The sequence below is a fragment of the Brachypodium distachyon genome, chromosome 1 (assembly GCF_000005505.3).
Source record: "Brachypodium distachyon strain Bd21 chromosome 1, Brachypodium_distachyon_v3.0, whole genome shotgun sequence".
Classification (NCBI taxonomy): domain Eukaryota; kingdom Viridiplantae; phylum Streptophyta; class Magnoliopsida; order Poales; family Poaceae; genus Brachypodium; species Brachypodium distachyon.
In genome coordinates, this window is record NC_016131.3 from 63953769 (window position 1) to 64093223 (window position 139455).

At 46.0% G+C, this 139455-nt stretch overlaps 14 protein-coding genes and 1 non-coding gene across 25 annotated transcripts; 9 read left to right on the top strand and 6 right to left on the bottom strand.

Moving 5' to 3' along the window:
* Nucleotides 1–8573: 8573 nt before the first annotated feature.
* LOC100835145 (probable glycosyltransferase 5) lies at nt 8574–10225 on the bottom strand. The gene has a single exon (XM_003558037.4). It carries the CDS (start codon nt 10123–10125, stop codon nt 8782–8784), a length of 1344 nt encoding a protein of 447 aa, XP_003558085.1. The 5' UTR covers nt 10126–10225; the 3' UTR covers nt 8574–8781.
* An 8111-nt stretch (nt 10226–18336) lies between these two features.
* LOC100828260 (probable glycosyltransferase 4) lies at nt 18337–20311 on the top strand. Its single transcript, XM_014898208.2, has one exon. The coding sequence runs from the start codon at nt 18675–18677 to the stop codon at nt 20055–20057; it is 1383 nt and encodes a 460-aa protein (XP_014753694.1). The 5' UTR covers nt 18337–18674; the 3' UTR covers nt 20058–20311.
* Nucleotides 20288–24184, bottom strand: LOC100835454 (peptide chain release factor PrfB2, chloroplastic). Of its 2 annotated transcripts, XR_729953.3 has the most exons (8): nt 23758–24184; nt 23241–23453; nt 23038–23139; nt 22763–22900; nt 22240–22544; nt 21871–22024; nt 20818–21072; nt 20288–20467 (listed from the first exon to the last, which is right to left on the bottom strand). XR_729953.3 is itself a non-coding variant. In XM_003558038.4 (7 exons), exons 1-7 carry the CDS (start codon nt 24106–24108, stop codon nt 20938–20940), a joined length of 1398 nt encoding a protein of 465 aa, XP_003558086.1. In that variant the 5' UTR covers nt 24109–24184; the 3' UTR covers nt 20512–20937. The 2 variants fall into 2 exon arrangements, 1 of the variants encoding a protein (XP_003558086.1); XM_003558038.4 differs by lacking the exon at nt 20288–20467 and having other exon boundaries at nt 20512–21072.
* Nucleotides 24185–27321: 3137 nt separating this feature from the next.
* On the bottom strand, nt 27322–30841 carry LOC100836379 (outer envelope pore protein 16-2, chloroplastic). Of its 2 annotated transcripts, none has more exons than XM_010230413.2 (6): nt 30421–30841; nt 30236–30287; nt 28092–28163; nt 27961–27995; nt 27821–27854; nt 27322–27705 (listed from the first exon to the last, which is right to left on the bottom strand). In XM_010230413.2, exons 1-6 carry the CDS (start codon nt 30541–30543, stop codon nt 27494–27496), a joined length of 528 nt encoding a protein of 175 aa, XP_010228715.1. In that variant the 5' UTR covers nt 30544–30841; the 3' UTR covers nt 27322–27493. The 2 variants fall into 2 exon arrangements, with proteins under 2 accessions (XP_010228715.1, XP_003558089.1); XM_003558041.3 differs by having other exon boundaries at nt 27961–27992; nt 30421–30809.
* A 203-nt stretch (nt 30842–31044) lies between these two features.
* On the bottom strand, nt 31045–38578 carry LOC100828562 (argininosuccinate lyase, chloroplastic). Of its 2 annotated transcripts, none has more exons than XM_014897784.1 (7): nt 37595–38578; nt 36242–36505; nt 34352–34468; nt 33165–33313; nt 32022–32313; nt 31783–31947; nt 31045–31598 (listed from the first exon to the last, which is right to left on the bottom strand). In XM_014897784.1, the coding sequence occupies exons 1-7, from the start codon at nt 38561–38563 to the stop codon at nt 31347–31349; spliced, it is 2208 nt and encodes a 735-aa protein (XP_014753270.1). In that variant the 5' UTR covers nt 38564–38578; the 3' UTR covers nt 31045–31346. The 2 variants fall into 2 exon arrangements, with proteins under 2 accessions (XP_014753270.1, XP_010228716.1); XM_010230414.3 differs by lacking the exon at nt 37595–38578 and adding an exon at nt 36826–37229 and having other exon boundaries at nt 31095–31598.
* A 1613-nt stretch (nt 38579–40191) lies between these two features.
* LOC100836684 (universal stress protein PHOS32) lies at nt 40192–41603 on the top strand. Of its 4 annotated transcripts, none has more exons than XM_010230415.3 (3): nt 40192–40624; nt 40721–40979; nt 41096–41603. In XM_010230415.3, exons 1-3 carry the CDS (start codon nt 40462–40464, stop codon nt 41217–41219), a joined length of 546 nt encoding a protein of 181 aa, XP_010228717.1. In that variant the 5' UTR covers nt 40192–40461; the 3' UTR covers nt 41220–41603. The 4 variants fall into 4 exon arrangements, with proteins under 4 accessions (XP_010228717.1, XP_010228718.1, XP_003558090.1 ...); XM_010230416.3 differs by having other exon boundaries at nt 40212–40624; nt 40730–40979; XM_003558042.4 differs by having other exon boundaries at nt 40229–40624; nt 41121–41603.
* Nucleotides 41604–47386: 5783 nt separating this feature from the next.
* On the top strand, nt 47387–48470 carry LOC100836996. Its single transcript, XM_003558043.4, has one exon. The coding sequence runs from the start codon at nt 47618–47620 to the stop codon at nt 48197–48199; it is 582 nt and encodes a 193-aa protein (XP_003558091.1). The 5' UTR covers nt 47387–47617; the 3' UTR covers nt 48200–48470.
* A 928-nt stretch (nt 48471–49398) lies between these two features.
* Nucleotides 49399–54587, top strand: LOC100836068 (acetate/butyrate--CoA ligase AAE7, peroxisomal). 2 transcript variants are annotated; one of them, XM_024455983.1, is made up of 4 exons: nt 49399–50175; nt 50266–50528; nt 51882–52472; nt 53401–54587. In XM_024455983.1, the coding sequence occupies exons 2-4, from the start codon at nt 50292–50294 to the stop codon at nt 54295–54297; spliced, it is 1725 nt and encodes a 574-aa protein (XP_024311751.1). In that variant the 5' UTR covers nt 49399–50175; nt 50266–50291; the 3' UTR covers nt 54298–54587. The 2 variants fall into 2 exon arrangements, with proteins under 2 accessions (XP_024311751.1, XP_024311746.1); XM_024455978.1 differs by lacking the exons at nt 49399–50175; nt 50266–50528 and adding an exon at nt 50604–51277.
* A 541-nt stretch (nt 54588–55128) lies between these two features.
* LOC100835764 (acetate/butyrate--CoA ligase AAE7, peroxisomal) lies at nt 55129–59903 on the top strand. Its single transcript, XM_003558039.4, has 3 exons — nt 55129–55344; nt 56689–57279; nt 58797–59903. The coding sequence occupies exons 1-3, from the start codon at nt 55129–55131 to the stop codon at nt 59691–59693; spliced, it is 1704 nt and encodes a 567-aa protein (XP_003558087.1). The 3' UTR covers nt 59694–59903.
* An 8224-nt stretch (nt 59904–68127) lies between these two features.
* LOC100837301 lies at nt 68128–71177 on the top strand. Of its 2 annotated transcripts, none has more exons than XM_003558044.4 (7): nt 68128–68267; nt 68437–68523; nt 70238–70294; nt 70484–70531; nt 70626–70685; nt 70770–70831; nt 70913–71177. In XM_003558044.4, the coding sequence occupies exons 2-6, from the start codon at nt 68476–68478 to the stop codon at nt 70821–70823; spliced, it is 267 nt and encodes an 88-aa protein (XP_003558092.1). In that variant the 5' UTR covers nt 68128–68267; nt 68437–68475; the 3' UTR covers nt 70824–70831; nt 70913–71177. The 2 variants fall into 2 exon arrangements, with proteins under 2 accessions (XP_003558092.1, XP_014756654.1); XM_014901168.2 differs by lacking the exon at nt 68128–68267 and adding an exon at nt 68274–68364.
* Nucleotides 71178–98404: 27227 nt separating this feature from the next.
* LOC112270781 lies at nt 98405–102021 on the bottom strand. Its single transcript, XM_024458966.1, has 4 exons — nt 101827–102021; nt 100283–101004; nt 99560–99698; nt 98405–99436 (listed from the first exon to the last, which is right to left on the bottom strand). The coding sequence occupies exons 1-4, from the start codon at nt 102019–102021 to the stop codon at nt 98405–98407; spliced, it is 2088 nt and encodes a 695-aa protein (XP_024314734.1).
* A 7806-nt stretch (nt 102022–109827) lies between these two features.
* LOC100838122 lies at nt 109828–112962 on the top strand. Its single transcript, XM_003558046.4, has 2 exons — nt 109828–110315; nt 110733–112962. The coding sequence occupies exons 1-2, from the start codon at nt 110247–110249 to the stop codon at nt 112500–112502; spliced, it is 1839 nt and encodes a 612-aa protein (XP_003558094.1). The 5' UTR covers nt 109828–110246; the 3' UTR covers nt 112503–112962.
* A 10606-nt stretch (nt 112963–123568) lies between these two features.
* On the top strand, nt 123569–123641 carry TRNAA-AGC. The gene has a single exon. It is a non-coding gene; the product is annotated as a tRNA-Ala (tRNA).
* Nucleotides 123642–123902: 261 nt separating this feature from the next.
* On the top strand, nt 123903–124901 carry LOC100828860. The gene is made up of 4 exons (XM_003561656.4): nt 123903–124056; nt 124157–124230; nt 124354–124579; nt 124668–124901. The coding sequence occupies exons 1-4, from the start codon at nt 123930–123932 to the stop codon at nt 124808–124810; spliced, it is 570 nt and encodes a 189-aa protein (XP_003561704.2). The 5' UTR covers nt 123903–123929; the 3' UTR covers nt 124811–124901.
* A 178-nt stretch (nt 124902–125079) lies between these two features.
* LOC100829458 lies at nt 125080–136663 on the bottom strand. Of its 3 annotated transcripts, none has more exons than XM_010230419.3 (21): nt 136528–136663; nt 136199–136366; nt 135955–136089; nt 134117–134413; nt 133874–133935; nt 132746–133462; nt 132599–132644; nt 131365–131457; nt 131226–131281; nt 131018–131126; nt 130341–130555; nt 130172–130235; nt 128737–128910; nt 127646–128635; nt 127466–127540; nt 127260–127334; nt 126627–126965; nt 125902–126162; nt 125772–125813; nt 125597–125659; nt 125080–125402 (listed from the first exon to the last, which is right to left on the bottom strand). In XM_010230419.3, the coding sequence occupies exons 2-21, from the start codon at nt 136271–136273 to the stop codon at nt 125313–125315; spliced, it is 3978 nt and encodes a 1325-aa protein (XP_010228721.1). In that variant the 5' UTR covers nt 136274–136366; nt 136528–136663; the 3' UTR covers nt 125080–125312. The 3 variants fall into 3 exon arrangements, with proteins under 3 accessions (XP_010228721.1, XP_014752820.1, XP_024312432.1); XM_014897334.2 differs by having other exon boundaries at nt 136199–136296; nt 136528–136585; XM_024456664.1 differs by lacking the exon at nt 136528–136663 and adding an exon at nt 136431–136449 and having other exon boundaries at nt 136199–136296.
* Nucleotides 136664–139455: the final 2792 nt, after the last annotated feature.

Genomic DNA, 139455 nt, shown 5'->3' on the forward strand with positions numbered 1-139455 from the left:
CCAGTACTCAGCACGCACTAGGCAGGGGCAGGCTGTGCCGTGGCATGGCTGGTAACTGAGGGTTGGTAAATCAAATCAGTAAATTAATTAACGCACCTAGAGACATACGCATCCTTTAGTCCAAGATTGTGTGGTTTGTCGCATTTGTTGTACTTGGGCAAAAGATCAATCAGCAGGCGCCAGGTACTTTTGCGTATGTAAGCATGTTGATGCCTCCATTGTTCGATGATCTTTGCTTAGACCGAGTCAAAAGGAATTAAGATAAGGGGTGGGGCCCACGAACCAATGTTCGTGGCCTTATCCCAACGATACGCACCCTGATCGGGGTTGCCAAACCAATCGATGGTTCTGATCCCCTGTCATGCAGTGCTATATAAGAAAGGGGATCGGCAGCAGACGTTGACAGACTCTCGTTCTCGTTTTGCCCACGAAACCCCGAAACCCTAAACCCAAACCGATCTGGGAAGCACTGTCTACGACGGGAAGACCCGAGCTTTCTGCTCCCGTTCCGGGGCAGTGCAGGTGGCGACCTGAGGGAAGGTGGAGCTTCACCAGAACCCCTCCATCGACTACTTCCCCTACTTCCTCTACGGCGGCGCCACTGCTTCATCTCTCCACCGACTCCACGACAATGGCATCGTCCTCCATCGCACGTATGAACCTCCCTATTATCTCTACTGTTAGTGCTCTAATTAATTGCCGGTGCATGTTTAAGCTTAGCCTAATGAATCTTAAGTTCTAACATTGGTATCAGACGCCTAATCTGGTAATATTAGAGCCTATTTTTGTTCACCCGTTAATCCGATTAGGGTTAAGATTAATATTGCTTAATTACTTTCTGTCACTGCTAATCGCACTTGATTAAGGCCTAATTACGGTTAGATTTCCTAATCGGATTTTTGGCCGTGGGTTTTCATGGGTTCACTCACGCATAATTGTCGGCAAGAAATTAGAAGGAGGGGAAATGATTTGCAAAACCCTAGAAAAATTCCCCATTTTCCCCAAACCCTAGAACTCCAAATAAAAAATTTCGGGATTAAAATTTTGAACTAACCTAATGGATGGCGGCGTGGGGGTCTTGCATCTCCTCTCGCTGTCATCGCCTCCAAATGTAACGCCGGCCGCCATGAATGGGCCGCAGCGGCGCTTATCCTCCCCTCAGGGAGGAGCCGCATGGCATCACACCATGCGAGGGTGGGAACGCTCCATGGCGGCCGGTCTCGCCGCTCTCACGTCGCCGCCCTTTCGCCGCCTCCCGCACCTAACGCCGGCGCCGGCGCCGCCGCCACCGCACTGGGTTTTTTGCCGCCGAACGCGCGCGTCGCCTTCGGGCCACCGCCGTCTCGGGTGGTTCCTAAAAACGCGGGGGAGGAAACGGTCTGGGGCGGCTAGGGTTTGGGGAAATCCCTTTTTGTTGAGATCGCGGGCTGGGCTGAACCGTCGGATTAAATCGGACGGCTGCTATCCATGCGGGAATAAAGCTGGGCCTTCGGGCGCTTAACGGGCTGCTTTCGTGAACGGGCTTCGGCCCAAGTAAAAAAGGCCGTGCATTTATTTATTATCCGTTGCGCACGCGCGGGGAATCAAGTGGGCCGGGCCAGTTTCGGCCAAAAATGATGTTTTACTGTTTTTTCTTTAATTCCAGTGCATTTACCCAATAAGATGTTCCATTAAACATGTTTTGCACTGATAATTAATGGAAAATGGCCGAATTTTATTCTTGCTGACTATAGTTGGACACATAATTATTCTGAATGAGGTTGATCCAACGAGATACTTTATTTAGAATATTTAATTTGTTCCATGATGTTTACCTTTTAGGCATCAATTAATGATTAATTTTTAATGTATATTCCTGATGTCTAATTTGGTAAAATTTTGGCTCTAAAATTAACTCTAACCAACGTTGTTTTAACTTATGAGCTACCCCATTATGTTTGCTACAATTCTTTGTCTTTTTTGCCCAACGGTAATATGACTTAGAATTGTATACTCTTGCATGTTTATTAATCTACCAAGGTAAATTTTTAATCATGCAAATTAACTCATGATTTTCTTATGTTATAATTGACAGCCGCTACATTGATGCGTTATGACAACATTGAGGTGCTAACGGGGAGCAACTTCCAGAATTGGAAGTCCCATGTCGAAATGAGTTTGGAGGTCAATGGACTCGATTATGCTCTCAGGGAAGAGAAACCTAAGCCTCCAACTTCTGGAGTTGCTGGGTATGATGAACTTATGAAAGCTTATGAAATAAAGCTGGAGAAGTGGGACAATTCAAATCATGTAGCCTTCCTTGTTATGAAAACTTCAATCTTCCCTGATATCATCGGGGCTCTCCCCGACAATGGCACTGCTAAAGAATTTCTCAAAGCAGTTGAAGAACAATTCAAAAGTTCGAAAAAAGTATATTCTCGAGAGCTTCTTGGCGAGCTTCTTCAGAAGTATGTGATTGAAGGAAATGTAACAGGTCATATCTTGAGGATGGTGAATGCAACTTCGAAGCTTAAGACTTTGGAGTTTGTCCTTAATGAAAATATCCTAATCCTCCTGATATTAGAGTCTCTCCCTCCAGAATTTGATCAGTTCAAAATCAATTACAATTCCTTGAAAGAAAAATGGTCACTCGCGGAGATGACTCCTTGAGTTGTTGAGGAAGAATAAAGGATCATGAAACAGGCAAAGAACCAGGCTTTCCATGGTGGCTCTTCCAAGAGAAAGCATGACGGCCAGGCATCTTCCTCAAAGGCCCCAAAGAAGCAATTCACCCACAATGATACTCAGGCTGCCAGCACCTCTACTGGAGATGTGAAGAATACTTGCCATTTTTGCAAGGAGGCAGGCCATTTCCGGAAGAATTGCCTTGGATTCCTCAAGTGGATGATGAAGAGAGGTAATGATGAAGTTACTTTCGTTGATGAATCATTGTATGTTGATTTTTCTCGAAATACATGGTGGATTAACTCAGGTGCAACCGTTCACGTTGCAAACTCTTTGCAGGGATTAAGTTTGATCAGCACCATAAAGGCAAGAACAAGAAGCATTAAAGTCGCCAATGGGAAGGAAGCCGATGTTGAAATCGTGGGGACTCTCACATTGGAGCTGCACACCGGCTTTCATCTACATTTGAATAATGTCCTTTACGTACCTACATTGAGTAGGAATTTAATTTCAGTTTCTTGCTTAGACGATATTTCTATTGCATGTTTGTTTGGAAATCAACGATGCGTTATCAAACATTGTAACAATGACGTTGGCCTCGGTGTCAGATGAGGCAAATGATATATGTTAATGCTTAATTCTTTGGTTGATGTTTTAAATGTGAGTGACGTTAATGTTTTGAATGATGCATGTAATGCTGAGAAGAAATGGAAAAACACAAGTACTTCTTCGAAATTGTGGCATCGTCGCTTAGGCCACATTTCGAGGGGGAGAATGGAACGTCTTATTAAAAATGAAATACTTCTCCCATTAGACTTTTCAGATGCAGACAAGTGTATTGACTGCATTAAAGGAAAATATGCAAAAACGATTAAGAAGGGAGCTACAAGAGCCTCACGGGTCCTCGAATTAATTCATACTGACATATGCGGACCCTTAAATATTAAGTCTGTAGACGGGTTTGATTCATTCATCACATTCACGAACGATTTTTCCCGTTACGGATATATTTACCCCATACGCGAACGATCCGAAGCTTTGGACAAATTTAAGATATTTAAAGCCGAAGTTGAAAATCAATTGAACGAAAAGATCAAAGTTGTACGTTCTGATCATGGGGGAGAATATTATGGAAGCCACGCTCCTTATGGGCAAATTCCAGGACCTTTTGCAAAATTTCTAGCTGAAAATGGGATTGTTGCCCAATATTCTATGCCTGGTGAACATCAGCAAAATGGTGGCTGAGCGCCGCGATCCCACACTCATGGATATGGTGCGAAGTATGATCAGTCATGCAAGTTTGTCAGTTAGCCTATGAATGGAGGCTCTAAAGACAGCTGCGCACATATTAAATCTCGCTCCAACAAAGTCAGCACCAAACACACCTTATGAGATGTGGACGGGAAAGAAGCCGAGTTTAAACTATTTGCGTGTGTGGGGCTGCCCTGCAGAAGCAAGAATTTTCAATCCACAACTTAAGAAATTAGATCCAAAAATGATAAGTTGCCATTTTATTGGATACCCTCATAGGAGAAAGGGATACTGTTTTTATTGTCTGGGTCACACCACTAAATTTGTGGAGACCCGACAAGCGGTATTTTTTGAGGATAATGAAGTCACGGAAATGAGGGAAATTAATCTTGAGGAGAAACGGGTATGTGTCCCGTCCCAGGCCATCCAAGAGATTAATCTCCCGTTACGAAATATTAACGTGACACGAAATATTGAACCTGAGGTTCGTCGCTCAGGCGCTCAACCAAATGGAGATCCTGAAACAGAAGAATGTCCCCAGCCAACTGGAGACCAAGAAAATGAGGATCCTCAACCAGAAAATGATCCTCCACCATCACCTCCTGTGAGGAGATCACCGCGTGAAAGAAATAAGGCCATCCCAGATGATTATGTCACTTTTATGAGTGAGGATATAAATGATGTTGGAAAGGTGGAGGACCCATCCTCATATAAGGAAGCGATCACAAGCGAAAACTCGTCTAAGTGGGTAACTGCCATGGAGGACGAGTTGAAATCTATGGACACAAATAATGCTTGGGACTTAGTAGAAATTCCCAATGGAGCTAAAAGGGTAGGCTGCAAGTGGGTCTACAAAACTAAATATGACTCCAAAGGGCATGTCGAAAGATTTAAAGCAAGGCTTGTCGCAAAAGGGTTTACACAGCGAGAGGGAATCGATTACAACGAGACTTTTTCTCCTGTGTTATCCAAGGATTCTTTTAGAATCGTTATGGCATTAGTGGCTCATTATGATTTAGAGCTACATCAAATGGATTTTAAAACGGCATTCCTAAATGGCGATTTAAATGAAGATGTATACATGACCCAACCGGAAGGTTTTGTGGTGGAAGGGAAAGAACATTTAGCATGTCGTCTAAAGAAGTCGATTTATGGCTTGAAGCAAGCTTCAAGACAATGGTACCTCAAATTCGATGAAGTGATCCAAACTTTTGGTTTTACGGAAAATGTTGTGGACAACTGCATATACGTCAAATTTAAAGGCAGTCGCTTCACAATTTAGTTCTATATGTGGATGACATATTGTTGGCATGTAGCGATAAGGATATGCTATATGAAACCAAGAATTTTCTGTCATCTAATTTCGATATGAAAGATCTCGGTGAAGCCTCGTATGTCCTTGGCATTGAGATTCATCGAGATAGGTCTAAATGCACATTGGGACTATCACAGAAAGCATACTTTGAGAGGGTACTGAAGAAATACAATATGCACAAGTGCTCCTCCTCACCTGCTCCTGTAGTCAAGGGCGATAAGTTTGGGACATTTCAATGCCCCAGAAACCAAATTGAAGCTGATCAAATGAAGCATGTTCCTTACGCTTCAGCTGTCGAAAGCATTATGTATGCACAAGTCTGTACACGCCCTGACTTATCTTATGTTACCGGGATGCTTGGCAGATACCAATCGAATCCAGAACCAGACCACTAGAAGGCCGCAAAGAAAGTCTTGTGTTATATGCAAGGTACTAAAAATTACATGCTAACGTATCGAAAATCTGATAACCTAGAAGTTGTTGGTTATTCAGATGCTGATTTTGCCGGGTGTGTGGATAGTAAGAAATCCACGCCAAGATATATATTCACACTCGCTGGGGGAGCCATATCGTGGAAAAGCTCCAAGCAAACTTTGATTGCTTCATTTGTAGCATGTTATGAGGCCACTGGGCAGGCTGTATGGCTAAAGAATTTTATTCCCGGACTTAAAGTGGTAGACAACATTTCTAAACCACTGGTGTGGTACTGCGATAATGAACCCGCAGTTTTCTATACGAGTAACAACAAGTCAAGTGTTGCTGCCAAGCACATTGACATAAAGTATCATGCTGTGAAAGATAGAATCCAGGATCAAATCATTGATGTCAGGCATATCAGCACTACTCATATGCTTGCGGATCCGCTAACCAAGGGCTTACCACCCAGTATTTTTCGTGATCATGTTGCCGGCATGAGACTACTGGAAGCCGAATGATCCTGGAAATTTAAGGGACCAATAAAAGTAACCACTTCCAATAAGAAAAATGTTATCTTTTGAAACAGGCTGCTGTACTATAAGTATTGAGTTTCAAAGACATTTTATCGGTCATTGTAACACCTTACTTTGGTATGATATTCCTGTAGAAAGGTACGAATGTAAATAAGCCTAACAATCAAGGGGAGAATGTTGGTTGATCTTTGCTTAGACCGAGTCAGAAGGAATTAGGATAAGGGTGGGGCCCACGAACCAACGTTCGTGGCCTTATCCCAACGATACGCACCCTGATCGGGGGTGCCAAACCAATCGATGGTTCTGGTCCCCTATCGTGCAGTGCTATATAAGAAAGGGGATCGGCAACAGACGTTGACGGACTCTCGTTCTCGTTTTGCCCACGAAACCCTGAAACCCAAAACCCAAACCGATCTGAGAAGCACTATCTACAACGGGAAGACCCGAGCTTTCTGCTCCCGTTCCGGGGCAGTGCAGGTGGCGACCTGAGGGAAGGAGGAGCTTCACCAAAACCCCTCCATCGACTACTTCCTCTACGGCGACGCCACTGCTTCATCTCTCCACCGACTCCACGACAATGGCATCGTCCTCCATCGCACATATGAACCTCCCTATTATCTCTACTGTTAGTGCTCTAATTAATTGCCAGTGCATGTTTAAGCTTAGCATAATGAATCTTTAAGTTCTAGCATCCATATGTCCTTTGCGGCACCAGGTAGCTTTCTGCCGGTGCTAGCGGCATTGAAGCTTTGGAAATTCAATACGTGCGAGCATGTTGGAGCAAACGATGTTCTTTGTGGGGAGGGGAGGGTGCAGTGCATCTTGCTTACGATCCACCGAACTTTCTCTCTTGTTTTTGTGCCTGCAGACAGTATAAAAGTGGGCGGAGTATCTTCTTTCAGCTTTCCTCTCTACTTCGTTTTGGATCCAATAAAAGCAGAGCTGATTTGCGTGATATGGATATTCTTTTTATTTTTTATTTTGCACGACAAGTCAGGAACATTTGTTTTGACACACGTAAACATTTGTTCTGATTTGCGTGATATGGATATTCTTTTTTGAAAGACATGAATGTTTAGAAAATCATGGATTTTTTTATACTCATCAACACATATCTTGATTCTCAACATACTCTAGTCCCTCCGATTCATAAAAAGTGTTGCCCATTTTGCACTAAGTTAGCACGGAGTACAAATTTTGTACTAAGTGGACGACACTTTTTATGGATCGGAGGGAGTACATGAACATTTTTAATAAAACATAAAATATATTATGAAATGAGAAATTCATGAAGGTTTATTTTGATACACAAAAACATTTTTATCGAACACATGACTTTTTAAGGCACGTGAATATTTCTTTGAAAATGCATCAATATTAAAATACCCACTTTGTTCCTCTAAACAAGGCGTATAAGCCTATTTGCTAAGACCAAGGAAAGCACAAGCTTCTACTAATTAATCTCCTCGTCGAGAGCGCACTGCGGTTGGCTGCATGCAAAGCAAAGCTCTTAATTAACCATTGCTCATTGGATGCATGCTTGTCCAGCATTCAATACAACAGTATACGCCTTGTTCATAGGAACAGAGGGAGTAACTTATTACAGAATTTTAATTTTACAAAAAAAATCTTCATGATTCATTATCCCGTTTATCGTTCATAGAAAAATGCTCATCCTTATGCTCTTCGTGACAAAAATGTATTTTAACAAAATGTTATGACAGTAAGAAAAAATAAATTGGACAGCTAAAAGAAAACAGAGAAAATAATATTCAAGACCAAATTAGATTTTTTTTTACCACAAAACTCCTTTCATTAACTGTTAAATTACATCGCGTACGAGAAAAAGGTACAATGTGAGGAGGAGAATCCAGCCAGCTCGCCGACACCGAGGACTTAGCCAACTTCGCCAATTCATGCACCACTTGGTTTGCTTCACGTGGCACATGGTCGAAGGAAATCTCCATGAAATCCATGACGAGATCGATAAGTATAGCAAACGAATTGCATAACAGGGAATTCAGACTCATGACCTCTTGACCCGTAAACGAAGCCATGCTTTTCGTCAAAATCAATGTTTTTTATTTATTTGAGGTGAGTCAAAATCAGTTTTTTTTTTAGCGGCCCTATTTATTTTAGAACCGTCAGGAGTTTACTAATGGGCCAGACCACGCGAGCGTGAGATGCCCCGTGGGGTTTGTGGCAGGCGCATCGCTAGTTCGCAACGTTCTTCTCTGCCCCCTGAGGCCCTGAATCGAAGGGAGCGGCGTGGGCTCGCATTGCACACAAGCATGTAGCATGGGCCAAGGTGGTTGAGCCCAGCCAGGTGCCAGACCCATCAGCCATGGCTGGTGATCCTTCCGTGCTTGCGGCATGCACCGCACACCAGAAAAGGTCTGTAATGGATTTCCGAGTATTATTACACGCTTCTAGCAGTGCTCCTTTTTCTATAGTGCATATGTTGCGGCACTTCGCATTTGACGGCTTCCAAGCAATTAAGCAGGCGCTCCGGTAACGATGAGAAAAATACGTGGAAAAAGAATTTGAAAAACAAGCCAAAGGACGACAAAACAGAATAACATCGCAGGCCAGTGTGGCCGTCTACGTTGGCACGGCGGCCCTGAACGTGGGGTGCAACAGCCGGGCGAGCTCGCCGTCGTCCGCGTCCAGCGGCCCGCCGGTGTCATTCCCGACGCGCTGCACGGCGGTGCCGTTGAGCGACTCGTGCGCGAACCCGTAGAGCTTGAGGATCTGGTCGTCGGCGAAGTTGAACGCGCGCTCCATCCCGAGGCGGCACTTCTCCGCCGGGTAGCTGTCCACGTACCGGCGACACGGCTTGCACCCGACGAAGTGCGTGACGAGGGGCCACTTGCCCTCGCCGCGGCCTTTGCTCCGCATCTCCTCGTACCTGTCCACGATCCCCTCCCAGAAGCCGTTGAGGTCGTACGAGTTCTCGAAGAAGACCTTGTCGCCCCACCGCTCCCGCTGCGTCACCAGCAGGTACACGAGCGCCGACTGGTCGTCCGCCTCGAACGGCGGCCGGCCCGTGAGCTCCTTGGCGAAGAGCTCCCCGTACATGTCCCGCACGGGGCCTCGGGGCCCCATGGGCGCCAGCGCGTCCAGGAGGTCCAGCGACCACTGGCAGTTGCGGATGAGGAAGCTGCCGGTGTTGATCCCGACCCAGTGCTTCTCCTCGTACACCTTGGCCTCCCAGCCGTGGAGCACGAGGTTGTGCCCCGCGTACCGGTCCCAGGGGAGCTCGAAGAGAATGTCCGTGAACACCGCGTCGGAGTCCACCCACCAGAGGAACTCCGCCTCAGGGTGGGCCAGCATCATGGACCGCAGCAGCGGCAGCTTGGCCCAGAAGCCGGACATCTCGGGGTCCAGGAACGCCGTGTTGTAGAAGACGTCGAGGCCGTGGACGCGGCAGTAGTCCGCCTTGTTCTTGAACGCGCGCAGCAGCAGGTGGTCGCCGTCCTGGTCGGGGCACCGGGACGGGGCCGACCCGGTCACGAGCAGCACCCTGGGCCGGCCTGCGGGCGGCACGCGGGCCGGGAACTCCGGGTGCGCGGCGAGCCACGCGGACCGGCGCGCGTCGTAACCCAGGATGGTGCGGCCCAGCGAGTAGGGCGGGTCCGTCAGCTGCCGGGCCGGCGGGAGGCCCGCATCCTCGTCGCCGTCGTCGACGGTTGTCGCGGTGTTGTTGCCGGCTTCGGGAGGCGGTTGGGGAGATTCGGCGGCGGCGATGTGGATGGGGTTGCTGAACTGGACGCGGAGTGCGGGGAGAGTGAGGGAGGAGTTGGTCGGGCCGAGGATGAGGAACAGCGCGCCGGTGACGAGGAGGACGAAGGCGAGGGGGGTGATGGTGTTTGCCGGCCGGCAGTGGTAGTAGTAATGCTGGCAGCGGCCGGATCGCCGGTCGCTGGCCGGCTTGCGTTCCCCCATATTGCGCTGCGCTGCTATGATAGTAATATGCTGTGGTGAGCTCGCGGCCGGCGCTGAGTTCAACTTTGAGAGCTCGCAAACAAATGCTTCTGTTATGCTGTTCTTTAATTTGCGTTCGGTCGGCGTGCAGCGCAAATACTTCCGATTTTTGGGATAATAATTTAAAAAATACTGCTAGTACGAAACTAGAAAATACAGGTGCGACATTAGCGTCTGGATGTGATTCTGTGAACGATGTTTCGGAGACCTAACCCGGGTTACTTCAGGCGGACTCCGTTCCCTCGGGCCTCACCTGGCGGGCTGTCCTCAGCAAGTGTCAACGGCATTGACTGCACCATGTAAATTGTGTTGTCCTTCGATTCATTTATGAGTAAATTTCACAAAACCATACTTCTTGGAGGTAGTGTTTCATTGTATCACAGTTATCACTAATAGTTCTCACAGAACAACAGTTTTTTGGGACAGTCTGTCTCAGAAAACCCAGATCGGGTAGATTAGGACTTTTAATGGTATTTTTGACAGAATGGATCCACCTGCCATATGCCACCTCAGACGGGCCAACCTGTTTCGTTCCCACGTCAAACTCCATGGCGTACATGTCATGGGCGCCGCTGCTGCCACGGAAGAAGTCGGTCGGGTCCGGCAGTTGACATGGCAATGAAACGGGTCGTCCCATCCGACGTGGCATATGACAGGTGAGTCCCACATGTCAGAAATACCATCAAATGTCCTAATCTACCCAGTTTGGGTTCTCTAAGACAACCTGCACAAAAAAATGCCGTCATGTGAGACTGTTAGTGATAATTGTGGTCCGATGAAACCCTAACCCCAAAAAATAAATCTGGTTTGCGAAATTTACTCTTCATTTATAAAGATACATGGTGAGTTTTTGGCCAAGCAGTCGACCAGCTAAAGTTGTTAAATTACTTGGAAGTGGTGTATATAATCCGCACACATGAATGACTCTTACTAATTTTCTCCATGTTCTCTGACTATATTGGCTACTCTAAGATGTTTTAATTTAGCTAGTGATCCTTCATAATCACAACTAGAAATATTTAAGAGCAGAGAGGAAATAGAATTGCAGCCTTGCAGGACTTATAATTCATAGCTGCCATACTGAAGAGACCTGCCATCTTTTTTTTGAGGTGCCCTTTCTCATATCAACGATGGAATCACCTCTGCCGCAATGAATGACGGATGTGTTAGAATGTCAGTACAAGAATCCTCAAGGACAAATGTTAGGTTCAATGACCATCGCAAGAATGGAAAAGATTATTTAGGAAAAGATTGAGAGTGGACTGAACATGCTCGGGTGGTTTGGTTCCGTCCAGTTTCAGGATAAAGATCTAAACTTGCCGTTGATGTCCACATTTATCTGAATTTATTCTAAAATTTAATCGGTGTTATTTTTTAATGTCAGGTGGTTTAGTGTCAACAACGAGACGTCTATAGTGACTTTGTCAATCTCAAAATCTGACTACTCAGTCTCTCGGAACTTGTGTGTTTCATATGCGTGACTGTACATGCGAGTTTGTGAATGTCTACATATGTCTTTTTTTTAATAAAAAAAGGATTTTGAGAACATCAATCCAGAATTTTTATTGTCGGAAGCAAGTTTTGAAACATCAAATAGACATAGTTATGCATACGGCTAAAAGGAGATATTTTAGCGAGTGATTGGATCATTTGATGCCTTTTGTGTGTGTCTCTCTTTACTATTATGAACAAACTACAGTGAAGAGAAGAGATTTCAAGTATACTCCGTATGGTACAACATAACAACATATGGATGCGATGTAATTATCACTCTCAATCTTCACGTCGAGTCTCTGAGCTTACCCTTACTTTGTGACATTTCACCAGTGAGAAAGGGCTAGCTCAACCATGGGCCCACATGACAGCAGAAAGTAGCAGCGAAGAAACAAGAATTAGAGTACTAGACTAGACAATTTGCGCCAACGACAAGAGCGTCCAGATTCCAGAACTCAGAACTGGCCCTGTGAATGTGATCCATAGCCTTCTCACTAGGACTCCGTCTAAAATGCCAAGTAGCGTATGTTTCTCGCTGCCACTTTCCTATTTGCAGAAATCATCGTTCAAAAAATCGGCAGATACTTCGAGTCTTCGATCAAGAAGACCATTTCTCTCTTCGGTTTGGGCGTTCAGCATCTGGCAAACGTCAAGTGCTGCATTACACGTTCTTCTTCTTCAAGCTGGTAAACGATCAAAGTATGTATGGGGATCTGCGGAATCCGGCCTGAGTAGTAAAATAAATTTTTCTATAACAGTGGAAGTGAAGAAGATCCAAATCTCGGTGCACATTGGGGCTGGGAGCCTTTAATTGCCCATGTGCATTGACTCAATTTTCGTGCAGGATTGTTCTTCCCAGAGAATACGGTGCAGCTCTAGACATGGTGGCAAAGAGCTACAGAAACGGTGCATATACTACTCGCCACGCGCCATGTGATTCTCTTCTGAAAAACATAATCGATCCTTTGACCGTGGACCTTACATGACACCACACTTTGAAATTGTAGTACTCCTTCATACTTTCAACCACACAGTGACATTGGTACCGCCCACTGAAACTCTATGTTACATACCAATAGTTCACAGAATTCTGCAAAAAGGTGTATATATGATCTGATTGTGCGATGGATTTTTGCAGGGCACCCAACCAGACAGATTTTTTATATTCTTAAAAGGTGTGCAACATAATTTCCAAAGTTGTGCCATGTACATCAAACGATGAAGAGTCATCGTTGAAACAGACGGTTTCGCTAGCGGTTGTTTTGAATTGACTTCGTGGCGTCCGGCATTTTTTTCTCCCGAGAAGCGTTTTTGCGCAGCCAGGGCCAGTTCTCTGCTGTATGTGCTGTACGCTTCCTAACTTCAAGCACTGCTGGGTTAACGCATCAACAGAATGCAATAAGAAAGAGTTAAACCCATCCCATAAACCCAGGAAACAAGCAGTACAAGTACTCCGTACTTCACTGTAACACGATCTAAACGCTGAAAATAAGCAAACTACGTGCTGCAGCCCAGATGGCACCGGAGTCAATGTGGACTTATTACTGCTTCGCTGTTCCTTTCATTTTTTTACTCCATGGACTTGTGGCCTGTGGGGCTCCGTCTTGGGCAGATGGACTCCTCTAAGTACAAGATCTTAACAATGTTGGAGGCGGGCAACCAATGTTCTGGCAGCTGATCGTCTTGAGCACCAAGGTCTGCACCTTAATGCGTGTCCCCTTGTTAACAACGCAACTCTAATTTCACTCAATAACAAGGAGGCAAGCTTGGATGATTGTTTTCACGGAACAGCAAGAGCCGGGGGATTGAGAAGAGAGCAGAGGAGCCGCCGCCAGGATCGTGAATTCGTGATCCTTCTGGATGCCGGCCTCTGATGTCTTTTGTATTTGTAACCTCTTTGCAAGCAGGTCCCGGCACAAATGAACTCGACATCCGGCCCATAAACAGCTCCTAACAGGCTAGCCCAAGTGTAGTAGATACCAGGCCCATAAACAGCTCCTAACAGGCCCTCTGTGATCAAGCGGGTGGAACAATCTCATCCTCACGGGTTCTGTCTTCGCGAAACAAGTATTGACAGGCCCTGCTCTAAAGAACAGAAAACTATGGACAGGCCCCCCCAAAAAAAAGACATCGGTTGTTGCTGTAAAAATAAAATGATTTCAAACAAATGGATGGCATTGGCATCGATCGTGTTGAAAAGTTTTCCTAGCAGCCGCTCGGTCCGCAGCCTCATGACAAACCAGGGCAGCGTGCTTTCTTATTTTCCACCGCTAAGACGAGCGAATGGAAAACAGTCACTACGGCCCTCGACATGTACTCGGTGAAGCCTGACTACCTGACGGAAAAAAAGAGAAGGGTTTATCCGATCAACCAAGACAAAATTCGCGGACGGCTAAAATGTCAAGTCGGTGAAGCCAGCATTTGCTTGATCTTTCGGGGGAAAAATGTCAACCCCTTCTATGTATTTTGGCTAACTATAAGATTCCCTGATGACTAAGATAAGTGTGTGTGCGCTAGACCGCGAGTCCGCATACGCTACTAATTAATTAACACCAATTTGAAGTCAATCGTTTTGGCTGTCCACCAGCGAGCTGGAGCTATCAGCGTAAGACTAGAAGCCATTTGGCAGACAATACCCGATAGAAGCACGATCGCCGTTTGTATTTATCTCTGCATCGGCACACAACACATACACGGGATGCTAGCCAGACGTATGGCGGCACGGCAGGTCGTCTCTGCTGTTGCCTTTCCAATCTCGCCACCGGTCAATCGATCGGCCCGCCTGCCGGTTGTTGCGATATTAGGAGTGCATAATAACGCGAGTAGTATCCGTTTGGAAACCATCGAAATCTAATTTTTGATGGGATTTTATTTGGTTAAATTTGAATTTCTTGTTCAAAAATCATGTTTGTCTACCACTTGAATTTGTAAAGTGAGAGACAATTCCAGATAAATGATGCCTTTGGAGATGAATTGGGGTTAGTTATGGTGCAATTTCATGGAATTTGAGATTGAATTCCTGTGGCCAATTCCATGCCAACCAAACAAGTTCATTTCTTGAATTCAAAATGAATTTCATAATTCTAATCCCAAATGATGGGTGCTAAAAGAGCTGGTATAGTTTTTCAATTTACACACATGGAAATGATGTTTTCCGTATTATGACTCAATGCCTTCCTGATCCATCAATTAATTACAAATCAATCATATTACTTTCATGTCGCAACTAATCCAGAGAGCTTTCAACCAAAAATTGTCAATTATTTAAAACCGAATCCTAGTAATTCAATCTTATTTCAGTTATGTTGACAATTCCTGTCATTTCTTATATACTCCATCTGTATTAAATTTATAGCAAACAAATCGACATATATGGTGTCGAATCAACTATGAAAATATACTTCACAATAAATCTAATGATTATGATGTGAAACCATAGATGCTGATCAAATTTTAGAGGGTCAATTTTTTTATGGGTGGTTGATCAAATTTTAGAAACTTTGACCATCAACAAAAATTATACACACTACATTTTGAAACGGATGGAGTATTAGTTAAGTGTGTGCATTGCATGTGCACATTTACTAGTTGAGTATTTAGAATGAAGGTGCTTAGACGAGTGATTACGAAAATAAATCAAACATTTTCTTAAACACCGGTGCTTATTTTTTCAAAACATCTTGTGTTGTACATGCTATAAAGAAAATGGGTAGATAATGTTGAGGACTGGTGTTGTATTTTTTTTCCGCTAATTACTACAACCGGTAACCGTTGTTGGGTAAATTTTGGAGGCCCTAAATCCCTAATAATCTTTTTGGTTCCTAGTTCCGTCGTATATCCCGACGCTCCGCGCGCCATCGCCAGCAATTTCTTTCGCTGAGCCTGAACTCTCCCCATGCATGTTCCTTGGCTTCCGCGTGCTGGACAACGTGCCTGTGTGCATATTGGACAACGTGCGAGGCAGTCAGCAGACATGGTTACACGCTCAGGAACTGAAGAAGACCACCTCCACGAGCTAGGCTCATGCTAGAGATGAACTTTGCTAGAAGTCGCCGCCGCAAAAATTGTTTTCATCACGTACTGATAAGTCGTCGACTTGGCATAAATTGCAGGTAATGTATCCGGTGAAAACTCGCAAATCTGAAAACTTGCATTTAGGGTAACTCTAGCCACGCGACCCAAACGGACCGCATTTTGTGTCCATTTTGGTCGCGGGCCGGACGCAAATCATTTCCCTGTCTGGCCTTCGTCCGTTTGGGTCGGACCCCTCCCTAGCGCTGCGACCCATTTCAGGCGACTCATATTTGGCGTCTGAATTCAAACGCCTCCACTCTTCATGGGCCGACCCCTGTTTTTGGCCGCAAGCACGAATTGAGGCCAGTCGATGGCAACCAAGTTAACAAATTAATGTTCAGACCTCGCTGGCGGACATATAATCATAGTTCATTACATCAAAACGCAATCAAATTAGGCTCTCGATGGCGTTGCCAACTCTCCATCTTGTGTTGCCGCATTTCCATCCTGCGAGGCCGAGGCGCGTCGCGTTCTTGTATCATCTTCCTCTTGGCCTTGAACCAAGCTCGCGTCGCGGGGTCCAGGAGGCTCAAGTCCGCCGTCATGATCCTTGTCTCCTCGGCGAGCATCACGGCCTCAGCTGCCTTGGCTGTTTTCCTCGCGTTGGCCTCGTCGACCGTGATCTTCCTCTTCTGCACCTCGATGAACTCCTTCATTTGCTCCTCCTTCCTTTGTTGCCGCCAAACCGACATGAGCTTGCGCCATATTGCCGAAGAGAAGGATGGTCCGCAACGCTTCGTCCTATCGCTCCTTGGTGCGGACCTCTTCCGTGAGATGCCGCGAGATTTCCTCCTTCCGCTCCCGCTCTTTGGCGGCTGCGATGGCGGCAACACGCACGATCTTGCGCTGCCGCCGTTGGTCCCTCTTCCCAGACTCGATGGCCCTTCCCTCCAGGTCATCTCCTTCTTCGGCTTCTTGAGCCGAGCGGCGGGGGCGGGAAGGGTTGGGCCTGCGGTGGCGGCCTCTGGGAATGCTTCGGCGGCGGCGGCAGGAGCTGGGGCTGCGGAGGTGGTGGGAATATGGGCGGGAACATTTTGGAAAGCCATGGCGATGGCGCGCGGGAGCGGCAGTGGGGAAGAAGACGGGGGAATGAAATGGTTGCAGGGACCCAGGGGTTTGTGGAGGCGGACGAGCGGAGCTCCATTTCTCGTCCGCGCGTGATGCAAACTAGGCCTAGATTTGGGTTGGGAATGGGTCGCGCCGGACCAAAAAGCGGACGGTGGCGGAAATGCGTCGCCCCGTTGGACCGCGCATTTGGTCCGTTTCCACCGAAACGGACAGGTCCGGCCCAAATGGGTCGCGCCGCTAGAGTTGGCCTTAAAACCTTTGGATCCTGAATAGAGGGCCAAGATCTTAGGTGGGATTGCACACCGTCCACTTAAAGCACATTTTGCGAAACCCATTCTGTCTTAGCTAACGTGCCATGTGTGGCTTAGAAGTCCAACAAAGCGGATACCATGGTGGCCTCACGCACACCCATCGGTTATGGAAACGAGGTTCATTTCCCGACAGGCGAGACGATGCCAGAAAAACCTCCAACAATGTTGGGGATGTAGCCTCTCTGCGCCCTAGTCCAAGATTGGATCTCGTCCGGCCAAACCAGGTGGCTTTCATATAGCGCGGTGGTCATCCCTTTCGCGTTAATGCCAAACACCCATCTTATTTACACCCACCGTTTTGGCCACACATTTGGTCTTGCGTCTCTTCCTCTCCTAATTAATCTATTGTGCTTTAAAGTTAAACTAAAGGTGGGGATTAGCAGTGGGACAAGCTGACAACTTTAGCGTTCTAAAGCTTTACCTTTCGCGTTCTAATCAGTCCGCACACAAAACAGGGGCGCGAGAAGAACGCCACGGCTGCACACAGAACGCCGGACTCCATTGGAACCCCGTCTTCCCTTCAGTTCGAGAGTAGCAGCCCCACAGATTGGATTTGGCCGGTGATCTAGCAGGAAGCTGCAACACCATGGAATCAGCCCCAACCCTCGTGACCATCACAAGAACGCGAGCGCCGGCTGGCCGCCGCCGGGCCAGCAGACCCTAATACCCTATCGCCTGTTAATTTCCCGCTCGTATGGTTTCTTTCCTCCGTGCCGCACCAAGTGCCCTGGATGCAAACTTTTTCTTTTTTCGACTGTGGATGCAAACATTTTATTCCGTCGCATGATCAGCTTTTAAATTGTGCTTGAAAAACAACTGAAACTGAAACCTCATGAAGTTGGATTGGAGGATGGCCTGACACCTGGCTTCTATACTGCAACATTTATTACTGAAACTCTGCCAAAAGGAGTCTGCGGCGAACATTTTATTTTGCGTTGGATAGTCTCCTTTTAGAAGTTCTGGCAAAACCTGTGGGCTCACGGTGCTGTGGTGTGATCACGTTTTCAGGGTGGAGTAACATTTGGGAGCCCGGGTGCCGTTCGATTGGGTACCCTATTGGTCAATTCATCCAGCAGAAGTTTACCCTCCTGTCCACAGCTAGCAATGGCTTCCATATAAAAACACTGAAAACCAGCTAAAAGATAGCAGCAACAGCATTCGCTGGCAACGCGCAAAAATAGAAATCATTTACCATATAGCTAAAGTATCGTGCATGCCTTGTGGATTTGGAAGTGGATTATTAACTTCCGTCAGTTGGCTATGCGATTCAGGACCTGCGTGCCTTCCGTTTCTACTACACGTGTACAGCTCACACGCATACTCGAGCATGACCGGTGCAGTATATTCTGTGGGCAGGCATTCGCAAAGACCCCCCAAGTCCAACCGGCGCCGGTCGCCGTCGCGCGCCCTAAACAACCAAAATTCCAAACCCGGCCGGCCCAGTCTCATCCATGGCCGCTCTAATTTAACTAGCTAAGAGCCTAAGGAGTGGTGCTCTGCAGCGTCATAGTCGCTCATATATACAAGCACGTACAGGCTGGGTGCAGCCGGCGTCGCGCGTGCATGTCTCTTCCGTCGTCGGCGATGGCGGAAGGACACGCCGGCGGGCAGCAAGCGGCGGCTGACCGGCGAACCAAGCAGAACCCGCTGTTCGCGGTCCCGATCATCCCGGTCGTCCTGTTCATCGTGGCGCCGTGCGCGCTCTTCTTGTTCACGTCCGACCTGGCGACGCTCCCACGCATCCGCATCGAGTACGCCGCCAGCCGGAACGATGCCGCTCCCGCCGCGCCCACGCCGCCACCGGCGGCTCCAGTCGCTGCCCCTGCGGTGGTCATTTCAAGAATCGAGGAGAAGCCGCGGGAGGAGGGGCAAGAGCAACGGTTGCCGCCGCTGCGGCAGCTGACCGACCGGCCGTACTCGCTGGGCCCGTCCGTGCCGGGCTACGACGCGCGCAGAGCGGAGTGGCTGGCCGCGCACCCGGGGTTCCCGGCTTCCGTCGCGCAGGGCCGGCCGCGGGTGCTGGTGGTCACCGGGTCGGCGCCACGCGCGTGCAAGGACCCCACGGGGGACCATTTACTCCTCCGCGCGTTCAAGAACAAGGTGGACTACTGCCGCGTCCACGGCTTCGACGTCTTCTACAGCAACGCGGTGCTGGACGGCGAGATGTCCGGGTTCTGGACAAAGCTGCCCTTGCTGCGGTCCCTCATGGTGGCGCACCCGGAGACGGAGCTCCTCTGGTGGGTGGACTCGGACGTCATCTTCACCGACATGCTGTTCGAGCCGCCCTGGGAGAAATACGCGGGCCACAACCTGGTGCTCCACGGCTGGGACGAGGCCGTGTACGGCTTCAAGGACTGGCTCGGCGTCAACGCCGGCAGCTTCGTGATCCGGAACTGCCAGTGGTCGCTCGACCTGCTGGACGCCTGGGCGCGCATGGGGCCCCGCGGGCCCGTGCGCGACAAGTACGGGAAGATCTTCGGCGACGCGCTCTCCAACCGGGGAGCCTACGAGGCCGACGACCAGTCGGCGATCGTGTACCTGCTGGTGACGGAGCGGGCGAAGTGGGGCGACAAGGTGTTCCTGGAGAGCTCCTACCTCCTGCACGGATTCTGGGTGAGCATCGTGGACAAGTACGAGGAGATGCGGAGCAAAGGGCGGCCGGGGCTCGGCGACGAACGGTGGCCGCTCGTCACGCACTTCGTCGGGTGCAAGCCGTGCAGCGGGGAAGGCGCCACCTACGAGGCCGCGAGGTGCCGGCGCGGGATGGAGCGCGCACTCAATTTCGCCGACGACCAGATACTCAAGCTCTACGGGTTCCAGCACGAGTCGCTCAACACCACGGCCGTGCGGCGTGTCAGGAATGAGGCCGGCCGGCCGTTGGACGCGGACGACGAGGAGATCGGCCGGCTCTTGCACCCACCGTTCAGGGCCGCCAAGCACTTGTGATCAAGCAGGATTTTTGAGGTAGCTTGGACCAAAACGTGCGAACATATCGGGCCCTGTTGCAGACAAAATTTTCTGCATGTATGTAAACACCAATCATGCGCTTCAGTTGTGAAATGTGAGGTCATGTTTTTCCTTTTTTGACAGCAAAATGTGAGGTCATGTTTTTCCTTTTTTGACACCAAAATGTGAGGCCATGTTAGTAACCCTCTCATTACCGAAAAATATGTTAATGACATCAAAATGATCTGAGCTTTATTCAGACGTGCCAGAACGTATACTGATTTACTGATACATACTACGAAGTACAAGCAAATGTTGCACACCGCTGTGACATATTTGCCTCCGCAACTCTGAACAAGATGTCAAGTGCAATAAGCAAAAACGTGCACCTTATCCTAGACTTGGTGAACCTGACAAATCAAAATTTATTTGATGTCAGATCACTAGCAAAACCTCCTTGCAATTGTAAGTACTAAATTTACAGGAAAAATGACTACAGTGTGATAGTTATTTCCTTATGAAGAACATTTATAGATTGCCTAGCTCAATCTAGCAGGTGTTTATTACAATGAGGTGCCAGATTGACATGAGGTGATGTATCTGTCACCATTGGCAACAACAACATACCTTCTCTAATTAAATATAGGCAAACAATCAAGCATATTTCCATTACATTACCTTCTCTCTAGCTACAAAGGTAGACTATAACATTCGTTCTGGGAAACTTGCTCTGATGTTTCATTTGAAAACTAGTCCGTACCTTTCACCAATTGAGATCTGTGTTGTATTTGTCAGTGTAGTAAAAAGAGAAGCATCTCTCTTGCAATCACTTGGACACTGTACGTTAATGCTAATGATAAATGGTAACCATGATTTGTGGTCAGACATTTCCATCATCTTTATCCAATGATGATGACAAAAAGTTGAAGATGAAATCATCTAGGTCGCCTTCCAGGACTGAATCAGGATCAGACACTTCATAGTTAGTCCTGAGATCTTTGACCATACGGTATGGCTACAAAAAGGAAGATATATCAGTCATGTCTGAAGGACTATACAAGTACAAACATCAATACGTTATGGACTTATGACTTCTACATTCAGGAACATCTATCCGCACCCTAGCTCATTTCAGTATTTGAATAGCCAAGCATTCTAGAAGGTTTGCCTCTTTTTTGTTTTGAAACTTCACTATAAATATTAATGCCAGAAACTAGAAATAAAAACATGTACTGAATGCTCCAGTGCATAGTTACTAATGTGCAGCTTCTTTCTTGATTCTCAAACAACAGCATATGAGGATGTGAACAACATAAATAGGCTGATGAATGCAATGGACTAGCTGAAAAGAAACATCAAGTCAGATCATAGATAATGCAATGAGAAGTCGTAACCTTTCCTTGACAACATGGCAAAATATCAGGTGAAAACCACAGTTTCGGTGCAAACTGTGCAAACTCCATAGAAACCATGTTTAGAAGTTTCAAAAAATTCCAACAAAAATACAGTGTGTTAGGTGTGATGTTCTACAATCCTGAAAATTTCAATTTCAATTTGTTTTGGGAGAAACAAAAACAGTGTCAAACAGTGAAGTATCACTGTTCATGCTGAACTTGTTTTTTTCCTGCCACTAAATGAAATTGAATTTAGATTTGAAATTTAACACATATATAAAACATCGCTTCTTTAACATATGCAATTTTTCAAGAATCTTTTTAACTTTTTAAGATGGTTTTCACGGAGTTTTCACCGGATACGCCGCCTCTAGCTTAACCTTATTCTGTTATTCAATCTCAAAAGAAGGAAGCCTCACATGGAGCACATAAGATCTTATTTGGTTGCCCCAGCTTATTTCAGAGAGAGATTGTGTGTGCTCTGCATTCATCTGTGCTTGACGGGTAATCTCAAGCTGATCGAGCCTAGATTGGAGCACTGCCATTGCTGATGCCTTATTCATATGTTGTGATCTGCATATTTAGTACGAATTAGTACACATATGTTATACTCATGAAAACAAAGAAAAGCCAAAAAAGGATGTTTCAGTTTGATCAAGAATCTGGATTCTGGATCATTACTTCGCTAGTAAAAATCCAATTGCGTACCAGTTGACAGGGAACGAAAAAACACAGCTAGGTTATGCTCGAGAGATTAACTACTTGAATTATAAACGCATCAAAATTACCTCTCATTTTGACAAGTTGCCGTTGTACCAGTTGGGATGTGCACAATTCTAACAGCACTTTCTGTTGTGTTGGCATGCTGGCCACCAGGTCCACCAGAACGAAAGCGTTCTATCCGAAGATCTGAATCGTTTATCTGGTATCTGCTAGAGGCATCACCAAGAATAGGTATTACAGCCACAGCAGCAAAGGAAGTGTGCCGCCGCTTTCCACTGTCGAATGGAGAAATCCGCACTAATCTATGAACTCCTATTTCCGATTTGGCATATCCAAATGCATAGTCACCATCAACTTTGATAGTAGCCCTCTGGAATAGCAGGGGAATCAGTATGAGAGTAACAATTTTGCTAAAAATCATCATCGCATCAAAAGCTAAAGAAAGTAAAAACGAATAGTAACTTCATGTCCACATGGGATCATTCATATTGTGATCTTCTCTACATAAGTGTATAATGGCGCTAATACTGTATAAAGTAGTGAATTGACTGGATTCAGCAATGGCTTGCTGGAGAAAAAAACAAGTACCTTGATTCCTGCTACTTCACCAGGCATTTCTTCTACTACAGTGACTGCGTATCCACGTCGTTGAGCCCATGATCTATACATGTTCATAACCATGGCAGCCCAATCCATGCTCTCAATGCCTCCGGCTCCTGCTTGAACCTGGTTGTGACATTGTTGACAGTGACAATAATAACATCACTATAAAGCATAAAAGAAACATTATAGTTCCAATATTGTAGGAAACTGTACAAGAATTAATGAGTGAGCACTTTGACTAGATAGTACAACAAATATACCTCAATGAAACAAGGGTAAGAGTCATTGTCTCCAGAAAGCAACGCATTGAGTTCTTTCTCCTTTGCATTTCTTCTCATATCGGCTAATGCTCTCATGGATTCCTGCACAGGACGGTTTGCACCATAAAGGGTTCCAGCAAAGATGTGAAACTATGTTTGGAGCTCTATATAATGCAATTATGTAAAAGAAGAGATGTATTCACCGTTTCGAGTTCATTATCACCCTCTTCGCGTGCAAGCCTCAACATGTCGATGTGCTCCATCAATTCCTGCTCGAATTGGTTCACTGACTTAATCTTGCCCATGAGCTCGCCTTGCTCACGGCTAACCTTCCCAGCGAAAACTGGATCCTCCCAGAGATCTGGCCTCTCCAATACCACAGCTAATTGCTTCGATCTCTCCAGTAACCATTTCCACTGCACAAATCAAAACCCAGTTGAAGAACCTTACAGAGATAAGTCACCCAACACGCACACCAACACCTGATCCTACGCCATTCCAGCGGCGGCTGTGCAAAAAAATTCGCTTGAACAGACATCCTTGCACGTGCGCACACACATACGCATGCACCTGCGAACGCACGTTAAGTGTTTGTTGATATGCCTGAGAGGAACAAGCACCTGAGATGCGCATCCCAACCCAACAAATGAACAGTCCTCGGCGCTTGACCTCATAAACATATGGAAAACATGGGAGCATTGAATCGTACAAACATTGGACCTTGAGGCGCTTCTTGATAAGCTTGATGGACTGTGCGACGGCGGCGGCGTGGCTGCGCCAGTCGCTCTCGGCCTCGGCGAGGATCGTCCACCCCTTGTCGGCGATCGCGTCTACCGTCATACCGTCAGCGGTCCTCGGCGCCTCCACCACCGGCGCCGGGGAAGAGAACCACCGAGCCGGCTCGCGAAGGGGGCATGATCTGGCGGTAGCAGGAAGGCCGTGAGTGGGCCCCAGAAGGGAGGACATGGCAGTGCCATGGGGGAGGATATGGTGGGTAGGGTTCGGGGCCCTGGAGCGGAGGTGGGAGAGGAGGACCGCGGCCGTTGATCTGGTTAGGAGGCGGGAAGCCATTCCCGTCTGCTCCGACGCTGGCTGCGGGGAGGACTGCACAAGAAGTAGTACGGTGTACGGAGTAGTTCGTGTCTCGTTGGATGAGCCGGCATAACAGAAGACGTTTTGCCGTGTGGAAGGCGCCTCCAGCGTATTTGCTATTGAACAGAACGCGTTTTTGTTGTGTGGAAGGCGCCTACATCGTGTTTGCACCGTCAGTCGCTTGTTTTATCAGTTTAGCAATAAGGGCATCCGCAAAGGTCAGCTCTTCGTGGACTCTTATTTAAAATTTGCTGATGTGGAGGAAAAAGAAATAAGAGAGGAAAGGTAACTGACTTTCGTGAAGAGTTAGATTCTTAAGGAAATAATCGACGAAGAGTCAGCGAAGAGTGAGCTAAGAGTCGACCTTTTAACCATTGTACAACATCGCATTTAATGCTAACAAATCATGTACTCCCTCCGCTTAACAAAAGATGTCTTAACTTTTACTAAATTTGAATGCATCTATACCTAAGTCATGTCTAGATACCAGGACCGGGCAGGTAAAATCGAAGGCCCCGTGCGAAACCGTAAACTGGGCCTCCTTCGCTTGAAAATTGTGTTCTCTTTATTTATTTATTTATTTATTTTCATTTTTGGGCACCAAATTTATGCTTTCTAACATGCATAACTGATTAATTGATTAGCGGAATCAAAACTTAAAACACTAGATACAAAAGATCAATAAAACAAAATTAGAGGAATCCAGATCAAGAATTTATTGATTAATTTTTGATTAGGCGAAAAATTAAGCGGATTGCCGCATTAACCTGTGTGGCTGTGTCCTGGTCGAATTGCTGTTGCTGCTGCGCTACAGCTCCAAGACTCTGGCGAGACGAGTTCACGAGAAAACGGGCGTCGGCGGTTGGGATTGGGCGAGGGCGATCGAGTCCTGCGCGATGGAAGAAGAAGCATCTGGCTCATCCTTTCGGGTCCTGTTTGGCTGATTTACTGATTCCCGAAATCTCTGAGACTCTAAACTTCCAGGACAAAACGACAAGTAGGTAAAGTGCTGGCTGCTAGTGCTGGAGTCACGCAAGGGCTTGGAGAAGACGAGTCGCTCGCTGCTCGACCAGTCGGCTTGCTGATAAGCAAGACGATTAAGACCTAATGTGCTGGCAAAGCACATACTCCCTCACGCTGCATACCATGAAATTTTGGGGGGGCTCCAAATTTGGGGCCCTGTTCCACGGCACAGGCCGCACTCCCGTCCGCCCGGGCCTGCTAGATACATTCAAATTTTGACAAACTTAAAACATTTTTTGTTGAACGGAGAGAGTAGAGTCATTTCACAAGTTCACAAGTCATTGCACGTGTTTTATCGTTGATTCTAGATGACGTGGCTGACTCGTAATCGACTCTTATTTGAAATTTGCTTATGCGGATGAAAGAGAAATATGAGTCAACCTATCTACCATTTTAAATCATCACATTTAATGTAATAAAATCATTTATAGTAAGTGTCAAGTCTAAACACACAACCTATTACACACGTTATTTTGTCACCGAGTCTAGATGACGTGGAGAGTCGACTATACAATTGTGGATGTCCTAACAGTCTTGGCAACAATATGCACAGATATGTGGTAAGCAAGGGAAGCTATGAGACAAGCATTCAGTAATATAGACAGCCCCTCTCTTTCATCCATCTAACTTTTTTTGCCATTTTATCCTCAAGAATGCGCCAATTAGCAACAACAAGCTTGTCAGTGCTTACAAGCATCCCTGGATACTTTAATAGGCCAGTGTGCCAATTGACAATTGAACATCACGACACAACATTGGGTTTTAGTTGCATCAGGTAAAATCATCAGGATTTCACAAAAGAAAATGAGGAAATTCATATATTAGAATCCCATTGGAATTTTGTAGCAATGTCAGGTAATTGAAATTCTATAGGACCTACGAGAGCCTTAGGATTGTAGCGATGAACATATAGATTCATGTACGTAACTTTTTTTTCCTCCATATGTTGGAGCATTCTAAGCATGAGCTTCAAAATAATGTCAAAATTCCTTTGAGAAGTCCAAGGCAATCTCCAATCAAGATGCAAGTTCCTGCTAAAAGTTGGTGTGGCATCCAAACAACAACTTTGTAAAATTCCTATAGAAATTCACAAAATATGACGCAATTTCAGCATTGTTTTCTTCTTTTATTTGTAAGCATTGTCAACAGGAAATCCATTTTTTTTTATCCAAACTACGGCGGACCGAGGCCAGCCTGCACAACTGTATTAAAAAAACGCTGAACTTTACAAGAAGTGGTAGTCGAATTTACATGGGGATGGGGATTACAGTCTAGAGGCAAGGTGGGACATCATGATTGCCGAGTCGTTTAGAAGAGCTTTACGGGAAGCCGAGTTGCATCCGGAGGATCAAAGAACCAGGTCGGAAGCACAGCGCGTGATGACTTCATGGGGTTCCTTAGTAGAGCCATTGAAAACCATGGCATTCCTTCGTTTCTAAATATTCCAAAGCACAGCTATTATAATTGTGGAGTTGACGTTGTCGGAGTGGAAGTGGGTCGCGAGGTCGGCCAAACAGGAAATCCATCGTGTTAGTTTCAAGCAGGAACCTCTCTACCTCTTTCGTTTTCGCTTGCTTTTCACTGCGTGTTTTATACATATGCTCCCTCCGTCTCACATCAAGTGACTCAAATTTATCTAAATATGAACGTATTTATATAAAAAATATGTCTACGTACACCTAGGAAGTCATATAAAAAATATGTCTACGTACACCTAATATAAAGTCTCATAATGAGACGGAAAGAGTATTTGTTTGTCTCCCTTCTACCAGTTTTTTTTTCACGGAGACGCAAGACAGAACAGAACAGGAGAAAGGCGAGAGAGAAGAAATACACTTTACTTGACCATAGCACTGGCATCGAATCTTCTGATAAACCTCTTTTCTCCTTCCAAAAAAAAAAGACAAACCTCTTTTCCAAAGACCCCTTCACATCAAATTCACCCCAGCGTCCCTCAAAAAGTTCAAACACAACATTAAGAAGGGCGCCTTTTCTGTATTAATGCAGTATACATGCACCCAAGGCCGGGGCATAAGGCATTCATCTTCCTTCTACTTTGTGATAAAATAGTGGTAGCCGGTAAATCCGGGATCAGAAGCTTGCGGCTGCTGGCCACATTCCGAACTTCCACAAATAAAGTTGCCACGTAAATGAATTCGTATAAAAAGATCGCTGAGCAAAATACGTGACATAGCATTTGGGCTATAGAGGCGAAGCGTACTTGTACGATTACAGTAATTATTATTGGAAGTGGCTACACGGAGAATGGAACACTGACATTGACACTGCATCAGCTAGACCTAAATCAGTTCCATCAGTCGCCGGGCCATCGCCAGGTGGCTCAAAGTATATCCGAGAGCACGTTGGCGGCCGCGGACAGCGCGGCGCCGGTGATGGCGCACTGGACGATCTGCTCGTGAGAGGCGTTCTCCGAGGTCAGCGCGACCGCCGCGCCGGTCACGGCGCCGGCCACCGCGCTGTTCTTCCAGTCGTGTGTCCCGCGCACCTCTTTGAGGCCGTAGGTCAGGCCAGAGTGCATCCCAGCGGCAAGCCCTGCACGCATCAAGTCAGACCAGAACGTCGACAATGATGTAACTGCAAATTTGGAGGCAATGTAGTAACAGCAGAACGTGCTACGTGACGGGATTTCTGGAAGTGAAGTATTTACCCCACTGGAACGACTCTTTGCTCACGCTTTTCACCTGAGGAGAAGCAAAGTAAAATGATCAGAAACGAACTAGGAATCGTACGCAGCCTGGCAGCACTGCCAGAACGGTTTTCTTTAGAAATTGGTTTGGCTTTGCATACCATGTCCTCGGCTGACTTGCTGTTGTTCGTCCCTGCTTTTCCATCAGAAAAAAGGACTCATGAACCAATTTCAAGTCTGAACCCAGTATGAATCAAAAGACATTGATTTCCATGGTACTAGTGTTGCTTACCTTTGATGTCCCCGAACGTTCGTTTCCTGGTGCCGGTGGCGTCCGACACCGCCCCGGTGCCCCCCGACTCACCTGCAGCAGCAGCACAGCAAAGCAAAGCAAAACAGAGTGAGCTAGCCGTACTAGTCTTTCAGTTTAGTTTAGCTTTTTTTTTTTTTTTGAAGGGAACTAGTCATTCAGTAAACCGAAGAACTTCTCTATATTATATGGGTCTCACTATGGCTCAGTCGATTGAGAATTCTAATTTCTCAGTCGACCGGCCTAACTAGCTTGATTTAATGATTCTGTTAATTACAGATGGGTGTTGTACACAAAGCAAGCAAACCTTCTTGTGATTGTTGATAAGTACGTAGTAGCAACGGACTTTCCTTGGTACACTGACCAAGCAGGTTAATCACAATAAAAATTGGCCTTGAGCTTTACTCCCTCCTTTTGGGTTTATAAGACCTACTCGAAATTTTATGCCAAACTTTGACCAAAAATTACATTTAATATGAGGTTATTGCGGCACAAAAGATATATTGTTGAATAACATTGGAAACTCTTTCTAATGTTATAACTTCAGATACATATACTAAATATAATTTGAATAATTGTTGGTCAAAGTATGGCAAAAAATTCAATAGAAGCCATATAAGCCCAAGCGGAGGGAGTAGTACTTTGCTTGTCAAACCAATGCTTCTGCTGGAAAAAAACTGACCGTTCCGGACCAAAACATAACACATGCAAGCCAAACCAAACGTTGCATCGCTCTGACAATTTCTTTGAAAAAGGAGAAAGGAAAAAAAGCCAATAAAAAGAACAACAATCACATTTTAAAAATCTGCACTGAAAGTTTTAAAAAATTGCATGAATTTTTAAACATTGCATGTGAATTTTTAAAAATTGCACTGAAATTTTATATGCAATTTTCTTAGGCTGAAACCATCCATTGCGCATTTTTAAAAAGAAGAAATGTAGGCATCCCTTAGCATCCTCCTAAAATGGGCCTCCCATGACCAAAAAAACCGTAGACCGAGCCCACACCATAAATCTAGGCAAAACCCAACTAAGGTTGAAAAAAACATAGTTGCAACCGCTTGCAACGGAGAATATTACGGTGTGGCTGCAAAAATTGCAGCTGCAATATGCATGCAACCGAGAAAATTGCAGTCGCAGCCATACTGCTATTTTGCGGTAGTGTTGTATAAATAAACTGAGTTGCAGTTGCAAAAGTCAGCAGACAAATTCCGATTGTAATTTATGAAAAGACACTAAGTTGCAACTGCAAAAAAAATTTACAAAAATTAAACTTCAAATTATTAAACTAGGTTCCAGTTGCAAGAAGTGCAATGAACAAAAGGCTTTGAAGGAGAAGGAAGAAAACTTAAATTCCATAAAAGAGTACTGCCATAAAAATATTAACAAGATAATACAAGTAAGAAAGCACCAAAGGATTTTAAAATATCAAGTGATTTTAAAAAGAGAAGAAGACGAGAGTAACAGAACAAGACAAGAAATATATATATTTCATGGAGCCCACTTTGCCGTGTCCACGCTCCACACGAACAAAAAGAGCAAATAAAAAAAGCCCATAAATACACGGTAGAAAATAGACCCACGGTCTAATCAGGAGCCAGCCCACAAAACGTCCCAGACCAGGCCCAACCTCCTCACGTGGCATGCTCGGACAGAAAGATCGTTAGCCTATTCTCACAGTGATACAACGCAAACAAGTTGCAAGAAAATCATGCACAGATCTCAACGTCCAAAATCGGTGGCTCATACAATCGAGCTATTTTTCAGACGACTGAACAGCAAAACTGATAATACTAAGTGTAAAATTAAATTGCATGTCAAACACTCGAAGCAAGGTCAAGAAAAAATTAGAAAATAATCCACCAATTTTCTAAAAGAACAAACAAAACACATGGGCCCACTGAAACAAAACACACACAGCCCCACACGGCCACACCCACACGGTGCCTGGTCCAAGAATAATGCTCAGCCCCTAGCTTGTCCGTGAAAGAAAAAAAAAAAGCCGCACACAAATCTTAGCACAGCATGGGACGGCTAGCAGGTCGACTGAGAAATCATTTTTCTCAGTCGCCTGAGGACTAGCAATTCCGATATTGTAAGGGCATTAGCATGAATTGCTTTAGTACCTTCGACGGCCATAAAGTAGGAGTCCCGTGTGACGGCCTGGATCGCGCCGATCTGTATACCATTGCAGGAGATCAACCAAATGACACATGGTTGACGTCTTCAACAAATCACGCATGATACGATACATAGTACTAGAGGCACATAGCGGAATGGAAGCCGAGAGAGGTGAGGCGTGCGAACGTACCCCGGCAGCCTTGGCGAAGCTGTCGGCAACGCGGTTGAGGAGGGGATGGCCGAGGTCGAGCATCCAGTTCTTCTCCAGGCCACGCACCTCGTCCACGAACTTGCGTGCCTCGTGGGTGCTCATCTTTGCTCCTCCTTCTCTCCTGTTCTAGCTAAAGCTATGGTGATCTTGAGAAATATACTTGGTGCAAGCTACAGCAGCAGTGTTTAGTACGGACAGAACGATAAGTACGGCAAGGGGAAACACGAGCAAGCTGCAAGTGTAGTCCAACTTTGAAGGCCGAGAGGCAGCAGCAGTCGCCCGCGGAACAGATAGACGAGGAAACGACCAGAACCTGACAACAGATGAACAGCACGACACGTACGCCAGCACCACGGACGCGTGGCGACGCTCGGGGTTACTCGTGGCACTCTTCTGGAACATGCGCTAGTGGTTCGAGAGATCCACGAAATCGTTCTGACCTGTTTTTCCAGCACCGACAGGAGTAGTAGTGTGTTTGTATGAGAAATAACTCTATCGCTTTGGAGTTCGAGAGAGGGGTACACGATAAATCATAAATGGACCGCTAAAATTGGCATGTTCAGTGTTCACGACTTCACTGTAGTGGGTGGTAACATACTAACATTGAAGGGGAATTGAATCCTGCTGAACTTTTATGAAACGCAAGACACGTCTTGATAGTACACTGCGTCTGCTCTTTTTTGTTTTTTGACTGATTTTGAGCAAGTAGAGTCATGGAAAAAAAGAGAGCACATTCTGTTCAATACAATACAATGTCTTACAAAAAACGTTGCATGGACCACTCCAGTCATCAAATGAAGCAACGGGCTGTCATCGATAAAGAAAGTTGCTAACATTTTGATCTACCTCCAAATACTAAAGCCATACAAGATTTCCGGAGTTTATTTCTCTGTTGACGCTGGGCCTTATGGATTGATCCCAAGTTGAACGCGCCAATCTTCAAGTTGCTTTTTTACTTGTTTTGAACCTGTAGAACCGTAAGATACGAACTTGTTGACGGCGTTTTCAACACCCAAATATGCAAAGACGTCGGTCTCAAAGACAGGGTGGACTGCTTTTAGGTCATCCATTTTTAGTTCTGTGAGCTGACAGTTCTTGGACACACATAGAGCTACACACCTTCCAACTATCTCGTGAGAAGTTCTGAATGGAACGCCCTGCAGTGAAGAAATATAGAAACACAGAAGCGATAAGGCTATAAGATCATGTTAATTTATGTACTATTGTGCTATTGTTTGATCGGATGTTGTGGCCTAATTCTTATGTAAACTCTTCACCAAACTTATGTTCATATGTAAAAACTATGGCTAATCCGAACCAAGGAGAGGAAGAAGTGTTTACCTTCTTCACAAGATAATCTGCTAGCGTTGTTGCATCCAGATAGCCAGCAGGCAGCGAACTTTTTATTCTTTTTGAATTGAAAGAGATATTTTGAGCAAACTCGCTACATACTTCAAGCATTCCTAGTATGGCCTTCACACTGTCAAATAAGGGTTCCTTGTCTTCCTGCTCGAAAATTAAATTTCAGAACATACACAGGAAACCAAGCTTGAATAATAAAAATATAAGATGGGACTCACCTGCAGATCACGATTGTAAGCCTGTGGAAGGCCTTTGCAGAGGACTAGGACAGTCATGAGATCACCAACAACCCTAGCAGATTTCCCACGAACAAGCTCCATTGGATCTGGATTTTTCTTCTGTGGCATAATACTGCTTCCAGTTGAAACCGAGTCACTTGGTGTCAAGAACCCAAACTCCTCTGATGCCCACAAAACCCATTCTTCACCAATGCGTGAAAGATGAATAGCAGCAATTGAATTGGCAGCAAGAAACTCCAATACAAAGTCACGATCAGATACTGCATCAATACTGTAGAAATATGTCCGAAGTAGGATATGTCAAAAGTGGGATTAACCCAAAAGGAGAAAATTTGGAGAGAGAGAGAGAGAGAGGGGAGTCATTTGTTTCATTATTTGCACTCCAAAAGTCAATAACAGTTGGTACCATGTGATGTAGGGCCGGGTTTATGGCCACATTAAGGATAAGGAGAAGGGGGCAGCGGTTTGACCCTAAAATTAGGAACTAGGATTCCTATCAATCTAGTTTACTTCGAGGCTTGAATACCTACCTTATCTTCCAGATTTGGTACAGACATTCCTTTTCTCAAACCCTCTATATAATAAATAGAGGCTATGTGTAACTAGAGGCATATATCAACAAAACCCTAAAAGGAGACCATGCTCCAAACTAAGCTCGTGACATACAGTAAGAGTAGCAACTTGCATAGTATTTTGATTGCATAATGATAATCCAGCCCTAAGCTGGGAATGGCAGTTGAGGTCAGATAACTAAGAATGCCAATCAAGAATGAGTACAGATAAGCAAACTAACAAAGCTGGGTATCTGTACAGCATAATGCTTCATGTTTTCCTAAATGACCACAAAATGAAAAGTTAATCAGGTCTGGCATTTTTTTTTCTGCTTAGCTTCAATTTCCTAAGATGGAAGTGCTCCAAAAAAACACACGTTTAATAGGGTACATGTGCACTATGACAGAGACTCATTTTAGAAGATGCACAGTATCTAGAGTGTTATGTTAACAATTTCATAAATTAACTCTAGCTTGGTTACAATTCAAGCAAGTATATATAAGAGAAAAGATGATTACAATTCTACTGTACATGTTCACGCTACTAAAAAAAATCAAGGATGTTGGTTACCTGTTCTTCATCGGAGCTGTAAACTTCAAATCTTTAGCAGTTTTGAACCTATCAATGGGAAGTCCAGTTCCGGCCAAAGCACAAGCACCGAGTGGGCAGAAATTCAATCTTTCTCTGCAGTCGACCAGGCGGCCAGCATCACGCTCCAACTGTGAGAAGCATGAGTTAAAATAACATCAGGTTCATTTCCAGTAATATGGTTTCACTCCAGGGCAGAACTTAGTTCAGTCCAATGTGGGCGATGGCCCTCCTAAGCCGAAATTTCAACATTAAATATGATTTGTTCACGTATAAAATAATTACTCAAGAATAAGTTGGCAGATGCTTATTAGTTGGGGCACCATTTGCTGGGTTATTTCCCTTCTGTGTTTTGGTTCAAACTCTGCTACAAAGAATGAAGTAGTATTTCATGAGGCAATTAGTAAAGTATCTGAAGCACTATTACACCCTGGCACAGGAAACATAGCAAGTGCTTGGCTATAAGCTGTAAGTGTAACCTTAAAGCTTAGTTGCATGTCATGCTGATGTGACATGCCAGCTAGTGATGCAGCAATTCAAAGACAGAAGGACAGGCTGTGCAACAGTAAGAAGGGGTGAAGGACACACATACAGCGATTCAAATTTCGCAACTTGTTCTACAAAATACAAAAAGGGATTCTAATCATGTGAAATACCTCATCCTAAAATTCAACTGTTTCCTTTGGGTATTATATTGCAGCATGACTAAGTAATAACCAAATGAACCAAGTTGAATGTTTCATTGCAGAAAAACTTCTGTTCCGCACAACAGATCCTTGGGTATTATATTGCAACATGACTAAGTAATAACCAAATGAACCAAGTTGAATGTTTCATTGCAGAAAAACTTCTGTTCCGCACAACAGATCCTCGTATTTCCATTTCATAGTAAACAAACTGAGCTGATGTACCACAGTATCAGGTAAACAGCTGTAAACAAAACAAAATCACATTCAAACTGGTTAAATAGAGTGGATTAGCTTGATTGCTACAGTGTGCACGGTGGATTCAGGGGTTTGTTCACAACTTTACAAGGTACTAGTTAAGAAAGTAGTGATCAGTAAGAGACATGGTTGACCTACAAAAAAGATACAGTAGGGAAACCACACATTGAAAAAGCAATGACATGGTAATGTGAATAAGAGGAGGTGGGTGAGGGTGGGGGGCACCTGCTCAACATACGATAAGAGAAGATGTGGCAACAAAACAGGCTGTGCCCTTTGAAGATGAGTATAACCAGGGACAATTAAGTCAACATATTTTGACGCCAGCAAAACCAGAGACACCTGGAACAATAAGAATTAGGTTAATGTTAAACAAAGAATGTCATACAGTGAGGCACCACAGAAGAGTTATCAGAATAGGCACAAATCAAGTGCCGGTATCTACAAAGCGGCATGACTTACACAGTTATCACTTGTAAGAATATGAGAACATATGATAAGTTGATCAATCACAAGAAGAAATATTTGAGTTACATGTAGCGTAGAGGAAATTTCTCCAATCCTATGAATCAAAGAGGCCCTAAAGAACTGCCTCAGAAAAAGTTCTATTTCTGGCAAAGCTTAAGCAACAGGCCCACCATACCAGGGACCTGTGCAGAGTGTGTGCCTACACAGGGCCCCCATTTTATTATCCAATGCTGCTACATATCATTTATCAATTACCAGTATTTAGTCAGTACTCATGCACTACGCAATGAAGAAAAGTCTTTACTAGTACATTGGATTCTGCACACCGAACCAGTCTCGTTAGTACAGATTCTGTATCACGCACACCTCCTTTCATTCTCTCCATCTACACTTCCTTCTTCTCTTCCAACTGTGTGCGACTTGGCCCAGTTCCTCTCCCAAGCGCAGGCTATACTCCATTACTCTTCTGAACTCTCTTGATACCCTCGTCTAGCTAGTCTGGTTGATTGGTTTCTTTGCCATTTCCCCAAAATAAATCTGTTGTTGATAATAAATAGGCACGCGCCACTTTCAAATTCTCATCTAATGAGTTATACACAAAGGTCAAGCTACACCCAGATTTCATTCCAAGGAAAAATATTGGATTTTTTGCTAATTTTTTTCAAACAACTACATGTGTTTCCTGATGAAAAAAATTTGCATATTAGAAATTTTGTTAACTATTCCAGTGATGGTTGCATCAGCAGAGAGATTTGTTTTTCCTAAATTAAAATAGATGAAGCCCCAGTTACATTCTAGCGATTGAAAATCTTGTTTTGGAGAAAGTTACCTATGAAAAGCTAATTGAAGAATATCTGTTGCATCAAGCCACGCCAGAAAGATGTAAGTTCTTTTAACAGTTTCATTAATGGAATGATAAGAAAACTTGTTTTCCTAACTCACTTTTGTTGTACTTAGGACTAATTACAAGGATTTCTGCTGAAAAATATATGTTCCAATTTTGATTAAAAAAACTTGTTTTCCTGATTCTTTTTTTTTGTACTTGGGGTCTAACTAGAAGGATTTGTCCTAAAGAATATAGTAGTTCAGATTTCAATATTTGTATTTCCGATAAGATGTAATTTAGAAAAAATATAGTGGATACGATTAAAAAAATAGTTTTTGACTTTTGTTGTATTTACGGCCTAATTTTGGATTCCACACCGGGCCTCTAATTTCGTGGGTACGACCCTGTTAAGCAGTAGGGACAAGGTACAGATACCAAATGCATGAAATCAGGTACCTTCTCCCCTCCCTCTTGAGGGACTAGAAAAGTTCTCTTCTGAAGATGCGAAGCCATTGTCCCTATGTGAGCATTACTGGAAAAATCACTAGCAAGTAGGAATAGCTTAGCATTTCAGTTAGCTTTCCTACATATCGAGGTGGTGTACCTAGCCTAATAAAAATAACAATTGATCTACCATAGATCATGACACCAATATGAACCTGCAATGTTTCGTGATGCCTCCGCATAAAGCCGATGAACATGGCCCCAGAAAACAACATGCACACAAAAAATTCAATTTTTTTGCGGGTATGTATACAAAAAATTTATACATGATTACAAGCAGCACACCATGAACATCGCGAAGAGAACTGAGAACAAACCTGAAACTGTTTGATGCGAATCAAAATCTTGTCAATAGCATCACGGCACCATAGCCTAAGATCTGTCACAACTTGGTCATTGCGGCTCCTGGCGGTATGTAGCTTCTTAGCTGGCTCGCCAACCCTCTCAATCAGAGCTGCCTCAATGTTCATGTGTACGTCTTCCCGGTCCTTTCTCCACTCAAACTTGCCATCTTGGATCTGCTTCTCGATATGATCAAGACCCTCCAATATAATATCCCTATCACCAGTGGTTATCAAACCCTGCAATGCACGATTCAGAATTATGACTCAAAAATATAAACATAACCCCCTAATGGACAAAGGAGTAAACCATTAACCCTTCAGTGCGACGCTCGGAATCAAGCTAGCAAGTTGGCACATCTACAATGCGCACCAAAAGCAGCACAATGAAGCTAGAAATTTCATCGAACATGTTGCGAGCATAACATCAGCAGCGGGTTCAGCCCCCACCAGACTGCTTCGCCGCAGACTGGTCCAAAGCAGAGAAAGCATTGGTCGAACACCTAGACAGTCACGATACCGCCACGAACAAGTGATTTGGTGGAGCGCACACAAGGTACCTGGGCGGCGAGCATGGAGGCGTGGGCCTTGCTACCCACGATGTCATACTTGTATAGCTGCCAATCGTAGGAGATGGACTCCGTGAAGCGCTCGACGGCGTCGGTGACGCCTTCCTCGAAGCGCCCGCCCCACAGCTTGGACTCTTTCTTCTCCTCGCTCTCCGAGGACGACATCGGGGTGGAAGCCCCCGCGACGGCTGGGAAAGCGGGGCGGCGGCGGAGGGTGACAGCGTCGCGGGTGTAGAAGGCGAGGCGGGCACGGCGGAGGGAGGTGGGCGCTGGGTAGAGGAGGGACTGGGAGGTGGCAGCCATATGTGGCGCCGATGCGGCGCGGCGGCGGCGCGACGGGAAATAGATGGGTTGCCCTGGTGGTTTAAGGGCAATATGACAAGAGCTGTGGGGCTGTTGGTTAGGGAGACTGGACGACGGGTTGGGGTAGCCCTACGGCGGGAGATAAATGCGAAATTACGACGCTTTTTTCCCTAATTTTTTTAGTCTACTAGTATGCGAAATTGCACAAACCATAAAATTCAAGCTATGAGATCTAATTTGACACTAATAATAGGGTTACTGAAAAGCATTCCTGCATTTCAAGCAACAGACATGGCAGTATGCCAGTATGGCACTGCGTCAGACCATATCAGCTATGAGATCTAAGACACTAATAATATAACACTCCATCTGACATAACTCTGTTTACTGAAAAGCATTCCTGCATTTCAAGCAACAATGGCACTGCGTGAGACCATATCAGTAACTTCAAACTTACCGTCTCGGCGAGCATGTCGGCGTGGGCGCGGCTGCACTCGATGTCGTGCGCCCACAACTCATTGGCCTCCGCCACCACAAGCGGCTCGGCAAACCGCGCTCCAGTACTCCCGGCCTTCGCTGCACCCCCGTTAAGCCACAGCGTTGGCTGCTCCCTGGCCTTCACCACCGCCGCTGGTTGTTGGGACCGCGGCGGCGGCGGCTCGTTGATGAACTCCAGCGACGACTTCATCGACGACACCGCGGAGTCGTCGTCGCTGCCAACCATCTCGATGAGCCCGACGCCGTGCGCGGACAGCCGCTCGCCCGTCGCCAACTCGACGATCTGCAGCCCGTCAACCTGCTGCGGCGGGAACGTCGCCCATGCCGAGTCCGTCGGCTGCGGCGTCGCGGGTAATTTCCGGCCGGGCGTTGCAGGCGAATTACTAACGTTGCCGCTCTCAGGAACCGCGGGCGGCGAAGGCGGTTGGGACACGGCCGGCGTCGCGGCGGGCGTGAACTCCGATGCCGGCGGGGAGCGTGGCGGGTGCGTCACCATCGACGGCGCTGGCGTGAGCGCTTGGCGGCGGGCGATGGCGATGGCCTTCCGCTCCTTCTTCTTGTTCTTCTTCCGGAGGAAGCACGCGCGGATGGACATGGACGGGAGGCAAGGCGGCTTCCTGTGCTTCTTCTTCTTGTTGTTGTTCTCGGCACCGGCGCTGCCATCGGCCGGCATGGCGTAGACGAAGAAGGACGGCTCCTGACCTTGCTGCGCGTGCTCGGCGCCGATGCCTGCCGCTGACGCGTCGCGTACCCTGGACGGCGTCCGGCTCCTGCTGTGCCTGCTGCGGCTGCGCCCACGGCCGGGGCACCGGAAGAGGGACCTCAGCGGGTTGAAGCAGCACGGCGTGGCGCGGTGAGCGCCGCCAGCGCATTTGCACCGGGTGCGGCGGTGGGACGACGACCGGCCGCGAGGCGTCATCGTGGACATGTCTGCAGGTTTAGGAACCGGCCGGAGATCGATCGCACCTCTGATCGGGGTTCTGTTTGTTCGTGTCCTCGTACAGGTTGTAGCTGGATTTTGTTACGTCCATTCATGGCTTACGTGCAGCGCACTCCCTGCGGCCATGAGCCCATGATCGTGTGCGTTGTGTGTGATGCGTGGAGAGCTCGTTTGGGTCCGGGGCGCTTATTTGGCGGCACGATGATTACTTACGTCGATTACTTATGTTGGAAGTCAACCTGGGACAATCGGCGCTCAATTGCTGTTCTGCATGTTTGCTAACTGCAGAAAAGGAGGTTAAAGTTCAGATGAGCAAGCTCTATGTAGGATTGGAAAAGGAAAGTTGATTCTTAATCACGTATCTTTGTTGTTTTTTCACGAAAGTCGACCATTTTTTATAAGACTATCTTATCTTAAATAAAAAATAATACATATAAGTCGTTGGGAAAAAAACGACATCGTCGTCAACCTCCGCTCGCTGGGTTGCACGTGAACGAAGTTTGATGCCGCCTCTAGATTTTCGAACCATGTCCGAGCCAGGAAAACATGGTTGACTTAGCAACTGAAAAGTGACGGGCCGCAACCACAAGACGCTGGTGATTGATCTGAGAAACAGAACTCTGTCACGAAGAAGGCGACGAAGAGGATTGGATGACCATCCCAGATCCTAGACAGGTTCAAAGCATTCCGAACTCACTAGCTCCGCCGAAGCTCGTCGAACCTTGACAACTTGAGAAGCACCACGCCAAGACCATTTGCAAAACACAAGGACATAACCAAATCTACTACTCCAGACGAGTAACGACAAGATGATCCCCCAAGCTCCTCTATGTCATTGACAAGATCGTCACCGAGGAGGTGAATCATGAGTTGAAAAACTTTATTCGCATACTGCATGTCGTCTCCATGTCCAAATGATGCCGTTGTCAACGAACCAAATCCTAGCGTCAAGAAACCTAACTACCGCGTCGCTTTGCAGATCTGGGGTCTTCATCTTCTCCACCGCCGAAGTGGCAAGCGAAGGAGGAGAGATTGGTGGTGGACTAGTTCCGCGGTACTACTACGGTACCGCGGTGGCTCTTTCTAGACAGAGAAAAGAAACAACTGGGGTTTCTAAAGAGAGGGAGATGTAGGCATCCCTTGCCCCACGTTTCGTCGTTTGGTGTGTGGTGGGACTTCCTAAGGGACTGGGAAATAAAGTTTTTTTAAGGAGTGTGAGATAAAGTTTTAGAGCATCTCCAGCCCAACACTTGAACAAGGCCACTGTCCAGTTTCCTTTTAGGGGAACCCCTTTCATCTTAGGTAGGCTCCGGCTAAACGAGGTCTGGGTAATGGACCGTCCCGTCCTGACTCGTTGACGAGAGCTGTGCCGGCCCGTGTTTTCTCTTTTGGGGGAAAGTAGATAGACCTCTGATTTGATGAACGAAATCAAGCATGTTCCGGCGGTGAGATCCGTGGCCGCACAAGCGGTGTGGCGCTGCTGCGGGTGACAGCACGACGTGACCCGATTAAACAAAGCCGACACGGGAAGTTTCGAGACCCTCAGGCCTCAACCCGAGAAGAACCAGGCCCACCTCGCCTTCGGCCGCGACTACCTCGAAACCATCGCAAACACCGGCGTAGTACGCTACGCGAGCAGCAAAACCACGGCCAGCCGCCAGACGGCCAGCAAAACCAAACCACGGCCAGCCATCATGCGCGAAACGCCCAAACAACCCGCGGAATAGCGCCCCCGCAAAACCGCGAGCCACTCCTCGGGCGCGCAACATATATAATCCTGCTCCAGGAGCCTAACCCGTCCCCATCAAAAAGTCGCACACTTTTTACCGCGACGGTGTTGAGTGTTGGATCGAGCTGGTGCTCTGCTCGCAACAAAGGCAGAAGAGATGGAGACCGAGGGCCGACGGATACTGGTTGCCGTGGACGAGGGCGACGAGAGCGTCCACGCGCTGCGGTGGTGCCTCGCCAACTTCGCCGCGCCCGGAGACACCGTCGTCCTGCTCTACGTCCGCCCGCCGCCGCCCACGTACTCCCTGCTCGACGCCTCCGGTACGCACACACTGTTTGCCATCACCCTCGCGCCTCTGCTCCTACACGTGAACCGATCCTACTCTTTTTTCTTCACTAATTAACCTGTACCGTAAGCTCCGCTAGGCTATCTGTTCGCTGAGGAGGCGACCGCCGCGATCGACGGCTACAGCCGGGAGGTGGCGGAATCGGTGGTGCAGAAAGCGCGGAAGCTCTGCGCGTTATACAGCCGGGAGTACGGCAGAGCGAACGGTGGGATGAAAGTGGAAGTGAAGGTGTCGGTTGGGGACGCCAGGAGCGTCATCTGCGAGATGGTGGACGAGCTTGGAGCTGACGTGCTGGTGATGGGAAGCCATGGCTATGGCCTCTTCAAGAGGTAATTAAATTGCTCACTTACGGTATTATGTATGTACTGCCACACGGGACGCTCCCAGCAGTGAGACCGGCTTAACGGATCCTAATTTCAGCTTCTCTGTTTTGCTTGCACTTCAGTCCTGTGTTCTCGATGGTTTTGCAGAGCTCTTCTGGGGAGTGTCAGCGATTACTGCGTCAGGAACGCGAACCGCCCCGTTCTCATCGTGAAGTCATGAAAGGGATGGAACTGGTTTTTGAGTGATCGGCGATGATGCACGTACTTCGGTACTTGCAAGTGAATATGTGATGTTTGACATTTCATTCCAAGCTATTTATTCAGCTTTTCTTTTCTTTTTTTTTCTTTTCTTTACTTTGTGCTTAATTAATCCCCTTGTAACCTGCCAGAGGAGCCAGGGAACGTGTCGTGTCGAGTGATGACTCTCGAGTTCTCTGGCGACGTATGTTGTTGTTGTATGTTGTCGGGCATGGTGTTGCACATGTTATGTACAGTAGCAATCTGTCGTGAGTATTGTATCTATCATGGATTGTAATCAGACTCTACTCACCAAAGAACAAGTCCACAAACTTCAGTTAATTAGGAGTACCTTATTCGCCCACACACAATATTTCAAGAGATATTATACTACAGACACGTCCATTTTTAGAAAATTTGAGTCACATGTAATATTTTGACACTTAATACGGGACGGAGTGAGAACAATTTTCACCGGCGTCTCGGGGAGAATTTACATGTTTAATTTCTTCACTGCCCTGCTTTAATTTTTTGAGAAACACGACGGGTACGTCACCTACCACTGAAAGAATAGCGTCGGTTAAATCCTGAAATAATCCAGGGAAATGTGACACTCATGTCAAGTCTAGGACTTCAACCTAGGTGGGCAGATTTCACCACAAAGAACCAGACCAGCTGAGTATGATCAGTTCACGCCCCTCCTTTTATTTTTTAGAGACAAATCGCTAGCTTCGTCTTTATTTTTTCCACTTCAACAACACACTGCAAGCATAGTTCTTTGGGCCGTGTAGTGCATAGCTATTGTTGGGCTCTTCACGTGGAGTTTACTCATGGCTGCACCAAAATGGAGAAGATGTACTCCCATCCCTTAGGTGCCACCGTATGCTCCCAACGCATGATAACACACCTAAAAAGTTTTCAAAAATTGCAAAATAAGTTGAGTGGGTTCATAAGATATGTGTCTGCCATGTTACAAAGTTTCAATTCTAAATTCATTATATACAAAGAGAAACAAAAAAGACAAATGCAAACATGAACAGTGTCAGAAATTTTGTCTATTGTGTTTTTGTCTTTTTGCGATCTACTCACATCTAGATTTGTCTTTTTTGTTTCTATATGCATATAATGAATTTGGATTTGAAATTTTGTGACATAGTAGACACGTATCTTATGAACCCACTCAATTTATTTCAAAAAATTTAAAAACTTTTTTTATGAGTGCTACCGTGCGTTGGGAACACGGTAGCACGCTAAGGGCCTGATTGGAAGCCCGGTTTTTGGGCCAAAACAGGTGTAAAATTCGGCGCACATTGTTTTTCCAACGGAAGCCCAAAACTCTGATTGGTTGACCGTTTAGGTATTCCTTTACCCCCGTTTTAGGCTTGTTACAAGCGGAAACTAATACGGATCTCAGGAGATCCGAATAATCTCACCGAGATGGACACAGAGACAAACCACGAGAGAATACAGTGGCTGGATCGATCGGAGGCGCGACGACGGCGGCTGGGACGATGGGGATCCACCGAGGAAGGATGCAGCCGGCTGCAACAAGGGGATCCAGCGGCGGCGGCGGGACCCAGCGGCGGATGCTCGGCAGAGGTCGCAAGGTCCAGCGGCGGATGTGGCAGGATCCAGCGGCGGATGCTCGGCGGAGGTCGCAAGGTCCAGCGGCGGCGGCTGCCCGGCATTTCTTCTCTCCCAAACACTAAACGCCGGTGTTTTGATTCACCTGTAACCTGTTGTGCACGTCAAAATGCACCCGTAAGTATTCACGGGTGAAAATTTTTACATAGTTTCCAAGCGGGGCCTAAGGGGTGGGAGCACCGTATATCTTCTCCACCAAAATGGTATGCACTGCTAGTGTGGGTTGCGGAAGCCTGAAAGCTTTGTGGTGATGTGGTTTGCGAGGTTGTCTCTTGATATATTTTAGTTCGGCGTGGTTATTTCTCGGTTGTTGTTTTTTAAGTGGAATGTTAAATATTGGTATCTAAGCACCATTCATACTTCCTCCTTTCAATCATTCGATCACAATCTTAAAACTCAAAGATCCGATGTCTAAACAACGTACTTGTCCCTAACAAAAAATCTGGCGATTTAGACATAACGGAACCGTTTTAGTTGTCTCTAAATGTAACACTGCCAACCATCACGTGGCATTATTATCTGGAAAAAAACATCAAGTAACATTTCCGATCGAGGTCAGCAATTGTCTGACGTCTTGTTGGTGTAAAAACCGTCAGTCATGACGCACATAAATCCACTGGCCGCCTACAGCACCATATAAAAGGTTAAACACCGTTCGCTGCTGCTGCTGTCTCTTCAGCGTCTTTCAACGTCGGCGGTCGTTCCAGCGGAGTGTCGGCGACCGAAGATCCCGAGAGCGAAAACTTCCAGGTCAATTTTCACGATGAGATGAGATGTTACGGCACGAGTAACGAGTTGAATCAATGGCTTTTCTTTTTCTGCGCGATGCTAGCACGTGCCTTTTGCATTCTGTATGTATACGTATGCATTTATCCGGTTCGATCAGATCGACGTCCGTTTGGAGATATTCTACGCATCCTAAGTAAATGTTCGTGAATTAAGAATTTATGTTATGCTGAGTTTCTGATAAATAAAAATTATGTCAAAATATTATTTTTTTAAAATAGTTATCTTGAGAGTCATGAAAACCAATCAAGCATTGTCAAGAGATCGTGATACGTTTAGAATGAGTGACAATTAGATGATTCCGTATCCATTAAAGGGTTGTCTTGTTGAAGTGAATTCGCGACCACCAACTCAAAACTTTATAAGTGTTAGATGAATATATGCAGTTCTTAATCAAACAAAACAATTTAAGTGAACGCGCATCACGTACGCCATTGCAAAAACGATTTATAACCAAGCACTACACTAAGTCACTAACCAACACCGTTCTGTTGTAAGGTTACAACTAACGGAGGAAACTTGGTCGTCCATCGCGGTTGCTGTGGGATAGTACGTACCCTATACTAATTACAAGTAAATCTTTCTTTAGATTTTCTCTGAGCATATGCATAACTATATATCTATTTATGACCCCTCAACGAATGCATGCAACACAACAGAATCGCTTGGGCAAGAAGCGACCTGTCCTTTTCAAACAGAGAGCTGGAGAGAGAGCGGCCGGGGTCCAAGTCCAAACAAACAAAACAGTTGGACTGGCATGCATTGCCGCATTGGCATGTCTATGGGGACTTAATTAGATTTGAAGTGCCGGCTGGGTCAAGGAGAAGACAAGCAGTACTCTATTAGACTAAGATTAATTAGATATGTCTCGGCAGATCGAAGCTTCATACCTGGTTGGTAGGTACCCATCCCTCTCCGATCAACCGAAGCTAGCCATCATTCCCATCGCTCGACCACCATCACCACGGCAGCAATTTGGCCAGGCTCAACTCGCACGCAATTCTGTCGCTCTTGCAAAGGCACGGGATTATGGAAGAAACTGATAATGGTGAACAGTGTTTCCTTTCCAGATTTGGACAATGGATTAAAGAGCTCTCGATCCGTAGTGATTTGGTAGTAAGAAACATATCAGATTCCCATTCTCTAGGATTTGTGCTGGAATCCTAGGTGCCGTACGTCTTACATGATGTAGTTTTCTTAGTGACAGAATGTAGATTAGTTCCGACTTGTGCTAGGGAGTACGTAGCAACTACACTATTGGGCAGAATCGACTAATTGTGACTTGTACCAGCAACTACTACACAATTACTGCTCCATTACACAAAAAATAAACCTATGTAAGTTGTCGTGTAGTATCATGCCCTCCGGTTAGGTGTATCAGGCCTGATTTGGTTAACATAAGGATTTGAACAATACTTAGTTTTCTTGAACATATGAACAATACTTAGTTATGTCATATGCTCTTTTTACACAATATTTATTGAGCTCGCAACGCTACTAATTTTTTATTAGGTGGACTGCATGAATAAAGCTGGATCATCCGACAAATAAATGGGGCATGCATCCGAAGCGTCAGGAGCTGCACTTAACAGTTCAGGACAATGCCATATTAAAGAGGACAGATATTACTGCTCCCTCCGTTTGGGTTTATAAGGCTCAATTTGAAGTTTGTGCCATACATTGATTAACAATTATTCAAATTATATTTTGTACATGTATATAAAAGTGATACCATTAGAAAAAGTTTTTCAATACGAATCCAATGATATATCTTTTGTGCTGCAATAATCTCATATTACCAATGTAATTTTTGGTCAAGGTTTGGCATAAAATTCCGTGTGGGTCTTATAAACCCAAACGGATGGAGTATGTAATTTATGGGACATAAAATTAATGTTATTGGATCCGCGTTCAAAACTTTAAAAATGCAGGCATGAATGTATATCATGCAAACCACATATTAATAAATAAATTTTGGACAGAGCTTTCTATTAATGAATTAAAATGCGCACCAGCACCTTTAGGTATATTAGTGCACCAGACAATTAAATTCATCGTTCAAAAAGTTTTGAATTTCCCCCCCAACATTGACCCAAGATGAATCTACCATGTCACAAAATTTCAGACCCAATCCACAACTGAAGATACAAAGAGGACAAATCTAATGTGAATAGTACCATCAGGATAATATTCAGTCCAAATTTAAGCAGTACTATTCATTTCTTGGTTTGTATTTTTTTTGTTAACAAAATCATAGGTTGAATTTAGAATTGAATTTGTGCCGTAATACATATATTTAAAATTTTGCGTCATAAAAAAATCAGATTTTTTTCGTGACCTTTGAATGAGTACACCGCCAGGGTGGGTAGTTTATACCTCATATATATTAATGGAATATGATATAATTAATAGATAACATGATCATTTAGAAACGAGCAAGCTTGTGTCTCGCAAGCTCCGTTTAGGTATTAGAGAAGACTTGGACATGTACTCCGTTTGCATGTTTTCCCATGGAAATGCAGGTAGGTAGCTAGTACACAAAGACTGTTGATGACATGAGCGTCAAGAGTAAGACTTACATAAAGTAAGGTTGGCATAGACTGTACTTTGCAGCAATGATGCTTGGAAGTAGAAGGATGGCAATTATGAGTGTCACTAGATGCTAAACTACGAAGCCACGATCACGGTAGGCCCAGCATCCCGCCAAATTTTCTCCGTAAAACTCCAAATTCTCCCTGTCCAACATTTGCCAGCATTGGTTGATTGACCTCAAGAACTTTCCTTTGTTCTCCTGATATAGTTGGAGATGATGGTATTAATATCCATGTCTCCGGACACGACACATTTGGTCGTCCGAAATCTGCAACGTGCAGGAAGATCACCAATATAATGAAACAGGCTTGATCTCGTCAACTTCGCAGATTCATCTAACCAAATGGCAGAGCATCAAAGAAAATCCATCAAACCAAGTTAGCTCACCACAGCTATTTCTTGCTCATTTAAATTACGCAACGAGAAAAACCCAAACGGGGACCCCATCAAATGCAGGAACCACTGCACGCGCTTCTGATTATTCTACGACTAATACAGTACATCCCTCCGACAAATATATAGTACCAGAACCGGATACTTGGATTCTCCTCAAAGCAATTTGACAAGGAATTAATGGGCACGCAGACGCAGCAGCCGGCCCGGACGGGAGAATAGCGGAGCGCCCCCAACGGCAAAGTGGTCGCACGTCGCCTTCGGACCTGAGACAGAAAGTACGCATACATCCATCCAGCTCAACCGAACAAACTCATCACCAGACAGTCAGACACCAGGTGCCAACCAAATCGAAGTTTCAAGCCCATCCTCGACCCAACCCATACTTCCTAATTACGACGTAATCCGCTGGTTAATTCCTTCCCTTATCGTGTGTGTTTAATTTCCTGCTCTTGTCGTAAACCCTTTTCCTGTTAACGCCTTGAATATACACACATCCTGCAGTGCAGCCTATTCCCGTTTCCCCGACTCTTCCGGGAAAATTGAAGAACATTCCAAAGAATTTATGCCAAGTAAGTCTAGCGGCAGTGACGAATTCTCTGATAGTTAAATGCGTTCAGAACAGAACAAGTCTGAAAAGGCCCGTGACGGTGCAGCGTGTCAAGGACGAGTCAACGCGCCAACGACCTCACTGTCACACACACGCGGGAGAGGAGACGAGAGGAGCAGTTCGGTTCAAACCGAACCCGCCAATTTCTTGGCTTCTTTGCCGAGCCAACTAAACCTCCCCTCCCCGGCCGAGACTTTTCTAACCTATCGTGGGTGTTTCCTCCCTACGACCTCACAATGTTTTACTCCAGAACAATTGGCTTCCCACCCACCTTTTAATACCCCAACCATCCCTTCCTCCCGCCCCGCCATTACCTGCTTTGCTCAAGCTCAATTAGCTTAACCCTCTGCCGATCGAGGTGCATACATACGACGGTGGAAATATGGGGAACCTGGTCTCGGCGGCTGGAGCGAAGAGCGGCGGAGGGAAGGTGGTGATGGCGGACGGGAGCGTGCGGGCGCTGAGCGAGCCGGTGTCCGTGGCGGAGCTCATGATGGACCACCCGCGCCACTTCGTCGTCGACGCGCACGCGCTGCGGCAGCAGGAGAAGCACCATCAGCAGCAGCGGAAGGCCGCCACCAAGGTCGCGCCGCTGCCGGCCGACCACGTTCTGGGCGCCGGCGGGGTGTACGTCCTGCTGCCGGCCGTCCGCGGCAAGGTGTCGGCCGACGAGGCGCGGCGCGTGCTCGCCTCGGCGTCGCTGGCGCGGTCAAGGTCGATGCCTGGCGAGCTGAGGAGGAAGCTCTCGTTCAGGAAGAGCCGGGAAGAGGCCGGTGACGAGCGGTCGGCGCCGTTGGCTGAAGTGGATAGGACGGAAGAGACGGAGGCGATCTCGGCGGAGGGTTTCGAGGAGCTCCGACCGGAGTTCTTGAGCCGGGAGCTGTCGATCAGGGGGTGGAAGCCGAGCCTAAACACCATCGAAGAGCGTGTCATGCCCAAGAAGGTGTCCCATTGGCTCTTCTGAATTTCTCTCCTCCTGATGGATGAGGAGCCGGGGTAGGCTTAATTTGACTTTGTCGTCGAAATTTTTCTTCACTTCTCTTTCTTTTTTCGAATGCTTGTCGTCAAATCCTATGTAACGAAAAGGCATGGAACATGCACGTGATGAGATAGCACAAGTGAAATTTCCCGTGTAATTATATGTTGTATCAGTTAGATGTTTGGAGCGTGTGCTAATCGACAGCCTTGTTGATCGATGAGGAAATTAATCGGAATGAAGGGCCTCCTTTTTATTAGGCGCTGTAAAAAAAGCCTCCCTGGATAAGAAACACCCTGATTTGTAAGATGACAACAAATGGTAGCAATGCGCTTGTTAAAATAATAGATAATAACACCAGCCATATAAAAACTTGTATCGCACGAGCAATTTAGTACGACATCTTGTAAAATAGGGTGAAGTGGTACATCAACTCGTGTGCAGATTCATATGCTCTGGTGGGGACACGTGTCATGCCACGCTGGCAACACGCACGCGCTAGTAATCACGACCCCCTAGTTCACCTAGTCCCGACGAGCGGCCGGACTGCACTGAAAGCCCGACTAGGCGATTAAAAGCACACAATTCCGTAATATATGAGTCATCATTAGCGCGAATACATACATACAAATCTGAGACACCATTCATACAAATCTAACAAAATTCGGAAAAAATTCAGACGACTTTCAGACCGTACACAATTCATCTAATCAACTCATACTGAGTGGGAAATCTTCAGAACTAACCACTACTATCATGAACATCATTTCTAACATTACCATCGTCTGTGCAAAACGCGCCGATCAATTGCCTATTACCCTACCAAAACTCCACCCAAACCGAAGTGATCGTGGAGAGAAGAAAAGCACAAACCGTCGAGACGAAAAAATTCTGTACTGCGAATAGCCTTGGTCCCATCGTCGGAGTTGTGATTCGTGCGGCATCGTCGCCGCCGAGAAGATTGTGTCACCGCCATCGTGCTCAAGGTGAGAGAGGAGACGATCGAAACGAATGATTTCAGAAAAAATGTGAAATATGAAAGAAAAAACACTATTTCCATCATCTGTCCGTCCCGTGGCCCAAAACAAAAATATTTTGAATCTTTTAAAACACAAAAGGAAGAAACCGCGTGGAGATCCAACGTGAAAACTTGACTCAAACTTGGAGCACAGAGAAATTACGGCCATTTACCGCTGGCACGGTTCGATCCCGTTCTCTTTCGTCCCCTACCCCTATCCCGTTCTTTCCTGTTACCCTCTCCCGGTTCCCTTCTCTCTCCCAAGTCCCAACTCCCATCTCGCCGGCTCGCCCGATGCAGACCGAGATCCCTTTCTCGCTCCCACCTCGCCCGACGCAGAGAGGAGCTCCTGCCGTAGCAACTGGGCGGAGGGAACCCCGTACCCGGGAGCGGCGGTCGCCGGGGCGGAGCTTGACGAAGCCGAGCGATGGGCCGGCGTGGTGGCGGAGGAGCTCGGCCTGGAGCACGGCGGGGTCCATCCGCGAGAGGTCCGGCGGCGGCGGCAATTTCCGCACGGGCCTCGCGGCGCCCCAATGCCGCCAGTCCTCGTCCTCCTCCTCGTCCACCACGTCGCGGAGGTCGTCCAGCGACGTCTCCGCTCTCGACGCCCGAGCACAGGAGGTCGGTTAATGGGCTTCCAGCCCAGCCCAGGAACAAAGAAGAGCAGCACCGAACGAGTTTAGGATTGGGAAGCTGGATGGATGGATTTTGACAAGAGGCTTCCGAACACACCTCAGTATGGGCTATATAGCCTCTATGGCCAGAGAGTCAGCCAGAGGAGCAAAAGCTAGCCCGCGTATTTGGTCCAGCCCACACCACCCATCATGGTGGAGAAGTCCAAATTCGGGTCTCTCGCCTCCAACACGCGACCGGATCCTCTTCGTCCGCCCTTGATCGGACGGGCATTCCGGCGTGCAAGCCACTCAACTCGGAACCATAAATACCAGTGAGTGAGCTCACACACACTCTCTCTCTACCACCTCACGCCTTTGACACTCCCGTTTCGCCACCGTGTTCTTCGGCTTCTGCCTTGCAGAGAGAGAGAGAGAGAGAGCAGAAAAGATGGGCTCGGAGGGGCCGGGGCGTGGGCCTGAGAGGGACATCGACGATCTGCCGCGGAACGACGCCAACTACACGGCGCTGACGCCGCTCTGGTTCCTGGAGCGGGCAGCCCTGGCGCAGCCGGACAGGGCGTCGGTCGTCCATGGCCCAGTCCGGTACACCTGGGCCGAGACCTACCGCCGGTGCCGCCGCCTCGCCTCCGCCCTGGCGCAGCGATCGGTCGGCCACGGCAACACGGTGAATTTCTCCTCCTTGTCCCAATACTTGAAGAGTTCGATAATTTATCTTATTTTTAGAAAGGCAAAAAAAGCAACCACCAGAGCTGGTTGTGAGTTGGGCTATTCTGTTGTATGAGCTCAATACAGAGTGGTTTGATTTTAGTACGGGGTATCTTTTATAGAAAATGGACCCTATCTGCTCATCTGCAAGATAAATGGTCCTCAAATTAGTCCATTGTTGTGCTTAAAGTTAAAGTAAAGAAGAAGAAACATGGTACTCCATCTCCATGTGCAGTTAAATGAAGTTACTCTCCGACTTATATATTCAGAAGAGTGAAATGTTGCTGTTTCTATTTGAGAGTATATTGCTAGATATGTTCCACTCAATACTGCAATATGTTTACCTTTTATTTCCAATGGGATTGGAAACATGTCATATTTTCCCATTTGAGAAAAAAACACAGAAAAGAACAAGCATAAGACGGAACTGTCACTGTTTTCAACAAAATGGAAACATGGTATCATCTAGAAGGTGCTCCTAATAGGTTGGCAAGGAAAACACGGAACCATCACTGTTTTAAGTCAAATAAGATAAGCTTATCCCTTTCTTTGGTTGAGTCTTTGTCCATGATATTATCAGTTAGTCTATTTAGAGTATTAGGTCTAAATTCCTGGAAGCGCCAAAAAAGCATGTGGAATGATGGTTTATTTTTGTTTCATCTTTGGTGGGTTCATTGCAGATTTGTACCAATTCCCAATTCCCTTGAGGTAAAAAAAGGTCGCCGCCCTTTTTATTTTGGGATCCCTTTTCTTTTTCTTTCCGAACTGGGCTTATCCCCCTTTCAATCACTTTCATAATGAGAATAGCGATGTTCCAGAAACAGAGCATAAGGGCATCTCTAACAATTTATATGAAACAGAGCATAAGGACATCTCCAACAATTTATATGTTAGGTTGTGAGAAAAATTGTCCATGTCATCTACCAACAATGCATTATACAACTATTCAGATGGAATCTAAGTAAGTAGCCTAATAGGACGTGAGAGAATATAAATATTTGCTCTACAACCTTGCTCTCCAATCTCATTCATTATCTGCCACATCACCAAATATCCTACATGGTAAATTTACTAATAACCATCTTACAACTATTGGAGATGACTTAAAAGAGACAAGGGAATGGTGAGTTTGACGCACTTGATAGAAAACTTGCTGGCCTTGGGCGCACTTTTAAGTGGATGGTTCATTTATTTACTGCTGAAATGAACATCGTCGTTTGTCTGGTCAATAGCTTCCTTGAGTATTGCAGTGTCTTTGTAGAATTATAGGATTAGACAGAACTTAATTTTTGTTTTATGTTTGTCCCATTAGGTTGCTGTGATAGCTCCAAATGTTCCGGCAACTTATGAAGCGCACTTTGGTGTTCCAATGTGTGGAGCTGTGGTGAACTGTGTCAACATCCGGTTAAATGCTGAGACGATCGCATTCCTTCTTGATCATTCCATGGCAGAGGTTGTGATGGTGGACCAAGAATTTTTCACCCTAGCCGAAGAATCGCTGAAGATAGTGGCAGAGAGGAAGAAACAGGAATTTAGGCTTCCAATCCTTCTTGTTGTTGGAGATCCAACTTGCAATCCAAAGTCTCTACAGTATGCGCTGAGACATGGGGCCACTGAATATGAAGAGTTCCTGAAAACTGGTGACCCGGAATTCAATTGGAAGCCACCAAAGGATGAATGGCAGAGCATTGCCTTAGGGTACACTTCTGGGACTACTTCAAGCCCAAAAGGTGTCGTTTTGCACCATCGTGGCGCATATCTCATGGCGCTCAGTGTCGCTATGGTGTGGGGAATGCCGGAAGGGGCTATTTACCTGTGGACTTTGCCCATGTTCCATTGTAATGGTTGGTGTTACACTTGGGCATTGGCTGCCCTCTGTGGAACCAGCATATGTCTTCGCCAGGTATGTTAAAAACCTGCCCTATCACTGTCTGCTGGCTCTACTAGCAGATGTAATTGGCAATTTTTGCAAAGTCAGCTAATCGCGATGATGAAGACAAATAGCACTCCCTCTTTCCCAAATTATAAAGTGCCCTCGTGTTAAAGATTTACCTCTGATCATCAAATTAGACAATTAATTTATGTATCATCTGCCATAAAAGTGATGCTTTTGGAAAATTATTCGAATGCAAATTCAACGGCATAATTTTTATGCACATGATCCATATTTTGGTCAAAGTTGAATCTTGAAATGCGTAGCCATCTTATAATTGAGGGTACATGCTAAAGCAGGCTGAGCTAATCATAGAAGTTGTGTTCTTGGCATGCGGTACTTACAGTGTATTGCCAATTACAGAATGCAACTTTTGTCGAACTGCTAAGTTACACAACCGCAAAGTTGCATATAGTCAAAACTTCCTAAAAAAATCACTTGCTGGGAGTAGTAGGTGGTACAAATCGAGTACAATATCTCCTGTGCGTTGATATTATAGACTTTCGTGGGATGCATTTCTGGTAGCAAAGGGTGTAACCAGTTACGCAGAGTTCATTTAGCCTTTTAGAATTAACTAGCACAATACCTGTGTTGCTACGGACTTAAAAAAAAATACCCTGCATGTTTAAAGAGAATGTTACACTATCATTTATTGACTTCGATCAAATAATCCATATTCATTTTCTATCTAAATAGCTTGCGTCAAATCAACAGTTGGTGTGGTCCAAAGGTGACGGACCACTGCTACCAATTGAGATCTTGATAGGAATAAAGATAAACATAATGTGGAAACACTTCAAGTTGGTCAAATAACAAAATAAAACAGCCGTGCTATTCCTTTGTTCCTTTTGCTACTTTATGTTAAGCTTGATTCTCATTAACCATTACGCTTGGGCAGGTGAGCACAAAGGCTATATACACCGGCATCGCAAAACAAGGAGTCACACATTTCTGTGCTGCACCTGTCGTCATGAATAACCTCATAAACGCTCCTGCAAGTGAAACCTTTCTGCCACTCCCCCGTGTGGTAAACGTCATGTTGGCGGGAGCTGCCCCGACACCATCTCTTCTCGCTGCCCTGTCTATCCGTGGTTTTCGTGTCACGCACACTTACGGTCTGTCGGAAACCTATGGCCCGTCGACAGTGTGCGCGTGGAAGCCGGAGTGGGACAATCTGCCACTGGAGGAACGTTCCCTTCTGCATTGTCGACAGGGCATCAGATACACTGCACTGGAAGGCCTGGACGTCGTTGATCCCAAAACAATGGCCCCTGTCCCAGCTGACGGCAAGTCCTACGGTGAGATCGTCATGAGGGGCAACGCTGTCATGAAGGGCTATCTGAAGAACCCCAAGGCTAACGCGGAGGCGTTTGCGCATGGCTGGTACCACTCTGGTGACCTCGGTGTGAAGCACCCCGACGGGTACATAGAAGTCAAGGACCGGATGAAAGACATCATCATCTCCGGCGGGGAGAACATCAGCACCCTGGAGATCGAGAAAGTGCTGTACATGCACCCCGATGTCCTCGAGGCCTCGGTCGTTGCCAGGGCTGACGAGAGATGGGGAGAGTCGCCATGCGCATTCGTTACACTGAAGGAAAGTGCTGACAGTTCGGACGAAGCAGCCCTGGCGGGCAACATCATGAAGTTCTGCCGTGAGAGGATGCCGGGCTACTGGGTGCCAAAGTCGGTCATCTTTGGGCCGTTGCCGAAGACTGCGACAGGGAAGATAAAGAAGCACGAGCTGAGGGCAAAGGCCAAGGAGCTTGGCCCTGTGAAGAAGAGCAGGATGTGAACTGATCTGATGCTGAGATGTACACATGTATAGAGATCGTGAATAAGACCAGGGTTTGTGCTTCGGGACTTCGGGATAATTCCCGCTTGATATGACTTGCGTGCACAAGTCGTTCCCCGCCCCCCAGAGAAGCTTTGATTGATGTGCTGGTTGTGTTGTTTGGATAGAGATCTGAGTATGATTCAAGCTGTGTTTATAGTCTCTGATGTGATCTCACGCCGAAACTGAGCAAATAATGTGCTAAACTGCTAGTAATTTCGAGGCCGTTCTTTTGTTTCTCGATGAATCAATCCCCTGTGTTTCTTGACTTGATAATTCCTTTCTTCCTAGAGTTGGGAAAAGGGCAAAGGTTCTGCCCGCCCAGGTATTGTATAGCCTTTGTAGGAACGTTGGAATTCAGCGAATTCGTCGTGGCACCACTGCACCAGTCAACCTCGCACTGTAAGACGGGGCCACACATGCACGCCGGACGTCGGCGATGGACAATAAATAAACAGCGGGATTCCTCGCACGCCGCCCACACGCACCTGCCCGCCGGCTGCCGCGCCACAAAAAAAAAAAAAACTCCCGCCCGGGCCACGAGACGGCCCCGGCAGATCCCCGCCACCCGCTCCTCATCCCGCCTCCTCTCGCACGGTCGTCCCACCACGCGCCACGCTGGCCCAAAGCCCAAACCCCCACCGGCGTATAAAAAACAGACGAAGCGAAGCGCATCGCGTCCCCATTTGTTCGGGCTCCACTCTCAAAAGCTCACGGCACCGTGCCAAGTCAAAGCCACACAAGTCAGTCAGGCGAGAGAGAGCGGCGTAGCCTAGGTGGGGGAGACGAGAAATGGCGGCGGAGAGGGACATCGACGAGCTCCCGAAGAACGCCGCCAACCACACGGCGCTCACGCCGCTCTGGTTCCTCGAGCGCGCCGCGCTGGCGCACCCGGGCCGGGCCTCCCTCGTGCACGGCTCCCTGCGCTACACCTGGGCCGACACCTACAGCCGGTGCCGCCGCCTCGCCTCCGCCCTCGCCCGCCGATCCGTCGGCCACGGGAGTACGGTACGGGATAGATGCCGTCTCTGTTTCCCCGGCCATTTCTTTCTCCCCTCTATATCCTTTCCTCTGCGTGTGCGACTGTTCCCTGAACTTGCGGGGTCACGTCATTAATTTGGGCCCGCGAATTGCTCTTTAGATCCTGAACTTGTGCAGGTGTGCCAATAGAAGCCCAGCAACGTACTACATCGACTAACGAAAACCCTGCTTTATCCAAAATTTGACCATGAGTTTTCTCAAAAGCTTATAAAAGTTGTCCAAGGACACGTGATAGCTTCTGCGTGGCAAACTTTCAATTCGGATCACACGTCAGATTTTCAGATTAACCTAAGTAAATAGATATTTAACTGAAAAGGCTGGATAAGCAACTATTCGTGTTGATAAACTGGGCTTTCCGCTCCTATTTCTGGTAACAGATATCATGTCCCATCATACTGATAGATGGTTGATAGTTAGGCGGATGCATGGTGTGCTTCTTCAGTCCTCAGCTAGTGTGGTGGGAATGCATCCCTAAAGCCTGTCCTTTCAACTCGCGTGCCTTGTGCATTTTTAATTGCACAAACACGTGTTGAGATTTGATGGAGGGACATATTTCTCAATGCAAAGTTGCATAATAAATAATGCCAAATAGTGTGTTAAGGCATCCAAATTGTGTACTCTATCCATATTTGGGCAGAGCAGCACATAGCATGCTTAATGCTTTGTTATTTGTCAATACCTTGAATTGTGGAAATTGTATAGAGTAACTGGCTAACTGCGGCATTGTTGATCTAGAAGAAGATCTGGAACATACATTGCATCGCCTGCATACTTTTTAGAGACTAGAATCATTAATAGGATATATGTAACTATTGTTTTGGCTAAAAGATTCCGCATTTCATATCGATTCTTCATACCCGGAGTTACCTTTGGTTTTGAGCTTTGCGACACAGCCTTGTTATTATGAACCCTTGTGCAAGCTGTATTTACTATTGGTGCTCATCACTCCATTCGTCTTGTCGGCATAAAAAAGATGTTTGCCAAGAGTTCAGTATACTGTTGTTATACAGAAGATTGAGTACTGAAATCACCTTGAAGACGGTGGCATCTCTTCGTGTTCTTTTCTTTTCGAACCGGGTTATCTCCCTTTCCATTACATGAATGGAAATACCGAAGTCTTACAATATGATACATAGATAGAGAGAGAGGACGAGTTCAAGGCACTAATAGGAACCCGCTGTCAACATCTCTTCATGTGCTACTATAGTATTTTGATAGACTATTTTGTGCTGGCTAAAACGATTGTGATGCATGCATGCTATATATCCTGTCATGTCTATATTGATTTTCATTTTCTCTTAAATCTGTCAGGTAGCTGTAATAGCTCCAAATATCCCAGCAATTTATGAAGCTCATTTTGGAGTTCCCATGGCTGGAGCAGTGGTCAACTGTGTCAACATTCGATTAAATGCTCCCACTGTTGCATTTTTGTTGGAGCACTCATCAGCTGAAGTTGTGATGGTTGACCAAGAATTTTTCTCTCTGGCAGAGGATTCTTTGAGGATTATAGCAGATCAAAAGAAAGGTTCTTTCAAACAACCACTTCTAGTAGTTATTGGTGATCATACATGTGATCCTTCAGCCCTCCAAAATGCACTGAGAAAAGGAGCCATTGAATATGAGAAGTTCTTGGAAACTGGAGACCCTGAGTTTGCTTGGAAACCACCACAGGATGAGTGGAAAAGTATCGCCTTAGGTTATACTTCCGGCACAACTTCGAACCCCAAGGGTGTGGTATTGCATCATAGGGGTGCTTACCTAATGTCACTCAGTGGTGTCCTGGTATGGGGAATGAATGAAGGTGCTGTTTACTTGTGGACTTTACCAATGTTCCACTGTAATGGCTGGTGCTATACATGGGCGCTTGCTGCAATCTGTGGAACAAATATATGTCTTCGTCAGGTATGCCTCGTTATTTTGGAACCATGTTTCAGCAGGTACCTTCCTACTGTCGAATGTCTGTGTAACATAAAGTTTGCACAGAACTTTAGTGGTAAACCTTATTTTAGAATGTACAGATATGTTTCCTGGAACATATTTTCTGTATGAATCAAAGCTATATGCACAAATAGTAAGTTTGAGACCACAATCATGTCACTGGGAAGTGTAGGTATATTCTACAAATCTACAGATTGATGCAACAACCTCAACAAAATCATCATGTATAAGAAACACCATGATGAATATTAACAACAAATGATGCTATTGAAATAATGATTCGAGTATAAATAGTAAAAAGAAATCTAGCTTGATGCTTCTTTATCAGTGTTTCTTTGCACATTTAACTTTCAATAGCAATGCAGTCAAATGACTAAAGATATTACACCAAGATATGGACAGAGATAAAAAGGATAGCCTAGCAAAGTATGGGTAATAAGAACCATCAGTGCAATGCCACGCTAATACTACCTCCGTTTCGGCATACAGTCCCATCTCCAAAATCCTGAAATTTCAATATACAAGGCCTTTCTCTCCTTCCACCAACTCTCATCTTCAATCATCCAATGCATGTTCTAAAAAGATTTTGACTAGCCAATGCATGAAGGAGAGGGTAATTAATACATGAGATTTAATGCTTGGTTCAAACACTTAATCATTGAATGCAGCTCTGCTGCTTTTGGTCAGAAAAAAACACTTTATTAGGCCCTCGTTTCGTTATAGTGATTTTGGAGATATGACTTGTACACAAAACGAAGGGAGTAGTACTTAGGATGATTACTTGGGCTGTTAAGTTATAAGAATGCTATCTTGATTTAAATTGGAGGACAATTTTAACCTTTCTTTTTCACTGCTCGCTTATGCTTGAGCTTCATGTGACAAGAACTAGCCTTTTCATGATTTGCTTGAAACAAGTTTGGCATACTTGGTTGTTATTTTGTTGGCTGCAAGGATGCTGAGGCCTATAAAGGAGATTAAGATACTTCTTTTAGACAATGGAAGGAACATCCTTCCGGCTTCGGCATTAAGATATACACAACCATGGAAATTAACAGACTTGGTTGGCTGATTTACTTTCTTGATAAGGGAATAGTACTATCATAACCACTGCATACACAGGATGTTCACAGCCACGTGTTAATACAAATATTCAGAAGGGGAAACATACAGCAAAGCAAAACAAGTTCGAGAACCGCCAAATGGACAAAACTGAGAACCTATAGATCAGTCACTTTGTTCTTAACTTTCAGGTTAATTTTGTTAGCACCTCATCTGAATCATTCTGTGTTGTGTGTGTTGGTATAGTGAACAATTTACTTATCACATGGAACAAAATTAATTCTTCATCACTAGCAATTTAACTCCATTCACCCACTAGCAATTTAACTCCTTCTGTGTGAGTGGAAGTCCAGCAATTTAGTTATCTCATCTCACAAGCAACTGGTTCACCAAGCATCTCTTAAGCTGACTCATATTTACAGGTAACAGCAAAGGCCATTTTCTCGGCAATAGCCAGCCAAGGTGTGACTCACTTCTGTGCAGCACCAATTGTCCTGAACGCCATTATCAACGCTCCTCCGGCGGACACCATTCTCCCCCTGCCGCGTGTTGTTGACGTCATGACTGCTGGCGCTGCTCCGCCACCCTCAGTCCTTGCATCAATGTCAAAGCTTGGCTTCCGTGTCACTCATACATATGGTCTTTCAGAGACATATGGACCATCGACAGTATGTGCATGGAAACCAGAGTGGGACAGCCTGCCAGCCGACGAGCGTGCCCGCCTCCATGCTCGCCAGGGAATTCGCTATGTAGGCATGGAAGGCCTTGATGTTGTCGACCCAAAATCGATGGCGCCAGTCCCAGCCGACGGTTCCACCCTCGGAGAGATTGTCATGCGAGGGAACGCAGTCATGAAGGGCTACCTGAAGAACCCGAAGGCCAACGCCGAGGCATTCGAGAATGGCTGGTTCCATTCTGGTGATCTAGGGGTTCGACATCCAGATGGCTACATTGAGGTTAAGGACCGAGCCAAGGACATCATTATCTCTGGTGGGGAGAACATTAGCAGCCTGGAAGTGGAGAAGGCGGTCTACCTGCACCCGGCGGTGCTCGAGGCGTCGGTCGTGGCTCGATCCGATGAGCAGTGGGGTGAGTCGCCATGCGCCTTTATCACGCTCAAGGACGGCGTGGACGGTTCCAATGAGGCAGCATTGGCTGGTAACATAATGAGCTTCTGCCGGGAGCGACTGCCTGGCTATTGGGTCCCCAAGTCCGTAGTGTTCGGGCCACTGCCGAAGACGGCGACAGGTAAGATCAAGAAGCATGAGCTGAGGGCCAAGGCCAAGGAATTGGGCCCAGTCCGGAAGAGCAGGATGTGAGCTAGGCTAATCTTGCTCTGAGACTTGGTATGCTTTACTCCTCGTCTGAACTGTCGTTTGACTAATCGCTTGAGTACTTTGTTGGAAAGATGTATACCACGAACTGTATTTTCTTGTATCATGTACTGTACGAACCAGCATAATTGCTAGATTGTTTCTTACCGGTTGCTAACGGTGTATATATGGCGTATATGTATTAGAGTTATCTAATCTTCTGGAAGACGGACATGGACTGAATTTTCAGGGTGCTGGTGAAGAGCACTCCTGTCTTGCTAGCTGGTAGTTTACCATCCATCATGGACATTTTGGTAGGACAATTACAAGAATAAACAATTCGAACAGATTCGAGTTGGAAATATCTCGTTTGTGTTGCGCTAGTGCTAGTGCATGAACTAGTAGGACTATGGATACCACTGTCAACGAACAGTCAGTCCTGCTCTGAACATCAAATAACTTCTAAGATCCTCGCCAAAAAAAATACGAGAATGAAAAAAAAAAATCATCTCGGCGACCCATTTTGTCCGTTGGGTCAAAACGGACACCCAATTCCGGTTTTTGGTCCGGACGCGATCCAATGACCCAAATTTGCTTCGGATTTGGGTCGCGACGGATGATCGTTTTTGCACTGAATTCGTCCGCACCTGCCACCTTTTTCCTCTCCTGACCCGCATGTCCATAAGTAATAAAATGGACCAAATGTGTGGCCTCACCGGGGCAGTGGACCCAAAAATGGATCCGGCTGGAGTTGCCTTAAGCGAGGGTATCAGAAAATCCAATTTTAAAAACCGACCGAACAGCAGTATCTTATCCAGCTTTTGCTTTCCGGCCTGAGATCTAAAGCAGCGGTAGTTGTAGCTTAGGCCCAAGCCAACCAAGAGGCAGTTCACTCACCAGCGCCCAGCGAGCAGCGAAACAAGCAAGCGTGCCGATCGATCACAGGCCAGCACGGCAGCGTCCATCAAGGCCTCGCTTCAGCCAGAAAAAACGCTGCAAAAGCGAGCGAGCTTTGTTCTGCAGACGTGCAGCGCCATGCAAGATTCTCTGGGGCGAAATCCCAAATTTGTCACCTCGCGCAACGGTGGTTGGTTGCCTCTCGCGGAGTAGATTTCAACGAAACAGACCTTGAGGCGAAAGAAATTCACAAAATGAATTCGACTTAAAACTATTTCACAGATATAACCCTTCTGTTCAGGTCCTGACGCAAGGACGCTATCCTCTGAAGCATAGCTCCTCTTCTTTGGACGTTATGCCTCTGAAAGCGTGGCCAAGCTGGGCCCCATCCGTGATCGTGTAGCGCCCTTCTCTGGGGCACTACGCCTGCCCCCCTTGAAAGGTGCTAAGCCTATAAGCGTACCTCCAGTATGTCGCCGACACGCACCTGAAGCTCCATCAGCGCGAGAAGGTACCCAATCGACCACCCGTACGTGAACCCGCCGGCGCTGCCGGCCCCCTCCTGGCAGCACCTCGGCTGCTCCCGCGCGCGTGCTGGTTCAGGGCAGGACCGCCTCAGCCCGTGGCAGCGCCCAGCGCCTACAACTCCACCCTCCGGAGCAGTGGCTGGCCGGGGCAAACTGAGCTCTATGAAACCCCTACGAGGGCCATGTCTACTTCCTCGCCAAGCTCAGCTGACCCTAGGCATAAGCAGAGATGGCCACCTTGGTTGCCTTCATCAACCGCGACTAGCATATCGCCCCCGATGACGTCCGGCAGTAGCCAGTAATTGCAACACCTACTACTACTAGTAACTAGTTGAGGAGGGAGGACGGGATGTTGCCTTGTTTTCACCTTCTTTTTGAGTCGATTTCTTCTCTGTCCATACTACCGGTAATTTAGTACCACTAGGTAGGTACAGTAGCACAATCTGACCGTCGATTGAGAGAGGAAGAGACTGAAAACATTTTGGTATACAGATACTATATCTGAGTAGAATCAAACAAGCTAGTCATAATATATATACTCGTACGACATATTACATGTTCTTACTCCTTACCCCAGTCCGTCCAGTCAGATCTGTCGTCGTATATATAGCTGCATAAATATGCATGCATCAGTATCAATGAGCTACTACTAGGTACTCCAGTCAGGACGAGCATCTTCGTATATACAAATATAGATTTTGTTGTTGTACTTGTACTACAGCTAGCTAGAGCCCTGTTTAATTGAGTTGCTGCAGGCTAGCTGAATGCGTGTCTTTTCTTTTCGTTTTCTTGAACGCTTGGTAGCATCATCCTGGGCGATGCGGAGATGGAGGACCAGAGCCGCCTGTTGCTGTTGTTTGTTAATGAGCTGATGTTGTTGCTTTTTAACATCCTGCTAAGGATAGCGTCCCAGGCAACGTCGTTATGCACGGACTTGGCAAATTTTCAGCTCCTTTCTCAGTCCGAAGTGTTGCTTTAAGGCCGCTATGCCCTCAAGGATAGCGTCCGTCTGTAGGGCGCTACATGAACGGGTGTGGGGCCTGGGCTGGCCCTGTTTGGCCATGATGGCAGGGGCATAACGTCCAAAGAAAAGGCGCTATGGTTCAGAGGATAGTGCCTTTGCGTCAGGTGCTGAGTAAAATGATTATATCTGTTCAGAAGATAGTACCCTTGCGTCAGGTGCTGAGTAAAATGATTATATCTGTGAAATAGTTTCGCGTCGAGTTTATTTTGTAAATTTCTTTCGGCTCGACGTCTGTTTTGTCGAAATCTACTCTCGCGGACCGCACGCCTGGCCGACACCGCGGCTCCGAGTGACATCCGACATGCATGCAGATGCCGCAATCATGAAGAAGAAAGAAAGAAAATAGAGTACATGTTCATTCCATCATATTCGTTGGCCACAGGGATAGACAGCACTCTGCTGGCACGGCACGGGGAAAACACCGGAAGGAGAGCTCTGTCTTTAATCACTTGCCTGGTTTTTATCCAGTCTTGAGCTGAACTAGATCGATCAAGATATAACTGTCGATCTAAATACTGTAAGTAATACCTGGCCGGCACAAATCATCATGGGTAGCATTAGCTGATTGGCAAGTGGGGCTTTCCACGTCTTGCAAAGGACATGCTCGGGGGTATGTACGTCATCTACAGAACACAGTCACAAGAATTGTCTAGCGTGCGTAAATGCAAGCCTAGCCTGTTTGATTACTTCCGAAAATTGCAGAGCGAGTCTGAGGAAAGGCTGAGACCACAACGTGGACTCCTTTCCACCATCGGAATCCAGGAAGATATTCCTGTCGATTTCATTTGGGTTCAGCTCATGGACACGGCAAAGAAATGATGAATGAGCCGGGAGGAGGAGACGCGGAAAGGAAAGATTCGGTGAGGAGGTGAGCAATGTATTTTAAACTACTTCGTCAGGGTTTTTTTTATGGACGTGGTTATTTTTAAGTTGCCTGGTTTTTAAACAAAAAATCTTAAATATAAATTTGAATCTAAGACATCAATGAACATAGATTATGGTTGTATTTACATTATTATTTATGTATTTTGCAATACATAATCATCTTCAAAAGAAAAGAAAATTTTGATTAAAAATCCTGTTTGGTAAATGGGCGGGAGAAATAAACAGGATCTTGTAGCCAAAACCTTGGAACCAGTACAGTTTTCTAATGTTCCTGGTGAAGCATAAAAGATATTTCTTCTTCTCGTTTTTATTTTCCTTTTGTGATAGAAATAAAAGATAATTTGTTTAGAGTGTGGTCGGTATGATCTCACATTCTCATGTCTGGTTATGTTTCTGGAGTCAGCATGGCAATGGGGCGGGTCTGAACGGACGGAGCATATATCCATATCCACATTCATCCACCAAAGTATCCGTGGAGCGAAAACAATATTCATATCCATATCCACCGGGTATGCGGGTCCATGGAGCAACATAAAATGTCTTAAACAACAACATATAAGCCTCACAAATTTCTCACAAGAGGCAATATACATAGCTCACAAGAAGTCTCACACAATTGAGAAAATAAGTCTTATTACAACACAACACAGTACATAGGTGAATATAGAAGATACGATGACATATTTCTTTTGAGTGGGAAGGAGAAGTATTTATATGACTCATATAGCTAAATAATGGACCCACATGTTAGTAATTTATTTATCTTATTAAATACCGGGTATCCATGGATATTCATGGATCATATGTGATATCCGTGCCCGCTTCTTGAGTTGGCGGGTATTCATTAGTGGATATCCATGGAGCGAGAACCCACTGCATACCCGCGATCCATGTGCTGGATATCCATGGATATCCACATTTTGAATATTCATTGCCATCTTGATTCTGGAGCAGCCCAATCTGAATATTAATTGTTAAAATCTAAAATAAGAGAAAAGTGCAACGCCCGTTTTCATTAAACTCACTATCAACTACTCTCTCTGTCTCATATTAAGTGTCTCAAATTTGTTCAAATATGAATGTACCTATACATAAAAAGCGTCTAGATACATGTAATATTTTGACACTTAATTTGGAACGGAGGGAGTAGAATATATTGCTGCTACATTATATCCGGTGCTCTCACCCTCAAAACATGCCCATAAAAAGCGCTGAAAATAAACCACAAGATCTCCAACGCACACCCTTAAGTATGTAAGACACTAAGGCATTATTCACTACTAGTGTATTTTGAATCACAAGTGGATCGAGTATTTGAGATGACCGTGTGTTCTCAAACCTCCTTCCACCCGAAAACACCAATATGAGAAGTATTTTTAATTAATGTGAAAATTAGATGTTTTATGAGAAAAAAAGGATTTATCCCATGTAATCCATACTTATACACATTCGGGATTTCTAGTATTTTTTGGATTTGGAGATGATAATAGTCTACGAACCATATAGAAAACACCAGTGTGAAGAAAGGAGATTTTTCTAGAAAAACGACGCACACGTCTATCCATCGGTTAGTAGAACTAGCAAATGCGTCATTTACGACATCCACCAAAAGGTTGCGCTCGGCGAAATCATGCTTTTCCTTGACCTCACTCTGCTTCTGTAAAGGCACCTGTATATGACTGCAGCAAATTGGCAAGGGAGATTAGGAGCTGCTCTGGATCTATCGGTCCGATAAACCACCTTTTGGAGTACTTGGCAAGCATGTGGTGCCGACAAGCAAAAGGAATTGTTCAAAGTTAGCAGCTGAACATCCTCAAATTAAGTACGCATGCATCTTTTTAAAATAAAATAAAATCAGAAAACCACATTTTTTAGGTGTCGTCTCATCATCGAGCCCCTCCTTTTGCTAATTTATCCACAGAAAACACACATTTTCGGACAGACCGCCCACTAGTCCAAGACATAGGTTTAAACCCGTTTGATATGATTTCTGACTAATATGCCCCACCTGTCAAATGTCACGTCGGACCCGACTGGACCCAACCCGACCTGGTAACCTGCAATTTACTCCCCTAGCCCCCCCCCCCCCTTCTCCTTCCTGCATTTTCGGGTCCGTTGTTGCACCTGACAGGTGAGGGCTGCCTATAAGGAATCGTGTTAAACGGGTTTAAACATGTGTTTTGGGCTAGTTGAGACAGTCTGACCGAAAATGTGTGGTTCTGCGGGTAAATTAGCAAAAATGAGGCTCGGTGAGACGAAATTTTATTCTTTTTTTTCTGTATTTGTCGCCACGAAGTTGAATTAGGTCATAATTAATGTCCTCATATATACTGCCTTGTCATCATCTTATCAAGTCCAACCACCCCCGGAGAAAAATGAATCTTCCTTGGCTTCCAAGATCGACCATACCAGACAGGTTGCTTCGCGTGTGTAACCTAGATTTCGAGCAGATAGCTGTTGTTAATGCCTTAATGGAATCAGTACAGTATGATCGATAAGCCAGGTTAGCCTACCAACAATCCACAGACAAATGCACTGTCACAACTACCCGTGTTTTCCGCCCAAATCATACATTTTCTTACAGTGAGATCTATTGACAGGGTTAGCCTACCAAGTCAAAAACGGAATGCATGTACCGCCACAAAATTTTGGGCTTCGCACAAATCATACATTATCCGTGGTTAACTTAAAAGTGTCAGCATCTTCATTGCGATGGAGACTCGAAAAAGGCTTCTAGAACATGATATGGATAGGTGCCACATGCAACCATTCGCTTCGTTATCAGAGGCGAACTTTGGTGTTGTTTCCAATTGAGAACGATGACGAAGAATCCAAACAAAAATAATTTCAAGTCACCAACTAGATTCTTTACCACGGTGTATCTGCGTGTTCACTGAGCTAATTGGGCTGCAGCATGCACCCCCTATGCACAACATATATGGGCAAATAATATACATGGTATAATCTTTACCACTCCCTCTATCTCATATTAAGAGACCCAAATTTGTCTAAAAATGGACGTATCTATTTTTTTTGACTGAAAACTGTAAGGGAGGCCCCGACAGTAAATATATTTCATTAACAAAATGTTATGTACCAAGGGATAATTACAGAGCTAAGGTAGAGACCTCAGCCAGTAATATTTTGGCATTTAATATGGGACGGAGGAGTATTATCTTTTATATTTATCTTCATTTTTACTATTATAAAGACGTCAATTGTTGACGGTGGTCCATCCACCATCAAACCATCTACCCCTTGTTAGATCTTGCATGAACAATTAGAATAAGAGTGAGAGGATGTCGAGTACAAATGATATATATTATAAATCTGTAAACATGTAGTGTTACCAATTTTGTAAATCTGTAGTAACCGCGGAAGGGGGTGGGAGGGGGCGTTTATTTTCAGTACGGAACTTTAGGATGAGGCCTAAGTATAATCATGTATTTTTCTATGGTGCAACGTGGCTGACAACATGGAAGGCTCCATGCGTTGCAAAAAAAAAATCTAACAAATACGAAAAGAAAAATGAAAAAAACCTTGTATAAAAAGATTCTTAAATAAAAAATTAAATTTGGTTTTTGGATAATTGGCATAAATTATTGGTACTCTCTTCCATCCTAAATTCTTGTCGTGGTTTTAGTTCAAATAACTTCCTCAGATTCTAAAACCTTGTCATGGTATTTGAACTAAACGACGATAAAAAATTAGGATCGGAGGGAGTACTTGACAAACATATTTGTGATATCTAGATTTTCAAAACAAATAGAAGGGTGGAAAGAATAATAACGGAAAAGGTATACTTTCTATTAGGTTTGGTGGAAATCGAGACGTTCGTCAAGTGTCTTTTTAATTTGTTAAGTTCATTTTAAAGTCAATCACACTGATGTGTACTCCCTCCGTTCCGTAAATGTTGACACGGTTTTGAACTAGCTCTAGTTCAAAGCCGCGCCAACCTTTATGGGACGGAGGGAGTATTATTGATTTAGGTTCATCACGCAAAACAAGTTATCTTGTTGTTACGGGCATGCCCAGAAGCCTAAATCCCGCATAATAAAACCTGGATGGAGAAACTCGGTTATCTTTGTAATCCTATGTTGTGCCAAATGCAACCCCCTATGCGCCAATATCTAAAAGCTTCTCCCACATTGGCATGACTCAGGGAATGTACAATGCTTGATAAGACGGCCTTCTCTTATGTGTTCCACGTCATTTAAAAAAGACAAGAAAACATATTGTACAATAGGTCATCTCTTATTGCCTTAACTTACAATTAATGCTTAGATAAATAAAATTAAATAAATAAATTCTAAGAAAAGGTGAAATCTAGTACTACCTCCAATCCTAAATTGTTGACGAAATATTACGTGTATCTAGACGCTTTTTAAGAATAGATACATCTATATTTGGACAAATTCGAGACAAGAATTTACGATCGGAGGGAGTATAATGGAAAATTTGCATTTTTTTTTGCATTATCCTTCTCGTGAAGAGATCATCTCTTAGCTAAGAGATGGCAAATGTCTTTCTTCATTCCTCTCTCCTCAAATCAGCAATTATCCTATGTGGCATCGCTAAGAAAAGGCTAACATCACGCCATTGTACAAGCCCTCATTCCTGTCCGCTAATTAGACCCACCTGACACACACCAAGATTTCCATTGCTCATTGATTGGATTTGGATTGATCTCACGTGTTTCTCGCCAACCCTTCCTTATAATAACAAGCCATAGCTGCTGCGTGTATAAAGGGCGGCCTTTATGGTTGGAAAACAGGGACACATTATTAGGAGCAATGCAGGCATCACACATGAACATTGCATGAGCAGTGCTGCATGCCGTATATTTATCAAATAGCTATCTGATCAAGAAACAGGGCATCGGATCCCTTTTTCTGTATTAAGTTCTCACTGATATGATGTTTTGAAACTGAAAATGCTGTAAACTCCATGATTCGTTCTTGCAATGGAACCGGGGAATGAGCTCGGTTCGTCTTTAAAAAAAAAAAGATGAGAGTGATTTCCCTCCAGAAAGAGAGGATCGAAGACGAGTGTAAATTACATATCCATTGTGTAACACGCGGTAGGCATGTATGCATGTGATGTCGGTTGTGCACCGGGTCTTTACGGTTCTCACCTCACGCGTGCAATTGCAAAGCTCTATATATATCGGGTTACCTCCTCTGCTGGCACTTCACTTCTCCTTTGCCCCTCCCTCCTATATCCCTCTCCCCACGCAGCGTGCACAAGGTTCTCTTCTTCCCCTCTCAACTACCCAATGACGCTTGCATTGCAGCTTTCATTTCACAGCATTGGATTGGCCTCCCGGCCCTCTTTTCGTGCGAAAGTTGTTCGCCGTCGTCTTGCTGTTTATCTGCTCGTAGTCAGGCGCTAAAACTTGCAGTATCGTTTCTTGCAGAGAAGTGAGGGAGGAGATCGAAGCAGGGGGGAACAGGAGATGGCAGGCCGCGGTGAAGCCAAGTCATCGGTTTCTCCGGGTGAAGAGGTAAAACAAATTCAGTAGCTTCTGTGCATTTTCTGCTGGCGAAAACGAACATGATCGGTGACTGCAATTTCGAACTTCTCTTTCAATGGTTTCCTAGCTTAACTGAACAAAATACAGTGCCTCTGCCTTCTGAATTATGGGGGGGGGGGGGGGGGGGGTCTCTGGCTGGTACTTGATAGAGATATCTAGAGTAACACGCCCTCGAAGCCAGGCTTGATTTGGCCTCATGGCGAAATTCAGATATACATGAACCCTTGATGCATAACGAAGATAAGATAGTTTAAGAGTTTCAACTAGTCCAACTCAGAAACCGGGTTTGCTTAGGAAGCTGTCCTTGGTGTAATCTTGTATCCGGTCCCTGAACACACAACCTCTCAACCATAAATATGCAGGGATAAACTCCTGAATCATCTTTGTTCGCCCATAAACTGTGACATGCGGCACAAGAGTCAGGGATTCCTTAAGTCGTAGTGTTTGCCTATGTCATTTTCCTCGCCTTTAGGCCGCTAAAACATGCTAGGCTATCAGGGAAAGAAGGAAATCGTCAAAACAAGCAATTATACCAAAATGTTATTTCGGTGCATCTTTGATGGGGCTTAAAATCGAACTATCGAAAGCAACTTCCTACAGACCATTACCTAACGCAATCCTAAATTAAAACGCACTTATCCTCAACACCTACCTAGCGAACCTGCAAGATCCTGCACTACCGGCTAGCTACTACTGTACTACCTTGCAAGTAGTAACAGCAGTAGAGCTAGTGTAGGTTACGTGCAACAACTGTAGATTGCTCTTGTTGACCACGCGCACCAACACTAGTTAATTACCAAAGAAAGGAAGGAAGGACGGATGAAAAGCAAGCTAAATCTAAACTCTACGCAAGAATCCATTGACCGAAAGCTCCGAGGAGGTTTCTGAAGAAAACAAAGACGAGGTGCGTGCGTGCCTTGTGATGGCTGACGGGCTAGCACTTTGTCTTGAGCCGTCGCTAGCTGTCCCACACTTCCATTGGCCACCACCACACCATACCGCCCAAGAATCTCTCTCGCCTTCGTCACCTCTGCATGTCAGCTACGTACGCCCGAACAAACAAACACCTCAGGTACCACCGGCTGCATGCTGGGATCAGCGGTTTCAATTCAGCCCGGAGCGAAGGCGAAGCGGCTCAAGCTGGAACGTACCCCGTCGCTTTCGTCAGTTCGTGGCCTTTGTTAGGAGATCGCCATCGGTATATCTCGCATAAACATTCCAGTGGATCAGAAGCGACCACGCAGCGGTTTTGAGTTACGCGTCCGCGAGGACGATCTGCGGTTTTGGCGCCTGTGACCGCGAAAGGGACGCTGCCGCTTTTGGCCAAAGAACCTTTCTGTTGTTCTTTCGGCCGTGCGGTCACGGTTGATATATACGGACGGCGGCCGCAAACAAAGGCAGATGCAATGCCGGGCAGGGACACGGCTCGGTGCGTGCCCGTCGTGTCGAGATCCACCGGACTGGACTGGATAATTGTCTGCGTTTGTGCCGGCAGATTGCCATGGACCCCCGAGCAAACGGGATAAGCATGCATGCATGGAGGGAAATTCGATCAGTGTGTCGCGGAGCTTCGAAATAGAAAATGATGCGTTGGCTTTTCTTCCGCTCGTGTTAGGCGGGGGAGGCTCTCTAGCTGTCTCTGATTGGATTTTCTTTTCTTTTTTGAGCGGTGTCTTGTTTGCAGGCCTATGTTGAGAAGAAGTTTGGAGGAATTGCGCCCAAGAAGCCTCTGATATCGAAGGTACTCCGTATTCAGCAGCAATGTAGCACCACTGTTGTAGCGATCGGAACTCTCAGTATTCCTTGACTACAATGACTAGGACATTCCTCTGTGTGTTAGTAGTTAACAACAACAGGGTCATGAATTATATGTATGAAAGCGCATCTGGCCATTTCCCTAATTTGGTTGCATTCGTGCGTGCTAACGCAGGACCATGAGCGTGCCTACTTCGACTCCGCAGACTGGGTCCTCGGCAAGGTCAGAGAACAGAACAAATCGCCCGACATTTATTCAGAGTATATCTTTGGGACGACATCTAACACCATGTTTTATCTCCTGGCATTTTCTTCAGCAAGCTGCGAACAGCAGCAGCTCAAGGCCCGCAGTCGAATCTCTGAAGCCCAAGCTGAAGGTCAGTAGAACAGCATGCCTGAATATTGCTGTCACTGTGTCGGTGTAGAAAAACTTACAATGGTTGCTTGCTTCGTTTCCTCAGAGAACGCCTCATCACCAGCTTCCCCCTCGCAATCCGACCTGCGCATCTGGCTGAGACTTAAGGTAAGAAGAGGCCTCAGATCGACTCTCAGGCTTTTTCTGATGACAGATTCACATGACATTCCTTGCTTCTTGTCGCCGTAGGAGGCACACCGCAGCAGCATGGTGAAGAGCTCGGAGAAGGAGACAAGTGACTACGAGAGCTCGGATTAGTGTTTAGCTGGTCCTACCGAAAAACTCTGCATGCAAATTGGCTTCTTGGCACTTCAGCTTCTATATGTCTGAAGTGATTAGTTAACGTTATCAGGGTTAAGTCAGATGGAACTTGGTATTTTAGAATCTTGCTACATTCACCCAAAAATAAACAAATTTGCAATTTGAAGTCACTCGAGAAATAGTTTTTCCTAAAGTTCACAAAACCATGGTTATCACGAATTGTCTCACATAACCACTCTTTGGACGGACGTTCTCACATAATTCAAATATGTCACTCACTCCGTCCCATACTAAGTGACTCAAATTTGTATAAAAATGGACATTTCTATATACTAAAATACGTCTAGATACATGTAATATTTCGGCACTTAATATGAGACGAAGAGAGTAGATTAAACAATTTCTGACAACTAGCTGAGACACGTGCAGAGTCGGGTCCATACCAAGGAGGTGAGGTCGGATTTCGGTTTTGTGCGAATGACCATCTGAAAAGTGATTTTTCGTTGCGACAGTTAGGGATAGCTGTTGATTCTACTCCTTCCGTCCAACAATACGAGGCATATTAGGTTTCGGTTGATCAAACCTTTGATTACAAATTACTTCATGAATACGTGACTAATGTGATCAAAATCATAACTATAAGCAAATATCCTCGAGTATGAATATAATGGATATGAATTTATGTCATAGTTATAAAATATATATTAATAGAGTAATTTATGGTCAAAGCATTGGTCAAAAGAAAACTAATATGTCCCTTATTATTGGACGGAGGTAGTATTAAACTTAGAAAAAAATGTGGTTTTCTGGGGAAAAAAGTCTAAGTCAACCTATAACAATAACAATAGACACTTCATGAAATAGAAGGTTCAGAGAAGCAAGACACTCACCAAGACACCATGACCGCCCGGCAACTCACGAGGCCCTGCGCCGACACCGTCCTCTCTCGCGTCTCTTGCCATGGAGCTTGGCTGCACGTGCACTGGCACTCACGGCGTTGCGAGCCGGCGTGTGGCAGACAGCTAGGGTTGGCGACGGCGAGGAGTAGAGAACTACGAATCGAACTGTTCGTTTCCTGCTCGCGACCGTTTGGCCAGATGCACCGTGCTCGCAGATGCTGCGACAGAAACAACAGGTGATGAGCAGGTCCAGGAAGAGCCGAGGAGATGGGCTGGATGATGGGCCTGTATTTCCGGCTGAGTATCTGGGCTGTATCCAAAGTCCACCTTTGACCCTGTAGATCTGCCTCTGGCTCGTCGAAGCATCCTCTAAAAAAAAAAACACAACACGCAATCCACCAGAGCATGTCTCCATATAAATCATGTTCTCCTCCAAAATTCCATCATCTGAACTCACCGGTCGGAATCAAGTTATTTGATACTCCCTCCCTCCCATATTAACAGCATGTATCCATCAGACCTCGTTAGTACAGGCTTCTTCGTACAGGCCGAGCGAAACACTTGTTAAATTTAAATCATGGCTCCGAACATGCGGTGGTTTACCAATTGGGCCCTTAGTCCATTGGGTCCTTGCACTTGAGCTTTATAAGCTTGTCGGACACAGAATCGATTACAGGCGTGTAGACAGGCCCATCTACACCTAGTGGTGCTACAATTCCCATCAACATTCATCCCAATGTCACTCGGATCTTACCGTTTTGGTACCATTTTCCTTTCAAAAAAGAAGGAGAAAAACTAGTACAGTATCCTTGCTGAGTGCACTATGCTACTCCCTCTGACCCATATTAATTGTCTCAGATTTAGTACAAATAATCCGGCCGGAGGTAATACTTCATTTTCCCCATCCCTTCTAGTTTTTTTTTCTGCATTTTCCCAGTTACCACAATATGATACTACTCCATCCCAAAATAAATGACACTGATTTGTATAAGAATTTATACAAATCCACGTCACTTTTTTTGGAATGGAGAAGTACCTTTTTTCTAAGGTGTGATTGCTGTCAAAGTTGAGAACCAATCACTCTCCCAAATCTATCGAATCTGGCCAATCCGGGTATGCAGGTCGCAGATTGCAACTCACCAGATAACTAGTGATGTAGTGTAATCTGTTACTCCATTTCTTTCCAATTCCTTCTGCTAGCCTTTTTTCTTTTGCCTTTTTCCCCTGTCCTGCGTTCAAGTAGGAATCCATCCACCTTTCAATTTTGTCATGCCATTGTAGTACCAATCTAGATCTGGATACAGCTGCACTGCCTGCACACATGAGTACTTGGACCAGTGTACCATACTTTCTCACACATGCATACATATGCTCAGTTCAGCCAGCTTTGGATCGTGTGGCTGCCCTTGGTTCTTCCTTGCCCATCAAAAGATCTTCTATCTCATTATTTTTTGTCACTTATAAGCTGTAACCTTCGTTCAGTCCGTTGTTACCCTGCTGGCCTGCTACACCAATTTAATAATCGCCCATGTTGCAAACATGAATGATTTAGTAATCAAGGCGAAAATGATGATTTTCTTTGTTCAAAGTGGGGAAAAGATAAAAGCTCGTGATCGACGTGACTATCTGCTTTGTTTACAGGCTTTCATACGACTAAATCAGGTTATGATCATATCATGTGTCGATCTACCTAATTTGCGTCTAAACTAGCACCATCATAAATCATTTCTCCACTGATCAGGATCGCCCTTCCTTTTGCTTTTAGCGGGATGCTGCTGGTTATGTTATTGGATTGCATGATCTTTATAAAGCTTCAATCATGGTCAGGATAAGATCTTGCAAGGAATCATCTAAAAAAAGATCTTGCATGGTTTCATCTTTCCTCACATTTTTCTCTCTTTGGTAGTAACACAAATCAAACAAATGGGTTGGCAACAAACAAGAGCGTGCATGCAGTGTTGGATCCAGATGCAAATGCATACTACATGCCTGCAAAAGGCTGTGTGCGTATGGTTGGGAAGGTCTGGAATAGAACCAACTAAAGCAGTGAGAGCCAGGCCAGCATCATGGAAACACCTTTCCAGTTGAAAAGAAGGCTGGAGTATGCGATGGCAACCATAAAAAAAGAACAACAAGATCATCGAGTCGATCAAGTTCTTGTTAGACTGGTAGATTGAGATCAAACAGGCGCCCACGTCCACGTGTCGTCAGCTCGAAGGAGAGGCTACATGCATGCGAGCTGGAGCCAGGATGCCAGCCGGGTAATGAGTTTTACACACTCCACTATTCTCTGTTTGAGCAACAAATGAATGAGGTGGTTACCGCACTATTACAAAACGATCTATATGTAACGGTACATCAGTAACGGGTCCGACACGACCATTACTGATGAACAATATCAGTGTCGGTCGCGGCCGCGACCGTTACTGATGAACAGAGCGGGGTCTGTCCGTCCCCGCCCAGCCATACATCAGTGGCGGTCGCGCGAGACGACCGCCACTGATGAACCATCATACCTCGCGAGAGACATCAGTGATGGCCAGTTAAGAGTCGACCGCCACTGATGAACCACGCATCAGTAACGGTCGCGTTAGGCGACGCGACCGTTACTGATGTATCCCCTATTATCAGTAAGTCACCCAAGTCCCGATCGCCACACCACCCTGGTAGCGCCTCCTCCCTCTCCCTTCCTCCTCTCCCCCCCCCCCCCCCCCCCCGCCGGCCGCCGTCTCCATGGCCGGCGAGCTCCATTTCACTACTAGAAATCACAGTTTTCCGTAGGGTAGATTTCTTTACCTAGAGCTGATTTCTCTCTTCTTGGTAAAGTAAATGTGCAAATAGTGTAACTCTAGGAAAAGATAATTTGCATCCAAAAATATATGTGAAGTAAACTATACCTAGAGTTAATTCCAGCCCTAGGTAAAGGATGCCACGCTGGCTGAGGAAGATGCTCATGGTGGATGATTTTTCATTTCTTTTTGGATTCATCTCGTGCATTTTCTCCGGCAGGCTCGCATCGTTTTGCACAGGCCCACTAGACAGCGACAGAGACGGAGCCAAATTTTTCGCTTTGTCCTGAGACACCCTGCAGGAAAGCAAAAGATCCCTTCTCCCATCTCAAAAAAAGGTCTTGGTCTAATCCCCTCTCGCCGTCTTCGTGTTCATGGAGCCCCGCCCCGCCATCCTAGCGCCGCCTCGCCGTCCCAGAGCAGCCCCGCTGTACCCGTGCTGCCCAACCATCCCAGCGCCGCCCCGCTGTACCCGCATTGCCCGGCCGTAGTAGCTCCGCCCCGCTGTACCCGCGCCGCCCCGGCCTGCGCTGCCCTCGAGGATGCGGTCGCGGTGACCGTGCCTGGAACCACGGCAGCGGCGCGGTACATCTTCTTCTCGTGGTAACTCCCTTTGGTCACCGCCCCCTTCTGGTTTAATCTCTCCCTCTCAATCTTCTCTAGCTCTCTCCATCTATCTAGGTCTCAGCATGCTATGCTAGATGTTCTTGGATTTTGTTTTTTGACAAATTTTGCTGGTCTCGCCATCGTATGCCAATCCACCCCATCGAACCCATGAATCCCTCGCGCAGGCGCCCTCTACCACCAGCTACTTCCCCTGGCACACCGCCTCGCCCTCATGGACCACCCATCCGGCCTACAACTCCTCAAGGTAACTATCTGTACCTCCCTTCGTCCTCCTCCTCAATGCGCCCCTGAATTGAAGAATAATGGTGCAAACAAGTCTGTAATTCAGTTACTTTCCTCCCTTCCTTTCTTTACTGCAACTTGCTAATTGTTTCCACAGTATAGATACTTGGAGATTGCTCTGGAATTTCAGTTGTCATATGGTGGGGTATGGAAGATTATAGAAAAGGAGAACATGAAGTTGACTTTTGTAGAACTTTGTGTGTTATTTTTAACTTGCAAGATCCATATTGTCTTCAGACGTAATGGTCTTTCACAGATTATTGTCAACGGTTCAAATTGGGGTAATGGACATCTATGGAGTGCTTCAAATATAACAGATCAGTTTTTTGGTCTATAGGAGCCCAACCCTAACACGCAGTTTGTTTAGATTGGAGTCAATTTCAATTTCTGAATCATTTGTTTGATTGCATAGGGATGTTACCATTTCGGCCTTGTCAATCTTCACTAGGATCTCCAAATCACGTATGTAATCACTTTTCTCAATCTGAAACTGAAACAAAGAAATAGCTATTTTCAAAGCTCATCTATTGCTTTGCAGATTCTAAATGACAACAAAAATTTCTAAGGTCTTGTTAAAGTTTCTATATGTATCTAGATATTGTCAGTTAAAATAGACACAAGTGGTTATATTATTGTTCCCTTTGGATACTAGATTACCAGTCATTATAACCTTCAGTGAATGAGTTGATCAAAAGAAAGCTTCGAGAAAGTGGTACTTTCAGTAATTTGTGTAGTCACAGGAATACTTTTTCCACTAATTTACCAAAGCTGAACTACATAAGTACTACCAGTAGTAGAAACTTTTTTTTTTCTGAAGTAGGCACAAGTTACCTTCTCAAGTAAATTCTCGAGGTTAGTTTGTTCATGTTCTTCAGTTAACGTGCTATCGGTAACGCCGATTTTGTTTTGTATGAATGCCAGGCTATTTATATTGAATGAATCGGAGCAACAATATCTACTTCATGACCACAGAAAAGTATATGAGGTATTGTCACTGAAGGAAACTGAAAGATGCGTGGAACAAATGCAAAATGTACCTAGAAAATTTCACTCTTTTATATCTGGCTATTGATGCTTAATTTTGTTGAAAACGGTTCTCATTAGATTCATCAACTGCAAATTTCTAATCATGTAGTTAGACTCACACGTGTGCATGGAAGAAGATTACTCTGTACATCCCTATCCATACTCCTAAATGGCCATGGATGCAACCATCTCTTTTAAGATGAACTGACTGCTAGGTTTTTATAAAACTTTTAAGTGTCTGGCTCCTTACTGAAAACATGCAGCATGCATATGAGATGTTTATTTTGTAATCTTTACATTGCACCTCTCCTCTCCTCAAATGGAATGCATGCCCAGAAACTATCAAAAATTGTGTGTGCTGTTGCATGTGTTTTTTAATTGTACTGATGTGCTCTTAATTTATCAACTTATTTCAGGAGCACAATATCAACTCAAATGTTTCTTCTGCCACGAGCCTGCTGCAGATCAAGATGGGTTGTTTGGAGGGTTCTTCAATGAGTCATGCTGCTCATGAGCATCCAAATGCCAGCAACTGAATAGGTCTTGCTTATGCAGTTTTTTGGTGTTGCAAACTCTATAGCTACATACTCATCTGTGACAATAGTTGACATGTTGAGTCATGTTTTTTGGCTTAGCGAACTCTTGCCATTTACTGATTTGTTATGGATGTAATGGGGTTGTTTTTTGGTGTAGCTACAACATTGGCTACTGATCATGAACGTGTTATTTCCATGAAGAGTGAGATTGATTGAAACAATTTGTGTTTTGTGTTTGTATTGGTTATTAATTCTGGCTCCGTTTGAATATATTTGAATTATGGTCATTACGGATTCACATATAGTGAATATGAATTCCAATATGGTTCCCTAGAGTGTATTTTTCAAATTCTGGTTGGTAAAGTCCACTAGGGGAAGATGGTGATGTGGCATATGCAGCACCCATGTGATATCTTTTCCTAGAGTTCAAGCCCTTAGGTGAAGAAATGTTTTCCTAGAGCTGTCCAAATGCCCCTAGGTAAAGGCCCATTTTCCCACCATATTATACCTAGGGTTCTTTTCCTAGAGCAGTCCCTAGGTGAAGCCTTTACCTAGGGGTTTTATGCTTTCACCTAGAGTATTTGGCACTAGGAGAAACCGTGTATTCCAGTAGTGTTTTTGGAGCTCCGGCGGCCGGGGAGCTCCGATCTTCGAGCCCGAAGCTTCCCTCTCCCTTGCGAGCTCTCTCTCCTTCCCGATCTGTCTCGCCGGCCTCCAATTTCTCTCCGAATTTCTCCAATTTCAAAATTTTGAGCTCCGGTCGCCGGCCAAAATGCGGCCTCCTCGTAGTCACCCAGAGCTTCCCTCTCCCTTGCGAACTCTCTCTCCCACCCGATCTTTCTCGCCGGCCTCCAATTTCTCTCCGAATGTCTCTAATTTCAAATTTTTAGTTAGTCTCGGTTAATTAACACCTTAATCACCTTGTCAACTATTAGGCTAACTATTTTGCTTTGTTTGTTTTCTTGTGTATCGTTTTGTAGATCGAAGGACCGTTCTTGGATGTACGCCAAGGAAAGAATCAATGCTCGATGGATAATCAAATGGACGGTCTTTTTTGGAGTCGCGAAAGGTGATATGGAACGAAAAGGACTTGTGATGATGCGTTGTACATGTCGCAAATGTGGAAACACATGCATGATGAAGCCTGAAAATGTTCAGATGCACGTGCTGGCATCAGGTTTGTGGAAGGTTATTCTCGCTGGACTTGTTATGGAGAGGATGTGGTTGATGTCGGTAGCGGTAGCGAAGATGATGATGCCATGCGGTATGATCTGGCGAATGATTCCGAGGAAGAAACAAGGGTCGATGAGGAGGTTAATGTGGAATGTGAAGGAGCTCACGTGACAGGATTGCCGAAATGCTAGATGACCCGTACCTACGGGACCAGCTGGAGGACCCCGAAGATGAGGCAGAGTCTTCTCAGTTCAAAAAATTGTTGGAGGACACAAACACACCTTGTATGATGGAGCTGGCGAAGAAAACAACGTGTTCGAAGTGATGTTCGAACTTTTGAGGCTGAAGGCAGCATCATGCTGGTCAGACAAGGGCTTCACGGACTTGTTGAGTTACCTTGCTTCGGTTTTTCCACAGCCAAACAAGTTGCCCAAGAGCACATACGAGGCGAAGAAGATTACATGCCCGCTTGGATTAGATTGCGTGAAACATCATTCATGTCCAAACGACTGCATGGTATACATTGGAGAGTAAGAGAACCATAAGAGCTGCAACATATGCGGCGCATCGAGATACAAGAAGAAAAACGCCAGAGCTGGCGAACACGATGGGGAAGAAGTGATGAAGGGCAGGCCGGCAAAGACTGTCTGGTATCTTACGGTAGGTGGCCGAGTTGAGCGTTGGATGCAGAACGTTAAGGACGCGAGATATCTCGTCTATCACGATCTGGCGCATGCTGCATTCGATCCTGACGGGCACTACCGTGTGGAGGAAGCTGGGGTCCTAAGACACCCTGCCGATGGGACTCAGTGGAGGAACTTTGACACGGCATTTTCTGCTTTCGGGGAAGAGCCCAGAAACCTGAGGCTCGGTCTCAGCACTGACGGAATAAATCCCTTCGGAAACATGAACAACAAGCACAGCACATGACCAGTGATCTTGTTTGTCTACAACCTTCCTCCATGGTTAATCTTGAAGAGAAAGTACATCCACATGTGCATGCTCATATAGGGTCCAAAGCAGACGGGAGCTGACCTAAATGTGTATCTGCAGCTAGTGAAGGATGAGTTGAAGCAGGTTTGGAACCCTGGCAGAGTGGTTTGGGACGCAAACGGGAGGGAGTACTTCACGATGAGAGCAGCGCTTCTGACCTGCGTGCATGACTACCCCGCGAATGGAAATACTTCATGCCAGGTGACACATGGCTACAAGGCCTGTACAAAGTGCATGGAAAACACGACATCGGAGAAGTTGCTCGCTTCATCCAAAATTGTTTACATGGGCCACCGAAAGTGGTTGGATGCTAAAGACTCTTGGAGGGATGACAAGGAAAGGTTCAATGGGAAGACGGAGCACAGGACAGCGTCGAAGGAGAAGTCTGGTATGCAAATCCTCGAAATTGTGAACGATCTTGAGGTTGTCCCCGAAAAGATTGCTGCGAAGAAATATAAGGAACCGGAAGGCCTCGTGTGGAAAAGGAGCTCCGTATTCTAGGACCTGGAGTACTGGGCACATTTAGAATGCCGCCACAACATAGATGTCATGCACATGGAGAAAAATGTATGCGACAGCGTGCTGGAGTTGCTGATGAACATTCCAAAGAAGACGAAATATGGACCCAATGCACGGAAAGACCTGGAACTCATGTCTATCAGAAAAGAGTTGTGGGGCAAAGATCAAGTGTCGGCAGCCGACAAGAATGGTTTCGTGACGGTGACCATGCGGTGTCGTCTTGCATGTTACAACCTGTACAAAGACGAGTTGCATAGGATGTGCCAGTGCCTGCAGGGCATTAAAGTTCCATCGAACTACTCGTCGAGTATCAAGCATCTAGTTGACATCAAGAGTCACAAGCTATCTGGCATGAAGTCTCACGACAACCATGTCATACTCACTTAGTTACTTCCAGTCGCAATCAGAGGTATCATGGAGCCGCACGTAAGGGAGACAATCGTGAAGCTTTCTGACTTCTTTGACAACATCTCGCAGAAGTCAATCACCGTTAGACGATGCCAGATACTGAAGGATAGTATGATACAGATTCTGTGCGAGCTCGAGATGTTCTTCCCTCCATCATTCTTTGATATCATGGTCCATCTAATGATCCACATATGCGATGAGATCTTGTCCCTAGGGTCCTCGTTACTACATAACATGTATGGCCCTGAACGATACAACGGGGTTCTGAAGCGTTACGTTCGTAACAGATCGCGTCCGGAAGGTAGCATCGTGGAAGACTTTAGGGCAGAAGAGTGCATCGAGTTCTGTACGGATTGGTTGGCCGATCAGAAATCAATAGGTGTTTCCGATTCACGACACAAGGGCAAGCTCGATGGCGAAGGTGGCCTTGGACATACATTCCTTAATGTCTATGGAAGAGGAAGGGAACCTGACTTTGAAAGAGCACATTTGGTTCTGTGTCAAACTGTCGATTGCTGCCGGCCTTATTAGAAAATGCACATGGAACAACTGCGAAATGAAAACCCTAAAAGAGAAGAAGTCTGGATCCACTGGGAGCACAATAAAACACTCGTAGCATGGCTGAAGAATTATTGGTACGGCAGGGAGACGACCAATGTATCAGAAGAGACGGTTGCATGCTTGTCACGGGTACCTGCTTACCACGTCTCTACTTGGCAATCATACGCAATCAACGGTTATAACTTCTACACTGCGTCTCAGGACCGTAAAAGCACGTATCAAAATAGTGGTGTAGTCATGACTTCTGAGACCGCGACCGACGACAACAGCAAAACCAAAGCGTTCTTCGGCGTTATCGAGGAGATCTGGGAATAGGAGTACTCGATCACAAAGATCCCAATGTTCCGTGTAAGATGGACCAAAGGTGACAAAGAAGAAAGTCACAGGTTCATGACGATGGTGCTACCTCCTGAGATCCCTTGTGAACAAGTTGACGTGAGAAAAATCCCGGCAAGAGAGGAATCATAGGTCTTTGCTAAACAATGCAAGCAGGTATTCTACAAGACGAACCGGCAAATAAAGACCGCGTCGTAGTAAGAAGAGGGAAAAGAAGCATTGTTGGAGTGAACGGAGTTACTTCACAAGAAGACTACGAAGGTTTCCATGATCTGACGACCGCTGCAGATGACGAAGAAGTGGAACGCATGATATTAACGAGGAAAAGGAGAGGGAAAAGAAGAAGTGATGGGAGCGAGAGCGAGAAAATACCACAAAAACCCTATCTCAGAAGCAGTTATGCGAGGAGTCAAGTTATGACTTACCGAAGGAAGGAGAAGCACTAGTAGTCACATTGTAAATGTACTCGTATTGAATCTTAATGCAAACTTTGTAGTAAGTGAAATTATGTGTGAACTTTGTATGCATGTGATGAATTTTTTGAATTTAACTAGAAAGGAGCCCGAAGCGTGATAATGTTAGTTGAGATATAACTTAAAGCTTGTTAAAATATTTCCCATGCAAGTTCGGATAAGTTGATTCTCAGGTTTCTTGTTCCAAATAGTATTAGAAAATCCATTTAATTATTGAGCATGAACATGAGCCTTCTAAATCCTCTTGTGAATTAATTAGGCGAGTGTATTTCCCATTGGCAGGAGCCATGAATAGCCAACAGGGTATTGCACTTGCATAGCAGGCTTAGCATGAACATGAGCCTTCCAAATCTGCTTCTAGTACTGCAGCACCTCAGCCGCGATTTGCCGGCGTGCTGCATCGTCTAGTTCCTGCTGCTCAACAACACGCCCATGTATCAGCCTTTAGCTTTCCAGAGAAAGGGAATTGGGAAGAGTCGAGGAGATACTAGAGGTTGACACCAAACAAGAAATCAGAGACAACAGTTGTTGAGGAGCTTGCGGCGACCTAGTGGCCCATACCTGACCATGTATGGGGACGAAGAAGTCAGAGGAGATTGTGGTGGTGATCCCACGCTCCTCCTCCCTCGTTCCCCTTCCGCCGCCTCTTCTCCACTCAATCTCTCTGCCCTCTCTCTCTTGAATCGGGCACCAGACTCGCTTGTACTGTTGATTCGGCCGAATCCGGCGCCGGCCATGCCACCCTCTCCTGTTCTCATCCCTCCCTCCCTCCTGTCCGCCCCTTCTCCTCCACACTCTCACGATTCAGCCACCGCCGCTCCTCCCGGGTCAGGGGCGGCCCCCTGCCACCATCTCTTCTCCCGGCAGCACCCCGATAATCCTAATCTTTCTGTCCAATTCATTCCTTGTATCGTCAGAATCTATCGCCCGCCACACAGGGGAAGAGGAGGCAACGCCCGCCACTCCGCCGCCTCCTCCGTCATTGATCCTCTCCGCTAGAGCCGCTAAATGGACGCCTAGATCTACTCGCTCGTCAAAGGGGGAGAGGAGGCAGTTGGACGACGGGTGTGTATTGTTTTAATTTTTTTAATGGAGAAAGCAGTTCAGCTAATTCGGCGGTTTGGAAGGGTGGTGACGGTGTGGTGAGTGGCGACGTACCGTCACCACCACATGGCTTTTTTATAAGAGTTAAGATGTAGCACAAATACTAGAAAAATGCATGATTTTATTCCTCAAACATAATTTCAAAGGGACAGGTTTTCTAAATTTAAATTGGTACAACTGCCCCAACAAGCATAGGAGCACATCAGTAACGGTCAACTACTATGTGACCGTTACTAATGTATAGGTGCTCATCAGTAACGGTCGGTCGCTCTATCGCCCGTTACTGATGTGAGCACATCAGTAATGGTTGCTGAGTCGCCCGCCTGTTACTGATGTATAGGTGCTCATCAGTAACGGTCGCGTGGTAAGGCGACCGCCACTTATGTTCTTCGGCAGATAAAAGGGATGGCCGAAACCCTAGCCCGTTACTCTTCTCGCCTGCGCGTCGCTTTTCTAGCAGACCAGCAGTGGGCGCTCTCCTCCCCCGGGCGAAGCCCTACCGGATCTCCGCGCCACCGCCGCCATCAACCTCCTCCCTGTCCCCGAGCCCTCGAGCCCGTGCCGTCTTCCTCCTCCACCCCGAGCCGCCCGACGCCGCCATCTTCCTCCGCGAAGCTGCTCGACGCCTTCGTCGACCCCGTTGTCGTCCTCGCCCGAGCGCCGCCACCCCGCGTCGTCCTCCTCCCCGACCCCGCGCCCTGGTCCCCGAGCCCGAGCGCCGCCACCGCGCGTCGTCCTCGCGCAAGCGCCGCCACCCCGCGCCACCGTCTCCCTCCTCCTCGAGCAACAGGTGCGCGCCTCTGCCTCCCTCCCTCTCCTCTGATTTAGGCTTGATTTAGGGTTAGGGTTAGGGTTAGGATTTGTTGCTGTTAATTTAGGGTTTGGATTTAGGATTTCTTGCTGTTAATTTAGGATTAGCATTGCAGTTTGTAGTAGTAGATAATTTATATCAAATTAGATGTACATTTCCCACCACACACCAGGGCATGTATGTGGAAGTGGTGGGGATTGTTAAATCGCTGGAGGTAAAACAGAAAAACAGAAATAAAATTTAACTGTAGTTGTGACTCCTGCTCATATATAAGTACGACAGAGAAAAGTGTAAACATGGGCACACATATCGTAATAGATAATATATAGCACACATGATATATAGGATTAGCATTGTATACATGATATATAGCACACATCAGTAGATAATATATAGCACAAATGAGTTTATGCTATAGATGATATATGCACACATCAGTAGATAATATGCTGTTGTAGATAATTTCTAACAATTACTGATGAGTATATGCATTGTAGTTTTTTATATATACATGCTGCTGTTTATATCCTATACATATATGATTTTAGGTTTTTTATATGCGATATACATGATGTTTTATATGCTATATACATGTTGTTTTATATGCTATACATGTAGTTTTTTATATAGCGGTTTTATATGCTATTTTGGAGAATTGAGTAATGAATTGTGGGCCCGACCATCGTGTTGGGTCATCGGAGAAGGGGCCGGCCATTGTGCCGAGGGGTTACATATGCGGGTGGGTTTTTTATGCAGGTTTCGAGCTCCTAGTAGAGAAAATTTGTTAGTTTTTTAGCATAGGTCATGCCGAAATTTTCGGCCGATATATATTTGTTGGTTTTGATGGCATAGGTACGAAATGGGCAAGAGTAGCCAGAAATCAGTTCTTGATCGGGAGGACGTAGATCGTGTCGATGAAAAGTCTTCATCGGGAGGAGGTACGAAATTTTCGTGTCGATGAAGCTAGGATGATTATTTTCCGCCTGCTCCAAAGCGAACCAGGGTCCAGAAAAAGCTCCCCGCTTCTGCTGAAATAATAGAACAAGCTAAGGCGGAGGCGCAAGAGCAGGCATCTATGGTGTGTCAAAAGGTGTCAAGAGAATATGCAGTGCAAGCCGTCCATCATTTGGTGTCGGCATTGGCCAAAGACCACCCCGCCCTTGACGCCATACTCGGGGGAGGAGTGGAAGGTTTGAGGAACATCCTTCCTCCTCTTCCCCATGAAAGAGCACCCCGCTGAAGAGCAGCGCCGCCTCGGACACACGTATGGACGACAAAGACACATACACCCCAGGTTACAGCCCGGCTCCTAGCATGGACAACCCCCCCCGCTAGCCAACCGGACCCAAGCGAGGGCATCCGGGATAACGATCCGGGTCCGAGCGACAACATCCTTGTAAGCATACTTTTCAAACTCTTATTCACTCCTTACCTTCATAAATAAAGATCTTACACACATATGCCTTCTTCTTGTTACGCACAGGCACCTGTGAAGTGTCGTATCCACGTAGACAAGCCTGGGAAGCCTGTAGGCGCCATTGGCCGCCTGATGCCCAGACAATCACCGCCACTGGTGCACGGCATTCTAATGAACGACACACAAGTGAGTGTGATGGTGGACTCCGTCGTCGACGACCATCGTGATTATGCTATCCCGCTACCTCCGGAGGAAGGCGTGGATATCCTAGGCGGTTGTCCAAACTACCGCATTATGTGGCCTAGGAGTATGGTATCTCTCTACAACCAGCGTCGGCCCTCTATGACTCCATCTCCGTCCGCCCACAAAGGTACTTCTCAATCGCCGCTCGGCCTTTCCCCTAGGATACTTCCTCCTTTCGATGCCGGCGGAGATGAAGAGCGAACAATGTCGATGCCTCCACAGCTCAAAGATAGCCAGACAACAGGGTCGGCACAGGCTGGAAGCATCCCTCCTATCTTCTCTCTCTTGGGTGCCGCTGAGTCCATGGGTGGCCGCAAGATCTATGACAAGTACAAGGCAGAGGAGCAAAAGGCATGGGACAATAAGAGAAGGCATAAAAAGAGGGGGCGCGGCGGCAAGACCATCAAGGAGTTCTCCAATGTCAATCAAGATGAGATGCACTATGTGCCTCACATAATTGGAGTCTGGGAAGACAATAGGCCTGACATTCTCATGAAGAACCCCCGTCAAGGCCAGAAATTCGAAGACAGATCCTATTTCGTGGGTAGGGAGTTTGACCGGGTGCTTATTTACTATCCTAGAAGACCAATGGTCACCGAAGATTCCCTGCGTACCGTGTCCAGAGAGATGCAAGAGTTTCATCAGTTCTACATGCAAGCATCAGCTGGTTTTCAACAGCATGCCCAACAAATCAATATTAGAATCCCACGAGACTATGTCTTCTTTGACCAAGAAACTGGGAACATTCAGGAACGTCCTATCACCTTTGGTGTGGAGTTCAACGAACTGTTCCACCTCTTCAACTGCCAAAAGTTTGATATCAACCTCTTAAGGCTGTGGTCTGCCTACCAAATAAGCAAAATGCGGCGAATGGAGGTCAAAAAAGTAGCCATTTTAGACCCCGCGGTGTTCAACTACGGTGACATCGGTTTTGAGCCAGAAAAGAATCCCTCAAGAACCCTGACATCTAAATACTTGGTGGCATGTATGGAGAAATACGCGGACCACGATTTTATCCTCTTCTTCCTTAATTTGGAGTAAGTTGAATTTTATATATGGAATCGTTTGTTTTTTCTAGTTCAGTCTTTCTTATACACCCATAGATACTAATTAAAGTTTGTTTTTTTTGAAAACAGAGACCATTGGGTGACACTACTCATTCGTTTGCCTTGGTCCGCGGTGTACTACTTCGATTCACTACTTCCGAAGAAGGGTGTTCGAGGTCGGTACTGAAAACCCATCAAATCACTCATTAACAATGCCTGAGAAGTGGCGACCAAGGGAAAACTAGCTCGTAAAGGCTATAAAGACGAGCATCACCACAACCACAGGTTTCCTTGCCAGCAACAGCCGCCCGGCAGTGTGTACTGTGGCTACTACTGTTGTCACATCCTTATGGAGAATGCCAGCATGTTCAAGCCTGAGTGGAAGGGGTCAGTCGCGGCTGTGGAAGAGTACTGGCGGCCCCAAATGACAATGGCACACCGACCTAAATGGGTCATGTATAACATTCAAAGGGAATTCGTCCATCTCATCAACAATGAGGTCATCAAGCCTAGTGGGGACTTCTACGAACGCATAGAACAAATGGTGACTAGGGTTCACGCACAACAATAGCTTCAAACATGAAATGAGATACATCTGTATTCTTTATATACTTTTATGAAATTTTGACACTTTGTAATCAATGTCGTGAAGCGAGATACATTTGTATTCTTTATATGCTTTAAATGATGCGGCTTTATATACATTTGTATGCTTTAAATGATGCGGCTGTGTATTTTTCTGTGCTCTGATGTGTTGTGCAGTATATATTTTTCTGTGTATTTCCTGTGTATTTTCTGTGGTTTTAATTATTATTTTAATTACCAAAAATTATCAGTGTCGGTCGCTCGTCTGACACTGATGTGGCAAAGCGACCGTGATTGATGTACATATCATCAGTGACGGATGCGGAAACGTGACCGTCACTGATGATGGTATTCATCAGTAACGGTCGGGTCGGGCCGCCCGCCACTGATGATAGGTACTCCCTCCGTCCTGTTTTAAGAGGCGTTACATTCAAACCAATCTGTCCGTCTATACGAGGCGCAGATCGTTTTTTAATAACCTTTTTCTAGCTAGACGCTATGCCTTACAACATTAAATAATTGCATGCTCCTGAACAGACCAATCGCTGAATGCATGTATGCTAGGCAGAGCTATATAGAAAAGCATGCATGCAGAGCCCCACGAAAAAACAAAGCGCCAAAGATCAGTGCTAGCTCGGCTTTCTAAACTCATTGGTATGTGCGCAGAAATAAACACGTCCAACCGTTACTGAGATTGTTTTTCGACAGTTGTTGATAAGCGTTAGTGCCGTGCGTGCCGTGATCTTCTCCTTCGTCTATATCTTCTTCTGGAAAAAGAACCAAAACACCCTCTTTTTTCTGCATGCATGCGTGGGTTCAACTTGCAAGTTGCTAGCAACGACGTACGGAGAACGACGCATGAGGAGGCAGGAGAGGCCCTGCCAACAGTCACACACCACAGTACTGTGGAGTGTGGACCAAGAAAATAAAACGCATGCAGATGCAGGAGCTGCATCGCATCGCATGCATGCATGCCACAGTTGGCAAGATGGAGTACTTGGATCGGGCCTTGCCAAAATTCCAATCCTGTGGCGGCCTACGAGCTAGTACTAGCGTTCATCCAAACGTACGTACGTAAGCTACGTCCATCCAAAACATCCCAGCTGCGAAACCGCGCTACGTGCCACGCATAATCGATCAGATCTCTCCTGCCTGACAAGTTAGGCACCATGCGTATACCATGTCGATCGCATGCATATACTGCATGGTCCAAAGTCACCAACAACTGGCTGGGGCTCGTCAGGATTCCTGCTCCGCGTGTCTCGTCGTCCACACTAACCAATAAATACGCCGGGACAAGGCACGGTACCCAACAAAACAATCTCGATCGCGCGCGTCGGTGTGCGTACATGTGGATCGATCCGGTATGTGTTTGTGGACTGTTGGACACTTGGACTTGTGCAACTACTCCATTTGTAGACAGAGCATCAACTGCCCGCTGCCAGGCCGGCCCCACCGGCCTCAGCATGCATGCATGCATGCAGCTCGGTCGACCAATCATTGACCAGATTGATCTCTCGCTAGCTAGCTCGCGCCTGCGTGTCTGTCTGCTAGCTGCGATGCTGCATGCACCGAAAAAACTGAAAACTACCTGGCCCCGCGCCCACACGACAGGCGGGCATGCAGCGTGCAGTGGTTCGTTTGGTGCCGCGGCGACAGACCACGCACGCCTAATAAACGCAATGCACGTGTGCGTGCTCAATTAGTGGCGGCGTAAGTCAAGCTTAAGACCTTTCTGCGCTCGTTTGCCCCAACCCCTCTCAGGTAAAGAAACGATGCATGACATGACATGACGTGACGGCACATGGCAAGAACATACAGGCCAAACTGCCATCCACGATCCTTCGACACGAGTAGAGAGATGGCCGGCACCAAAATTCGAGTCGACAAAAGCGGCCGGTGAGCTACTACCGCGCAAGCTCATCATCATCATGGGTGCAACTACAGGCGCTGCTGCTGCGCGCATGGCCACCGGGACAGCAGCATGGCCCTACTGCCTGTCGATCAGCTTGACGATATATGGAATTGGATCCTATCTCTCTATCCAGTAAATCGGCATCGCCCGTAGAGTAGAGACAAAGACAGAGATAAATTCTTTCCCACGCTCCATATAGTGCTGGGAGGATGGACTCCAGTGAGAAGGCCCCCAAAAACTACTGCCCGATCGAGGTACAGCAACGCTCAGCCGTGCCCAGCGCAAAAATCCTAGTCACCGACATGCAAGGCCCATTGTTATCAGACCCGGCTGTCAGTGACGGAGAGCGCCGGCAGTCCGGCCACCTCACGTCGCAAAACCAAAGGATCCGTGTCATTGCATTATTAACTGCGAGTGGGTGGGACACGCTGCTGGGCCTCGGGCGTAGTCTGGCATCACGGTCGGGCCCACGTAGGCGCTGCCGTTAGTGGGCGACGGCTCTGCAATCTTGGGCCCGCGCATAAACAAGTCTGACTTGGGCCTTGCTTAAGCTGGCCCGCTCGTCATCCGAGTTAGGCGAGGTCACATGGCGCCCATTGTGGACCCGTCCCGGGGACAGGGAGCTGGGCTTTCCTTGCCTGCCTGCCTGCCTGCCCGTCCTGCCAGCCCCCAATCAGCCATGGAACTCTGTGTTTCACTGCTTCACATCCATACATGCATGGCACGTGACGCGTGGTTGCACGCAAGTAACTAATGCACGTGTCTTAGGTGTCTCTGATCGACGGCATCAGTTAGTTCATGCAGCGCCCTAGTATCCGATGAAAGGAGGACGCTTATAAGTTATAACCCGAAAAAATCATGTAATTTGGGCAGACGTAAGTTTTAGGTTGGTCTAGATGACTACATCTCATCAGATCGGCGAATCATGTGCTACGAGTTTTTAGTTAGCAAAGTGCCACCGGCGTGCTGCCGGGATCGAACTGACGTCATTCATGGGGTCCCTTAGGGACGCACGCCAAGTCGACACGTTGCATCGTACTGCTAGGAACTGACGTCATTCATGCAGTCGCTGGGGAGCAGCTAGCAGTATACCTTTTTCCCTCTTAATTTAAAGAAGGGTGGATGGATTACTGATCGATTAACATAGGTCCATCCGGCCGTACACGTGCGCCTGCGGATGCATGTTGTGCGATGACTGGAGCGCCTCAGCGGACACCGATTAATGGGCAGAAGCGACGTGGGTGTGCGTGCCATCTCGATCGCCACCAGTATAAGGGTAGCCAGGCCAGCACCGCGACTGATTGTGATAAAGGACTCAGATCAATCGTCCGTTTCCTCCCGGCCCCGGCCGGGCCGCGGTCCTGCGCTGCTGGCGCCGATAGAGAGAGCCGCTTAGTACTTGCCCTGCTGGAACTCAAGGCTTTGTGCTTTGATATAATGCGCCCACACCAGCAGTACACCGCAGTCGGTACTACAGTCCCAGATGCCTACCGGGAATCCTATGTCGATGGACCTGGGAGCCGGGAGCTGGCAGCTGCAACTTTTTCCGGCCCTTTCACTTTCTCCAAAACAAATTAAAGGATCACTCCAGCGTTTAGCAGCTGACGAAACAGGAACGAGAATCAGAGCCAGCCTTGCTAGCTCTCTGGCGTCGACAAAAACTTTCAACAGTACCGGCGTATATACACGCACGTCCAAGCCAGTGGCTCCAAAATCTCGTCCCAAGTTTAGGCCAATGGTCATCCGGGAACATGTGGCATTTAACATCAAAGCCAAAAGCACTGTGCCGGTGTCAAATCGATCGATCGATCTGACGCTAGGCTGCATGCAGCTGTAGCCTTCACCACCTCCAGACCATAGAGCAGAGCCATCACAACCTGCATGTGTGTACATGTACATGCCATGTATACGTAGGTACATGCATGACCCCCTGTACGTGAACAAATGGACAGAATTAATTAACAGAAGGCTTGCATTAATGCGTTGGAACACGACGGTCGGTAGCTCCTTGTCTCGACCCGCGACAAAGAACGGAGGCGGCCATTGGCCACGATCGACCGATCCCTGTGAATCTGAATGGCATTCGCATATACTAGTACAATGCGCGTGATTGAGAGCGTACTTTTGCTGGTGGTACTGATGCGTGTGCATGCACGCCAACGGGACGGAGGTGATATAAAATCTAGATGGGCGGCTTTAAATCGGAGCTAGCGTTGGCGACCCCACGTTACAGACGCCGTTAATTACATAGTCGGGGTTTTCTTGTAGGGGAGGAGAAGTGGGATCCGAAATAACGTACACACGTGTGACGTATAAAAGGACCGATATCACGATATGATGGACATATACACAATGTTAGCCATATGCCGCATGGTTCGGATGGGTCGTTAGCTTAATTAGCTAGCGCGGCCGCATGTCATGCGCGCCACAGGGAAACACTTCATGTGGCACAACCAATACACAGTACGTCACATAAATTGCTGTCATGCACAGAGAAAGAAGAGATCGATCCGACCCTGGCCCATGCATGAGCTGGAAGCCGGGGAAGAGGCATGCACGCACTTGATCGATCCGTGCGTCTAACGGCGACTACAACGTACTCCTACATATGCACGCACGCATCAAATTAACAGTATATGCATACACATAGTCCCCTCATCCCCTGCATTGCTCTGCTCACTCCACTGACACTCAACGAATGAGCATTTGAGCAGGGGCAACATACACTGCGTGCAATCTTGCGTGCTGTGTTCCATCTTGTTCCTGCAGGGCAGATGGATCATTGATCCATGCATCATCGTTCGTCCCAATCCAAATCCACGCCGTGCTGCTGGATCGGAGGACGACAAGAAAGACCGATCGGGCTGCATGCATCATCCCTAGCTGCCGGGCTCCGTGCCTTTGTGCTTATCCCCTGTACGGCCTAAACTAAAACTATTCAGCACAGCACACAGCAGAGCTCACGCGCGTCATATATATGCACCCATGCATACGCCAAGTCATGCATGCATGACATGTCCTGCTCCACGCACATTTACCTCGATTCATGGCTGTGTTCTTTTCGCGCGCCCTCTTTTTTCATGGAGGCTCTTACATGGATTCGTTTTACCTCTGCCGACGTCTGTCTCAGACTGCTTCAGATATAAAGTGCTGGTGGGTTTACTCTTCAGGGACGTGCGTGTCTGTTTGGTAGCGCTTGTTCCTGCATGGACACCTACCTACTTACGTGCTGGATTCGTAGTAGTATAGGAGTAAAAGATAAGGGAAACTAATTAATGAGGTCTCCGGATCGATCTGGACAAGAATAAACACCTACCGTACTATAAGCCATGCTTTGACCACTTATCAAAGGACGAGAGAGCTCGTAGGCATGGTACTGAGAGTACGGTACTACGTACTCCATGCATCAATTAATGGCAATGCATGCACACCATAAACTAGCTAGGGGCTAGCAGTAGTAACAAATACATACAGCACAAACGCATGCAAAATTCCAACCGGGTTACTGGACAGTAACGCTACCATTTGTGTCCAAAACAAGCCTACATAAAAGCGTACAGCTCGAGGGCGGCATTCATGCCCGATGAAGAGCGATCCAGTTTTTATTTTACAACTTGTCGAGGGTACTAGCACTACAGTGCAGTGTACTCCAACACAGAGATGCAGGTAACGGATGCCTGGATCTGAATGGACAAACTAAGCTGACGATCGAGTACACATCGAGCGTAACTATCCCATTAAAGCATACTGTTACGTACTCTCGTCGTCCCTGCTGGTTTCCTGCAGGTTGCTGGCGACAACTTATGTACCTGTGTGTGCGTACGTACGAATTAATAGACAAGAAAAAAAAAAGAGTTAGGGACTCAGCAAGCCGCTTGAATTCGATCAACTCGTATTTTAGTCTGTCCCGGAACAAAGTTGACCTGAAAATATACGAGCACATTTTATAGCTCGGTTGAAATATATACGAGCCAACATTGAGCTAATGTCATCGGCATGATTCGAATTAAGATACTATCTCCGTCCAACAAAAGATGTCTCAATTTGTCAAAATTTGGATGTATCTAAACATGACTTAGTGTATAAATGCATTCAAATTTAGTCAAAATTGAAATATTCTTGTTGGACGGAGGGAATACCTTTATTCCTATATAAAAAAAATCATAGCGGCGCTCGGTCACTTTTGGATCGTTTCACATTGATTTGGCACCAACCATTACATCGATAACAAATATGGATTATACGATTTAAAATAATCGATAATGACACAATATTCTCTTTAAATAAGTAGTGTGTTTTTAGTCCGTAACAATGCACGAGTACGTATGAAATGGAATAATCAGTTGGCTTTCCTTTCTTCTTCCCGACTGCAGTAATCTGATACCATTTTCGATTATTTTGGAGCAAAAAATTTCGAATAATAGCCAGTACAGTATGTCAGACGATCCTTATATATTTTTAATGGTAAAAGCAAATATGAAAAGTGGAGCCTAAGAATCTTATGTTGTGTATAAACAAGTGGAGCATTAAAAATTTAAATATTTATCTGGCTTAAAAATTGCTACAGATCATTATAAGTCGAATGCAAGCCAACTTTACGGCTTGACCTTTATCTCAACTCAAAGTTAGCACTCCTTTTTTGCGAGTATTAGTACTCCTTGTGTGTACGTGCGACATACCTGCATGTCCGGCGAGTAAATCTAAATCAGGGTATGTCGCACGTATGCCGTGCACAAGATACAACCAGGACCATACTAGTCTTGTATCTTGTATACTAGTATGGTCCTGGTTGTATCTTGTGCACGGCATATTAAAACACGTATACTGCAAACATACGCCATACACGTACAGGACTAGGTCAACACCATGAAAGACAACGCGAGCATTATACTCTCGATCCACCTTTTCCTGCCACCAAAGAACAGTACCAAAGCGCCACTACGTTGGTACAGGGGTAACATGCAGAACTGGAGATTCTCTGAATGTTACTGCATCGTAGCCAAGAGCAGCAATCTGGTTATTCCTTGGCGAAAGGCACCAGTGTGCGTGCAGATTTACCCAGACGATAGTAGTAGCATGATACCGAGCTGCGGAGAGAGGGTCGATCGACCGATGCAGAAGAGCACGTCACGTACGGTTGATTTTGAGAGCCGCATTGGCCGTCACAAAACGCCGAAGATAGCGCTGCCACGCACTCCACGTAGTACTATCCATGTGTGTACTTCGCATTGCTACGTAACGCACCTAACACCCGGCCGTGGTTGTATTACCTTTCAAAACACGAGCTTTCTCGTGGTTATTGGCTTACTGCAACTGTTGACGGCTTGACGCTGTACATGTCGTCGACGGGAAAAAGTGAAGAAAAAGACGACCGAGAGAGAGAGTGAAGGATACTCGATCGAGGGAAAGAGGGAAAAGTGAGGGGATCACAAGAAAGCGGCTTCGCTTTAAGCAAAGAGCCAGGGTGTCCTAGTACTGTCCAGTATAGTAGGAGTAGCAGTAGCCGACTAGATGGGGGCTGAACAAGGTCCAGAAGACGAGAGAGATTGTTCTCGCTCGGTTCTAATCTCCTCTTGTTTTCACCCCTTATCCCTGCTGGGACGCATGCATTCATGGCTACTCCACAGCAGTAGGACAAAAGACATTAGACATGATTCCCCCTAGCTTGGTCTAATGTTGCGTCCATTCCTTTCGGTCTTTGTCTCGCCATCTTTTTTAATCACCTGGTTCGCCAAAATTTACTCTCTTTTTTTTTCGCTGTACTGTGTTTTATTTTGACAGCATGTACTCTGTGTTGTTGTTGTTTTGACCAAGATGTACTCTGTGTTGTTGGTTGTGCTGAAACATCAAAATGTCTCTACACAGCTGTCTCGAGAGCACGTCCCGCGGGCCGGGGCCGGGTCCAGCACTCCAGCTACGGTGGATTTGGATGGTCCAGATGTTATTCGTGTCTATCACTCTAAACTATCCTAGTACGGTCCAGATGTTTGGTAATTTGATGCATATTGGTTTCGTACCACAATTATTTAGCGGAAACTAGGCATGATATGTTTGGTAGTCCGTCCATTACACATTAGGGTTTAGACTTGTTGTTGGCTATAAATCGTGCATATATAATGTGGGGTCTACAACAATGTACTATAATATCCGTTGAATCTTCCAAGTACATGCCAAATAGTCTGTGTGGTGCAGCTGTACAGTCTGCCTGTATATATCAAATGATCAAATTTATGGAATGTGTCACTATTTTTCATAGGATTGAGGCGCAATGTTCCTGTTTTACATACAAGTTTTTCTTTTTCTGCGAGTATACATATAAGGTTTTTAAAGGTACATACAACGGTCTAGGGGCGCCACTTTTGATTCCAAAGATTTTTCTTTGATTTGTAGGATTAGAAATCTCTGCTACGAGCCACTTTTCAACCAATTTCGCAAGTAAATTGTAAATTTACGTACACCCGGTCTTCCTCTTCGAAATTTAAATATTCATGTGTCACGGAATATGTTTTCCATGTACTGTAATCAAACATGAGTAAAATGCACCAGAGGTCCTAATTCTTTCACAAATGTCAAAAGTTAGTACATTTTAGTTTTAAAAGTTTCATAAGTGGTTCATGTCAGGTCCTATACTGGCTCTGGCGCGTGCCGCCTACCTACATGGCTCTTCGGGCCCACTAGTCAAGTGCCAGCGCGGACGGCTTTTTGCAAATAACCCCCTGCCTCTTTCTGTTTTCTCCCCCGCGAGCCCACCTCATTCTTATCCTCTTCTCCTCGCCCCTGCCCACAGAACGGGTGACAGCGGCAGAGACCAGCTCGGCAGCGGGGCTGCCCAGAACGATCTCCTCCTCAGCACATGGCCTCGAGCGCGACATCTCGTGAGGCCGTGCGCCGGGATCCAGGAGGCCTAAGGACCGGATGAACATCTAGCGATGCTCGTGGACGCTGCTGTAGGGGCCCGAGACCAAGACCAAGCAGGGCCCCGCCGCAGTTGACATCCTCTTCGTGGCGCCCGGAGCTCCCCGACGAGGAGAAGACCGACACCGGCGATCCTCCCTGGAGTCGAAGAACTCGTCGGCCTGCTCCTCCCCCTGCGCCATGGGCACACACGCACGCGCTGCTCCTACCGCACCACACGGCTAGACACGACCACCACCGCGAGAGTCAAAGTAGAGCCCGCCTCTTCTCATCGGCGCCGTGCACCGACCGATCGGCGGCGAAACAGGCGAGCCGAGTAGGACCAGATCTCGCGCGCGGCTGCCACTGATTCTCGGATCTCGGGAACCTCAGCACTGCCCTGGTGTCGGCCCTTCCACTCCTCCCCCTCTCTCCTGTTGGCTGGGTTGGGGATGGGATGGGATGCAAAAGGCGAGAGGAGAAGAATGAGGTGGGCGCGTGGGTGAGAAGACAGAAAGAGGCGGGGGGTCATTTGCAAAAAACGTCCGTTCTGGCACCTGACTAGTGAGCCCGAAGAGCCACGTAGGCAGGTGGCACGCGCCAGAGCCAGTATAGGACCTGGGATGAACCACTTAAGAAACTTTTAGGACTAAAATGTGTCGTTTCAAAAAAGTAGGACTAACTTGTGACATTAGCGAAAGAATTAGGACCTCTAGTGCATTTTACTCATCAAACATCCTTAGTTTGGCGTTAATTCATATGCCTCCTACTACTCTCCGAGAGGGCGTGGCTTTGTAATCCTCCTTCTTTAATTCTTTTGTTTCCTACCTTTTTTCCAGTGATCAAAATATATACTCACTCCGTCTGAAAATAAGTGACGTGGATTTGTATAAGACTATAGGTGCGTTGGGGTGGTTGTATAAACAATATTTAAGATGCACTAAGAAACTTAGTGTTTTGGTTCCTGGGCTCGAGTGAGCCCCATTTTCTTCTTTCAAAAATTACATTTTAGAGTTCCAAAAATTTGTGAAAAATAATGTGCGTGAGTATATGAGTGTATATGTTACATGTCTGTAATTTTTTATCAAGGAATATTGTTGATTACGAGCTAAAAAAACAAATAGTCCCTCCGTCCAACAAAGGATGTCTCAACTTTGACTAAACTTGAATACATCTATACACTAAGTCATGTTTAGATACATCCAAATTTTGACAAACTTGAGACATCTTTTGTTGGACGGAGGGAGTACATAGATTTCAAATAGATCTACATTTTACTATTCTAGATCAACGATAGGTTAGTTTCGCACATATCAGAAATTAATGTATTTCTCTGCGAAGATTTACACACACTTACCATATGTCTACACTTGGGATGAATATTTACTAGTTTTTTAAAAAAACTTACAAATATAAATTTCAAAATTTCAAAAAAATTGGGGTCCATCAAGCCGGATCTTGAAAGGGAGTTCCCGATCGCTAAGCGGCAATATATTAATATTAAGAGTGACTTACCAGTATCCAAATGAGTTCTAATTTATCTTTTACGTCACAAAGAAATTAGGAGCTTTGGTGGTTTCGATGCTTTGTCATATAGGTTAAGGTACCTTATGTCTCTGTTTCTTCATTTAGTATGCCAAACCAGCTTTTTGTTCAGTTAAAAAAACAGATTAATTGTTGTTTAATTAAGATCATTAAAAGCTAGCTCAGCTGAGCGACCTTAATTAATTAGCTAGCTAACTGCAGTGATTAATCAATGGCTGTGAACGACACGACCTAGCTAAGAGCAAGATTAATAGTACAGCCAGCAGCTGGCTGTACTACTCATTTAAAAGACAACTTACAGCCCACTGCACCACTAGACTCGGCTATTACCTGGCTGTATAAACCACTTAAGTATTTAATGCTGGCATATGCATAAAAATCTGTTGTGATTCACAGTGAACTGCATCTTTGTGGCCATTTCAAAAACAACACACAATACATGGCACCTCAGGAAGTATTACCAGACATAACAAATATGATCCCGACAAGAAGTATTACCAGACAAAATATGATCCCGACAAAGACGTCGTAAGCAACAAACAAGTGGCGCAAAGCACCATGACAATGATACTAGACATTACATGCGTCTTTATAAGAAATCATTAATCAAACACAATACTAATAAGATCTTCGGCAAACAAGCCGCAAGTTTTGATCTAGACGGCGACAAAAGCTTATGGCCACGTCAACCATCAACATCCCATTTGGATACAAAAGTTTATGACGGCGACAAAAGTTTATGGGCCTGACAAAGCATAGTTGGAACTTCAGTAGAAAAGAGCAACCACCCATTTGCATCAATAACTTTGAGTCACTGTATGGGAAAACAAAACAAAGGCAAGTGTAAATATTTACAAATGCAAACTTACAAAATGTACTATCAGGCAGTAACACTATCCTAATTTTGGCAGATCGGGTATAATTTTTTAAGCTATTCTCATGACTAAACAATAGAGTAAAGTGCTCTGTAGTTAATAAACAGGAAAAAGAAATAAGATTGGAAAATTCATACCTATTAGAAGCACCTGTAGCAATCACCACGGTATAGCTCAATCCTGAAACAAAAATGCATGTGAGATATCATGTTGATCCTCAATGTCACAAGAAAAAAAGGAATAGTTATATATATCAATAACTTACCATGATTAATTATGACGGTTATTTTGAAACCTATGCCAAATATGCTCAATCAAATCATTTTTAAGCTGGGTATGTTGTGGGCGAGCACGAATAGTAGCTTATCTACGCAACACATCAGCGAAACACAGATTTCCGCCAACATTCACTTCAGGAGGTAGAGCAAATGAAGCCTCGGGATTTTCATTCAAATCAATATGAATTTTGACCTGCTCTTTCTCATCTTCGACAATCATATTGTGGAGAATCACACAAGCTAGCATGATCCTTCCAACACTCTTTCTCTTCCATAGACGTGCAGGACGGCGGACAATGGTAAAACGGGACTGCAATACCCCGAAAGCATGCTCAACGTCTTTCCTTGCCCCTTCTTGGTGCTTGGCAAACAACTTGTGCTTCTCTGTTTGGGGAAGTGGTATGGTCTTCATAAAGGCAGCCCATTCAGGATATATACCATCGGCAAGGTAGTAACATGTGGTATACTCATTTCCATTGACAGAAAACTGAACTTGAGGGGCTTCTCCTTTCAATGCATCAAAAAACAGAGGGGATTGGTTGAGCACATTCAGATCATTGTTCGACCTAGCAATTCCAAAAAAAGCATGCCAAAGATGAAGGTCCTGGGAAGCAACGGCTTCGAGGACCATTGTTGGTACTCCATAATCACCACGGGTGAATTGCCCCCTCCATGCTAAAGGACACAACTCCCATCGCCAATGCATGCGATCGATACTTCCTATCATTCCAGGGAAAACACGAGACTCGTTAACATGAAGTATACGCTCAACATCCTCTCGTGTGGGGCGTCGCAAGTACTCCCCACCGAACACCCGAATCACCCCTTGTGCAAACTTGTCCAAACACTGCAATGCAGTGCTCTTCCCAATCTTCAAGTACTCATCAAGGGCATCTGCAGGGGTCCCAAATGCTAGCATGCGCATGGCTGCCGTACACTTTTGCAATGGTGAGAGCCCTATTCGACCACAACAATCGGCCCTATAAGTGAAATAGGGAGACCACTGACCAAGGGCATTCACGATGCGTAGGAAGAGGTCTCTATTCATATGGAATCTTGTACGGAACATACTCTCGGGGTAGAGTGGTTGTGCAGCGAAGTAGTCCTCCACCAGACGCTAATGAGCACCTCCATGATCCCTCCGAATGGTTTTCCTTGGACCGTGTCGTCGCTTAGAGGATCTAGCCCCGAGCCTAGCCTTGATTTTCATCACAAGCCTCTTAGCAAAGGAGTCTAGTACCATCTGCTCAGTACCATAGACTTCCATAATTTTTAATGGGGCTAGCTCATCAGAATCCGATATGGTGGGAGAGGAAGCTGGGCTGGTAGGCTGAATAGGAAGATGAGAGGTAGAAGAAGGAAGAGTCTGGACTGGTAGGCTGAACAGAGGATAGAGCATTATACATATGTGTCATGTTTTCTTGGGTGTATAATTATGTTACATGGTTATCTGGACTGCATTGCAGTTAAGTGTGGTTGGACCATGACTACATGATTTTTTTCACTTCTTGCATGGTTATCCGGATGAGGTTTGTTGACTATAATTTTAGCATATTAAAATCTTATATTTCAGCCTCACATTCACAGATTCAGTACTTAAAAAAAGACCATAACCCTACAATCAAGCATGCTGTCAAGTCAAATATAATTTATTAAGCAATGGTACAGTAGAGTGAACAGTACAGTAGAGTTCTCTGTAGTTAATAAACAGAAAACAAAATGAGATTTTTAGAGATTGCTGGAATTAGATGTTTCGAGCTTTATAAAAAGATACACATGTTAGCATCTAGCTTTATAAAAAGATACACATTTTAGCATATTAAAATCTTATATTTCAGCACAGAATAATGTGAAATAAAATTGATTTTAACTAAGATAGTGGATAGTAGGAAATACCTCAATCAGTTTTGCCAAATAACTTCTCCCTGAAACACTTCAGTGCCAACACGTGCTCGGATCTCACATCTTCGGGCATCCACTTGTGTCTTGCATCATCAACGATCGGTACGTTTCTAGCATGACTGACTCCTTGTGATCTTTTGCTGCAAGGCACGCAAGCTTCCGAGCTTCAAGATTCTCACTAGACACACGCCTTTGTGTTTCTAGCATCTCTTTGCGGCCTTCATTTGCTGCATTCTGAGCATCTACAAACTTGGTAAGCTCAACTTCAAGATCTACAATACAATCCTGATCCTTTATTTTGCGTTTTCGCTGCTCCTTAGCTTGCTTACCACCTAGTGGCCGTTCATCACGAGCATCATCTAGAGTGAAATGCTGCCCCACTTCATCATCAACACTAAACTTCCTCTTGTCCGGCTCTAGATCTTCTAGGCGTTCCAAATAGGAATCCCATTTTGGTTCCTTTTTGAGAAACTCCCAACAATGCTCAAACATAAATGGACCATCTTCTTTATGGTCTGCCTCATAAGTTCTCATTGCCCTCTCCTTTAAATCCACATCAGATTCACCACTGGCATACAAAGCATTAGCCTCCTTCCAGCTCGCACAAAACCATGCAACCCTTTTCTTAATTCTCGCAAAGCGATCCTTCACTTGCTTGACTAGCCTTGCCCTGTCTTTTGGGGTGGTACTGTTGTAAACAGCAGCAACATCTTTCCAATATTGGTCGTTCTTCTTGTAATTTGATTGGATTGGATCATTTGAATTATTCAACCAAGCACTAACCTATAATATTATAAAGAGTTTATTGTTGTGCTAGTAATTAAATACATGGAGCCAGCATGCAAAGAAACAAGCTTACCAATCTACGATCCTCCTCTTTTGTCCACAACAAGCGTTTCTCAGTCCTTGGACAGTTGCCACCATTGTTGTCATCGCCAACATTGATTGGCTGCTGTGGAGTCCCATTGCTAACGGCTTGTGCTTGGCTTGATGTGTTCTAAAAGAGACTAAGGAAGCCACCGGGCGGGTAAGAATCCATTCCCCTACTCAAGCAATAGATGATCAAACAATTAACCTCATATTATTTACTTTACTCACTACTGTAGGGAATCTGCAAGACTAGTAGACATGTTGGTATGTACCATTTTAAAAGTTGACAAACAGATTGTTGGAATTAGCATACTCCTTCACCAAAAGATACACATGCTAACATGCTACATTTGAAAAGTTTATATACAGGTTGTTGGAATTAGAAAACTCCAGCTTTACCAAAAGAAACACATGTTGGTAACATTGAAGAAAATTATGCACGGGTTACTGGAATTAGATCACACTAGTTTCTGTCAAATCCTATTAGTTAGATTCACAATTATAGGGACATCTCTGAATCATCCATCTATGAAAATTATGAGGACACAAAATTCCTTCCAATCCATAGAACAACTATTTGTCTATCTAAACCATGGAAACTAACCACAACACCTCCATATCATACAAAGAAATGACACGACGATGGAGTATCAGATTGTTCAGAATTGAGACAAGTAGGGAAACAAGTGTATCAAACTAGCATTGTTTATAAATAAAAAAATTAACAATTTGCACAGTAAATGCATAAGCTATTGAGATCGCATACCATGCTTGAGGATTGGAGTCATCAATATTCCCTGTCGTGTACCAAGGAGATGCAGAACCACCAATGTCGGCAGGTGGTGCCCAGCAAGGGCCTTGAGCCGAATCTCCTGCTACACTCTGTTGCTGCAGCTCGGCGAGCCAACTTGATACAGAGGAGGGCGCCATGGACTGCGGTGGTCGTGGAGGGATCCAACTACCTGGTCCGTGCGTGGAAGTGAAGGCCGATGGCAAGAAAGGATGGGGCGGACGCTGGACAAGATGAGGCGGCCGCGGCGGGACGGACTGAGGCTCCAACGGAGGGACAGACGGGGGCACCGACGGAGGGACGGGCTGAGGCGCGGGCGCGCGCGTCCTCTTGGAGTGCGGACCCATCTCGTGGTGCCGGTGGCAATTCTTGGGTTTGGTGATTTGGGGATCTTCGATTTTGTTGCAAAATACACGATTTGGGGCGAGGCAAAGGGCGCGGCAGTGGAGGAGAAGTGCGGGGGGCGAGGGAGAAGCGTGGGAGGAAGCGGGGAAGAAGCGCGGGAGGAGCACCAGATCGGGAGCGCCGGCCCTAGCGCTTGCTTCGAGCTGCAAGCCGGCTATTCTTCTTCGTTTGTTGCGATTTTGCCGGGCGTTTCACGAGTCGCCCGCTACCTCCCTTCTCTCCTCGTTATGTGGAATTTTGGTGACGTGTACTGCGTTATAGCATGCTGAGTCGGACTATTGTACCTGCTCTAACAGCATCAAGTCTCGACGGCTCGATGCTTCTGTTTAAACAAACAACAAGGTAACCGACAGAACTGATTCGCCTTGCGTTTAATTTGCCCGTCCAATCGGCCGTCTATAACCATCTTGATTACGACTTGTTTTTTCTATAATCATCTTGAACATGACCTCGATCACTCAACCTTCATGTACGAGACACGTCCACAGTTGCAATTATGTGCTTTGCAGAAAGGAACAAGGCTCTTGACGGAAAAGTAAAGGAATATGTGCCATATATTGCCCTTCAAAAAAAAATATGTGCCATATATAGGGCTGGTTTAATTAACACTATTGTATGTTTTACTCACAAGTGTATTTGAAATTTGAAGGGGTTGTGTGATCACCCAATACTCTCTAATCCTTTTTTACCCCAATTCACTAGTAGGAGAAGTGTTTTTAATTCGTAAAAAACTGAGGTGTTTGTGGGGAAAACCTAGGGAAAATCTCAAGTAGTCCCTGCATACCAAACAACTCATTTGAGGTCTCTAATGTTTTTGAGCATAATACCATAGAAACACTAGAAAAATACACTAGTAACAAAAAAGGCCTTAGTGTACAAGTTGACAAAATCAATCTTCTTCTAAAAACGTAAAGAAAAGGAGGTGTTTATTTCCAAGTCGACTTAGTCAACAATCATATCCATAAGACGAAGATTTTCCCCTTTGTATTTACAAATTTTTCACGATTATCAATGATTGGATCACACAGTTGTTACCATCGACTTAGAAATACACATTTTCCCATTCGCCTAAAAAAGTAAAACCATAAAGAGTGATTTTTTTTCCTAAAAAATAAAAGCTTGTATTGACCTCAATGCTATATCGATCGATACATCCAAAGAGTATCACACCCCCGGCCTTGGCGCCAAAACGCACACATCCAAAATAACAGAGGACAATCCTACGAGTTAAAAAGGAATATAACAACTCTAAAGAGACTCAATCCGACGACTAACTGCTAGCCATGATGGCTGAAAATGTCCCTGACCAGCTGATCTAACTTGTTGCAGTCCATCAAAGCCAGTTTACAATCCATTTGCTTGAGTAGCATGTACCAAGTACAAAGCCAAAATGTGCATGCATATAAGACCTGCACATGAGATGTTTAGTTCTTGCAATTGAAAACATTATAATTTTTGCGTAGCCAAACAACTCAACATAAAGTTGCAGCCCCATCCAAAATAAACGTCGGCGCTCAATTCTTTATTAAACCCCACGTAATCAAGACCGAAACATATGAGGAACATCACGACTTCATGAGGCTATTTGACTATTCACGAGACTATTTGATTATTGACCACACATAACGAGAGACATGACACGAGAAAAAAAAAAGAAGTACAATAGTCTCATCCTCATGACAAAAACTGCACTTTGTGCTACTCCCTCTGATTCTAATTTATTGTCTCAAATTTGTCCAAATATGAATGTATCTATTCTTAAAAGACGTCTAGATACATGTAATATTTCGACAACAATTTAGCATCGGAGGGAGTACCTTTCAATTCCACTTAAGCAAGTTTGTCCTTAGCTAGAGTGATCCCGCGCCGCAAGAACCAAAGGATTTTTTTTTACTTTGAGTGAAACCTTTAACTTTCAAATCCCTTTGTTGCAATTCGGTATATCAGAAAGCTTGATACATAGAGTTGACCCCAGTAGGATGAAAGTTTCAATGGAACCCATGACCAGGGACAAATTCACATTGCTAAGACGATTCAGGAGCTCAGTCCAAACTACCAGTTTAGGTCCCTAGCTAGATACGTGCTACACGTGTCAGCATGAAAAAACTAAGCGAAATTACAAGCATATCGACTGGCGATGACAACTCTGCTCCCGACCTCTTGGCGCCCAAACGGGCTAGGGCAGCGCGGATGACCTTGGCTGTGAGCCAATAAACACATATTTGATCCTGATTTTGTGAAGTTTTTTTCTTACACCAAGGGTGCTGATCTAGTAAGTCTGGACGAGGTGCTTGCTGCTGAGCTTAACGAGTTTTGGGGAAGGACAATTTTGGATTCAAAGAATATTATTATTATTTTGATAATTTTCATCACGTCTAGACGAACATGTCAAGAGACAAGTTTGTACTTTGTCGTCCATCCCGAGCTGGCACCTGCAGACCAGTGCTGCCAATGCCAATTAATCGATCATAGCTCGGGTTCACAGGGTGTGTGAACAAGTGACGACGTTGGGTGATCCGTCTTGAGAGTTTGAAGCACTGGCTACGGGGATATGGCCACTCATAGAGTGGCAGCTGTAGCCGACTGGTTCCGATGCTGCAGGATGGCACTGCACGGAATCTCAGTCTTGTGCAATCACATCGGTTCTATCTCCCGTCCCGCCAGACCCCGGCACGACAGGGAATTCAGCAATGTCAAGAATCACCTTCAATTCGACGCTCGGCCGCTCGCTACACGTAGGACATCTCGAAAATAAGTTCCGGGTAGACGTCTTTTATGCGATTGAAGACCCCCGGCCCGCAACTGTACGTGTTTTGCTTGCAACACTCTTTTTCCCCACCAATTAAAGAAAACACTCGTTTTCCTTTGCTCCGCATAGTATTAGTTGAGATTCTAAAGTACAATGATACCGTACTACTCCCTCTAGTACATAAAAAATGTCGGTCACTTAGCAGGAATCACGTAGGATAATCAAATTCCTTTAGACGCAGTATAATCTTTTTTAGGCGGAATTAAACGAGTCCTCGGCCATATGAACATTTATCTATGGGGATCAAGCAACTTGTGGGATTACACTATGATAATACCCAACAACCGTAGCAAACAACTATGAAGTTATCCACGGTGTATTCGTCAGTTGACTTTCGCCCAAATCCAAGTCATACGCGACTTCACAAACCCATTGGAATCCAAGATGCATCCAACAGCTAAGTAAGGATGCGGGTAGATAACTACTCGGTATATTTGCACGAGATCTCGCCCTCAGAAGTCAGAAGAGAAGGATATTGGATTCTATCCGGAGACAGGGGACGGGGTTACTGCTTCAGAGCATCCGATGGTCTGCATGCGGCAGCGCCGATGGCTGCGCGGGCACGCTCGGCGCCACGATACACGCCAACGTCAATGTTCCCCACCCAACTGCAAACAAAATCTATCCAGCGAGACCACGCTTCGATGGCAAGCAAACCAAACGGAATGGGTCAGTGGCGCGGTGCCAAATCGCACACAAAATAGCCCGAGAAGGCTACACGCCGCGAATTGCAGAAACGGGATGCGTGTGGGGACAGTGGATGGCAGCAACGCAATGAGGCAGTTGCAATTCAATGGAGTGGTTTTTGTTGTTGGTGTCCAGCAAGCCATCTTCTTTTCTGGTTCGATTTGAACAGAAGGTGTTGATTGGTCCATTGGAGTATAGAGCGACGAAACTTTGCTGCTCCTGATCCTGATGATGGTTTTCTTTTTGCAGATAACAAAATACTCCATGTTGGTTCTTATGGAGCTGTTTCAACTAGGCAACAAAAAAATAAAATGGAGCTGTAAACTTGGAAGATGGTTTATATCAAACCCCGACAAAGTAGTACTACTGACTGATAACTATATTTGCACAATAGTCTATAGTACATAGATGCATCCGTTTTTGGAATATTTGAGACAATAGATATATCCGTTTTTGAATAAATTTGAGACAAGTAATACCGGTCGGAGCGAGTATATAATTTCAAAGTAATGCGAATTTGCTCAGCAATAACAAAGCATGCAGTATGAAGGAGAAAAGTTGGTAAAATTTGTGAGCTAATTTCAGAGTATCAAATAGAGGAAACACCTCCTTCTTTACCAATCCTTGTGAGATGAGAGCTTATCCATTTGTACACATATCGAAGCAAATTTGGATCTAAACCCTGGAAAGAACCCAACATGCTTTCTGAACAAGTTACCTCATCAAGGAATATATCGACAGATACATACCCCAATTAGCTCGAACATGCACACATGATTAGCGAGAGATGCTCATCCCCAAAATTTCTGCTCCAATGATAGGACAACTTTGGCACAGAGTCCATATATTCGCTGGGTAGATCGGGTACACGTACGGTCCGTATATGTATGCGTGATCAATCCAGTACGTATATTGCACGTACACTGGATTAGCGTGTGGTATTTTTACGGTAACCAGGGCAATTAGTGCAGCCGCGCAGGCGATCACGACGGAACGGGAAGGCGAACATGGGTTAGGCCGGATAAAGTTGTCGCATGCCGTGGCTGTAAAGCGGGCGGGCGACGCTGACATTTCCTCGTCACGTGATTCATTCAATGTGCAATGGGTAAAGCGGATAGGGGGTTTATAAAAGGAAAAAAAAAGTATTGTATGGCGTATGGATATGAGTTGCCAGCCAGCCAACAGCAGAGGCGTGGCGTGTTGCTTCTGCAGCACTCTACACAATTCCGACTCAGAAATTGCCCTACGTCTCACGGGCGGTGTACGCACGCATGATGAGCAGCTACAATTTATAACCACTGTAACATATCTTACTCCTGCTGCCACAAGGTTTTGACACAGTGTCGATCAGCATGGGAGCGGCAGTGAAAAAGTGGATGAGAGTTTGGCGTCTTGCAAGTAAAACGGCGTCCGATGTCCGATCGAGCAAACGCCAAGATTGCCAAAAACATTCAGAGCCATGCGTCATCGGTCTCTATCTAGTACGTGGATAAGAAGATCAAAGCGACTCCCCTGCAACCAAAAGCAGCGATTTGACTGCATGGCGAAACTTTTCACCACATGCTTCGTTCGCTCGTGCACCCTTCTTTCACGTACACAGTGGCGCAGCAAACCTCCGTCAGCCCCGTCGATCCTTAAAGTTTTTAATCTAACCGCTCCTACATACTACGTGAGTATCGAGCTCCGGACAGAGGTTCAAATGCTGGTAGTTGCGCGATTGACAAGTGCGCGCGGCTGGATCTGTTTGGCTCAATGGTCCTTTGCTTTTTGTTGCTGAAGAAAGTACAGGGTCAATTGGCCTGGGTGTTGCCGTAAGCGCAGGCACGATTATAAGTGCGACCTCATGGATCACACCACCCACGCACCTGTATCTCTGTAGCAATGCACGAACTGATCAAACCCGGTTCGATCTGTTCAAGCCAGATCAGTTCGGAGACTGCATCAAGATTACTTTGTACTACGAGTGTTTTCCGTTCTTCCTCTGTGGTCGTTCCCGTAAGAGCATCTCCAACAGCATACCCATATTTTGTTAGAATACCTAAAAACTGTGAACACGGGTATTTTGTCCAAAAAACTAGCTCCAGCAGCATACTCGTAAAAGTTGGGTACCCAAATTTTTTGGGTAGCTAGCCATATTCTAGCCCCCAATACCCATATTTGGGTATTGAGAGCTAAAATATGGGTAGCTACTGGAGGGAACCAACTAACCTGAAATTTCAGGTTTCTCTCCCCATGGCCCCTCCGCTCCCCGTCGGCCGGCTAGAGCCCGCCGACGACCTCCCCGCCACCCATGACCCCTCCGCCGCCTCTCTGGCTGCCACCGCCGCCATTCCCCTTGCCCCGTTGCGTGCAGCCACCTCCAAGCCGAAGGCACATCGGCGGCTAGGGCTCGCGCCGCCGTCGGCCGGCGTCTCGCGCTCGCCTAGCTCAACTCCCCACCAAACCTGAGGGCTTCGCCGCCTAGCTGTTGCCCCCGCCGCCCTTGACCCCTCCACCGCCTCTCTGGCTGCCCTCGCGTGCCGCGCATCACGCCCGCAGCCGCCCTTCCGCGCGGCACCGAGCTGGCCAGCCCCCGCCCGGCTCCTGGCCCCCAAATTCCGGCCACCTCCGAGCCCTGGCCCGAGCACCCTCCTGCACCGCTCCCTCCCGCCCGCACGCCGCGCCTACGAGCTTCTGCGGCCGCGGCCCAACCTTCGCCCGACCCGCGCCGCCGGCCCACGGGAGCCAAATTCCGGCGGCCGGCGGCCTCTCCGCTCCATCTTGGACCACACACCGCCTTGTCGTCGTCTCAATTTCGTCGGAATCGGCGATTTGAGGTTCAATTTTGTGATTGATTAGGGGTTGATTAGGGAGAGACGGGAAAGATGGGGAAAGAAAAAGATAAGAGAGAGGAAGAAGGTATCTCAGCTAAAAATATGCTCTTTTGGGTATTTGTTTTTGGGTATCCTGAAATAGTTGGACACATTTTGAATACCCAAATTTTTTCTCAGCCTCACTCATAACGGGGCTGGGTACCTAAAATATGCGTATATGCTCAAGACGTAAACACGAAGAACCACCGGATAAAACGAATCGGACGGGACCGGAGGCAGTGTAGTGTAGGCCAAGTCGCGCCGCTCACGGATCTCGCTGGCCGAGTGGCCCCGCCAGCTCGGCGGTGACGTGGGTCACTTTGCGTAACGCGTCGGGAAGCCGTATAAATACGGCACGGGGCGTATTTAAGCCCACCTTTTCTCCGTGTACGCGCTCCTGCATTGGTTGCCGGCCCAGACCCGTGACGGGGACCAGAGTTGCAAAATGCATGATACTTGTATTTCTGGACTCCATTTGTTTGTACGCGTATCTGCGTACGTACAGGAGTACTTAGACTGTACTGCAGCGCATACAGTGATGTACTGTCTTTTTTACCCGTACAAACTTTCACTTCCGTGTATTTCCGGGATTCGTATACTGTACAGTGTGGAAGGCCAGAAGCTGTACACTGTGTATGTAGGGAGTATTTATGAGGCCTAGCGTATAATTCTGCAAAATATTTTGGATATGTGCCCCCGTTTGGGTACGGTTGGTACAAGCGATATCGATACCTGCCGGTTTTGGTTTTGTTACACAAAACACCGCGTACAACAGCTGGCTATACATTTCATTGTTGGTCTGTACCAGCCCATTTAGAATATCGAACGATATATGGGTCATATCACTATTTTTAGGTGAAACTGTTCTGAGGTTTGACATCTTGAAACATGCAATATTCTGGGTTAAACTTTGTGATTTAGTGTCTCCGAATGTACAGGAAACGCACTGAGGGATGTAAAGAATCTGCCTCTTTGAGCTTGATAAGCTAAAATAAGATGACAGAACAAACGAATCATAAAAAGGAAGAAAAAAAGAGAAGAGAGAAAAAAAAAAGAAAGGGAAATTGTTGGGTAGAGATAGCGAGGAGGCGTAGTAGTGGGGCAGCAATGCTATTCTGTATCCCCACTTTTTAAAGCTCACCACCTACGCGAGACCTTTTTATTTTACTGGGGCTGTGACCTGTGAGAGCGAGGAAGGGGAGATGTGTTGGATTGGCATCTCGGCCAGCTAGGATGTTGAGGGATCGAAGCTTTCTCTGAAAGGGAAAGCAGAAGCGAGTGAGAGAGGTGCGGTGCAGTGCAGTCAAAGCTGGCATTTTTTTTTTCTTTCATTTGCCATTATATTCTCCCTGCCCTGCCCATCCCCGTTTTCCTCCCACCCATTCAAACCGAGAGAAAAGCTTACAAAATACGCCAGGCGAGATAGATTTGGGAGAGGTAAAACAGGATCCGTATATAACCACCTCTCTCCTCCTGCCTTCTTCCCTTGCCTTGCCATTTCCCTCGTCTCCTACCTCCGTCTCTCCTCCGAGGTGGTCTTGTCCAGCGTCCCTGCTCCTTGGGGATCGATCTGAGCTTCTGTTGGGTTGCGCCGATTGATGCGGTGGACGCAATGGCGGTGTCCTCGCCTTCTGCTGCTCCGGAGAAGAAGAGGAAGTGGCTCCTCAGCAGCAACAGGAAGGTCAGTCAGTGCGCGCTGTGCTCTCCCTCTCTCGTTCTCTCCGTGAATCCATTGTTGGGACGGGTTCCGTTCTTGCCATGCCCACGCCACACCAATGGCTCATCTGTTCAAGAACTGTTTGGCCGTTCGGTACTTACTGCACAAGTGCCAAGAACATTTGGTTCTTTGACTCGAGGAGTTGTTTGGTCGTGTGCCGTATAAAATCGAAATGGCAGGACAACTTCTTTGAGTCAAGAACCATTTGCTTCTTTCGAGCTTGGTGCGCCTTTTGTTTTCCTGTTTATTCCAAGGTCGAACTGGTTGATCCGAGCGCATTCTGTCTGCTCGTCGGTTTTCCTCTGTTTCTCTGTTTGTGTAAAAAATCCAGCATCGGCGCTGAAAATCTCATGTTTTCTGTGGGCATTTCCGTGTACGCAGGTGATCGACAGGTACCTTCGGGAGGCGCGGGCGATTCTCACGGCGGCGCCAGAGTCCGGCGGCGGGGACGCTGTGGCGGCGCTGGGCCTCGTCGACACGGCGCTTGAGCTCTCGCCGCGGATGGAAGCCGCCCTGGAGCTGCGGGCGCGCGCGCTCCTCTCCCTGCGGCGGTACCGCGAGGTCGCCGAGATGCTCCGCGACTACATCCCAAGCTGCGGCAAATCATGCTCGGGCGAGGACACTTCGTCCTCGTCCTCCTTGTCCTCCAGCTCCGGCGACCTCGGCACGACCTCCCGTGCCAAGCTCCTCTCGCCCGACCGCCACCGCTCCGACGCGGCCGAGACGGACACCGGCACCGCTCGCTCCTTCCGTTGCTTCGACGTGTCCGAGCTCAAGCGCCGCGTCCTGGCAGGCCTCTCCAAGAACCCCAACACGGACACGCAATGGAGGTACTTGGTCCTGGGCCAGGCCTGCTTCCACCTGGGCCTCATCGAGGACGCCATGGTGCTGCTACAGACCGGCCGCCGCCTCGCCTCGGCCGCCTTCCGCCGCGAGAGCGTCTGCTGGTCGGAGGATAGCTTCTCGTCCTCTGCCGCGGCCATGGCTGCTGCCACGGTGTCGTCTTCCAAGTCCGGGTCCGCGGCCGCGTTCATCATACCGGCCGTGGAGTCAGAGGCCGTGACGCAGCTCCTCGCTCACGTCAAGCTCCTGCTCCGCCGCCGCACGGCCGCCATGGCCGCGCTCGACGCGGGCCTCCCCGCGGAGGCCGTCCGCCATTTCTCCAAGATACTCGAGGCGCGCCGCGGCGTGCTCCCGCACACCTTCGCCGCGGCCTGCCTCGTCGGCCGCGCCGCTTCGTTCCAGGCCGGTGGCCGCCGGGCGGACGCCATCGCGGATTGCAACCGCGCGCTCGCTCTCGACCCCGCCTACATCCCGGCGCTGCGCGCCCGTGCCGACCTTCTTCAGTCCGTGGGCGCGCTTGGGGACTCCCTCCGTGACCTCGACCACCTCAAGCTTCTGTACGACGCCGCGCTCCGTGACGGCAAGCTTCCGGGCCCTCGATGGCGGCCGCAGGGCGGTGTGCGCTACGGCGAGATCGCGGGCGCCCACCGCAAGCTGATCGCCCGCATCCAGGGGCTCCGAACCCGTGTCGCCGGTGGCGAGGCGTCTAACATCGATTACTATGCGCTACTGGGCGTGCGGCGCGGGTGCACGCGTTCGGAGCTGGAGCGCGCGCACCTCCTCCTATCGCTCAAGCTCAAGCCCGACCGTGCCGTGGTGTTCGGGGAACGGCTGGAGCTCGTCGACGAGCACCGCGACCTGGAAGCCGTGCGCGACCAGGCCCGCTTGTCGGCTCTGCTCTTGTACAGGATGCTGCAGAAGGGGTACTCCTTCATCATGTCAGCCGTGATTGACGAGGAGGCCGCCGAAAGACAGAGGGCCAAGGAAGCCGCGGCTGCGCTAGCCGCCGCAGCGGCGTTGGCCAAGCCAGAGCCGGCGGCGCCACCGATCATGCTGGAGAGGCCCGGAGCTCCCGTCACAAACTGCAGCACTGTGCAGACGTCGAAACCAAAGGCGCCTAAAGCTGCTGCTGCGACGGTGCCAACGTTGTCCAAGACTGCGGCGCCGGCTGCGACGACGACGGCGGCGAGTGCGGCGCCGGTTTATCAAGGGGTGTTCTGCCGCGACCTGGCGGTGGTGGGGACCTTGCTGTCCCGCGGCGGGTTCGACCGCTCCCTCCCGGTGAAATGTGAGGCGATGAGCTGCTGATCAATTGGTTCCAGACTTTCAGCCATGGATGGCATGGACCGGACGGTGACGCAGGTGCGATCTGATGAAGGTGGTGTACGGACCACCGGGACGGATGGGGAACAGAAGATCCAGGGAGTTGGCGGGAAAAAAGTAGACGCGTTTGAATTATTCCACAGAACTCGCTATTGTACAGTTTGTGAATGAAGAAGAAAATGAGGGCAAAACGAGAGTGATTCTTGTTGAAGAGGTTTCTGGACTGGAGGAGAGAGGACTGGATGTGAAAGGGAAATTTTTTGGTTGCATCTTCTTCAATGCGAGTCGTTACAGTACAGTGTACTAGTTTTTCCTCTAGCTCTCCTCTCCCCTTCCTGTTGTCGCTGCTCAACTTGGTACGACTCCTCGAGTACTTATCATGCACAGTACAGCCTTTCAATAGGACTTTCTTTTCTTCACCTCATCATTCCGGTTTCTGCTGCTATTTGCTCTCCATCCCATTGATGGATGCTCCGTATTTTGTTAGTGTATGCATATACATGTCTGCTCTGAAATTTCGAGAAATTTCGCTTTTTTTTTTCCTCTTGTATCACAGTACACACAGGTTTCTTGGACTACTGGTATAGGCATCTTTGCATAAGCATCCGGCCACTGCGTACAGTGTGGGTCTTGCTAGCACTTAAAAGCTGCCCGTAAATGATGCTCAGTGACTGATTGCTAGGCTGATGGTGGTGCCCAATTCCACTGCCGCGCCCTGCCTGCAGCCTCTGCCCGGTCCTGCACCTGCCATTGTTTTGTGCATGCCTGCCTGCGCGGGTCTCTGAACCGTGGCTGCATCGACGGGCGATGCGATCTAGTGGTAGATCATCATCTCGTCTCTCTTGCCCGCTTTTGCAAGTAAACTGTACCTGATCGCCTCAGCTCCTACTTTGCAGCTACTAGTACTGCAAGGCTTTTCGTGTGGTCACGGAAAGCGAAGGATGCTGATGCATCGATACGTGCATCCGTGTTGTCACCAAAAAAAATATCTAGCACTTCTAGCACCAAAAATTACTACTGGTAGTTCGCTGTGTGATGATCTCATCAGCGCCATTGATAAGATGAGCCATTAGCACGATCTGCACTGTGTTATAGTATTATCCTACTTGACTGCCAGGAAAATATATTTAATATCTTGACTTTTTTGGACTCGCGTATAATATGTACTGTGATGATATTTGGGATTGGAGAAGAGTGGATCATGCGTTCTTTAGAGAGAAAAGACTTCCATCCAGTTCTATTAGAAAGTCTCTGCTGGAGATATCAGCTTACGACGCAAATTACCACGAAAGTAACTTTCATCGACGAATCAGACATGTAAGCTAACATGCCAACAAAATTTTAGCTCCAAGCAAGAACTGAATAAACCCTAACAACCCGTTTGATACTCCTCATTTCATTCATTTGATAGAAATGCAATGAAATCAAAATTTCATTGAGATTTCTTTCGTTTGAATTTGAATTATGTATTGAAAAAATCATATTTGTCTACCACATTGATTTGTAGAATGAGAAACAAATTCAGATAAATGATGCCTTCTAAGGATAAGTTTGGCGTTGAGGTGGATTATGATAATCCAGCTTATTCAACCAGCTTTTGCCTATTTTGATGTTTGATTAACCAACTTCTCCATATTTTCATGTCACAACAGATTATAAAATAAGTTCATCGTACGGCAGTACAATTCATTAATGCCAAACTGAACACAAAAATTACTTGAGGTTAGCTATATATGTGATTACATATAATTCAGATTGAATTTCAGTACTCAATTACGTGCTATCCAAACACGTTGTAAATAGAATTTAAAATGAATTCTAAAAATTGATCCAAACGATAGAAGCCGACATGTTGTAAGATTTCTCGACTTAGGTTATCGCCGGAAAGGCTGGCCGTCAGGATGAAAAAAGGTTAGCTTGGTTAAAATTCTGCACTGGGTTTACCCCCCAACAGTTTTAAAGCCTAGCGTGCGTCATCTCATCTCGTGTCGCTACCCCGCGCTTCCCCCGTCCATCGGATTCGCTGTCGCAGGAATCGACTGACCGGTTGATTAATGGGGCGCGCGCTGGCGAGATGACGCACTGCGCGCGGCAGTGGCACATAACTCACGGCACGGGGTACGTGAGCCTCACATTTGTTTAGCATCACTGACCAGATCTTATCTCACGGAACGGGCAACTTGGAGCTAAACAAACTCCCGGATCCTACCGATAAGAGAGCTTTAGACAGGGCAAGGCAAACGGTTTTGAACATCCATAAACTGTACACGGATCGGCGCTCGCTCGCTCTGTGGCTTGCTTGCTTGCTTTGCGTTCCTTGGCTTGTGTGTGTGTAAATCGCACGCACCTACCATGTGGCCTCCACGTGATCTGATCCACGGGCTCGGGAGGAGTGTTGCGAATGATTAGGAGGAGGTGACGGGATGGGTTAGTTATATGCCATCCGGGACGGGTTTAGCTTTCGCTCCTAAAATCCAAACCGACCCCCTGATGATGATCAAAGCATGTGGCCAGAGGATTGGACGAAGCGTTCCGCCATGCTGCTGGGGATCGTGACGTAGGTGTCGCTGGCACGCAGTGAGTCCGTTCCTTCTCACTGGTTCATGGCCTGTGCCGACTTGGTTAAAGAAATGGCTCGTGGGGGTCGCAGTACCATGCACGGCGCACGTACTTCTGCGGCCGGGGGCAATTAAAAACTACCAACAGACAGGCTCGAGGTTCCTGATGCAGCCGTGACGTACTACGTCGTCGAGGAAGTAACTGCTGCTATGGCAGTACTGCTAGACCGGCCCGTGGCAGCACTGCACGCCCCTCTTTTCTGGCAGGATATAATTTCGTGATCTCGCCGGACTCGATCCGTTTCTGAGCCCCATTTCCGGTGTGTGTATAAATTAAGCGCGAGAAATCTGCGCAAAATCCAGCTTTTCGGCAGCGCTACGTGGCCCGATCGCCCCGATCGGATCACGTGGCGTTTGTACGTGTTGGCGTACTCTTGTTATATATCCAGAGTTGCTCGGCAGTTCAAATGGGAGAGAGACTACTTGAGCATGTACCACTGCGTCATTACGTTAACCAGAACGCGATCAGTGGTAGCCTAGTAGTAGTAGCTGATTGGGAGGAATTTTGTACTCCGTAGTACTCCTACTATCGGGTACAGGTAGCAAGTGGCGACGGTTGTCTCGTGACAAGCTAGCTGGTAATGTCGATCTGCGGGGCGAGCAGAGCTGCATGAGTGGTGAACGTGCGACGCGACGGGCGCGATCGATCTGGCTTCCGAGTGCTTCTCTGCCATTGACGAGACGGGAAGATCAGATTGGAGTAGCGGACGGATGGCTGGTCACTCTGATGATTGCGTGATAATGGGAGAGTATAAAAAAGAAGAGGAGAACAGGGGTGGATTAGCTGTCCGGCCGGCCGGCTGTCCCGTGAACGGGAAATACTAGTAGCACTCCCACGTACTGGCACTTTGACCGCCCTCGCAGTGTGCAGAGAATTCAAACTTTGGTCAAGAAAAGAAAGAATATGAGTCCAGGTGTGCGCTGGGAAATCTTGTTCGGTTCCGTCGTGCCATGTCAGAGGCATATACCACTACACGTCTTTGCCAGCTGGGAACACGAGCTGGGTAAGTGCGGGGCACACAGCAGGGCATGGGCGGGCCGAGGCGAGAACAGGCGGGCCGGATTGTACTCCGTTTCTTTCTTTCTTGCTAGCTCGAGAGGAAGAAGAGCAATTAACTTGCGGGGTCACATGCGTGTTAGGCTCTGGTCGGCGCGTCCCTCCCCGCCGTGCACGACACACCGTGCGCATCAACTCTCGCCGCCATGCGCAGGGCCGTAACATATGTAGCGTCGTGTCTGCTGGCCGCATGCTAGTCGATCTTGTTCACCCTTGAGCCACGATAAAACACTGTTTCGTCTGCCGATCTTGACAGTATACAGTGGGTTCATGTGCATGCAACGCAGAAACGCGTTTTGATTATTACTAGTTCCAGTTTTCCTTTTTCTTCATTTAAAAAAAGGAGTTAATTTCCACACTGTAATAACCAATTCGAATTATTTTTATCCAGTGGGTCCCGTGCAAATACAATGCCACAACCAATAATCGATTCAGATCGAGAAATTTAAGAAAAAGGGCGAACAAACATCTGTCCAAGCCACATTGGGAAGAGCCACCGTGTACGCATCGAGGTTGGCACTACAAAAGCGCGTATATATGCATGAACGTTTAGCGGAAAGCGTTGTTAATTTTCTGCCTCATGAAAGAAAAGCTGCGACTTAAAATACCGTTGTTTACGAGCTGCCGTGCATGGGGTCGGTAAAGGTTTCGTGGGCAGGCGCGCGCATGTCAACGACATGCACACATGGGGAAGAGGACTGATGAGTTTGATCTTTGTGTCCGGTGCGTGGCTTTCCAAACCGGTCCTTATTCCTGCTGTCTTCGAGGAAAATGCACGGAGATGCACATTTTAGTAGTACTACCCCGGTGAGCATGAAACGAAACGAAATGACTGCCGCCATTGATTCGCGCTTTCGACGAAAAGGGCAGGGAAAGAACCATAATGGCAGCTCGAATCGTATAGGCACTCCATCCACGGCCTAGCTCGAATCGCATACGCACTCCTTCGCTTATTTTGCGACGGCTCAGTCGCTCACTTCGCTGCTGAATATATATAACTGCCACGCTCTGTGACCTGGCTGCGCGTGCGTATGGTACAACTAGCCAGGATGACGTCTTAATCCATCACTTGGGGTCTTAATTAGTTGGATGTTCAGTAGAAAGCGCAAGAAATGGGAACAATAGTTGTAGACGTAGGAATTAGTATAGTTTAAGGGACCAAATGAGCCCTTTAGAAAATAAAAAAAAAGGAGGACAATGCTCCCGGTTGCTCCCTCGGTCCAACAAAAAATGTCTCAAGTTTGTCAAAATTTGAATGTATTTAGACATGACTTAGTATGTAGATGCATTCAAATTTAGTCAAACTTGAGACATGATTTGTTGGACAGAGGAAGTATATTGTTTTTCCTTGAAAATGAGGGACTCCTCTGGCCCACATCAACAGCACACAACCTCACGATATTATTAATAGTTTGAAATTTAACATGATCCCATTCATCTTACACCGAATAAGTACGAAGCAAAATTAAGCAATATATAGCCGATTGCTAGCAGGCAACCGACATGGGTTGAACAAATTCCATAGCCGATTGCTAGCAGGCCACCGATATGTTTTTTTTTAGGAAGTTTGCATCTTAAAATTCATCGTAAAACATCAAATGTGGGCCTAATTGGCGTATTTATCATGGATTTAGAGGCCCTAGATTATGGAACACAAGCAAAATTGCCGAAGAATGAAAAGATCAAGGGATGGAAGGGGTTTTCTGAAAAAAAAAGGGTTGGATTAAGATTGGACATGCTGGAGAGAGAAAATTTTCAACTTGCAAACTTCCTAAAAACCGCGGGAAAGAATCTCGAAGGCCACGTGTGACAGCGCGTCTTCTCGGTTATGGCTGGATTCGGTGTTTGGACCTAAAGTGTCCATGCAAGCCAAGTTTAGTGGTAACAATGACTATTTTGCAAGATGTTGGAATAAACTGTTACAACGTGCCAAATTCATGTACTTCCAATGCTGTTTCCTCTAATTTCTTATCAAAAAATTAAGGGGATTTAATTTTTTTTAATTTTTTTGAAATGTCTGGGGGATGAACCCCACCTGAAAAATTCTTTACTGGAAAACGAAGCGGGTCAACTGTAAAGGGGAGATTACAACAATTCAAAGGAGATTACAGAGACGCGCAGACAGACCCGCACAAAGTGCTACGGATATACGGAGTACATTTGTTGGGCCTTTTACCGATTTGACTTAATTATGGAACGGGGACTGAAAATAGCAAGAAGTTCAAATACAGATGAGGACTTATGTAGAACATGCGTAATTAACATCAGTTCGTCCATTTAGTTTCCCCCCCTATAACTATGAGTCTGTGACTCCCATATTAGTGTCCGGCCAGCGCATACCACTGTGACGAGTCGACGAACCGCCGCAAGTACAAATACATTTATGCATTGAATCATTACACGCATCATCTTAAGAGAATATTTTTTCATCACGAAACAGGCAAGCTAAGCATGTACATGCACTGGTGTGCATGCATTACATATCAGCACTTAACATTGGTGCCGCTAGAGCATGGACCATACACGCATGCCTAGCTCTGTTCAGAATTCTTTGCAATTCTGTAGTAGCAACAAGCTGCAACCACTGCAGAATCTTTCAGGCATCAGCACAATTATTAGGCCAATTCAGACCTTAGAAAACCCATTTGCTTGAGTACTTCCAACGGCTAAGAAGCAAGATTTAACAACTACCACGATCTTACCCAAGCATACGTCACAGGGATGCCTTTGCGTGCATATGTATACAAATCCACGGCCTCCAACTTGCGAGACAGAAAAATATTCAATTCCCAAACTGCTGCCTCTTGATTGACTGGTTGGGTACAAGGAGATCCAGAGCATCAGGAAGATACTATCTTATCTAGAAGAACCAGTTCTTTTACCGAAACTGCTAGTACTGCTCTACATGTGATTCGTGGTTGTAGATAAAGTAGACATAGATCAGATCCCCTCTTCTGTACTGTTGGCCACTCACAGGCACAACCTAGAAGCACTCAACCATTTTTTACAGCCTCATCACGGAGCACAAATTGTGTGGTTTGGTACTCACCTATCAGACTTGTTGAGAAATTAAAGAACTTGTGGGCACAGTTTTTCTCTTCAAGAATTTAGACCAATAGAAAGAGAGAGAGAGACTGAGATCATACCTATTGATGTACTACTCACAACAGTACAGACAGTTAATTCCTTATATTAATTAGACTTAATGAACTGTCAGCAGTAGCCCTAGGATACCCTATCATTCATATGGTTGTGTTCTTCAGAATCAGAACAAGATACTAACTGCAGCAATATTAAAGCCAGTAGCAGATATATGGTGGTCACCCCCCCCCCCCCCTTGTGCCAGCACCAGCTACCCTCAACGATAGACTTTACTTTGAATTCTCAGTAATTATTTCAGATAACCCCTTAAAGGCTTAAACTGCACTGCTTGGAGCTAAAATTTATGTTTTTTCACATGAAAAATAAGTAGTCTTCAAGTTCATTGCCGTGCCGTTCCTTGGGAAATAATTAATGGCTAGCTCCTCATTCTTCAACAACAATAACCGCTACATAAATAGACCCAGGCCATATAAATTCCTGCAATGGACCACACTGTCCTTTGCATCAATGGAAATGGCAAACAATGGATAATCTTACACCCATATGTGCCTCCAAAAAGAAGAGTCCATGTGAGGCAGCAACATGTGAAGGGAAACGGCAGTGCGAAATTGAGTGCGGACGAAGAAAGATGTATTATTACCCTATCTCTTTGGGGGAACACAGCTTTATGTATACGTACACAAATGTATGCTAGTGCTGGTTTCTGTGGTACCTTGTTATTTTGGGGCAACAAAGTTCGGCTAGAATCTATGGCGCACGCATTGATGGATATCATGAGCACGAAAGGAATTCCGAGTTTCCAGTTGGAGAGACCACAGGTGGATGTGGAAGAACAAGGCATGCGTGAATGGCTTTGGGTCCGGGTCATGTGAAGTAGCGTCGTTTGTGTTGGCCATGGTGGAAGTCATGTGAATGTCATATGTGTCTAGCCAATGTATCAACTCACAAAGAGCATATGACTCCAACACCGCTCCCCTTCCTTTGTGTAATTTCTCGTATATGTACATTGTAAACTTATGGAACTAAGCGCGCAAATTTCGTGCATGAAATTTAGATATCTAGCTAGGCAATAATTAATATCAACGCCGCACTGGTTGGATCACGTACCCATTTGATCCTAAGCCAACTACTCCGTAATAAGTATGATTATGTTGTGCGCATTTGACGATGCTAAGCTAAGAGTGTTATCTCTTCCATTACAAAAAAAGAAGTGAAAAATGTATTATGTATGACAACATTCAATTCCTACAGAACTTTTATGTGCCGTTAGTTTTTTTTCATCTTATGTAAAAATCATGCAAAATTCTCAATTTAGGGATGCCCTTCGAGGGCCACTTTGATTCATAGGAGAACTACTAAAATATGAATATTATTTCGGCAACACTATCCACATGTTTGATTCAAAGTAATTGAGCAAAGGAAAATACAGAAAAAGAATTGTTTGGCCTCAGTTCCAAAGAAAAAATATGCAGAATTTTTAGAATGTGCTTGCCTTTTCTTTTAATTCCTTTCTGTGAGAAACAATGGTACTTTTCAGAATCATGCGTATCGCACAAGCCCTGAAGGAGAACAGACACGACCTTCTGCAATTTACTCTCGTTCCATATTGTAAGGCGTATTAAGGTTCACTGAGATAAGGATTTGATTTCACCAACAATTACTCTATTAGTATGTATTTATGTGGCCTAAAAGTTGTGTCTCTGGACTGATATTAAAAAAAAACTTACTTATGTTCATACTTTTCTATCACATAAATTACATATAAAAGAACAATCATTAGACAAAAAAACTTTGACTTAGTAAATTCTAGTAATACACCCTCAGAAAACTAATAAACGCCGTCGTACAGAGATCATGATTGATGGCCACATTCTAGCAAGTTGGTTCGTATCTACCCATAACCAGATAACTAATGCTCACAATTAGACCATCCTCTGTACTATGTATGCCGGCACATGAAATTCTGGACAGAACCAATAATGAGTTGCTTAATTGCCCGAGCATAGCATCTTCCTGGCTGGCGGCGTTTCCCGGCCGCTTTTCGCCTGCTTTTGTTCTCCCGCCCCGTTTAAAAATTCCGTCCGTGGTTTTAAGCAGCTTGGCGTATTTTACCTTACTTGAACTTGTAAAGCCTTGGATTCCACTGGCCGTTTGATTTTAAGGAGCTGGACGGCACGTGCGACTGACTAAATCGAGTCGCACATGGGGGCCTTGACTTGGGCCGTAAATCCCTTTTCCCACCTGCGGAAGCAAAGAATTTGTAGCTCGTACTTGCCAGCATTTCTTTGGTGATGCCCGTGCACCGTGAGATGGGTTTTCGTTTTCTTTGCATTTTTGTTAATCGCCCTGATTTGCTCCGTAACCAAAGAGGCCGCCGGTGCATTCGTCCTGTCACGGGGAACTACCGATCGACCCATGCCTGTCCAGTTCTGTCACCATATATGTAGCCATTTCGAGACTGGGCAAGCACGCCGAGAAAAGATCGATCTTAACAGATTAATGTACGTACGTACGTACGTGCATACGTACATTGGGGGCCCCTGCCTGCCTTCCGCTGCAAACAAGCCGCGAGAAGATCATGACGTGCGGCGCCTTTCCGTGTATGCGAGCACATGCTTCTCCCATCTCGGTTCGCGTTATCTTTTCCTGCTTTCTCCTCTTTTCCTGCCGGGATTACGATAGAGAGACCAGAGAGTGATCGGCGTACAAGTGGAAGGGAGCAAAGGAAAGGATCGTGTCACATGGATCGGGAGGCAAAGGGGAGCGTGATGGCGGCACGTACTGGCTTTTGTGGACAGCTTCAAGGGGAATCCAAAACGGAGGCACGCTTTGAGTGTGGCACAGGAGGAGGACCAGCTGCGCGCCGGAAAAGCCTTGGGCCTAATTGCCCGATCGGTGCATAGGAAAATAGTTTTACCAAGAAATTATGAAAACGGAATCTCTTTTGCGCTTAAATCGCCTTGCCAGCTTTTCCGCTGGTGCTGTGCTGTGATGAAAGGCTTCTTCGCTGCTCTATCCTTTTTATGGCTTCTGAGCCAAGTCATTTTGCCTGGCTGGATGGATCCGTTTTACATGCGTGCTGTGCTGTGATGGTCTCCGAGTTTCCCTGTTTTAATAGGGGCGTGGCCTTATCGCCGTATAGTCTCATGATGGAATTCCCTGACGGATGTGGAACGTATTGAAAGCGAAGGCTCTGACGCAATCATCAGGGCTTGTCTCCCTCTCTGCTCGCGTGCTCGGACCGTAAGCATGAACGTGTCGTTACCGAATTGGTCTGATTCTCTTAGGCCAGGTGTGACCGGCCTAGGCCCAGTAGGCCCAGTAGCCTGTTTTAATCTTCTGCTGCTTCGTCTAGGCCGTAATAATATTGAGCTGTTGATTCTAAAATAAAAAAATATATTGAGCTGTTCGTAGCAGCAGCTTCACCAAAACTGAAACATATCTGTTCATGAACGAAGATTGAAGAAAAACGTTGTTATATCAATCCATCCAGAAAGCTTACAAAATGAATCAAACTAATATAGTTAGAAAAATGCACCAAACTAAATGAAACAGGTCATTTGGGGAACATGGTACCCAAGTGGCCAAATGACCTATTTTTTTGCGCAGAGATACCCAAATGAGCTGTTTACACTAGATTTTGTTCAATATTTTTTTGCGAAAGAAATGCTGGACTGGCATTTCTTTCTGTATTAAAGATTTACATTAGTGCTAAGTATTACATTATTCAGTTCAATAGAACAAGAAAAATCACCGGTAAACAAGAGTATTTTTTCTTATTTGAGTGGACGATAAACAAGAGTAGCACCAAGGCTGGTCATAGTGGACGATAAACAAGAGTTACTACCTACACAGTAGGTAGTAACATATATGTGATGTCATGTATTATGTTATTTATTAATTTGTAGACTCATCTTGACTTGATTTGTATCATGTTATGGTAACATATCTAGTTATCACAAACATCTCTTTCCTCATTAATAACATGCCACATCACTAAATTTGCTTAGTTGTCACTTATGTTACCATCTATGTTACTCCCACTACGAGCAGCCTAATGTTGTTGGCTGACGAGTTGATTGACAAATGAGATTCATTTCAGGGCCTTTTTGTTTTTCTGTCAAGTGTCCTGGACTGGGCCTATGGACCCATGATTTAGTCGGTCTGGGAGAGGCGGTACGACGATGGATCGTTTGGGCTTTGACATGTTAATAGTGGGCTGAACTTTGGAATAAAACATTACTATTGGTAGACGTAAAGGAAAATTTGCACAAGGGGATGTAGCTCAGATGGTAGAGCGCTCGCTTAGCATGCGAGAGGCACGGGGATCGATACCCCGCATCTCCAGATCTTTTTACTTGGTTCGCCTTGGTTTTCTTTTGGTATAATACTGCAGTTGCTTCCTTGAGCCTTTTGGTCAGAGAGGATTGGTCGGAGTATTGACGAAACGTATTGTTCTTGCTGCAGTTGCTGTCATCCAGAAGCTAGTGAAAAAAGAAGAGGTTCAGTTTTCAAAAAAAAAGAAAAAAAAAGAAAAGAAGAGGCAGGTGCAGGTTGGTCTGATTTTGCTGTTCCTTTGTTTTTTCTTACTAGTCGTGTCGCTCCCATAATAAACCACCGATCACAGGGTAACACATGGGGTTAATACACACAGAGCTTTTGTTCTCCGCCGTCTCGCCGATGGGCTTCCTCGCCCGCCTGAGCCGCCGCTGGTGCGGCATCGCAGCCGTCATCTGCCTGTGCGCATCCTCCTGCAACCCAGGTGAGCGCGCATGCACGCCGACGTCCGACCCAACGCCTGCACGCGCACATCCACTATAGCTAATTCTTCGTGGTTGACGCGAACTCTCTCTGCGTGGCAGATGTGGCGCCGATAGAGCCGCTGCTCTTGCCGGACGCGCCCGCGAGGTCGCTGCAGTGCTTCGAGGACGGCCAGGTACGCACTGCACTGCGAAGGCTGTTTCTGGGTGTGTCTTTTATTTACCTTTGAGTCGCTTGGGGCTTCGAGTTTGAGCGTTGTCTCGTTCCGTGTCCTCACTGTCCTGGACTCGTGGTGCAGGTGTACGACTGCTGCGAGGACGCGTACCGGCTGAACCCATCGGGGATCATCGGCGTGCCGGTGAGCGCGGTGGACTACTACTGCGGCGGGGCGTGCGTGGTGGAGACGGAGGACGTGCTCAACTGCGTGGCCAGCGCGCTGGACGGCTTCAGGTTCCACAACAGCGCCTCCGTCGAGGGCGTGCGCTACGCCCTCAGGAGGGGATGCAGCCACACCATCAAAAGAGGTGCCTGAACTGCCTGCCCCCTTTTCTTTCTCCTGTCCATGTTTTTCTCGTCATTAGTTTTACATTTACCACGTCCCGTTGCATGCAGGGGACTTCAACGATTTGGAGCCACCAATAGGTGACTACCCGGATATCTACGGTGACTTTGGTAGCGACGGCTACAGGTTTACGGTTCCTCTGAGAATGCTCACCTTTCTAGGTGGCGCATTGCTCCTGGTTCTTAGTCGCTGAATAGTGGCGTTTGTAATTTGTACTGACGTCGCAGGATGATGCTGTTTTGTTTTGGAAAGATTCCTTTTCATGTATCAACGACATTCCACAACACTAACGAACCACATGGGCTGAAATTGTCAGTGGGAAACGAAAATAGACAAACTAACATACAAATTATTATTTTTGAAAACAAACTAGTACCACACAGTTAACGCAGCACAGAACTAGGGAAACGATAACTACACACAACAATGCAGCAGGCAGCCAGGTGCACAAAACAGAACCAGTTTAACCAAATGTGCAGAAATTTACTTCCCGGGAGGAAAATATATCAATTGAGAATTTTCTCGGTACAAACATGTACGGCTCAGTTACTTTCAACCTCCAAACCAATGTTCAACCATCGCATAAAACATATAATTACACATTTCATGCATCGTCTTCGAGGCTTCCAGGAGAATTTCAGAAGAATAAATTGCTACGGCCAAGCAGATCCTAGCAACTAAAAACTGGAACAACATTAGAGATCAACCATCTTCACAAGCTTTGTGTACATAACACGATTATCCCTTGCGGAATTGCTCTCAGCAACAGCAGTCTGTACCAATTCCTGCTCAGAGAAAACTAGACACTGTTAGTTACTAATAAGAAACATAAAAACTAAATCGATTGACACAATATCAAACAAGCTTTTGACTCTTGTGCAGAATGGAAAACAACGCAGAAAACAGATTTAGATAAAGAATTCCTGGAGAATTTCAACAATTAATGACTATGCATGGTAAATAAGAGAAAGTATCTCACCTTCACGTCCTTATTAGACAAAAACTTTCCCAAGTTGTGAACAATGCACTTCAGATCTTCCGCCTGCAGTTGTAAAATAAGGACAATGCAAAATGATGTGCAATAGTAACCAAATGAGGCAAAAAGAGCAACTAGTAATATAGGAACTGCTTAAAGATCTGTGTTAGTATTTTACCTTGATATAACCTACTCTGCTTCGATCGAAGTACCGAAAAGCCTACGAGGTTGAGGAGAAAGAACACACATTAGCAACATTTTAAGTTTTTGTGGCAACTCTTAGTCTCAACATCGAGCAGAACAATTACCTGCAGCAGGTCCTTATCGACCACCTCATTTCTTGGTGAATCTCCTTTCTGCGATAAAGCTGCCTTCCCCTCCTTACTCACTACATTTTCCCCAACTTTTACCAAATCTCCTTTGTCTGCCGTAGCAAATTTGCCCTCCCCTGAAACTGACTTTCCATGGACGCAATCTAATTCTATCTCGTTCCCCACTTTCTTGTTTCCTTTATCTTCTTCTGTTACCTCTTCTGGTTTGACCTCTGTACTGTTCAAATTACCCTCACCCTGCAGCACATGCACAAGTAGACACAGATTACACATAATCAATCTCTTGGCATGGACAAAACAATCAGGTACAACGTAAAGCATGAGAAGGGAAAGCAGGGCAGTAGTCTTATTGGCGTGCCTTCAAATTAAAAAAATTAATCATAAACAGCCTCTACATGAAATTTGAACTATCATGCAATAACCATGGAAGCATGTTGGCTGTAAAAGCTACCGTACACTTTCTTGTAAGTTCTCATGCAAAACACAAATGTAATAATGAAGTATAGTAGCCAAAGCTTCCACACTAGTCGAGGATGAAATAAAAGTAAAGAGTAGGGCCTGATCTCATGGAATTATTTGCTCAAGTATGCTTCATATTAATTGTTGTGATTCAATATTATCAAAAGACAGAACGCCTTATGGATCTCAGCATACAACCATCAATATCTAGTCCATTAAAAGCATGGACAGAGAATGTTAACCTCTTGCTCAGCAGCAGCATCCATGTCCTCATCGTCTTCTTCACACATTTCTACTTCCTCAGGATCTTCTTCATATTCAGAATCGTCATCCATCATTTTCTCTTCTGCCTCAGGTTCATCACGAGCGATGGGTATCTGATCAGTGCTCATCTTTTTCTCAGCATCTTCAATTATCTCATCAATTTTAACTGCACTGTTATTATTAGGGGTACTTTCTGTTTGAGTGTCAATGGTTGTTTTCGATCGCTTTTCTGATGATTTATCGTCTTCCTTCTGTAGATCTTCCTCTCTTGGGCGCTTGAGTTGATTCTTCTTTGTAACATAATGCTTGTGTAGTTTCTGTGAAACAAAACATCAGACCCATGTGGGCAGATAACAGTGCATAAAACCTACTGAACATAATAACGTCTGCCCCTTTTGTTATGAAAACAAGAAAGAACATGATTATGTTCTCCTGATGCTCCAGTACCACAGGAAAAAAAAGGCCAAACACAGGTACGATATCTCAACTGCTCAGCAGACCACATCCTCACAATGCCACAGTTCAGACAATTACCAGTAAAGCAGATGTAGTATTAAGGTATGATATTATGCTTATGCTAAGAAAGTGTCAGCGGACCTAAAGAAATTTACCTCAAGAAAAGACAGGATAATGCAGCCCATTCTAAATTGAAGCATTTCACTGAACGACTCAGCAAACAAAGAAAGCTGAAAAAAGAAATAGGAGCATATAGCATATATCAATGTCAAGCTACATGAGCATCACAACAAAATAATAAATTGTATTCCGCAAAGTGCAATCAAATCACAAGCAAGGTAGTGGTCCATTTGTTATATACCTCAAATACAGAGTCCTCTGTGTCATTGGTTGTGTAGTCTAGTAGACCATCCAATGAAAGGGATATTGAACGGAGCTGCAAAATAGAACTGGTTCAGGGAAATATTTTGCACCTTTTAAGAACTTCTATGAATCATAAGACTATGTGAAATAAAAAGGAATTACAGCACACAAGGCATACTTTGGACTCTTTACTCTTTTTAGTCTGCAAAATGAGTCCCGGATGCTTAGGAGGTTCATCAGATTTCTTCTTTTCTCTGACATCTTTAAGCGACTTTTGTTTTGGATCCTTCTTCAGGTCTTTACTCCTTTTCTCCTTATCATCCTTTGTGTTATCTTTTGTTTCATCTCCCCCATCCTTATTTATATCTTTCCCTTTCAATAACTCATGTCCAGTAACCTTATCTCCATTTAATTTTTGATTCTCAGTATCAGGCTTTTCTTCTTTTTTCTGATCTGAAATCTCTCTGGGGGCAATTTTCGACACTTCTGCCAGCTTAATTTGTGAATTTCCAGCATCAGTTAAGCTTTCATTCTTTTCTTGTTGAAGCTCCGCTCCTTGAGTTATTTCAGCAGGTACAGGAGGTGTGCTCAAATTGGATCCTGAAGCAGGAATTTTCCTCTTAACAATCCTTCGAATAACTTTCTTCTTCCCAGATTTCTTGGTGTCAGGCTGCTGACTAATGCTGGCTCCAACCTTTTCTTTACTAACATCCTCAGTTGTCTGCTTAATCGACTCTTCCACAGTTTGGTTCACAGCTTCAGCAGCTTGCTTTCCACGAACCACTTTTCTGAGAACCTTCTTTATTACTTTCCTTCGTATAGGCTTTTTATCCTCGCCAGCACGATCAACAGAGGCATCACCAGACATATTTCCTTGAAAATCCTCCCCCTTATTAGGTTCCTCAACTTTAGCAAGCTCTTTCCCATCATTCTCAGCAAGCTTTGTCTCTCCATTTTTGCCCTGTTCATCCATTTTAGTATCAACTTTCTCGATTTTGGTAGCATCCTTGGCAATATCACCCTCCTTTAAATGACCTTCGTCTGTTCCTTTCTTTTGCTCCGTGCCCTCCATTAAATGACCATCATCTGTTCCTTTCTTTTGCTCCTTGCCCTCCTTTAAATGACCATCATCTGTTCCTTTCTTTTGTTCCTTTGCATCACAAGGCACCTAAAATATGGCAGCCACAAAATAGAGTTGTTAGTACTGAATGAGGGTTAAAAAATAATAGAAGTGTGCTGCTACAAAATGTCAACCATGATAGGACAAACCTTTTCATTTTTTATAGCAAGTTTTTCCCTGTCTGCTTTTGATTTTATGTATCCAATCCAAGTGCATTTCCATAAATCTACTGAAGGTACACACTCTGAAAGATTTGGTACAAACAGTACAGTGATCTCTTTATGACTAAAGAGTCCATCTTTGCCAATTCTGTTGTAATGAACCTGCAAATGAATAAACACGTCATGTCTATTATGATGATTTCAGCAATGGTATTCTGTAAATGTGCAGTGACAATTATATGCAAAAGCGAAAACTAAATGGACTTCATTATGATTTATGTGCACAAATGCACATAGCCTCATGCCTCATATGAACCCCTCAGTCACTTTATCAGACAGAATTATGAATCATGATGTCACTTATACTAACAAACATATTTCTACTTGCAGTTTCCAACAGACACATCCGGCAATATTTTCATGTATAGTTTCTACAAAAAATATTTCTACTTATTTATATATTTTATTTGTGATGTCATAACAGCGTAAAGACAATTACTACACCGTATTTTCAATTTCTGGACTAAATTTTTATTGTGACATCATAATCCAACAAATACTTTAGGCTTTACACCTTGCACGTTATTTTTATATTTCGATCTTTTTTTAACTTAGACTATATACTATCCATTCCTTCTGGAATATATAGCCAATGAAATATCAGTCGTAGACAGACAACCAGACCAACAACCCTAGTTCCTGGTAGTGCTTTCATGACGGTCATCTGCCGCCTCACAAACTCCTCAATCGTCACCCAGCAGTCACTGCTGCCCCATAACCCTACACCTTAGAAACCTGCCGCCACGTCCCTGCTTGAAGGCAAACACAGCGGCAATGGTCGAACCTTGCTGCCTCTCTGCTCCTCCCAGCCAATCGCCACCACTCCACCTAGAGACGAGCCCACGGCAAGGCTTGACCGGAGGAAAGCACAAAGACAAAAACAATGGGCAGACGCATGAAAGGCCAAGCTGCGGAGATACCCCTGATCCTGGTTAGGCTCCGCCTGCGATTCGATATTTCAGTTCAATTGAAATCCACTACTCGGGGTGAAACTCCAATCTAGATCTATCAATCAGGATAAGGGTTCGAAGCCCATTCCACAGATCACCTACTCCGATAACTATGCTGCACCCTCACCACCAACCAAGTTGAGTCCTTTTCATTCCAAATTTAGATGCTCATCTCTTCTATGAAGAAGAGAGGTCCTCCTAGGAATTCTTGAGGAAAAGAACATAGCACAGATCACGGTTTCACAAACACTGTTGCATTGCTAACATCCATTTTAGTATGTTGTCTTATTATTTCAATCTGATGGCATGCAAAGTAGTTTCCATTTTAGCACAGATCATGGTTTCACAAGCATGGTTTCCTTAAATGAAGAACGTTTGCAAAGTTCAAAGTGCTACAAAGAATTCAGATGTACCTCAAGGAAATGATTCCAGTGTGTGCATTTAGATAGATCAACCTGAACCAGTTCTTTAACAAATCTGTACAAGTATAGTGAATTTTAGCATAATTGCTAGTTCAAGAGATAAAATCAATTTCAATAGAACTGCAGATCATCCATCGTGCATTATTTGAGAATTATATACCTGATTGCGGTTCGAATCAAGCAAGAGCAGTCAACTAATGGATCTCCACCATCTATTGTGGCATTCCAAGGACCTCCGATTGCAATAAGTGCACGATCCTTCTTAAGGACAGCAAATTTTAAGACATTATTCCAGTGCGCAATCCGTTCCTCAGCACTCCTCAAAGAACATATATCAGCAAAAGCACCATTGCTCATGCCACTCATCAAGAGAACCTGTACAACATGTCAAAATCATCAGAATAAGAGTACTAACACAATTTGGCAACATTCCAAAATTTGAAGAACCTCATAAATGGACAAACAGTACATCCTAAGAATCTTGACATGCCATGTCAGGATCTTGTTTTGCCACATGAAAGATATACATAGTAACCAAATTCTGTTATAACCTATTTAAATGAGAATTTCTGACCCAAAAATGGGGAACCTATTCTAATGCCTTTGGATAATGCAGTTATGCAGTACCACAATTTCAGCACTGAATAGATTTGCTAGCTACACAAGATGGTCAGAAGATTATACAAACATGAGTGCAATTCCAACAGCATGTGTGCCACATTATTCCTACAAATATTTATATAGGATCTACAATTGTGCATGAATACAAAGCACTCAGAATAAGGAACTCGATCTAGTCCATACTTCGAAATAATACAAAAAAGACGGGACACAAACCTTTGCATTCCAAATGGTGTCTGAGGAGTTGGCGCTATATGATTTCTCTGAAGACAAAACCGTTCTTTCATCAAACTTACCATCCACTTCATGAATGTCATGCTCCAAACTGTTACATGACAATAATAACACAGTTACATATTCCTCTTACAATGAAAAATACTCACTTGGGCAGCCATCATATATGTGGCGCAAATTAAAATCATACCTGACTGGTGTACGCATGGAAAGATTAAGATTTTCTCTGGGCCAGTTGAAAACAACCTATAACACAATAAATCACAGATGAGAATACCAGAATCCTATGGTTCCGCATTTGAAAAAAGAAGTGATTGATATAATCAAACCTTAGAAACATCTGGAGAAATCGTTAGTCTAGGATATCGCTTTGCCAAAGATAAATAGTCCCTCTCAGCATCCACCAGGCGAAATGGAAGGATCTGTACAGGAAGAAAGCTAATTTGCATCAAATTCATAATAGGCAGTGAACCAAAAGTACCACATAACTGTGCACAAAAAGGTTGTAGTATCCGATTGCATAAAGAAGGGAGACAAATGGAGAACAGGAAACAGATTTGTCCACTATTGCACCAAAATGTCCGCCAGAGTACAATCTAAGGAGTAAGGTGGGGATGGTCATCGAATTGGAGAGAGAAAACATCTCAGCATTTTTCATATCACAAGGAGCGAAAAGCAATATCTTGGTACCAGATAAGCGAAACGGCTAAGAGAAATTACTTCGAATTGGAGAGAGAAAACATCTTAGCATTTTTCATATGACAAGGAGCGAAAAGTAATATCTTGGTACCAGATAAAGCGAAACGGTCAAGAGAAATGCTGAAAAAAGGATCAGTGACAATGGATGGATAACTGGAACTCGAGAAACAAAAAGGACCAAATAGTTCCACATGTATGTGCAGAGACAAAGGTGCAACAAACATCTGGCTTCAGAAGGACAAGAATAGGTTGATTTGTGGGGAAGATCTTCGAATCGGAGAGATATAACTTCTCAGGATTTTTCATTTCATAATGAGGGGAATGCAATGTCTTTGATTCCAGATAAAGGGAAACGGCTACTAGAAATACTGAAACAAGGATAAGTGATGATGGAATAACTGGAACTCCAGAAACAAAAAGAACCAAATAGTTCCACATGTGTGTGCAGAGGCAAAGGTGCAAAAAGGAACTGGTTCCAGAAGGACAAGAATCAGCGGGGTTTGTAGGGATGGTCTTCAAATTGGAGAGAGGAGGGAATGGTCTTCGAATTGGAGAGAAATAACACCTCAAGATTTTTCATATCATGAGGGAAAAGCAATGTCTTTGGTACCAGATAAAGGGAATCAACTACTAGAAGTGCTGAAAAAGAATCAGTGATGATGGAATAACGGGAACTCCGGAAACAAAAAGCACCAAATGGTTCCACAAATGTGTGCAAAGACAAAGGTGCAACAAAGAACTGTCTTCAGAAGGACAATAATGAGGGGGCTTCAAGACTGAGAGCACAACTAGGAGACTTAGTAAATCCCTGTCAATCAATAGATTGGAGCAACAACAATGTGACAAGCACAACTATTCGTTTACCTTGCAAATATATTCTCTCTTTATTTGTTTAACAGGTGAACGATGCCTTCAGAACAACAAATAAAAGGGTTAGTTATATAGACTGCACCAAAGACGAACCAGTAACCAGCTGCATCCACAAAGCACAGACAAAACATGGAGGTCCACCTATGCACAGCATCGCGTCGAGGTGAAAGTTGTCGCAAAGGCTTCTCAGATTTAACAGAAGAAGAACATCGCCGTTCACCAAGTGTCCTTGGTGGAGTGCGCTCCCGCCTTGGAACAAGCACATGCTTCCTGTCCCGCACCTTCTCCCGACGCTCACGGAGACGTTCTCTTTCTCGTTCACGTTCCCTTTCACGCTCCCTTTGTCTTTCACGCTCCCGTTCCCTGTCTCGCTCTCTTTCCAAATCCATTTCACGGTCTCGTAGCTCTTGTTCCCGTTCCCACTCCCTTTCCTTTTCCCTTTCCCACAAAAAGTCCCTTCGACGCTCATCGTCCCTTATATCCAGTTCACGGCGATAACCAACCCGATCCCCTGCTCGCTCATCAACCATGGAGATGCCTGGATGTACATGTGGTAAGATGCTATCTCGGTAATCAGACTCTGAAGATGCATGCAGCAAGCTCTTCCCTGAAGCATAGTCATGGCCAGGGGGCAGACCCACCCCATATCCACTGCTCGATGATCCTTGGCCGTAGACAAGGCTGTCCATGTTTGTCCTATGAGTTCCCCCCAACACTGAAGCTGGCTGTTGGACACCATATGGGACAGATCCAGGAATAGACAAGCTGTGATGATCGGCTTCAACTCTTCCATATGCACCAACTTCCAGGGATCCATGATGGATTGGACCGGTCCTTCCTGCAAAGTAATCGGCTTGTCTGCCAGAAATGCATACTTTACTCAGTGCATGGGCTTTTGTTGTGGTGATAGATACTAAGGTCGATAGTTTGGTACTAACTAGTTTTATAAGGCTATAAAGAAAAGAAAAAAAAGCTTATGAAACTTAGTCATAGGGCAGGTGTCCAGAACAAGCCATTTTCATTCATTTGAGGCATCAGTTTAAGTGATATATCATGACATAATTATAATACTCCCTCCGTCCCATATTAAGTGCCGGAAAATATTACATGTATCTAGACGTATTTTAGTATATAGATACGTCCATATTTAGACAAATTTAGGTCACTTAATATGTGACGGAGGTAGTAGTAACGATAGCAGAAGTAGTAATAATATGAAGCAAAAACCTGCGGCAAAAATTTGTATAACCTTACAATGAGCTAACATACCGTATATCAGAACCAGGCTGCAGTTGGGTGTTTATAGGCTGCTGATGGCGTGCTGATGAAACCTAAGAATTTCAACACCATTTCAATAATGAGAACTAATGAATTGTCATAGAGAAATGAGAACAGAATGGTACTCTGCAAGTGGGAAGACGCAGTCAAGAAACTGTGATCACGTGAAACACATAATTCCATATTGTTAAAAGTATAGCATGTGTGTGTGTGTAGAGAGAGAGAGAGAGAGACCTGATGGCTTCCAGGAATATGATCAGGATATTTTCTATCCAAATCAACGAGGCCCTCTCGCCTGCCGATATTAGTTGACTGTTCACCGTATATCCTTCTCTCCAATTCATAATCAGCATTGTACTGGCCTAGCTTTGGTGCATATCCACATGAAGCTAGATAGTCATCATTTGGTCTTCCCAGGCTGGACCCAACAGCTGCAGATGAGAATTTTGACGGCTCGGAAAGCGCCGTTTGATGAGCTTGCAGGCTGGGAAGACCAGAAGAACCAGGACCATTGCCAGCAAGTCCACCAACCTGTAATACATATTAGCAGAATATTCAATTAGCATATTCTGCAACACTTAATCATCTAACGGCGGTTGTTTCTCCCTTGTTTAATTCTAATTTGGGAGAAACTTCACCTCATGTTATCAGGTACAAAAATTGAGAACACTAAAAAACTAACGGTTATGAAATTAGTTTGACATGAAGCTCAACTTCAGAAAAGCTGAAGTAAATTTTCAGCTGATTATTTAGTATAAGCAGAGTGAGGGAAGTCATAAATGTTCTCAGGGTTGCAGCATACAATCTCCTGAGTCCTGGTCACACGAAGTCATAAAACAAATCATGCTTGACCAGAACTATGTGGTGAACATGAGTGGAGGTGGGGGAAGAAGAGAACTTAAGGAGGATAAAGTTGTCATCCTCCATAGTCTTCATGTAGATTGGTTGAGAGCGTGCTGATAACATGGTGGTAAGACCCCTCGTGTTGGGGCTGCCAACCAGGGCTCGAACCCTGGTTCTCACAAAATAAAGGCCTCTCACTGAATTAGTTCCCTGAACCAGGGCTCGAACTCTGGGCCTTTCCTCGACCTAAAAAAGCCTTCTGGGTGTTTCTACCCATAAGAGTCAAGTTTTTTTTCATGTAGACTGGTACCTATAGACCTTATGCAAATAATGACAACACGAACTCAGGATGTTGAATCTCACCCAGCTTCAGCTTCTGTTGTGTGGATCAACAGCTTATGTTGGGAGATGGCATAAGTTGCCCATTGGATAGAAGAGAGAGTTAGTAATGAAAAGTTGAAGATCATGGCAGACAAGATCATACAAAGGTTAGGCTTCACAAGATAGAACTATAAGAGCAGTATAGCTGGTAAACATTTATTCTTTTGTTCCTTAAATACTGTAGGGTCAAGCTTTATTTGTTAAGATTATCCAACAGAGCTGTTTTAAGTTTCTGGATTATGTGCAAAAGTTATCTGCCTACTTCTAATAGAAAATGATCGTTAGGTGTAGACATTGTTACCAAAAATGGCATGAACTCCACATTTTCCTCACAATTTGAATTATCCCCCTTCCATAGAAAAGATAAAGGGCGTAAATCGGTGGATTATTGAAATATATTAAATTCCTTCTATCTACCTAGTGATTCTTTCCGTGGATAAGACAAAGTTATACGAGAACATTAACGGGCCTAATCCAGTTCAGGATCCAGGTGGGTCTTGAAATATACCGGCAAGTTTTATTTATTTATCTATAACCAATGATGCCAGCCACTAGCTTTAACATTGGCCAAACCTCTCTTATGGCAGACGTCCACGTGGATCCAATTTAATTCCTAAAGGATGTCTCATATGCGATGGAACTGGAATGGTAGCTAACACGTTGGTTATTTACCTCTACTTCAGGCCACACATTTGGTATATACAAGGACAACACAAACCGACAAATGATAACTCGGTCAATTACACACGTGTAACATCAATGAGCAGGTAGCAACATTAGGAAACAAATTTAATTGCATCCAGACGACAAACTGAAAAGGAACACAAATGAGGGATGGAGTTAACCACCTTCTGCGCGCCATAAACCGCAGCGTAGGCTCCTCCGTATTGCCCCACAGTTCCCGGTGCAGTGTTACCGCCAAACCGAGCACCATCAGTGCCGACAGACGCTGCCGTAGAGGTTACATATCCACCGCTGCCAAGCTGCCAAAACCCAACAAGAATGGCGCAAGTGTTTGCACGATATAAGAATCTTGCAACATCAACCTAGAGTTATCAATCTAAGATCCGACGAGTTTTCAGAGTGACTTACGATTTTGCCGTACGCTTGCTGCGCTCCGTACTGTGGAGGCTGGCCGTAGGGATTGGGCCCTTTCTTCGGAAACATTGCGGATGCGACCGCCTACGGTCCTGTGGATCACAGGACCCGAGTGAAATACCTCCCAGAAGCAAGCAAGGGCACACGGCACCAGCAAAACAGCTACACACAAGCGTCTGAGGTGAGAAAAAAACCCTAGAAATGACATCAGCGACATCAGACATACAGCAACCGATCCACGGGCGAAGGACCCAGTAGGGCAAGGTACGTGGGGTGATGAGAGGAAAACGGTCGGGAGCGATAGAATCGAAGGGGCGATCAACCTGCGGCGGCGGCGCTTGCGCTAATGGAATCCACAATCCAGTCGTGCGCGAGGAGGAAGACGACGAAGGGTGGGGCGCTCCGCGGCGAGAAAATAAATAGGGTTTTAGGGTTAGGGGGTGAGTAGAAAAGAAAAAGAGAAGAGATAGATGGGCTCCGGCTATAGCTCCGGCCCAGGGGAAAAGAGGATTGGTACGTTGATGGGCTTAGCTAGTAGGGCTTCCTCCTTAACAGTGTGATTTGGGCCGTTTGGCCAGCCATCGGATGATGAATATGTCCGTCCTGAACAAAGCCGGATCGTTGTAGTTCTAAAAATAAAGACACGGATTGTCCTACTCCCTCCGACCCATGTTACTACCTAGCTATTAGATACAACTAGTGGAAATGCTCGTGCGATGCCACGGGCACGCACAGTTGTCACGACTACTTAAAAGGTGATCGACGGTCCTCCCACGCCGTCGGCGGTGCCGCACGCGCTACGGATTGCAATAAAACTGGGTATGCACATGTGGGTCTGGAAGCAAGCTTACCTTCCAATGTGAGAACGTCGTACGCCAGCATATGGATTAAGCGCAGCATCACAGGATCAACTCCTCAGAATTGTTGTTGTGATCATGTTAATCCAATTCTTTCGCGCACCGTCAATTCGGTATGACATACCACAATCCCACTCAGGAAAGGGAAAAACAAAATGCAAGGGGGGACATCATCTGTATCCAAGGCATATTCTACCAGATTTGGGCAAATACAAAAGCCAAAAATCAAAAACAGAACAGAGCACATTGATGGATAGATAACAGAAACAGTGCACCTCACGAACTGAGGACGAGGGCATGAATATTCCAGTCCAGCGTTGGATTGCAAAACGAAGAAAAGAGAAGAAACAAAAAAGAGACATGCAGTGTTACGATACGCGCATAGGTGTTGAGCTGCATGACAAAACTGGAGAAGTTGTTGTGCTTGAAGTTGTGCGGGAGCACGTCGTGCGCGAAGGTGGAGGCATCCCACACCACGAAGTTGTTGCCGCCGTGGCCCCAGGAAATGACACCATCCAGCTGCGGCTCGCTCACCAGGTCGTATGTCTTTGACAGGAAAGGCGGCAGCTGCGGACCCTGCAGCAGCGCCTCCAGGTGACGAGGCGGTACGCACGACACTGCCAACGGTGGTGGCCGCAAGCGGGGCATAGGCAGCGGTGTGGGGCGAGGGCGAGGAAGAGGAGTGAGGGTCGAGGAGCCTCGGCCCGAGGCGCGCTCCGAACGGGCGGTGAGGAGAGGCCGGCGGCGTCTTGTTCTGGAGGAATAGACAGGGCAGCGACAGAGCCACGCCGCACCCAATCGGCTAGAGCAGAGGTCGAAGAAAGAAAATCGGGGGAGAGTGGAGGATTCCGATTTGGGGCTTACCAGGGGACGGGTGTGGTGGCATCAACGCGCGCGGGCAACGGACGCACAGCGGTGGTGGTGGCCCCTGGCGGCGTGGAATCGGGGCGAGGGAGAGAGGGATCGGGGATGATGGATTGATCGGCCAAGACAGGGGCGGCGTGCGAGGGGAGAGCCGGAGAGGGGATAGGTGCGATGTTGAGTTTGCCCAAAGATCAATCACATGAAGACGCACACGCACAACGATCACACGATATTTGGCCAAGGGCGCGTATCGTGCTCTCTATTTTTCTCTTTATTTCTTTCTCAAATCCCACGGTACAAGCTTCACGTTACAACCTCAGCCTACACGTGTATATATATACCATCTTAGTACAAGAGCACACAGACTAGGACTAGGACTCACGACTTGGACTAATTCCAATCCTAAACACACAAGGAAAGCTTTATGTGAAACTAGCCTGATTACTACTCGGACTAGCGTCGAGTTCAAACTCACCCACGACAGCACTCCTAATCCTATTAGGACTCATACGTACTCAAGATTATGCTAACATGCGAGAGGGAGAGGGGATAGCCGGATAGGGGTCGGGCCGGTCAAGCTGCGTGCGAGAGGGTCGAGCCGCTTTTTTTCCCCGTGCGGTAGCGCAACGTGAGCTATCGCGCGGAAAGGATCGAGGACGTACGTACGGTGACGGCGGCCGTACCATCACCACCAACTCTAATTTAATATAATGGTATAGATAAAACAACGCCCGCGCGTGGCTGCATTATGCAACATCGTCGTCGTCGTCGCCAGTGTCCTCATCGGCCGAGGCGGAGTCGGAGTCGGAGTCCTCCTCCTCGTCGTCGTCTGCGTGCATGGCATCGATGGCGGCATAGTACTCCCTCAAGCCCACCCTCCCCCGCTCCTCAACAGCGTTAGTACGCTCCGAGTTCAGGAACGCGGCCTGGAATTCCCACTCCTCTCGCGCGTCCGCCGCCTCCAGGCCGCACTCGATGATGGTGTAAGCTTCCACCTGGGAAGCCCGCCTCGCGGCACGTTGCTCGCAAGTGTCTAGGATGCGCGACACTTGGAGGACGTGCTGGAGCTCAGGGTCGTTGTCGTCGTCGTCACTGAGGGGTGGCCGGCCTCGGGATGAGGACGGGATGTCGTCCGAGCTCAGGGCAGCGTCGGTTGCCGGCGGTGACGAGGAAGACGGCGCGCGCGCCCACGGCGACCTGCCGAGCTCTCAGACGGGTCGACGCGTTCCTTGCCCTCGTCCTTGGCCATTGCCGCCGGATCGATCGAGAGCTAGCTAGCCAGCCGGCAGAGAGTGGGAAGAGGAGAGAGAGAGCTATACATGAGAGAGATGTGAGTAATGTGAGCCTTGTTCATCTGCACGGGGATATGTATCCACGTACTGAGAGAGTAGTGAGAAGAGGAAGCATCAGTTAATTGAGTGGCAACGTGAAAGATCGGTATGGTCGACTAGAAGGGGGTTGAATAGGTGACTAACAAATTTTAGCCCTTTTTTTTTCTTGAAAGATACAAACACTTAATCTTAGGGCTTA

Bases quoted from the DNA above. Each gene is read 5' to 3' on its own strand.
- LOC100835145 (XM_003558037.4), bottom strand. From the start codon at position 10,125: ATGGGGGAACGCAAGCCGGCCAGCGACCGGCGATCCGGCCGCTGCCAG.
- LOC100828260 (XM_014898208.2), top strand. From the start codon at position 18,675: ATGTCTCTTCCGTCGTCGGCGATGGCGGAAGGACACGCCGGCGGGCAG.
- LOC100835454 (XM_003558038.4), bottom strand. From the start codon at position 24,108: ATGGCTTCCCGCCTCCTAACCAGATCAACGGCCGCGGTCCTCCTCTCC. The intron at 23,140-23,240 runs GTGAATACATCT...CGTCCTGTGCAG, and splicing joins GTGATAATGAACTCGAAACG to GAATCCATGAGAGCATTAGC. The intron at 22,025-22,239 runs GTAATTTTGATG...CTAAATATGCAG, and splicing joins GCAACTTGTCAAAATGAGAG to ATCACAACATATGAATAAGG.
- LOC100836379 (XM_010230413.2), bottom strand. From the start codon at position 30,543: ATGAGCACCCACGAGGCACGCAAGTTCGTGGACGAGGTGCGTGGCCTG. The intron at 27,996-28,091 runs GTAAGCAACACT...CTGATGGAAAAG, and splicing joins AACGTTCGGGGACATCAAAG to CAGGGACGAACAACAGCAAG. The intron at 27,706-27,820 runs GTAAATACTTCA...TGATGCGTGCAG, and splicing joins CAAAGAGTCGTTCCAGTGGG to GGCTTGCCGCTGGGATGCAC.
- LOC100828562 (XM_014897784.1), bottom strand. From the start codon at position 38,563: ATGTCCACGATGACGCCTCGCGGCCGGTCGTCGTCCCACCGCCGCACC. The intron at 34,469-36,241 runs GTTTGTTCTCAG...TTATTGTTCCAG, and splicing joins TTCGCATCAAACAGTTTCAG to GTGTCTCTGGTTTTGCTGGC. The intron at 33,314-34,351 runs GTGCCCCCCACC...TGCTTCTCACAG, and splicing joins TCTTATCGTATGTTGAGCAG to TTGGAGCGTGATGCTGGCCG.
- LOC100836684 (XM_010230415.3), top strand. From the start codon at position 40,462: ATGGAGACCGAGGGCCGACGGATACTGGTTGCCGTGGACGAGGGCGAC. The intron at 40,625-40,720 runs GTACGCACACAC...CTGTACCGTAAG, and splicing joins CTCCCTGCTCGACGCCTCCG to CTCCGCTAGGCTATCTGTTC. The intron at 40,980-41,095 runs GTAATTAAATTG...CTTGCACTTCAG, and splicing joins GGCTATGGCCTCTTCAAGAG to TCCTGTGTTCTCGATGGTTT.
- LOC100836996 (XM_003558043.4), top strand. From the start codon at position 47,618: ATGGGGAACCTGGTCTCGGCGGCTGGAGCGAAGAGCGGCGGAGGGAAG.
- LOC100836068 (XM_024455978.1), top strand. From the start codon at position 51,017: ATGGAAACATGGTATCATCTAGAAGGTGCTCCTAATAGGTTGGCAAGG. The intron at 51,278-51,881 runs GTAAAAAAAGGT...TTGTCCCATTAG, and splicing joins CAATTCCCAATTCCCTTGAG to GTTGCTGTGATAGCTCCAAA. The intron at 52,473-53,400 runs GTATGTTAAAAA...ACGCTTGGGCAG, and splicing joins CCAGCATATGTCTTCGCCAG to GTGAGCACAAAGGCTATATA.
- LOC100835764 (XM_003558039.4), top strand. From the start codon at position 55,129: ATGGCGGCGGAGAGGGACATCGACGAGCTCCCGAAGAACGCCGCCAAC. The intron at 55,345-56,688 runs GTACGGGATAGA...TAAATCTGTCAG, and splicing joins CCGTCGGCCACGGGAGTACG to GTAGCTGTAATAGCTCCAAA. The intron at 57,280-58,796 runs GTATGCCTCGTT...TCATATTTACAG, and splicing joins CAAATATATGTCTTCGTCAG to GTAACAGCAAAGGCCATTTT.
- LOC100837301 (XM_014901168.2), top strand. From the start codon at position 68,296: ATGACGCTTGCATTGCAGCTTTCATTTCACAGCATTGGATTGGCCTCC. The intron at 68,365-68,436 runs GTTGTTCGCCGT...CGTTTCTTGCAG, and splicing joins GGCCCTCTTTTCGTGCGAAA to AGAAGTGAGGGAGGAGATCG. The intron at 70,532-70,625 runs GTCAGAGAACAG...CATTTTCTTCAG, and splicing joins CAGACTGGGTCCTCGGCAAG to CAAGCTGCGAACAGCAGCAG.
- LOC112270781 (XM_024458966.1), bottom strand. From the start codon at position 102,021: ATGGCGCCCTCCTCTGTATCAAGTTGGCTCGCCGAGCTGCAGCAACAG. The intron at 101,005-101,826 runs GTGCAAATTGTT...ATAATATTATAG, and splicing joins CAATAGCTTATGCATTTACT to GTTAGTGCTTGGTTGAATAA. The intron at 99,699-100,282 runs GTGAGATCCGAG...TCCTCTGTTCAG, and splicing joins ACAAGTGGATGCCCGAAGAT to CCTACCAGTCCAGACTCTTC.
- LOC100838122 (XM_003558046.4), top strand. From the start codon at position 110,247: ATGGCGGTGTCCTCGCCTTCTGCTGCTCCGGAGAAGAAGAGGAAGTGG. The intron at 110,316-110,732 runs GTCAGTCAGTGC...CCGTGTACGCAG, and splicing joins TCCTCAGCAGCAACAGGAAG to GTGATCGACAGGTACCTTCG.
- LOC100828860 (XM_003561656.4), top strand. From the start codon at position 123,930: ATGGGGTTAATACACACAGAGCTTTTGTTCTCCGCCGTCTCGCCGATG. The intron at 124,057-124,156 runs GTGAGCGCGCAT...TCTGCGTGGCAG, and splicing joins CGCATCCTCCTGCAACCCAG to ATGTGGCGCCGATAGAGCCG. The intron at 124,580-124,667 runs GTGCCTGAACTG...CGTTGCATGCAG, and splicing joins CAGCCACACCATCAAAAGAG to GGGACTTCAACGATTTGGAG.
- LOC100829458 (XM_010230419.3), bottom strand. From the start codon at position 136,273: ATGTTTCCGAAGAAAGGGCCCAATCCCTACGGCCAGCCTCCACAGTAC. The intron at 136,090-136,198 runs GTAAGTCACTCT...GGGTTTTGGCAG, and splicing joins AGCAAGCGTACGGCAAAATC to CTTGGCAGCGGTGGATATGT. The intron at 127,335-127,465 runs GTATATAACAAA...TTCTTTTTTCAG, and splicing joins CAGAGGACTCTGTATTTGAG to CTTTCTTTGTTTGCTGAGTC.